This window comes from Lagenorhynchus albirostris, chromosome 7 (assembly GCF_949774975.1).
Source record: "Lagenorhynchus albirostris chromosome 7, mLagAlb1.1, whole genome shotgun sequence".
NCBI lineage: Eukaryota > Metazoa > Chordata > Mammalia > Artiodactyla > Delphinidae > Lagenorhynchus > Lagenorhynchus albirostris.
In genome coordinates, this window is record NC_083101.1 from 111,484,989 (window position 1) to 111,629,167 (window position 144,179).

General features: G+C 39.3%; 1 protein-coding gene and 1 long non-coding RNA gene across 2 annotated transcripts; one reads left to right on the forward strand and one right to left on the reverse strand.

The window, feature by feature from the left end:
- Positions 1-10,979: 10,979 nt before the first annotated feature.
- LOC132523062 (uncharacterized) lies at positions 10,980-105,474 on the reverse strand. Its single transcript, XR_009541418.1, has 4 exons — positions 105,418-105,474; positions 97,130-97,269; positions 96,574-96,685; positions 10,980-11,134 (listed from the first exon to the last, which is right to left on the reverse strand). It is a non-coding gene; the product is annotated as an uncharacterized LOC132523062 (long non-coding RNA).
- LOC132523104 (inactive polypeptide N-acetylgalactosaminyltransferase-like protein 5) lies at positions 17,522-18,364 on the forward strand (the record flags this gene model as incomplete). Its single annotated transcript, XM_060153654.1, has 1 exon — positions 17,522-18,364. A coding segment is annotated over one exon (843 nt), but the record flags the coding sequence as incomplete, so codon positions are not given.
- Positions 105,475-144,179: the final 38,705 nt, after the last annotated feature.

Genomic DNA, 144,179 nt, shown 5'->3' on the forward strand with positions numbered 1-144,179 from the left:
GGGAGTGTGGGATTAGCAGATGCAAACTAGTATATACAGGATGGATAAACAACAAGGTCCTACTGTAGAGCACAGGGAACTATATTCAATATCATGTGATAAACCAATAATGGAAAAGAATATATATATATATATATGTATAACTGAATCACTTTGCTGTACAGCAGAAGTTAGCACACTGTAAATCAACTATACTTTAATTTTTAAAAAATTCTATTTAAATAAATAAATAAAATTAAGAAAAAGGAAGTTGCCTTTTAAATTCAGTTACCAATAAAAGAGGAGGGCTTCCCTGGTGGTGCAGTGGTTAAGAATCCACCTGCCAATGCAAGGGGCATGGGTTTGACCCCTGGTCCGGGAAGATCCCACATGCCGCAGAGAAACTAAGCTCATGTGCCATAACTACTGAGCCTGTGCTCTACAGCCCGTGAGCCACAACTACTGAGCCCGTGCACCACAACTACTGGAGCCTGCGTGCCACAACTACTGAAGCCCATGCGCCTAGACCCGTGCTCCGCAACGAGAGAAGCCACCACAATGAGAAGCCCGCGCACCGCAAGGAAGAGTAGCCCCCGCTTGCCGCAGCTAGAGAAAAGTCCACGCATGGCAACAAAGACCCAACGCAGCCAAAGATAAAATAAATAAAAATAAATTTTAAAAAATAAAAGAGGAAAACATTCTAATATTCCAGCTGTTATAAATTTTCCTACTAAATTGTAAAGATTAAGCAATTTTACAGATGGATCAGTTTGAAATGATATGACTTCATCTTTATGAACATCAATGACAAGATTTGTGCCAAAGCCTCTCTAGCTAAGATTTAGGGAATGGGTCATCGACTCTGGCAGTCTTGGGTTTGCCACCAAACAGGCACCCCAGTATTCAGGTAAGAAATTAGATCACCATAAAGCAAATACCTGGATTCTCACCTCTCTGTCTCCGATTTGCTCAAGCAGGACACAAAGTTTTCCTCATCTCTAAACAGTCCTAGTGCTTTCGGAGGGTGTCTCACCTGCCCCCATCACGTCCCAGGCTTCTTTGTTCCAGGGCCCCCTCAGACCACAGATCTCCCTGAGGCCCGAAACTGACAATCCCCCAACCAGTGACGCTTACAAAATGCACAGTGACAGGACAGCTCGTCCAAGAGAGGAGAAAGCTCTCTCTCCATGTGTGCACAGTAGGGTAGCCTGAGCCCTGAGATGCAATAGCGCCTGATGTTTTATGTCTTGGAATTATTCCAAACTTTCTTGGGCCACACATCCACACTACACCCTCCCCAAGCCAATTCATATTTCCTCGAGTGCTGTAAACAGCATTCTCCTAAAATGACTGTCTTATGGGTACACCTAGTTTATTGCATTGACTTCCTTCTCCTCTTCGCTACAGCCAGTCCCTATATGCTGGGTCTCCTTGCTTCTTTGACCATGATGACCTCCGCCCTCTTTCTCTGTAAACCTGTCATATGTAAACTACAGCTGTGAATGAAACATGCGATTTTTCTGAAGAAGCTCCTGGACCATCAGCAGATGCAAATAGATAACCAGCAACCAGCCACAGCAAGATGAACTGAAAGCCCAGCCCTCACACAGCAGGAAACTCTGCTTCAACTATTTGAACCATTTTATTATAAAAGACTCTACCGTGCTCCATCCTGACTTCTGAAAAATCTCTTCCCAGGTTCATGATAAATACACCCAGAGCAATTTGAAAATTACTGATAAACTGGAATCTCTGCTGCATTTTGAAAATTTCATTACAGGTCAAATCATTGATCAAAAGTTTCTGAAGGGCTTCCCTGGTGGCACAGTTGTTGGGAGTCCGCCTGCCGATGCAGGGGACACGGGTTTGTGCCCCAGTCCGGGAAGATCCCACATGCCGCGGAGCGGCTGGGCCCGTGGGCCATGGCCGCTGGGCCTGTGTGTCCGGAGCCTGTGCTCCGCAACGGGAGAGGCCACGACAGTGAGAGGCCTGCGTACCGCAAAAAAAAAAAAAAAAGTTTCTGAATTGCTAGGAAAATACAGAAAACTAAGGCTCATGGAGCAGGTGATCATATGAATTTATCACAGTTGATGTGATAGGGTTTTTTTTCCACTCTCATAATCATCTATCTCTGTAGAACAGACCAGTTACATACTATTCACGCTCTAGCAAGTGACCTGTAAAATTAACAATCCAATCATCCGTACAGACAGGCTCTAAAATTTATCGCCTTTTTATGGGCCATTCTATTGAGCTAATGGAACCCTTGGCTTTTCTGACATAACTCCACCTAATTATCAGATGTTACTGGTGGGATTATCAGCAATAAAATGTTAATAGTATTTTGCTTGTATCAAAATTAAAAGCCAAAAAATCATTAAAATAAGGAAAGATGAAAGTATTCATCTGTACGATAACTAACGAAGTTTCAGGTCCATATGGTGGATTAACGAATACTAGAGTAATGCTGATGTTTCTGATGAGGATGGTGATAGTAATGATGTGAGCAATACTTTATGTATAATGATGAGGACAAAATCACCCTACACTCTAAATCACTGAGATTTCAAGGTCCCTTCCTCGTACTTCACAGCTTATAGCCACTGGCGTGCATATACGCAGTTAATTTTGTCCAATCTCATGTAACACTGCCAAGGTGAAAACGGGATCAGAAGATTTGCTGATGCATGTTCTGTATTTTTCATATAGCATATCAAATATTCAAAGGGCAGAGAGTATATTATATCCTTTCAAAAGATCTTACACGACTAAGTACTAGGAAGCAGGTTCAGTAGCACAAAATTCACAGAAATTGATATTTTTTAAAGTTAAAAATAACTCACGAAATGGAAGGCTTTACCGGTCACAGAGCCAGCCCTGACTCATTTTTATGAAGGCTAGATCTCACACACTAAGGAGGCTTTACAGGAGTCTTGCCACTGTCAGAGCAGCCCAGCAGGTATTACCATGCTGCTGGGGATTTGATCATTTCTCCTTCTCTATGTCTCTTTTTTATAGAAAGGGGAAAAATAGCTCCACTAGATACAGAAGGTTTTAAAGAAAGTGTCTTTTCACATATTGAATATATTTTCAGTTTTTCATGTGTGTGTGTGTGTATGTGTGTGTCTGTGTGTGTATACACACACACACACACACACACACACACACACACACACACACACACATATAAAAAGCAGTTCTGTATACGTGAAATTAGTGAATACCTTAAAATAATATGGAATAAATTCAGAGGAAATTAGACTTTGCAGCATATTCCTGTGTCCTTGAACACTCAGCTCTTAGAAAATAAAGACCATTTGAAGTCTTCCAAATTATCAACTATACTTAGTTTGGGGCAATGGAAGTCTCTTTTTAATTTTTTTAATAATACCAATGTTATGGGCATTGGTTTCTAAAAATAAATGGGGTTCAGTTCATTTACCCTAGTTAGGAGTTAGAGGGAGGAAAAACTACTATTCAATAAAAAAGAATTTCTCCCTTGGGCTTAGCAAATCCCCAAAGGGTAGAAAATCCACCTCTGGTGCTGCAACATCATTTCAAGAGAGGGACAGCACAGCAGTTGTGTCAGACACTATGTGAAAAAGTGGTCCTTCCTGGCCAGGACAGCTGTTCTCTGGGCCAAATAAGCCAGACATTACATAATGCAGGTTAGAGAATTCAGAAGATCCTTATATGAATTATTTCCTTGTCCTAAGAGAAGTTTATATTCACCATAAGTAATCTACTTTTGTTGAAGGCACTGATGTTCCCATTAAAACTCACAGGTAGGCTCAGTCTTTTCATGACTAAGGTCTTTAAAGAAGTGAGCAACAATCATGGCTTTCTTGATGGGGGATAATATAGAAGCTGCTGCTCAACTTTCCCACAGTTCAAGCTAGGATGTCGTAGGAGTGGACCATCAGGGTCATGGGTGGGCAGCTTTTTCTGTAAAAGACCAGATGATAAATATTTTCAGCTTTGCGGGCTGTGTGGTCTTTCTTGCAACTACTCCACTCTGCTGGTGTAGCAGGCGGACAGCCATAGACAAGTAAGTGTGACTATGTTACCAACTTTATTTACAGGCAGCGAAATGTGAATTTCATGTAAACTTCACATTTTACAAAATAGTATTTATTAATAGTTACTTTTCAACTATTTAAAAATGTGAAAACCATCCTTAGTTTGTGGGTCTACAAAGACAATAAGTGAAGCAGATCTGCCTGGTGGACAGGAGTTTGCAGACCTCAGATCTAGGGGATGCAGACGTCGAATTTAACGTGTCTAAAATAGACCAGCTCTCTCCACCCCCAACGCACAAGGCTCCACATCTCAGTAAACGCTGTTCAGTTACGCATGGCAACAACTTGATGCTTTTCCTTAATCTGTCTCTTTTTCTCTTTATCTATCTCTTTTTCTCTTACATCCCAAACCTAGTCCTGTCATCTGAACCTTCAAAATACACTCAGAGCCCTCACACTTTTCACCAAATGAACTCCTGGCATGTTAGTCAAACCACCTATGACGAACCCACTTGATGAAGTGATGTCTTACCTAGTCTATTGCATGAGCTGCCCTAATGTCCAGTCTTAGCAAACTCAATCCACTCTCCAGATTAATTCACAATCCAGAAAGATCTTTCTCTAAGATAAGTCAGCCTGGTCTCCACTCTTCTGTTTAAAAAACTCTCAGCTTCCCATCCCACACACAAGGAAAACCTCAGCCCATACTTGGGCCTACAAAGTCCTCAAGTCCCGATTCCCTCTGCTATCTTTGGCCCCCTTGTCCACCACTCCCACCTCTGCTCCAGCCAAACCAGCCTCCCTGTTGTTTCCGGAACACGTTTTCCTCAAGGTGTTGCATGTCTGTACTGTCCCCTCTCTACCTAGAGAGCTCTTTCTCCATAGATATGTATGACTCACTCCCTCATTACTAAAAAGTTTCCCTAACCAAAGAGTATCAAATAGCACCTCTCACCACCACTTTTTTTTTCCATTACATTCTCTGTAGCACATACCACCTCTTGTCTTAGGACACATTTACTTGTTTCCCTATTTTTTCCTATAATGTAGACTCTGCAAAAAGAGACTTTTTTTCTTGACTGCTGTATCCCCTGCTGATAGAACATTAGCTGAATGAATATAGAAATGAATGAAATGACATCAGAACTGTCAAACGGGCAGATGGACACGGAGGGGATACCTGTCCACGTAGGCATCTTATTTTGGGCTAGCCTCTTCCTTGTTTCATCATGAAAGCTGGCAGAGGCGTGTTGCCTAGTTGCTAAGAACAGGGGCTTTGTGTTAGGCACTTCCATCCTCCACCTCCTCTCCAGCTACCTAAGTATTTTTGGAAGGTATATTCCATTGTGTATATCTGCCACATCTTCTTTATTCATTCATCTGTCGATGGACAGTCAGGTTGCTTCCATCTCCTGGCTATTGTAAATAGAGGTGCAGTGAACATTGTGGTACATGACTCTTTTTGAATTATGGTTTTCTCAGGGTATATGCCCAGTAGTGGGATTGCTGGGTTGTATGGTAGTTCTATTTTTAGTTTTTTAAGGAACCTCCATACTGTTCTCCATAGTGGCTGTATCAGTTTATATTCCCACCAACAGGGCAAGAGGGTTCCCTTTTCTCCACACCCTCTCCAGCATTTGTTGTTTGTAGATTTTTTGATGATGGCCATTCTGACTGGTGTGAGGTGATACCACATTGTAGTTTTGATTTGCATTTCTCTAATGATTAGTGATGTTGAGCATCCTTTCATAGGTTTGTTGGCAATCTGTATGTCTTCTTTGAAGAAATGTTTATTTAGGCCTTCTGCCCATTTTTGGATTGGGTTGTTTGTTTTTTTGTTATTGAGCTGCATGAGCTGCTTGTAAATTTTGGAGTTTAATCCTTTGTCAGTTACTTCATCTGCAAATATTTTCTTCCATTCTGAGGGTTGTCTTTTCATCTTGTTTATGGTTTCCTTTGCTGTGCAAAAGCTTTTCAGTTTCATTAGGTCCCATTTATTTATTTTTGTTTTTATTTCCATTTCTCTTGGAGGTGGGGCAAAAAGGACCTTGTTGTCATTTATGTCAGAGAGTGTTCGGCCTGTGTTTTCCTCTAAGAGTTTCATAGTCTCTGGCCTTACATTTAGGTCTTTAATCCATTGTGAGTTTATTTTTATGTATGGTATTTGGGAGTGTTCTAATTTCATTCTTTTATATGTAGCTGTCTTGTTTTCCCAGCACCACTTATTGAAGAGGCTGTCTATTCTCCATTGTACATTCTTGCCTCCTTTATCAAAGATAGGTGATCATATGTACGTGGGTTTATCTCTGGGCTTTCTATTCTGTACCATTGATCTACATTTCTGTTTTTGTGGCAGTACCATACTGTCTTGATTACTGAAGCTTTGTAGTATAGTCTGAAGTCCAGAAGCCTGATTCCTCCAGCTCTGTTTTTATTTCTCAAGATTGCTTTGGCTATTCCAGGTCTTTTGTGTTTTCATACAAATTGTGAAATTTTTTGTTCTAGTTCTGTGAAAAATGAATTGGTAGTTTGACAGGGATTGCATTGAATCTGCAGATTGCTTTAGGTAGTACAGTCATTTTCACAGTGTTGATTCTTCCAATCCAAGAACATGGTATATCTCTCCATCTGTTTATATCATCTTTAATTTCTTTCATCAGTGTCTTATACTTTTCTGCATACAGGTCTTTTGTCTCCTTAGGTAGGTTTATTCCTAGATATTTTATTCTTTTTGTTGCAATGGTAAATGGGAGTGTTTCCTTAATTTCTCTTTCAGATTTTTCATCATTAGTGTATAGGAATGCAAGAGATTTCTGTGCATTAATTTTGTATCCTGCTACTTTACCAAATTTATTGATTAGCTCTAGTAGTTTTCTGGTAGCATCTTTAGGATTATCTATGTACTGTATCATGTCATCTGCAAACAGTGACAGTTTTACTTCCTCTTTTCTGACTTGGATAACTTTTATTTCTTTTCTTCTATGATTGCTGTCGCTAGAAGTTCCAAAACTATGTTGAATAACAGTGGTGAGAGTGGGCAACCTTGTCTTGTTCCTGATCTTAGTAGAAATGGTTTCAGTGTTTCACCATTTAGAATAATGTTGGCTGTGGGTTTCTCATATATGGCCTTTATTATGTTGAGGAAAGTTACCTCTATGCCTACCTTCTGCAGGGTCTTTATCATAAACAGGTGGTGAATTCTGTTGAAAGCTTTTTCTGCATCTATTGAGATTATCATATGTATTCTGTTGTTTTTGGATGGAATGTCCTATAAATATCAATTAAGTCCATGTAGATTAATGTGTCATTTAAAGCTTGTATTTATTTTCATTTTGGTTGATCTGTCCTTTGGTTAAGTGGGGTGTTAATGTCCCCTACTATTTTGTGTTAATGTCAATTTCCCCCCACTTTTTTTTTTTTTTTTTTTTTTTGGCAGTACATGGGCCTCTCACTGTTGTGGCCTCTCCCATTGCGGAGCACAGGCTCCGGACGCGCAGGCTCAGCGGCCATGGCTCACGAGCCCAGCTGCTCCGCTGCATATGGGATCTTCCCTGACCGGGGCACGAACCCGTGTCCCCTGCATCGGCAGGTGGACTCTCAACCACTGCGCCACTAGGGAAGCCCTCAATTTCCCCTTTTATGGCTGTTAGCATGTGCCTTATGTATTGAGGTGCTCCTATTTCGGGTGCATAAATATTTACAATTGTTATATCTTCTTCTTGGATTGATCCCTTGATCATTATGTAGTGTCCTTCTTTGTATCTTGCAATAGTCTTTAAAGTCTATTTTGTCTGATATGAGAATTGCTACTCCAGCTTTCTTTTGATTTCCATTTGCATGGAATATCTTTTTCCATCCCCTCACTTTCAGTCTGTTATGTGTCCCTGGGTCTGAAGTGGGTCTCTTGTAGACAGCATATATATGGGTCTTGTTTGTGAACCCATTCAGCCAGTCTGTGTCTTCTGGTTGGATCATTTAATCCGTTTACATTTAAGGTAGTTATAGGTATGTATGTTCCTATTACTATTTTCTTAATTGTTTTGGGTTTGTTGTTGTAGTTCTTCTTCTCTTGATTTCCTGCATAGAGAAGTTCCTTTAGCATTTGTTGTAGTGCTGGTTTGGAGATGCTGAATTCTCTCAACTTTTGCTTGGCTGTAAAGGTTTTAATTTCTCTGTCGAATCTGAATGAGACCCTTGCTGCATAGTGAAATCTTGGTGGTAGGTTTTTCTCCTTCGACACTTTCAATATGTCCTGCCAGTCCCTTCTGGCTTGCAGAGTTTCCGCCGAAAGATCAGCTGTTAACCTTTGGGGATTCTCTTGTATGTTATTTGTTGCTTTTTCCTTGCTGCTTTTAATATTTTCTCTTTGTATTTAATTTTTGATAGTTTGATTAATATGGGTCTTGATGTGTTTCACCTCGGATTTCTCCTGTATGGGACTCTCTGTGATTCCTGGACTATTTCCTTTCCCATATTAGAGAAGTTTTCAACTATAATCTCTTCAAATATTTTCTCAGACCCTTCTTCCCTCTTTTTCTTTTAGGACCCCTAAAATTCAAATGTTGGAGTGTTTAGTGTTGTCCCAGAGGTCTCTGAGACTGTCCTCAATTCTTTTCATTCTTTTTTCTTTATTCTGCTCTGTGGTAGTTATTTCCACTATTTTATCTTCCAGGTCACTTATCCATTCTTCTGCCTCAGTTATTCTGCTACTGATTCTTTCTAGAGAATTTTTAATTTCATTTATTGCGTTTTTCATCATTGTTTGTTTCCTCTTTAGTTCTTCTAGGTCCTTGTTAAACGTTTCTTGTATTTTCTCCATTCTATTTCCAAGATTTTGGATCATCTTCACTATCATTACTCTGAATACTTTTTCGGGTAGACTGCCTATTTCCTCTTCCTTTGTTTGGTCTGGTGAGTTTTTACCTTGTTCCTTCATCTGCCGTGTGTTTCTCTGTCTTCTCATTTTGCTTAACTTACTGTGTTTGGGGTCTCCTTTTCACAGGCTGCAGGCTCATTGTTCCCGTAGTTTTTGGTGTCTGCCCCCAGTGGCTAAAGTTGGTTCAGTGGGTTGTGTAGGCTTCCTCGGGGAGGGAACTAGTGCCTGTGTTCTGGTGGATGAAGCTGGATCTTGTCTTTCTGATGGGCAGGTCCATATCTGGTAGTGTGTTTTGGGATGTCTGTGATCTTATTACGATTTTAGGCAGCCTCTCTGCTAATGGGTGGTGTTGTGTTCCTGTCTTGCTAGTTGTTTGGCATAGGGTGTCCAGCACTGTAGCTTGCTGGTTGTTGAGTAGAGGTGGGTCTTAGTGTTGAGATGGATATCTCTGGTAGAGCTTTCTCCATATGATATTACATGGGGCTGGGAGGTCTCTGATGGAGCAATGTGCAGAACTTGGCTATCCCACCTCAGAGGCTCAGGCCTGACACCTGGCCAGTGCACCAAGACCCTGTCAGACACACAGCTCAGAAGAAAAGGGAAACAAAAAAAAGGAATAACTAAATAAAATAAAATAAAATAAAAAGTTATTAAAATAAAAAATATTAAAAATAAAAAAGTAATTAAAAAAACGAAAGAAGGAAGAGAGCAACAAACCAAAACACAAATCCAGCAATGATAACAAGCACTAATAACCATACTACAAAAAAAAAGTGGACAGACAGAACCCTAGGAGAAATTGTAAAAGCAAAACTATACAGACACAATCACACAATGCAGCAAACTCATAAACACCAAAAGAGAAAAATGAAAAACATATATATATATAAAAAGAGAGATATCAAACCAATAAACAAATCTACCAATGCTAATAAACTCTAAATACTAAACTAGGATAAACATAAAACCAGAAACAAACTAGACACAGAAAGCAAACCCCAAGTCTACAGTTGCTCCCCAAGTCCACTGCCTCAATTTGGGATGATTCGTTGTCTATTCATGTATTCCAGAGATGCAGGTACATCAAGTTGATTGTGGACATTTAATCTACTGCTCCTGAGGCTGCTGGGAGAGATTTCCCTTTCTCCTCTTTGTTCGCAAAGCTCCTGGGGTTCAGCTTTGGAGTTGGCCCTGCCTTTCCATGTAGGTTGCCCTCCGGCATCTGTTCTTTGCCCGGACAGGAGGGAGTTAAAGCAGGGGCTGATTAGGGGGCTCTGGCTCACTCAGGTCTAGGGGAGGGAGGGGTATGGAATGCGGGGTGAGCCTGTGGTGGCAGAGGCCAGCGTGATGCTACAACAGCCTGAGGCATATCATGTGTTTTCTCAGGGAAGCTGTCCCTGGATCATGGGACCCTGGCAGTGGTGGGCTGCACAGGCTCCCGGGAGGGGAGGTGTGGATAGTGACCTGTGCTCGCACACAGGCTTCTTGGTGGCGGCAGCAGCAGCCTTAGCGTCTCATGCCCGTCTCTGGGGTCCACACTGATAGCCACCACTGGCGCCCATCTCTGGAGCTTGTTTAGGTGGTGCTCTGAATCCCCTCTCCTTCCACACCCTGAAACAATGGTTTCTTGCCTCTTAGGCAGGTTCAGACTTTTTCCCAGACTCCCTCCAAGCTAGCTGTGGTGCACTAGCCCCCTTTAGGCTGTGTTCGTGCAGCCAACCCCAGTCCTCTCCCTGGGATCTGACCTCTGAAGCCCGAGCCTCAGCTCCCAGCCCACACCCACCCCGGCGGGTGAGCAGACAAGCCTCTCAGGCTGGTGAGTGCTGGTCGGCACTGATCCTCTGTGTGAGAATCTCTCTGCTTTGCTCTGTTTGCCCCTGTTGCTGCACTCTCCTCCACGGCTCCAAAGCTTCCCCCCCACCACCCCCCGTCTCCACCAGTGAAGGGGCTTCCTAGTGTGTGGAAACTTTTCCTCCTTCAGAGTTCCCTCCCACTAGTGCAGGTCCCATCCCTATTCTTTTGCCTCTGTTTTTTCTTTTTTCTTTTGCCCTCCCCAGGTATGTGGGGAGTTTCTTGCCTTTTGGGAAGTCTGAGGTTTTCTGCCAGTGTTCAGTAGGTGTTCTGTAGGAGCTGTTCCACATGTAGATGTATTTCTGGGGAACAAGGTGATCTCCACGTCTTACTCCTCCGTCATCTTGAAGGTCTGCCTGAGGTTGTATTTTTAAATGAAGTAAGGAGATGGTACAAACTCCTCACCATTCTGTTATTAAAACAAAAAAAGAAAAACTTGAGGTGGTTGAAGAGAAGGGATTGACATCACCACCTGGTGGTTATATAGCCTAACTGCAGGAAAACCCACGTGGGAAGAAACCTCCATGATTGACTGAATAACCTGGAGTAAGAGAGGACATATGAGCTAGAAGGACCAAATAGATTTTAGTAAGAGGGCAAAAAAAAGGAAACAATAGTTAATGCATTCTTAACTTTAAAGTTTACTTATCAAGAAAGGAACTGTAGAAAGTATTTTGAATATGTTGCCCTATTAATCACAAAGAAAGCCTGTGAGTAGATGGTATTATCCTCAAGTTACAGATAAGAAGCTGAGGCTCAGTAAGTTAAATAGTCACAGAGCTGTGAAGTGGAAGGGTTGGCCCTCCCAAATCGACAGGTCTGGATTTAGGACTCACAATGATTAAAAGTTATTCAGTTATACAGAAAGGACTCATGGGTTTATTTTTCCCCCTTCCCTCAACTCATAATGACAAAATGGAATGATCTATATACCTTATATATTTAATTATTTCAACTGACTAAATAAAATATAGCAGCTACATGAATTAAAATGATTCCTAGTCTTTGAAACTAAAAAGGTAGGCTTTTTATTTATTTTAAATATCAAATTAACTTATCTCACACCATTTACTTGTACACACATCTTAAGACTGTGGTGGCAGACAATTGTGTAATCATGTTAGCCAAGCATGGCACACAAAAGTGGGGATTATAAAAGACCCTGCCTGAGTATTGTCTTTGACACTAATCTGCAGAGAAAATTACATTTTAAGACATGGGCCCTGAGTATAGCACAGGTGGATAACTAGTAACTTCTCCATTAGGGGAGATCCAAAAACTATACTGAAAACCAACCTAGGATTATTTATCCTGGCCTTCTACCAACCCAAATAAAATACTGGATAAAACTGTCCTTAATTATAAATAGATATAATAAAATAATAAAACACATACTAAAAACAAGAAGTTACAGCTTTTGAATCCCAAACTTTGTATTTACAACAAGGGTTTTTCGGTCATCCTAAGTGAACTTTATCCAGAACTGTCTAATGAGCATATAAACTGAAAAACATCTTATAAGAAAGCACAGAAAAATTATTCATACATTTACAGATCTTTTTCTATTAAGGAATATTTTTAAGTTTCTCATTAAAGCTATTTGCCAGACAGAAGGTACTCAGTATTCAATTACACTTTTACAGTTCAAACATTTATATGCATTTTAATTTCTTCATAGCGTAGCCAGATAACAATTAATGTGACTAATGTTTAAAATGTTTGAAGAAAAATTGACTTAGAATATTCTGAAACCAATTTTATCTGAAATGAACACGGACATATCCTCAAAATTCCAGGGATGTGTGTCCTAAAAGTAAATTGGTATGTGTATGACTGAAGAACAAAAGTTCTCTGTACCAATTCTAGAGAATGGAATATATATATATATATATATATATATAGTGTATATATATATACACATATATATAGTGTATACATATATATACATATATATATACATATATATGTGTATATATATATAGTTTTTTTTCTTAGTAGATACTTTCACCTAGGTAGGTGTCTCCTAGACACTGACCATGTTCCAAGCCAATTTTATTCTCTCTCCCCCTAAAGTCTACAATCACACCTGCTTCTTCAACGTAATATCCATCCTTCCAGGGAACAATGTATCCTCTTCGATTACCCCATCCTTCCCTCTTACCTACCTGCAATAAATCATCAAAACACACAGACTTCACCTTCTAAACAGTTTTAAACTTATGCTTTCCCTTTTGTACAAGTGCTTTCTCCCCCACCCACTCCCTCACGTTTTGCCCAGCTAATTTCAAAAACATGCCAAGCGTTTCCCTTGCCTGTGATTTCTTCCTCCTTTGATCCATAATCCGTACGTTTATGACAGTTCACTTTCCAGAATGCAATGCTGACCCATTTGTACCTTTTCTTTAGCCTCTTCCTGACCTCTTTGTGTTCACAGGATGGAACCAAGCTCCTTAGTGGAGACCAGGTCATGAGCGCCCTGTGACACGACCCTGGCTTTTGCCTCCAGATACATTTCATTCACTCACCGCTTGATGCTTTGTATCTAGGCAACATTATACGATGCTAATATCACCTTGTTCACACTAATAACACACTTCCTTCATCTTGGAATGCTGCTTTTCCTTAATTGGCTGTTGGATTGATATGCACCATTTACAATCCAACTTGAATAATAAAAATACACAAAGATGGCTATAAAAGTTGCCTCTCCTGATTCTTTTCACCTAAACAGGCCCATTTTACCCCACCCAAATTGAGTGATTCACCTCTCCAGTTCATACATGCTTCTATTATTTCATTTAACTACATACGTTTTAAAATATTTACCTATCTATTTTCCTTAAAAAAAAGTAAGCTCTGTGTAAAAGGAAACACCTCCTCCATTCTGGCAGCTTTCAGCGGGTTCCACATGCTGGCAACCATCTCCTGGGTTCTCTTCTGAGCATAATTTGAAAGTCCCCCCTCTGACTTCCAGGCTTGGCTTGTCCAGCACCCTGTCATTCAGTGGGGTCTACCTTTAGACCATTGGAAACAATAAGTTTAAGGGGTAAGACAATGCCCTCGATCATGTAACAGTTGATAAAAACAGAAGTATTAAGAAAATTAGAGGAGGACCTTCAAGATGGCGGAAGAGTAAGACGCAGAGATCACCTTCTTCCCCACAAATACATCAGAAATACATCTACATGTGGAACAGCTCCTACAGAACACCTACTGGATGCTGGCAGAAGACCTGAGACCTCCCAAAAGGCAAGAAGCTCCCCACGTACCTGGGGAGGGCAAAAGAAAAAAGAATAAACAGAGACAAAAGAATAGGGACGGTACCTGCACCAGTGGGAGGGAGCTGTGAAGGAGGAAAGGATTACACACACTGGAAGCCCCTTCGCAGGCGGAGACTGCGGGTGGCGGGGGGGGGGGAAGCTTCGGCGCCGCGGGGGAGAGCCCAGCAACAGGGGTGCGGGGGGCAAAGCGGAGAGATTCCCGCACAGAGGATCGGTGCCGACCGGCACTCACCAGCCCGAGAGGCTTGTCTGCTCCCCCGCCGGGGTGGGCGGGGCTGGGAGCTGAGGCTCGGGCTTCGGTCAGAGCGCAGGGAGAGGACTGGGGTTGGCGGCGTGAACATAGCCTGAAGGGGGCTAGTGTGCCACAGCTAGCTGGAAAGGAGCCTGGGGAAAAGTCTGGACCTAAGAGGCAAGAGACCATTGTTTTGGGGTACATGAGGAGATGGGATTCACGGCACCACCTATACAAGCTCCAGAGACGGGCGTGAGCTGCGGCTATCCATGCAGACACCAGAGATGGGCATGAAATGCTAAGGCTGCTGTGCAGCCACTAGGAATCCTGTGTGCAAGCACAGGTCACTATCCACACTTCCTCTCCCAGGACCCTATGCATCCCACCACTGCCAGGGTCCCGTGATCCAGGGACAACAACAACAAAAATGATAAACCATAGCCAGACTCATCAAGAAAAAAAGGGAGAAACTCAGATCAATAGAATTAGAAATGAAAAAGGAGAAGTAACAACTGACACTGCAGAAATACAAAGCATCATGAGAGATTACTACAAGCAACTCTATGTCAATAAAACGGACAGCCTGGAAGAAATGGACAAATTCTTTGAAAAGCACAACCTTCCAAGACTGAACCAGGAAGAAATAGAAAATATAAACAGACCAATCACAAGCACTGAAATTGAAACTGTGATTAAAAATGTCCCAACAAACAAAAGCCCAGGACAGGATGGCTTCACAGGTGAATTCTATCAAACATTTAGAAAAGAGTTCACAACTATCCTTCTCAAACTCTTCCAAAATATAGCAGAGGGAGGAACACTCCCAAGCTCATTCTATGAGGCCGCCATCACCCTGATACCAAAACCAGACAGAGATGTCACAAAGAAGGAAAACTACAGGTGGATATCACTGATGAACATAGATGCAAAAATCCTCAACGAAGTATTAGCAAGAGGAATTCAGCAGCCCACTGAAAGGATCATACACCATGATGAAGTGGGGTTTATCCCAGGAATGCAAGGACTCTTCAGTATACACAAATCAATCAACGTGATAAACCATATTAACAAATTAAAGGAGAAAAACCACACGATCCTCTCAATAGATGCAGAACAACCTTTCAACAAAATGCAACACCCATTTATGATAAAAATCCTCCAGAAAGTAGGCATAGAGGGAACTTAATAAAGGCCATATATGACAAATCCACAGCCAACATCGTTCTCAATGGTGAAAGATTGAAACCATTTCCTCTAAGATCATTGAGGTTTTAATTCATACTGCCCTTATTACTCAAGAAATCTCTTGCATTCCTATACACTAATGATGAAAAAACTGAAAGTGAAATTAAGGAAACACTCTCATTTACCATTGCAAAAAAAGAATAAAATACCTAGGAATAAACCTACCTAAGGGGACAAAAGACCTGTATGCAGAAAACTATAAGACACTGATGAAGGAAATTAAAGATGATACAAACAGATGGAGAGATATACCATGTTCTTGGATTGGAATAATCAACATTGTGAAAATGACTGTACTACCCTGAACAATCTATAGATTCAGTGCAATCCCTACCAAACTACCACTGGCATTTTTCACACAACAAGAACAAAATTTTCACAATTTTTATGGAAACACAGAAGACCCCGAATAGCCAAAGCAATCCTGAGAACGAAAAACAGAGCTGGAGGAATCGGGTTCCCTTACTTCAGACTATACTACAAAGCTACAGTAATCAAGACAGTATGGTACTGGCACAAAAACAGAAATATAGATCAATGGAACAGGATAGAAAGCCCAGAGATAGGCCCACACACATATGGTCACGTTATTTTTGATAAAGGAGGCAAGAATATATAATGGAGAAAAGACAGCCTGTTCAATAAGTGGTGCTGGGAAAACGGGACAGCTACATGTAAAAGAATGAAATTAGAACACTCCCTAACACCATACACGAAAATAAACTCAAAATGTATTAAAGACCTAATTGTAAGGCCAGACACTATAAAACTCTTAGAGGAAAACATAGGCCGAACACTCTCTGACATAAATCACAGCAAGATCCTTTCTGATCCACTTCCTAGAGAAATGGAAATAAAAACAAACAAACAAAAAAACAAATGGGACCTAATGAAACTTAAAAGCTTTTGCACAGCAAAGGAAACCATAAACAAGATGAAAAGACAACCCTCAGAATGGGAGAAAATATTTGCAATGAAGCAACTGACAAAGGATTAATCTCCAAAATTTACAAGCAGCTCATGCAGCTCCACATCAAAAAAACAAACAACCCAATCCAACAATGGGCAGAAGACCTAAATAGACATTTCTCCAAAGAAGATATACAGATTGCCAACAAACACATGAAAGAATGCGCAACATCATTAATCATTAGAGAAATGAAAGACAAAACTACAATGCGGTATCACCTCACACCAGTCAGAATGGCCATCATCAAACAATCTACAAACAACAAATGCTGGAGAGGGTGTGGAGAAAAGCGAACCCTCTTGCACTGTTGGTGGGAATGTAAAGTGATACAGCCACTATGGAGAACAGTATGGAGGTTCCTTAAACAACTAAAAATAGAACTTCCATATGACCCAGCAATCCCAGTACTGGGCATGTACCCAGAGGAAAGCAGAATTCAAAAAGAGTTATGTACCAGAATATTCACTGCAGCTCTATTTACAATAGCCAGGACATGGAAGCAACCTAAGTGTCCATCGACAGATGAATGGATAAAGAAGATGTGGCACATATATACAATGGAATATTACTCAGCCATAAAAAAAACGAAATTGAGTTATTTGTAGTGAGGTGGATGGACCTAGAGTCTGTCATACAGAGTGCCGTAAGTCAGAAAGAGAAAAAGAAGTACCGTATGCTAACACATATATATGGAATCTAAAAGGAAAAAAAAATAGGCATGAAGAACCTAGGGGCAGGATGGGAATAAAGACGCAGACCTACTAGAGAATGGACCTGAGGATATGGGGCGGGGGAAGGGTGAGCTGGGACAAAGTGAGAGAGTGGTATGTACATATATACACTACCAGCTGTACAACAGATAGCTAGTGGGAAGCAGCCGCATAGCACAAGGAGATCAGCTCTGTGCTTTGTGCCCACCTGGAGGGGTGGGATAGAGAGGGTGGGAGGGAGACGAGAGAGGGAGTAGACATGGGGATATATACATATATATATGTATAGCTGACTCACTTTGTTATAAAGCAGAAACTAACACACCATTGTAAAGCAATTATACTCCAATAAAGATGTTTGGAAAAAAAAAAGGAGTACCCATCCAACCTACCTAGTTCCAGGATTGTCATTTGTTTCCACAATGAAGAATTTAATGTCTTGTTTTGGACAGTGTCCAGTGTCATGACTGTCACTCCACAGTATATCCTTGAAGAAATTATTTTGGTAGATGATATGAGGGAATTTGATGACTTGAAAGAGAAACTAGACTACCATGTGGAAAATTTTCGGGGAAAGATTAAATTAATAAGAAACAAAAAGAGAGAGGGACTGATTCGAGCAAGGCTGATTGGAGCATCGCGTGCTTCAGGGGACGTTCTGATGCTCCTGGATAGCCACTGCAAGGTGACTAAAGTATGGCTGGAGCCCGTGCTGAATGCCATTGCTAAGGACCCCCAAATGGGGGTGTGTCCTCTGATAGATGCCAGTGATTATGTGACCCTGGAATACCAGTCCTCTCCTGTTGTCAGGGGAGCTTTCAACTGGTATCTGCAATTTAAACGGGATCGTGATTTCTCTTACGAGATGGATGGACCAGAAGGACCCACTAGACCTATCTGGCCACCTGCAATGACTGGAGGAATTTGTGCTATAAATAGGCATTATTTTAATGCAGTCGGAAAGTACAAGGGCATAAATCTCTGGGGAGGAGAACATTTGGAACTTTCATTAAGGACCTGGATGTATGGAGGCCAACTCTTTACACTCCCCTGCTCTCGAGTAGGACATATTGATAAGCAACACTTTGCAAACCACACTGGAATTGTAAAAGCCTTGCTATATAACAATCTCAGACTGGTGCACATTTGGCTAGATGAATACACGGTGAAGGATACGTCCCTGGTTTGGATAGGTGAGTGAGAGTCCAGAGAGGGACTGGCTCTAAAGAAGCCTTCTGCTGCTTTCTAGATACCAATTTTTGTACTTTTCCTTAAATTAGGGCAACCTTCAGCTGTTCACCCACCCATTTTCAGACGCTATTCTCAATTTGTTCATTCTAAATAGCTGCTACACTTGCACCTTACTCTTTTTTTAATCTCTAGGGAAACTCAAGTTTCTCAGAAGTAAATCAACCAACACAAGAAGTCTTTTTTTCCCCCCTAGATCTATCTTCCTCCCACAAAGATGGCCTGTCTGTGGCACACACCTCTCTCTGCCCCCACTCCCATGGGCAAATTTTTGGATTCTCTTCCTCCACTACCGGGCTTCCAAGTGATGTGACTGCAGCTGTTCTGGGGACCACACAAGATCCTCTGCTACCTTTTTTCTCTAACAGTCAAAGATTTTTACATCAAAGCCAGGCCCCTTCATTTGTGCATCTCCCCATGGTTGAAGCCCCTTGCCGGGACCTTTAGAATGCACATAGAGAGAACATACAGATGCAGCTTCACTTTAATTTGAAAGTTCAAACAAATAGGGACAGTAACAACAAGACCTCATTTCACATACATGGGTAGAAATATGTAAGAATCTCTCTGTGATATTATATGTCCTGTTCTTGATCTAATATTTCTTTATTATTTTAAATTATAAAAGTAATAATACTGAATTTCTTGAGTAATCAGGGCAATATGAATTAAAACCTCAATGAGATATTTCTACATAGCCACCGAGATTGGCAAAACGTTTTCAAAGTCTGAAAGGACCATGTGTTGGCAAGCACAGGAAGTCTCAGACACTGTGGGTGGGAGTGTTAATTGTTACAACCTCACTTTGGAAAACAGTTTGGCAATATCAAGTAATAAAAAGACACGAATATCCCATGAAAAAATAAATAAATAAATAAAAATACAACCTCTTTTAATGAGGCCCAAACTCTCAACTGTTACAACTTACTTCAGCTAAAATCTGTACTATTTTTAAAAATTTAAGGGCCCTCTTTTATCTTCTAGCATGAAACATTTTCCAGCTTTAAAATCCCTTTTTTGCACTCAGGTTTAAAGTGACTTCTGATTTCTAATCTCTTGCCACTTAACGAGGGCTGAAATCTCCAGGCATATCTACTGAAACTTAATCAAGATTTTGCAGAACTAAAGATTGCGTTAATAAAGTTTATTTCCTAGTCCAATGGCACAGTTTACTATGTACGGTCAAAATTATGCAAGTTTATCTCATATGCTTTCCTTTACCGGTCTCAAGAAGTGAAGTTTCCAGTATTACTATCCCATACACCAGTAATCCTAGAGATTGACACTGCTGATCCTGCAGACAAGTGTTTCATCCTAAACCTACTACGTGATAGTCATTGAGCTTTGGGGAGATACAAAGAAACCAGAATTGACACTTGCCCTCAAGCAGGTAGATGCAGGCGTCTAGGCAAGACAAGTCATGGAACAGAAGGTAGAAAGAGGTATGACTTAAAAGCAGTAGCAATAAAGTATGATAGCATACAATTAACTCAGAAAAACAGTGCAAACACACACACACACACACACACACACACTTCTTCCTCCTTGGCAAAGCCTTGTTCACATAATTGTATTTTACATGGATGAATGTCCAAGGGATGGGACCCATCTCCAACTTCAGGTGGTAATATGCTGTTCAGTGGTGTTATTTTCCTTACAAGAGTTTGATTAGGTATGGACATTGGACTCCATTCTGGCTAGAAACTTGGGAAGCTTCAATTTCTATTTTCCAGATAAATGCACCTGAATGCACATAATTTTCTGGGTATTGTTTAGTCTCTATATGATGCTTGGAGATTCTATAGTCTTCTTGAAATCTGAGGAGATAACATCCCCACACTGGGCTTTTCCAAGTGGAAACATGGAAAGAATCTAGATCCTTCAAGATGCTGAGCTTCTGAACGGCCAACCCTGGAACCATCCTGACTCTATACTTCATATAAAGAGTTAGATAATAGATTTACTGTTAGAGCAACTTCAAACTGGGCTTCTGTTTCTCATAGCCAAGAATATCTTAACTGATACAAAAGTTATTGTTACTCAGAGAAATAATGTCAAGTGTCCAAATGGCTTCATAATTGCAGTAATATTCAAACTGAGTTAGATGTAGATATTATTAGATAAGAAGGGGGTGGAAAAGAGAGATATCTCTTTTTCAAACAGCATATAAATTGTGGCCAATGACTGATACAGATATGGATATATTCAAGCAAAACTACAGGAGTAACACTCTTCATTAATTATAGGATTTACATATATACATATACACATATATATACATACATACAGAGACAAAGCGACAGAGAGATATACAGAGAGGGGGAGAGAGAGAGAGAGAGAGAGAGAGAGAGAGAGAGAGAGAGAGAGTGGGAGAGAGAGAAAACAAAGGTGAGAAAACAAAGGTACAAATATGGAAAACTTTCACAGATTTACAGAGAAGTCACCCCATCTACATATTCAACTTCCAGAAAGATGGTGTCATATTTTGACTTCATTTGTTTACGGGGATCTTTTTACTTTCACTCTATCAAATTTGTCACTAAGTATGGCCAACATCCTGTATCAAGATCCCAAGTCAAAGTGATGACATTTGGAATTACACCATGATACTAATTTCTGTGATATTACCCTTGTATCTAATATCTATCTTTAAATGTGGCTAACTTTTAATATTCTTTAATAGATTTAATGGCAGCAATATTTGTCCCCCTCTTCAACAAGGAAATTCAACTTTGACCTCAGTTGGGTCTGCTGAAAGTGTTTTATATCACTGCCTGAGATCAAAAGAGCCATCTCAAATATCGCATCCTTTCAAGATTAGATGCTCAGATCAAGTTCTCAGTTTACCTGCACTGACTTGAATCTTGGCATTGGTCTTGACCTCATCTTCCCCTCTGCCTCTCTCCTCATGGCTGTTGCCTTCTGAAATAGATGTTCATTCTGAACATACTTTTCACGTCATTTCACATCTTACCTGGAAAGAGGCTGAACTACATTTGGCGCTCTTTCGAATAAGAAAAAGAGGAATAAAGCCAATTTGTTACTTTAAAATCTTTTAAAAATTCTATTAAAGGCTTTCTATCAAATAGTGTTGTTTACTCACATGTCAAATCTTCCTGAAGTTTTAAGAGGCAATACTTTAAAATACTCTTAAAATATTAAAATACACTCTCTATCTCACTTAAATGAACAAGAAAAGGCAGAATGATTCCATTATACTGCAGAATTTGTGTACTTTACCAGTTTATAAGAAAACTGCTCCAACCTAAGACGTTCCCCTGTCCCCCCCAAAATATAACATAGGGCAGAATCACAAAAGGCAGGGATGAAATCAGACAACAGAACTTAGCAACCCTAACTCTGAGTCAACACTGTTTCACCAAAACAACAAAATCTCAAGAGAATTTAAGAGAGAAGCAAAAATCTCCAACTGAATATATAAAATCACCAACCACGTTCGCTGTGAAAAAGAACTGGTACCCAGGAGGCCTCTGACTTTTTGTTTCAGAATTATGTCGTTTCTATACACTCATTTTCAATTTTCTAGGGAAAGATGCATAGCTTTTACTAAAACCTCAATGAATCTGTGGCCTTTAAAAGATTCAGAACTATTCCTAAGTGTCCCTGAAAGAATATCAATTTGAACTTCAACTCCTCAAGTTTAAGGGGGAGGTTTGCCTGATTTTCAAAAAAGACATGCAAGTGTAGGGCAGAAGTGGTGCTCTGTTTCATTCTGTGTCACCAGCGTAGGTTCAATTGCAGCATGAGAAGGCGCTTCAAACACTTGTCCACGGGCTAGCCCACGCAGGCTACCGTCTGCTTCCCCGCACTCCCCAAAACTCAGAGGTCTTTTCTCTAGGGGGGCTCATCTTCATTGAAAATATCAAAGATTAGTTTTATATGCTGATGGACCCCAAAGCAGTATTTGGAGTTCTGATCTCTCTCTCCAACTGCAGGGTCCCAGGATTAAATGGCTTTTCCTTTCAGACTGTCCTCACTCAACGTCAGGTTCTCAGAAAGACGGCTTTGCTTACGGTCCTTCTGCAGCTACTCAGAGGTGACAGCTGACCGCTGCCCAGGTGATGGCTCCCGTCACTCGGGCCTCTGCACACGCCTGCTGCAGAGCTTTCCGGACAGGATGTGTGAGGATAGTGCTGGGCAATTACTAGAACAGGGGCTATTCTCTGAGTCACTCTAGGAGTTACTCTGGGAGCTGGTTTAACATCCAAGCTGGGCGCCTTCTCATCCCAACATGACAATTCCAAGGTGAACTGTGTTAAAGCAAAAGGTGAGGGGCACACAGTGAGTTCAAGCTGGTGGTGACTAAATCCAGTTAGGAGGGTCACTGTCTGACTAGGTCTCCTCTAAGCTCTTAATAGCTGAGATCAGAGGAAATTTTCACTGAAACAAACCTGCAGCCGCAGTATCAAAACAAAGCAAGTTTTGTTTGTTAATAGAAACAGTGAACAGTTTCAATATGTTTGAATGTAATATGTAATAGAAAATGAACTGCCAATCCCTCCATACCACGCTAAGTAATTTGAAAGATCCAGAGGAAACTGCATAGAAGACAGAGGCCAGAGAGCTAGTGAAACAGAGGAAAACCAGGGGAGAAAAAACAGTGAATAAGGTTTTTTAAAAAGGAGGGTCAACTGGGTCTAACATTATTTACAGGTCAATGGAGAAGAGGACTGAGGCGTGACCCCTAGATGTAATAAGTCTGTAAATCGCCGCTTACCTGAACAACATAAATTTGCATGGAGTGGTCTGATGGGAGAATTGGAGGCTAGCAGATCATTAGTGACAGCTAGGACAGTCAACTCCTTGGAAGTTTTTTGTTATAAAAGCGAGAGGAGAAATAAGTCAGTAACATCAAGAATACTTTTTTAAATGGAAGAAGTAAGAGCACGCTTGACTACTGATTCACTGGAGAAGGAAGATTAGATGCACCAGGAAACCTGAGTAGGTGACAGGGGACAGGATCTAGTACACGAGTGATGGCATCACAGACAGTTCATCCGTATCCGGACGGAGCCCCCAGTGTGCGTGAGAACAGGTGAGGATGCACCTGTAAATACGAGCAATGGCTCATGGAAATGCTCTACTGATTGCTTCTATGTTCTCGGTGAAACGAGGTACAAGGCCATCAGCTGAAACCGAGGATGTGGCAGACGATCAGAAGTTTGAAAGCAGACCAAATATGGGAGAGTTCTCTGTTTAATGAGACTGGCTAGGCAACCAAGGCTATCCATGCAGAGCTCTGAAGGCCACCGTGAGGCACTGCATTTCATTTACACTGCAATGAGACACTGTACTTACCATCAACCTTTCCTTAAATGGATCTGCTTATAGTCTCCTCCTTGTTCCTGAGAGATAACGACTCTCTTTGTCTGTGCCACATTAGTTTTTTTTTTGGAGAGGGAGACAGAGATATCTATACAGCATGTATAGATATGATATCCTTTTAAGGGTCTCTTTTTTAAATTTTCTTTTTAAAATGTATCATACCAATAAGATAAACCCTCTCTGGAAAAGGTATCATGCTTTGATTTTCTTTCTCTTATATAGCAGATGTTCAAAATATATTGGTTGGATTTAAGAGAGAATCTATTGGGTTGGCCAAAAAGTTTGCTCGGGTTTTTCCATAACATCTTATGGAATATAAAATAAATATAAATATAAAATGTTTAATATAAAACGTGAGTTCTTAAAAATGCACCTTGTCAAAACCACCTGTAAATACGGCCAGCTCCTTGAGCTGGCATGTACTCTAAAAGCTTTAGGATTTATAAAATTGTTTTTTGAATGTTAATAATGCTTTCAACGTCTGCAAGACAGTTTTTCTTAGATTAGGATGTTATGAATCCAGCTCACCTATCTAATCAAATTTTCCAGGTTACCTGGAGAATTCTATTAAAAAACAAAGATAACATTTACTCGCTTCATAAGAGTATTATATGAACTAATGAGATAATTCTTGTAAATCACTTTAGTTCCTCAGAGATAAGTGCTCAATAAAGAGAAAATGATATTATTATTCTCCAGAGCCCACTGGTTCTTTGTCTACACACTGCTGTTTAGAGAGATATCAGTTGTACACAGGCATCTGCTGCGGTGAATTGGTGCACACTTCAAGATTTAGAAACACACTTTCACAAATGCAGTCCTTCATAGATTGGACAAGTTGCCTCTCATTTAGATTATGTGTATCAGCATTCAACAAGGGAGCTCTGCATCCAGGGAGACTTGGTCTAATGATAGAATACAATAAAATTTAGTTAAAATTTTCAACTACATGAATTTTCAATTAAAGGCTTCAAATTGCTGGAGAGGCCAATGAAGATTTATTTTTTTACTCTGTTGGCCCAGATTTAATGACACCATCTCATTGTCAAGCTTTGAAAATTATACCCTGAGCCTATGACCTGACTTCACTAATTCCTAAATCTTTCTACATAAGAGAGAAACAATAACTCCCAAGGTTGCCATAAATATAATGCATCTTGCCTGTGTGCTATCCTTTGTTTTTGTGCCAACAAAGTAAGTATTCTCTCTAAATCATAACCTGCTCCTTGGCTAAACTACAGTAATCTTCCATAGACTCTTGTACATATATTTTTTATATTTTTAACATTGTATTATAATTTGTAAACATGTCTATTAGACAAAAAATAATGTGACTTGATTAATGATTTCTCTTTCATTTATTTTGGTATTCCTAGTATCTAACACATTCTATACTAATAGAACATATTCTGGGCTAGAAAAGAAATCTCAATAAAATTATAATTATACTGGACTTCCCTGGTGGCACACTGGTTAAGAATCTGCTTGCCAATGCAGGGGACACGGGTTCAAGCCCTGGTCCAGGAAGATCCCACATGCTGCGGAGCAACTAAGCCCGTGCGCCGCAACTACTGAGCCTGTGCTCTAGAGCCCGTGTGCCACAATTACTGAGCCTATGCTCTAGAGCCCGCGAGCCACAACTACTTAAGGCCGTGTGCCTAGATCCCCTGCTCTGCAACAAGAGAAGCCACCGCAATGAGAAGCCCGCGCACCGCACCAAAGAGTAGCCCCTGCTCGCCGCAACTAGAGAAAGCCCGTGCGCAGCAACGAAGACCCAATGCAGCCAAAAAATATATACATATATGTATATATATATAATTATACAATATATGTTCTCTTAACAACAGAATTATATTAGAAATTAATAACAGAAACATAGAAAATATTCAAGCATTTGAAAACTAAATAACACACTTCCAAGAATCCCATTGATCAAAGAAAAAAAATCAAAGGAGAATTAGAAACTCTTTGGTATTGAATGATGTGTGATCTATCCACTTGGATTGAAACGGCCAAGTTGAATGGATAAATCAGGCTGCTATTTACTTAATTCATATAAGTAACACAAGACACACCTAAGGAACTTTTGGATCTTAGATATGCCAAAATCATTTCTACATCCTGCCCAGTGTAGCTGGGTTCCTGATGTGTCATAAGGTATACACCATGGGATTCAAGGTATTAGAATTCCACTCAGTAATCATCTATACACTTACAGACTATTTCACCAGGCTATTCCTTTATTCCTGTGATGGTATAAACTTAGAATATAGGTCACCTTTAGATACTTAAAATAAAAATCCCTATTTGCAGGCTAAAGACATTTGAAAAGGAAGAGTTTTTATGTCACTGTATGTCAGGGATGAATAGCTTCAGTTTACTCAGTGTAAGTGCAAGGATCTAGGTGAAAATCTCTGAACTTTTTATTCTGCTCGAATTCAAAGCAACAGTATTCACTTTAGGATTTGTCTTACAGACGTAAGTGTTTTCTCTGGAAAAGTTTCCAAGAGGGGCTACAAGATGAACAAGAAGATCAATATTTAAAAAAACAAGAAAGAAAGAGAACTCTGATAGGTTAAATCAGAGAAACCACAAGTCACCAAACATTTTTGGTTTAGTTAATATATTTATTGATGATCTGTTTTATGGTAAAAAATAATGCTTCCCTTGAGTAGTTAAAATCTGGTGGAATGATTACCTTCAGGGGAGAGAGAGAAAGAATGTCTGTTGTGTCTGTGTGCCTGTGTGCGATTTCCTCCTTTAGGTAGATGCTCTGATAGTCACATGCATGAGTGCTTCCAATAAAAGCACATCTAAAAGGAACCCAACCACAGTTGTGTGTATGTTTGGGGTAAGGGATAGGAGAGATTGGAAGAAGTCTAATTTTGTTGAGAAAGAGTGTTCTAGGCAGAGAAAACATCTAGAGCAAAGGAATAGAAAGAAGAGGCTGGTACTATTGACATTTATTATTCTAACTGACAGAGTGGGGACCAAGATAGGAAGAAGGTAAGTAGGAAACTCTTCTTGGAAGGCCTTCTCTCTCTGGTAAATTAGACTTCATTCCATATGGAGTTAGTATTTGTCTTGGAAGGGGATGGGCGAGTGAGGGCAGTAAGGAAACAGGAGCCGGCAGGCAAGGATTGATGGAGCATAATCAAGTAAAAAAGGTGACAGTTTGGTTTTTTTTAATGTCATTGAGAAACACGATACTGAAGACAGAAAAACGAGATAAAAGCTCGAGTAACAGTCCAGGTGAGAGAAGGTAACTAAGATGAAATTAAGATAATAACAGTAGGGATAAGTAAAGTTGACAAATAGAAAAACAATTAAGAGGTAAAGATCAACCAGGCTTGATACCTGTTTGGCTATGGGTAAGGTGAAAGGTGCCAAAACATGAATAAATTGAAGATCTGGGAATTGACAACAAAGGAGCTGATGGGGCTCCCCATCCAAACATGGACCCTGTCTCTTCCATTGCATCCAAACGAGAACGATGTATGGTTCTACTCATCATCTTGCTCCAGGTGACTATCAAAGTGCCTGGCTCAGAATGTTCTCAGTAAGGATGCCTTGCATGAATAAGCCTATTAGGAGTGGAAGGTAACAGATTTAACTTCAAATAACTTGAGTCAGACATACCTGTGAAACCTGCAAGCATGAACATGTCACTCAAGTTAGAAAAATTAATTTCTGTCCCAAGAGAATGTGAAACGTGACAGAAAGACTAAGTCAGTTGGTTACTGGGGAATATTTTGTAGATATTCACATTGGCATGCGGCCGCTATAATATTTCTGGGATCCAGGGCAAAACTGCAAATGGAATCCCATACATCATGGATCTAAGTATTTAAATGTAATAAAATTAAGCTAACACATTGTTTAGAAGAACATGTGCTAGCCTCCTATGTAGATAAATACATCATTACGATGACAGAATTGTGTATAGAATCCTCAGGATCCTCAAAATTTTCAGCAAGGATGTAGAGACACAGGGAGAACTGGCTAGTGGCTCTGGATCACGGCCCACCTCCCTTCTCTTTCTGCACTGAGCTTTGTCCATAAAGCCAGGGCCTCACATGTCCAAGGTCCATCCACTCCCTGCAGACCTCTGTCCATAGCCCATGCCAGGGCCCAAGGGTATACATGGCTACTGCATGGACGGCCCTCAGAAGAATGTGCCTGAGGAGAAGGATTTCATAGGCTCTGATAGGATGCTTGAGGCTAGAATATCAGAGAATTCAAGACCCCAGGTACCCAAAACCTAGCCTAGACGAGGGATAAAACTGGAGCAGACCCTAGGAAGGGTTTCCTCTTGCCTTGGTCTGAGAACAATACTGCATATTGGAGCAGTTCTGACAGACTGTTGACAAATAGCCTGCAAAACTTAGACCACAGAGGGGGACAGAGATGAAGTAGACGGACAGAGAGAAGCAAAACATGAAGCCTGAAAGACACAACTGAAACCTAGTGATGCTGCGGTTCTTCTGAAATCTAGCCAACCTTTTTGCAGTTGATGTCCATGAGATTTTTCTCTGGCTTTGTAATATTTTTCTAGGTGATTTGGGTTGTTTTTTGGTCCCTTGTGATCACATTATCCATAACTAAGAAAGTATAATTATTAAAACTATGAGAATACCCAAAGAGGGAACACAGAATGCAAAAAGGGCTAAGAATATGACCTGTTATCTTACCGAGTTGACTAAGATGATATACTTCACACGGAACATGTGGACGTGGCCCAGAAGGAGGGCTCAAAGACCCACAGCAAATTTTTACTAACTTTACTTGCCTTCTTTAAATTGTTTCCATTCTTTCCTCTGTTATTTCTAGGTATTACAGCACAGCCTACACAAATCAAAAAGGCCATCTTTAAATTAGGAGTTTGGGATTAACATACACACACAACTACATATAAAATAGATAAACAACAAGGACCTACTATATAGCACAGGGAACTATAGTCAATGTCTTGTAATAACCTATAAGGGAAAAGAATCTGAAAAAGAATAGATATATATAAACTGAGTAAATATATAAACCGAATCACTTTGCTGTACACCCGAAGCTAACACAACATTGTAAATTAACTATACTTCAATTTTAAAATGATTTTTTTTAAAAAGGCCATCTTTCAAGTAGTACTTCTCTAAGTTCACTAAGTAAAGTAAAATCTGATATCAGCTGGTTCATGCACAATTACTGCCCATTTTCTCAGCTCCAGCATTTAAAACGCTCCTACTGTATTTCATGTGCCCTCAGAGAACAGATACCTGACTTGGTTCAGAGAGAAAACTTGCACATAAATTCCTTCTAACAAGGGTCTGCGCTAATCAATGCAAAAGAAGGAGAGAGTGTCAAGAAACAAACAACACAAACCGCTGCTTCTCAATTCCACCGAGACCTCTTTTTTGAGAATTCAGCAGATGATAAAAAATGAGAAACAAAGTTACCGTGGCAAAGACAAGGTGCCTTGTGTGTTGGGAGGAGAACAGCAAAAAAACAAAGAAAAGGATCACATCACTTGGGTAAATATGTTTTCACATGTTCAAGAAACAGACACAAGCAATTCCACAGGAGTAAGTGAGTGATTTTAGAAGTCTATCAGGCATAATGGGCCAAACCGCCATAAAAATCAACAGAAAATGCAGAGTGTCATCCAAGTGTTTGCAATAAGGGTGTAAATTGTACAGATGGAATGGGGGGGGAAGTAAATTGTAAAAATGGAACATCTGTCCTGAGACCTAAATAAGCCACTGACAGATGAAGAAATTCACTTCAACCTAATCATGAAGGACCCAAGTGCTAAGTAGAAGAGAAGCCAAGAGCAGCACAGACACTGTAGAAGTAGTGCCTCAGAAAAGAAAGTAACATCCTAATCACATGTGCACATCACAGAGTCCTCAGGCTTATAAATATCTAAGGTACAGGGACAAGGAATATATAAATAGAAAGCAAGTCCATCCTGAGAGAGAATATTTATGAAATGAAGAAATTATGTATGCATTAGGACTAGCATGAACTCAATGGACATAGAATGGAAAATAGTCTAGAAAATGTCTTAGCTACCATGTCCTCAAATATTTTCATTTTACATCTGAGGAAAGTAAGAAACAGAGTGGGTAAATGCTATCTTATACCAAGTGAGAGAGTGGCATGGACATATATACACTACCAAACGTAAGGTAGATAGCTAGTGGGAAGCAGCCGCATAGCACAGGGAGATCAGCTCGGTGCTTTGTGATCACCTAGAGGGGTGGGGATAGCGAGGGTGGGAGGGAGACGCAAGAGGGAGGAGATATGGGGATGTATGTATACTTAGAGCTGATTCACTTTGTTATACAGTAGAAACTAACACAGTACTGTAAAGCAACTATACTCCAATAAAGATGTTAAAAAATATATAATAATATTGGGGCAATGTCTACAATTAATGAGAGGCTAATTTTAAATGTTCAGTGTAAACCAATACAAACAATAAAACCAATAAAAATAAGGTATATGGATATTTTTCCATTCAAAATTAGCTCATTAAAATGTTTACTCCCTCAATGAAATGATAAAATCTTAATTCTTTAAAAAAATCTAACAAGTATTTAGTAAGCATCTATTTTACTTAGGACATGGGAAATATCATGAGATTTTTGTTTGTTTATGCATTTCTTTTTTTTTTATTGGGGTATAGTTGTTTTACAATGTTGTATTAGTTTCTACTGTACAGTGAAGTGAAGTGAAAAGACATTATTTCTAGGTCTGGTTACCAAAGAGGAAAGGTGGCGGGAGGGATAAATCGGGAGTTTGAGATTAACATATACACACTACTATACATAAAATAGATAATCAACAACGACCTACTGTATAGCACAGGGAACTCTACTCAATATTCGGTAATAACCTAAATGGGAAAAGAATTTGAAAAAAGGATACATATACATGTATAACTGAATCACTTTGCTGCACACCTGAAACTAACACAACATTGTTTATCAACTGTAGTTCAATATATAAGAATTTTTTTAAATAAAGACTTTTTTTTCATCTTTACAGTTTGTTTTGGTTCATAATATATACCAACCTCAAAGGTGACATTGACTAACTATAATATAAACAGTAGAAATATATTCTATGTTCATTTTATGATTAACTTTATGATTCTCACTCTATCAACCTAGGTCAAAACAAAGGGATCAATGACCCAAACTGTCAGATGTCAGGTATGGGGGCCACTCCCCTCCCCCCAAGTATATACTCTGTTTTCCCTTCTTTATTGTCTTTCAACCGTATGACACAACTGTGGAGCTCCTTGAAAATCCTCATCACTTGTCAATAAGTTTACGCACTTCTCAGTATCAGGTGCCCTGGAACAGTTTAGCAGGCCAACAACCTGCTTTCTGCATTGATCGTGAGGCAGCTACTGACCATTAGATGGATAAAGTCCTTGACTTGCTAATTTCTGCCCTTGTTTCAACTAAGGCTTTTGGAGAACTGATTGCCTGGCAGGAGTCAGACAAGATGAGGAGAGCCTCGCTAAGAAACAAGGAGCTGAGCCCTTCCACTCCGGGCAGCATCATGCCGAGTGGACAACAACATTAATTCCCTGATGCTATTTTGCAACTCTTGTTCTCGGCACTGAAAATATTGCATTTGCAGATGATGGCACTCTTTCCCTCGCTTAAAAGCCTATTTATTTTTCAGCACCACAAAGGATATGTTATTTCAGAATGGAATGATTTCTTTGTATTGCTAGAAATTGTACCATGATCTATTTGGAAATATATATGGAGTCATTTTGGTGCTACAGGTACTGGAAAATCTATTCCTGAAATATGCAACTCAAGTCTCCTTCCACAGCCTGGTCAGCAGCAACTTTAGAGCCGTGTTGCTGATTCTCCATAACTCCTAGAGACACATGTTGTGAGGTGTGACTGAGTGTGACTCACAAGAACACCTGTGGACCTTGTGATTAAGGGAGATAACCCCTCCGCTAAATAAGTAAACCTCACATGCTCAAGTCAGAAGCTTCTTTTGACCTGGTCCCTCCAACCACCGCCCAGACTTGTGAAACTTCTGAACGAGAGTTTTTCTGCTTCCCTTGGAACTGCTTGTACCAAATTCTCTCAGTCCAGATAGGCTTGGAGGTAGCATGGTGTTAAGGAGCAAAAAAAAAAAAAAAAAAAAAAAAAAAAAAAAAGAAGAGACAGAAGACAAAACCAGGAATGAATATCACAGAGGCAGATGCACACATCTCAAAAAAATAGTCCTAAGAAGTCTAAAATTCAGATTTTATGGAAACATGAAGAGTAAGTAGGAGTCTAGTTGCTAACAACTACCAACTAGAAGAAAGCACAGATTTAATGAATGACACAGAGTCGATTCTCTGTCAACTTGAAAGGACCTTTGCAGTATTTACAAAGCAACATAAATATAAAAAAAAAAACCTCATAAGACAATCTTACAACAAAGCATGTAAGGTGTCTGTGAGTGCAGAGCATATAAAAAGTGAGCCAGAATGGTGCAACTAAAAGAATTCAGGGCTCAGGTCCCCGGATGTCAACAGCACATTTAGCAATTCACTCAGCAGTTGCCTTACCTGTTATATATGAATCATGCCACGTGTGAACATTCTCGGTACTCTAGTAAAAATAGAATTAGCAACTGTTGGGATAATATTGTGAGAAATGTAAAGTACCCTATAAATCAATATTGTAATTATCAGTTGAGCTAATTAGTAACAAATTTAATGCCTATCAGCATCAATTTATTAGAATACAGGACCACTGGGATATGCCCTTGTCAGTACTCCAGCAGGAATTCTGTTTTTAGATTCCAACCCAATCAAGGTTTCTCTCAAGGGATGTGCTTCCTCATAAAAATGGAACTTCCCTGGCTGAGCGACTCTCGGGAGGGGTAGAGTCTTCTTTTTATTACGGGCATATATTACAGGGAAGATGCAGCCCAGAAATTTGTATTCTGGGAATAAAAGACCGAAACCTTACTGACATATGGATTACAGAAGGGAGGAGTGCGGCCTCCACCTTATGTTACAAAATCCCACATGCTGAGAATTTTGAGAATCCAGTATCTCATCCCGGACCCTCACAAAGAACATGACTTCCGAGACACAAGGTTAACTGGGATTTCACACAGGAACAATGTACCTTTTATATACAAACAATCACCACTGCCAGTGATAGCTATTTCCCCCCCTATTTTCCCAGATTCAAGTGTTCATTCATGTTCACAGACTCGCATCGCTAAGGAAAGCTATGTTACCATTTTTATTTTACTGCATTTCGTTTCCACTGTGCTTAACAAAGATAATCTGCAGAGGTTCATAGTACAACTAAAATATAACTACTAATTGGTTTTACAATTTTTGTCAACATACGTGGAAATCAAGCATGTTAAAAGTTTATTTTGTTAAAAACAACAGTGTCTTATTTTAACAAGGTGATTGAATATAAGTGTATCCCCTAAAATTGAGTATAATGAGACTAATGAGGAAGAACATGAATAAACCCCAAAAGACAAAGAAAACTGGAAAGCAACGGCAGCAGGTAGGATGTCAAGGGAACGTTTATAGCCGGAAAGCAGGACACATTTCAACTTATCAAGCACAGCAGGGAAAGTGAAAATCTAAGCCAGCAGTCATGAGGAAGAGGGAGAAAGGTAAAACTTTTTGTGTCACAGAACCTGGAATGGTTCAAGTTGGGGAAGCTGTTACTTTTGAAGGCAGAAATAGAGAGGAGGGACCAAAAGCAGGAGCATTTGTTCAAAGTCTGTTTAAGAAGCAATGTGACTACCGGAACTGCTCACTCTTTACTGCCTCCTTGCTGCCCTGGCAGAGGACTGGGCTCAAGTCACACACATAGTTGCAGAAACATACGTGAAAGTCCCTGCGCTGCAAAATGTGATCCATCAGACCTCCCCCCCTTGTTGGGTCCAAGAAGGCTGAAAAAAGTTATCAATGCCTCAGGCAAGAGATGGGGTTACTCTCTAGAGAACCTGGCCGTCCCAAGAGAAAACCTACAGATCCTTATATCTGGGCACCCAGGAACAAGGTCCCCAAGACAGAGAGATGGAGGGAAGGAGGGACAAATGAGGGAGGGGAAAGGAGGAAGGAAGGGAGGAAAGGAGGAAAGGAAGGAGACAGTGAGGGATTACCTACATTGGACGCACTTGAACCCTGCCCCAATCCACTTTACTGGGCTAGTGTACCCATCCTCCATCTAGTGGATGCTAAGGGCACCCATCTATCCCCTCTTCTGTCCTGGGCCAAGAGACAGCCACCAGGTCCTGGAGATTAGAAGCTCCACCCACCCTGCCCCACAGTGCTAAGAACTCAGAGGTAAATCTGCCCTTGGAAGCAGACAAAAGGGAAACACCCTTGCTCACTTCCTGTCCCAGACCAGCGCTTCCTGCACTCTTCTCGTGGGGGTGCTCACTCAATCAGATCCATGCATCCACACCCCCTTCTCCAGCTCTATTTCCAGGGAACTTGAACTGAGACCTTACTTGGTTTATTTAAATACATTGAGAAGAGCTTTACATCTCTGACAGTTTGGGAATAGGTTCCTAAGAAAAAACAAGAAGGATCAATTACTGACCCGCAAGGAAAACAAGAACTTGTACAAGGAAGAGAATGAAATAGTTACATGACACTATATGACTCCACTATGGATAAACACAAAATACCCATTTAATCTAAATAAGAGACAAACGTGTTGGGAGGATAAAGAGAAAATAGTTGTGTGGGTGTTGAGGGCAGGGACGTGAGAAAAGAAAATCTATTTCCCACATGAATAATTCAATACATAACCCCTTAAAAACTGAATGGCCGTTATTCGGTATATGGAAGCAATTAATCGAAGACACACTTAAAGGGTTTGAAAATGGATGTCTTGGGAAAGCAAAAATGGTGGAGCAAAGGAATGCTGCTTTTTAATTAAAAGTCTTAGAGAACTAGTTGATTTTTAAAATTTTATACATGTACTTATTTATAAAATGTAGATTCACATCAACATACATCGGCACATAAGAAATACCTACTAATTTTAGAAAAAACAGAAAAGTAAAAGAACGTAAAAAGAATCTATAGCCTCAATACTGCATCAGAGATTATTATTTTTAACATTCTATTATGGATCTCCTCAGTCTTGTTTGCTCCAGTTATTTTATCTTTCACAATTTTAATTATTCTGTACATGGAATTTTCTTTCATTTAATATTACATCATATGCATTTTCTGCCATTTTTAATGACTTTTTATAAGCATTATTTTGTTGGTAAAGTATTTTATTATATAACTTTTATAATGCGTTTAACCATTCTCTTCTTTTTGTATTTTTACAAAACTCCCCATACTTCTCTATTATAAATAATGCTGCAGTGCGCATCTATGAGCATAAGACTTTATTCTCCATATTTTTTAATGTGCAGATACCGAGTATTGTCCCTAAATCTTATCAATTTGTAGGGGCTTTCACATCTGAAATCATTTCAACAAAATTTTGCCCCCATAAAACAACTTAAAGGCACTGTAGGTTTCATTCTAATGAGATGTTACCTATGTAAATGATTTTCCAGTTCTTTGGTTTTAGGAGTTTGCCATCTCTCCCTGGGAAACTTTTCACTTTCTCGTAGAACTTCAAGCTTTCCCCAATGAGCACTAAAACAAATAAGTCATTCATTTTTTGTGCTGCATTTGCTTCTCTCATTGAATTCATTTCAATCTCCCCCAAGGGACTTATAATCTTCCTTCCCTGTCTTCTCAGTTCACATATATTTGAAATTCTCCGTTTTTCTTCCCAAAACATGCATTCTTCTTGCAGGTCTTCTTATGATTTTTTTAACTGTATGTGCCTTTGCCCTACATTTGTAATATTGATTTAGATTTCTTATCCTCTAGGCCTTTTTATTTTGGACAATCTTTATGTTTTTCCCTAGATGTATTTTCCCTTGTTTGTCGTCTTCTTCAGCTAATGTTTATTAACGATTCCAACACTGTTTAACTCCCATGAGTCAAGAGCAACCATATGTTGCATTCCCACTGTATGCCAGGAATCTCTTGTGTCAAATATAATACCTCATTTTTTTCTTTACTATAACCTGTAAATTATGGATTAGTGGTATTTCACTTTTACAGTAGAGGAAAACAACACCAACTGTAGTGTAAAACAACCAGACCTGCAGTTATTTGAAATAAAGATAGAGCTTCCCATTCTACTCCTTAGAAAACAGAAATGAGAGAGTGAGCAATCGGTCTTGCTTGTTGGTTAGTTTTAAGTAACTAAATTGAGTCAAACCAATGAAACTCAAGTAAAGTTGACATTTTCCCTTCCATTCTCTGATTAAATGATTACTTTTTTCATCTGATTTTTCCCACTGCCTGAGCTAAATCTCTGTAGGGGTCAATTAGCAACACTTTGCAAATCAAACACTGACTGCTTGATTCTAACTACCTAGTATTCAAATACATGGCTCTTGGAGGAAAAATGAACTTGGGAAAAAATGAATAGATTGTGTAAGTCCCTCTCTACTATTGAGGGGAAAACTATTTAAAAAGCAATATCTAATTAAACATTATTTTTTTTGTACAGGGTGACCCATTTATACCTAAAAATTATGCATTTGCTATTTCTAATATTTTAAAGTATTTTATGTATTCCACTGTTTGATATCAGCAAGTGTTTAAAGACTTGAATGATTAATCTTCGTGATGTGTTCATCTAATGCAATGTTTCTGATGCCAGTGGTAATTCCTTAACATTCTTCTCTCTCACTGATGGAAAGAAACATAGTTCAGAGCAGGATGCACCAGGGACTTCTTCCGACAGCGACACTTCATTCGCTTTCTTTTCTTCGTATTGGACTTGATCCTGGCCTTTGTCTTGTTTGACCTACTTCATCTTTGGAAACCCTGCCTCAAGTGAGTTATCATTAAATCCTTCAGTCTCATTGTCTGTATTCATAAGTGAGTGAGTTGAAGACAGCTTTCAGGCTTATACTATACGCACCCTAACCATAGTTTTTTCCTTTTTATTTCTGCATTGTTGATGGAACCTGTATGTTTGCATCTACGTCCTGGATTTTTGTCTTCCTTTTCATTTTCTTGCTGTCTGCTGTATTCTGTTGCACCACACCTTGAACCTGTTTTTGCACACTTCCCCATTCTCACACTCTCTGTGTCCATCCCGTCTCTTACGCCAACCCTTCTTTCCAGGCTTTTGGCAACTGCGTATGTTTCTTCTCCCCATCCCAGTCCTGTCTCGACCACAGGCTAACCCCTTTCTCTCTCCCAGCACTTAGGGTCTCAGTAACAATGTATGATTCTCATTCCAGTTCCAACCTGTATGGGTTTTTCCCCACACCAGCAAGCGATTCCCTGACTGAGTGTCCTACAACTCACTCACTTCTGATGGAGACAGCATCAGAGCCCATAGGTTAAGGGTTCAGTCCTACAAGACTGCCCCCACTTCAGATGCTAATCACAAATCCAGGTTGTCGTCTGCGCTTCTGACCAATCCGCTGTAGATCAGAGCTTCCAGTGGCCCTCTCCTGGGACTCAATTAATTTGCTAGAGTGGCCCACAGAATGCAGAGAAATATTTTACTTACTAGATTACCAATGTATTATAATAGGACGTAACTCAGAAACAGCCAGTTGGAAGAGATGCATAGGGTGAGATATGCGGAAAAGTCACAGAGCTCCCACGCCCTCTCTCTGAGCCCCCCACTCTCCCTGAATCTCCCCGTGTTCACCAACCCGGAAGCTCGAAGAACCTGGTCCTTCTGGGTTTAATGGAGGTTTCTTTAAATAGGCATGATTGATTACGTCATTGGCCATTGGTCCTCGAGTCAGCCTCCAGCCCCTCTCCCCTCCCTGGAGGTAGGCAGTAGTGAATGAAAGTTCCAACCTTCTAATCATGTGGTTGGTTTCCCTGGCAACCAGCCTCCCTCCTTAGGTGCTTTCAAAAGCCACCTCATTAACATAACAAAAGACAACTGTGTCGCTCTCATCACTTAGGAAATTCCAAGGACTGTAGGAGCTCTGTGCCAGAAATAGGGCCACGGACCAAATATATATCTCTTATCATAAAACACAATATCACACAATCTCAGTCCTCAGTTTCTTCCAGCTGGAAGTAGTTCAGATTTCCTATTTTTAGGTGACTTTCCAATTTGATGCGTTGAACATGCACTTGCCTATATAACTAAGACGTCCAAGCTCACTTCCTTCACGTTATAAGAACACCAAAACTACACTTGTTCTCAGCCCACACCTGCAAGTTTTGTCAAATGTCACACACAGCCCTTGTGTGAGGTCTGGTTCTCTGAGAAGACCTCAGCTGGGAATCAGCACGTATGGAGGCGAGGGGAGAGGGAGCAGCAGTGACTGGGCAGAGCCTTGGAATCATGATGCTATTCTGACCCCTGTCAAAGGAGAGGGGAAGGAAGAAGCAGGTGAGAATAGTCTCAGACTGCAGCTCCATTTTAGAAAATGTTTGTCCAGACCAATGGAGAGTCCTTAGGATAAAGTCATCCATTAGAGGATGGCACGTCACAGGAACAGCTTGGCACTAGACCCCCTACTGCGCTCAGACAAGGCAGACAACGTCCTGGGGAAACCATGGTTTTGACACAGAATGGGAAACCTGGACGACAGCAGCTGGGCTGCCTGCCCACTTACACTCTGCCATGGGAGATCTCAGCGGGGTACACAGCAGCAGTTCATGGCCACCACAGCACCTGAGCATCTCATAATGAGACACCAGACATTATTCTTTGCCTTGAGTCTGGCTTCTTGGGGTCCTCACGGCTGTTCTCTGTGCTCCTGCCTCTCAGAATGCCTTGAGGCAGGTCTCGGGCTTGGGTGACCTATTTCTGGCGCACCATCCTAGGATGATGGGGGCGTGGCTCATGGGAGCATTACTGCCTGCACTACTATATCCAAGGCATGGCACTGGCCTTTCTCTTAGTTCTTCCATCACAGAAGAAAACAGTGTGTAACTTGTGGTAGATGTTTGTTAAGCTTGCATTAATTTACCGGAGAGAATTACAACACAGTAGCTTATAACCTACAGTACACATGGCTGCTGTCAGAGCTCAAAGGATCTGGCCAGTCCTCTACACAAATAATAATGTCATATACAGACAAAGCTAGTTTTATTTCTTCCCTCCTGATCAGTATGCCTTATATTTCCTTTTCTTGTCTTATCACTTTAGCTAGGACATCCAATACTATGTTAAAAAGCAATGGTGAGAGGGAACATCCTTGCCTTGCTCCAGACCTACATGAGAAAATGCCAAGTGCCTCCATACTTGTAGAGCATTATCTTCCCCTGAAGTCTCCAACCTGCCCCTCCATGAAAGGACCAGCTCAACCCAACCAGTGAGAGTGCCCGAAAGGAAAGCTGATCCTCAGCTTTGAGGTCTCAACAACTGGGAACAAAGAGCGGTCCCTGCCTTAGGCCCTGGATGTGCCTCATCATGGGATCACAGATGGTGGAAATTCAGAGCCCACCCAAGGAAATCAGGGTACACGTGTGCACTCTTATCTAGTGGCCCTGAAAGCACAGTCACATCAGAACATAATATTCCAACACCAGTACACCCTACAACATCCTGGTTATTGACCTATGTAGAATGACGTACAGGTCATTCCCGGAACAAACAGGCAGAACCTCACTCAAGTACAATCCCTTCCTTCTAGACACCACTTGATATCTCCTGTCAATGAATCTTCCAACAAGAACAAACCCAGAAGGAAACTCTATAGAGAAAATACAGTCTAAATCCGCATGAAGAAAGACACACTCTTCACTCTCATGAGCAGAAAAGCCCGTGGAGACACTCCTGTCTCAATAATACCCAACCAAGTAGAATCCTCACTTGGATTCCTCACACTCCCCTCTGCAGTCAAAAAACCTCTTCATTAAAGCTAATAATTACTTCAAAATGTCCCCAAAGGACAATACGAAGCTACTTTGCGTTGATAAAGGATCCTTCTAAATAGTTATTATAAACAGTGAAATGGAAAGTCCAATGGGGATATTTAAGGCTTTACCTCAGAGACTGAAAATGTTTATAGCTTTAAAATGACATCTTTTCCCAACAACTACCAGTGCTATAGAAATTCACAAAAATATCTGAACTTTTTACATATAAAACCATACATATAAATCCAACATCTTTAAAGTACCAAACGTACAAAGTTTTAGTCTGTAAATCTGTACATGTAAACTACCTATGGAATCCCCTCTGTGACTCACCTTTATGATATCACCTCCTAAATCTTCCAGGAACGTGCAAAGTACTCTTTGTAGCAGAGTTTCAAAGCGACTCCATTCCAAATCCAACTATTCCACTTCTAAAGAAATTATTTACACTTAATAACCTTATGTATTAGAAAATCCCTGCTCTTATTTAGCCATATATGTTTCCCATTATGCTTACTGCTGCTCTCTGGATACACAAAAAAAGTCTGATCCTCCAAATACCTAACAACATTTATCATTTTTTTCTCCTCATGCTACACAGGCCCTTTTCTTTCAACCATTTCTCATATTCTATGATGTGGGATATTTTAAACAGCATTTTCCTTGGTTAGCAAGGAAATATAGATTTTTCCACTCTCTGCTACATTTAGAGCCTTAGCAACATCCCTAAGTCTAATTTTTCACATCTTTCATATGGAGCTATGGAGAGACGAGCATCTACTTCCATTGGCAATTATGAAGTTAAATAGAGATTATGCATTTAAATCAAATAGCACACTACTTGGCACATAATATTACCTCTTGTGCACTTCTGTCTGCATACTAGCTCCTATCTTTATTAAAATAAAGTATTTGAGCAAATCAGCAGGTGATTTGGCAAGCACTCTTTTCCTTATAACATCACTGAAATGCACATGCCTTGTCAACAGTCGCAGATCATGCTCATATTCAGGTGAGCATTTCCTCTCCAGAGAGTGCATTTCGGTCCCTTCTTTAAATCACAATCATTGCTTGGTGTGGACCAGTGATCAACAAGTCCATGTGGAAGGCAGGAAGCACAACCACGAGGAGGTGAAGATCCAACCCCTGACCTCCGATGCCCACCAGGCAGGAAGATGTACAGACGTGTAGATCAACAGTTGTAAGGATCACATGTGGAATATGTGTGAAAAGAGCTATGAAGGAAAGGTGTAAAACGTGTTACCCAAACAGAGATAATTACCAAATAGTTTTCTCAGGAGGATGTCCTATTGAAGAGGCCTTCCATGGGAGTTCCAACATATTCATTCAATCATCTATCCATCTATTCACTTACTCACTAAATCTTTAATGATTTCTGTGTTCTAGGGACTGTGCTTTCTCTAGTAATGGTTGCAGACAATACGGTGATAAAGACACGACCCTTGTCCCCAAAGAGAAAACTATCTAGTAGAAGAGAAAAACATATTAACAACTACTTCAATATATGGTGGTTAGAGCCATGAACTCTAGGATGTTAAGAGAACATATGATTTGGTTCTAAGAGAAGGCTTCGTTGTACTCTAAGTAGGATTGCTAGATTTAGCCAATAAAAATACACGATGCCCATTTATATTTGACTTTCAGATAAACAACAAATATTTTGTAGTATAAACATGTCCCATGAACTATTTGGGACAGACTTATGCAACAAGTTATTTGCTATTTAGATGAAGTTAAAATTTTAGTGGGTGCCCTGTTTTTTTTACCTGACAGCTCTAAATCTGAGGGATGAACTGAATAAAAGTTTTCCCACACCTGGGATGTGTGGAGAAAACTGGGAGACCATGTGAAACAGAGGAAACAGCACCTAAGAGGGCTGGAGACTCGGCACATTGTGAGTCAGACGAACAAAGATAAGACCAGAAAGGTGAAGAAAATATTATAAACTCTCTCTCAAGGAGATGGAATTCTATTCCTGAGAGTTACTCGCAGCTATTTAAGGGATTTACGCAGGGGGTTGACATGTTCAATTTCTATTTTCCAAACATCAATCTGGCTGCAGTGGGAAGAACGGATTCAGGAAGCAGGTCTGGAGGCAGAGAGGAGGGGCCAATTTAGAAGAGAAAGAATATAAAGTAGGGTGTTCTTGTCGGAGGGAATAGTTTGAATGAAGCCTTAAGACAAAGACGTGAAAATCATGGTGTGTCCAGAGAACAGTAAACAGCCTGGATTGCAAGGGGCAGAGTAGGAGGAAACGCAACTCCCAAGTGGGGTTAAGGCCAATTTTTTTTAGGAAGCTTAAATGGTAAAGTCTTAGACTTAATCCCTAGAAAGTGGTTGAAAGATTTTAAAGGGATTATCGTTATTATCTTATTTCTCACCTTGAGAAATGGGAGAGGTTAGCCTGACTTCTCAAAAATGCCAGATGCAATAATGTCAGTGATAATCCTCTGGTGACGTTGATAATGAGATCAAGTCAGGGAAGAAATCATTAAACTATGCTCCTTCTAATCAAATGCCTTAACTTAGAAAAAATAAATAGGGGTTAAAACTGATCCTCTAACGCGTTCTGTAGAAACTTAGATCTTAAAGTACCAAGATTAGCATTCGGAGTGAATGTAAAACCCAAGACAAAGAAACGTAAGGAAAGGGTTATGCTACAACTTGTCCTTGTAAACATTTTCCTCTTCCAGCCCACCTTCCCAGATCCATCTTCATCACCATGACTATCACTACCGCCCTCACCATCATGAACTACATTTATACGGTACTTACTGTGTTCCAGCCAGGAACACTCACAGCAACCTCACGCAGTTGGGGCTGTCTTTATCCCCATGTTACCAATAAGGAAGTGAAAGCACAGATAAATCTATAAGTTGTCCAAGGGCACACAGCTAGAAAGTGGCAGGTTGATCCAAAGATAGGAAATACGCTTCCACATTGATATATTCCGATATGTGAGTCTTATTATCTTAAATCTACTAACACTTAAATAATGAAAAGAACTGCCCCAAAAAGAATAGTTAAAATGAAAGATAAAATGGTCACTGGAGAAAAAAAAAAATAAGGTGAGGAAAATAAGTATTCTCAAAGTGTATCACTACCAACAATTTGGATCGGTTGTCAAAGACAATTTTAGATTCTCCATAGCCAGGCTGCTATTCAACAGAGATGTTGGTAAAAGCAATGTCTATTTCATCTATCATACGCTTCATCTATTATATACAGGTCTTGTCAACATTTCAAAAGAAAGAAACAGGCACATCTAGTTCTGTGATTCATCAGTACCTCAAAAGTAGCTCTGTATTTGAGAGGCAGACCTGTAACCAACTTGACCAAAGTAATGCACAGATTAGAATTCCAGCCCACAGTCACTGCTACTACTCCTTTTCTCAACATTATAATCAAAAAAGTAACCCCCCTAATTAAACTGGTAGATAAAATGCAAATACATCTTTATAAACGTATCTAGAGTTGTCATAAAAGAAATACTCTGGCTAAGATGTAAGCAAAGGTAGGGTGCAGGTAGGTAAAAAATGTGCTATGGGGCTTCCCTGGTGGCGCAGTGGTTGAGAGTCCGCCCGCCGATGCAGGGGACACGGGTTCGTGCCCCAGTCCGGGAAGATCCCACAAGCCGCAGAGCGGCTGGGCCTGTGAGCCATGGCTGCTGAGCCTGCACATCTGGAGCCTGTGCTCCGCAACGGGAGAGGCCACAACAGTGAGTGGCCCACGTACCGCAAAAAAAAAAAAAAAAAAAAAAAAGAAACCTAGTACTGAAATTAGAAGGTTGGTGAATGGGTTTAGATGTAACTAAAGGGATAATTAATAAATGTATGATGGTCACAGATCAGGAACACAGGCCCACTGCAAGACTGAGATTTAAGAGTAAGTTTATAGAACACTTCCCCTCCCAGCGCCCACTGACCACCACATCCATGGGTTCCAGCATCATATCAGTGGATCACAGCTAAAAGAGCTAGAGGACACAGACTCAATTTAAAGAGGACACAGAAACAAGAACACTGGAGGAATCTGAGGTCTCTATCACCTATAGATATAGTAAACATTACACACAGCCCTAACTGCTAGTCAGATTAACAAGAAACCTCACCCAAAAGTCTTTTTTTCAGGTCCTATTACCTATTACATTATTTCCCGTGTTCTACAAAAAATTATAAGACCACATAAAACATAGTGTGAAGAGACAAAGCTAGCATCAGAATCAGACTCAACTACAACACAGACGTTGGAATTAGGAGACAGGGAATTTAACTATAATGACCATGTTATGGATTCTAATTAAAAAAAAAGACAACATGCAAGAACATAAGGGTAATGTAAGCAGAGAGAGAGAAATTCTAAGAAAAATTGAAGGGGAGTTCTAGGGTTTTCCTGGTGGCGCAGTAGTTAAGAATCTACCTGCCAATGCAGGAGACACGGGTTCGAGCCCTGGTCTGGGAAGATCCCACATGCCACGGAGTAACAAGCCCGTGAGCTACAACTACTGAGCCTGCACTCTAGAGCCTGTGAGCCACAACTACTGAAACCTGCGTGCATAGAGCCCGTGCTCCACAACAAGAGAAGCCACCGCAATGAGAAGCCCACGCACCGCAATGAAGAGTAGCCCCTGCTCGCCACAACTAGAGAAAGCCTGCGTGCAGCAACGAAGACCCAACACAGCCATAAATAAATAAATATTTTTTTAAAAGGAGTTCTAGAAGTCAACAACACTGTAACAGAAATGAAGAACACAATGCTTTTGATAAGCACATCAGTAAATTGCGCATAGCCGAGAAGAGAATCAATGATCTTGAAGATATGTCAATAGAAACTTCTCAAACTAAAATGCAGAGATAAAAAGGAATAGAGGGGAAAAAAGAACATCCAAGAACTGAGGGACAATTTGAAAAGGTTTAGCATGAACATAATTGGAATACTAGAAGGAGAAAAGAGAGAAAATGAAGCAGAAAGAGTATGTGAAAGAATAATGGCTGATATTTTTACGGAATTAATGACAAATACCAAACCACCATTCCAGGAAGAGCAGAATAAATACCAAAAATATACACTTGAGAATTTCATATGTAAACTACAGAAAACGGAAGACAAAGACAAGAGCTTGGGGCTTCCCTGGTGGCGCAGTGGTTGAGAGTCCGCCTGCCGATGCAGGCGACACGGGTCGTGCCCCTGTCCGGGAGGATCCCACATGCCGCGGAGCGGCTAGCCCCGTGAGCCATGGCCACTGAGCCTGCGCGTCCGAAGCCTGTGCTCCGCAATGGGAGAGGCCACAACAGTGAGAGGCCCACGTACCAAAAAAAAAAAAAAAAAAAAAAAAAGACAAGAGCTTGAGAGAAGCCAGAGGAAAATAAAAACACCTAACCTACAGAGGAACATTGATACAGAAGTAGTAAATGGAACTTCTCCTCGGAAACCAGGCAAGGAAGACAGAATGGACAGATTTATTTAATGTGTTAAAGAAAACAAAAAACCTATAATTCTCTATTCAATGAAATTGTCCTTCAAAATGAGGGGAAAATAGACTTTCGCAGAAAACCAAAAGTTGCCCAGATTCATTGCCAACTGACTTATCCTTCAAGGAATTTTTAAAGAAAATCTTTAAGGAGAAGAAAAATGATACCGATCAGAAACTGGTATACACATAGAGAAAGGAAGAATGGCAGATAAGAAATAAATGAAGGTTGAATGAAGCCTTTATTTTTCTTATTCTTAATTGATCTAAAAGATAGCTGTTTTTTAGAGTAATAGTAGTAAGAATAAGTGATTATAGCAAATGGATAAGTGATATTAGTGACAGCAATATCATAAAAGACAGGAAACCTACAAACCTCAGTACTGGTTATTTGAAGACTGATTCAGAATAGTTGTAATTTCATACTGCAAACTCCAGGGCAACCACGAAAAAAGTTTAAAAAAATATAATTGCTATGCTAACAGATGAGATAACATGGAATCATACACAATGCTCAATTAAACCCAGAGAAGGAGGATAGAAGAAAGGTGAAAATCGAAAAAAACTTGTTGTACAAGTGCAACAATATAGAAAACTGTTACAAACATGGTAGATATTAATCCAATGATATAATCGATTTAAATGTTAATGGTCTAAACACACCAATTAAAAGTCAGAGCTTAGGAAAGTTGATAAAAACAAGAACCAACTATACCTTGTCTATAAAAAACCCACTTTAAATATGAAGACTCAGGTTAAAAGTAAAGGGATGGAAAAAAATATACCCTGCTAACTCTGATCAGAAGAAAGTAGGGTAGTTGTATTAATTTAAGACTAAGCAGGATATACAGAAGAAGAAAATTATCAGGGATAAAGAGGGATATTATGTAATGATAATGGGGCCAGTTCTCCAGGAAGACATAACAACCATTAACACACACACACACGGATAATGGAGCATCAAAACAGGGGTCACTAAAATTATTATCCCATGGCAAGCAAAGACATCCTTCTGACTGGAGCTAGTTTGTTGAAAGTGCAGTGCACTCAAGATACGGGGGGTAAGGCAGCTTTATTTTTCCCCTTTTGTTCCTACAAGCCTGCTCTGGGCCACTAGCTCTCCTTCCCCTGTCCTCTGTCACTTTAGACAGCCCCAACGAGTCAGTAATTGCTATGTCCATCCCAGGGAAATAATTAAAGCTGTGGAATTTAAAGGCGTTTCTCCTCTTCCAGCCCTGACCTTCTGCGGTGGGAAAAGGACTCCTCCGGTTTTCCTCCCTGCTAGCTGTGTGGTTTCTGGCAGCTCCACATTTGGAGCAGATGAAAGAACAAGTAATGGGACAGAAAAGCTCTCTCTTGACTTGGCACTGAATATAGTTTGGCTTTTTACAGTCGACATTTCTATGGCTGTAAAAAGGGTTTACAGCTAATTATGGATGTGATGGTTAACTGTATGTGTCAACTTGGCTTGCTCACAGTATCCAGGTATTTGGTCAGACAGCAGTCTGGATGTTGCTGTGAAGGTACTTTTTTACATGAGCTCAACATTTAAGTCAGTGGACTTTGAGCAAAGCAGATGACCCTCCATGATGTGGGTGGGCCTCGTCCAATCAGTTGAAGGCCTTAAGAGAAAAAAGACTGACCTTCCCTGAGAAAAAGGGAACTGCGCCTCCAAACTGTGTTCAGACTTGAGTTGCAGCATCATCTTTTCCCTGGGTCTCCAGCCTGCCAGCCCACGCTGAGACAGGCCCTTTATGAGGACTCCCACCTCTGGTTCCCTGGCATGGCTGATAAACTCTTTAGAGCCACTTTAAACCCATCCCATCGGTCCTTGCTTCTCAGTGGTCCATCCGGGTATCATCCCAGCTAAAGTACCGCTTATAAAAATAACTCCAAGTGTGTCTGACCGTTTGATCTCCCGCCCGACCACATCAGGTCACTAGGAAAAGCACAGGTGGACTTGTTACAACCTAACCACACCACAGCTCACACTTTGCTGGTACAGGTGCTGCAGACACAGTCTCATCTTTGGTCGTTCTCAGCCCTGTATCCCCCAAGCTGTGGGGGACAAATATGACGGTATCCGAAAGAGCCATTGGGAACCCCACCTCCCTCTCAAGGGGAGACGTGAAGCATCTCATAGCACAGTGAACTTCCCACATCCATTGTCTCTCCAGTATCACCTCTGTATCTCAGCATCTCCACCCTCTTGTATAGTCTGGAGGCTGATGTCAGTGACATTCATCACATCCCTCATCTGAGATCCCCTTTGCAAATCTTCCTCAGGCCGCCTACCCCTCACAGTGTTCGGCACTTAGAGTCTTGAGGCTTCGCCAAAAACACAGACAGAAAATTACCATTTTAATATCTGCATTTACATAAAGCAATTATGATCATGTTAGTCCCCTGCTTTGAATGTTTTAATAGCTCCCTGTGGGCGCTGGTGTGCAGTTTCCTTTCTTAGGACAACATACCAGGCTCCTTGCCTTTCTCTCCAGCCTCAACGTCACCTCTCCGGTCCTCAAACCTGAGCACTAGGGATTGATTTCTTCTCAGTCCCTGAACTGGTCTTTGCTCTTTTCTCTCTTTCAAACCTCAATCCCACTGTTGCCTCTTCCATGCTGTTGGCTCTTCCATGCTGTTGCCTCTACTGCACCAGATAAGTCCTGCTCGTCCATTAGGACTGAGCTAATCTATTGTTATCTCTGAACCTTCACCTGGCCTCCCTAGCAATACCAACTTAGATGCCCCTGCTAAGTGCTCGTAAGCACCCTTCTCCACGGTGGCTAGTAATTGCGTGGTTAATTGCTTATCATCTCAATTAACGTGTTGTAAGGGCACGTGCACGGCGTAAGGGCAGGCATCGTGTGTATCTAGCTCGAGGCTGTGCACCCAGAACCTAGCATAGTGACTAATAATGCTTAGCACCCAATAAATATGTATTAGATGAATCAACTAACTGTTTGGTTTGGGCTTGGCACTCATTATTGGGAAAAAATAAATCACATCCATTTCAGTCACATGAAAAATGAAAAACAGGATTCTGCCTGTTGTCTAACTTGGCATTTGACTGGATTTCCAAGGTACAGTTACAAAATTATTAAAAAGACCTCTGGTACTTCTGTTACAGCATACAGTATCAGGATTTAAAATAAATGGGGACCCCAGAGACTATTTTAAACATCTTTGGAGTTTCAAAGAGGAAGTCAAAAGAAACTTTCTTTGGGGGACTCTGATAATACAATTCTTGTATGTTGTGAAGTTACAGCACTGAAATCCTTTTTACAACAAGACCTTGTAGCAAATAGGTCAACAGTTAATCGTTTCCTTACTTAACATTTTCTGTCCTTTAAGGGTCTTAAAACTTCAATGAGAGAAAGTACTCTTTGCATTCCCAAGTAACATGAACTGGGAATTAAATAAGGATGTCTCTTTCTAGTCTAGTTGAAGATGAGAGAAGATATATGTCAACTCCCAGGATTCTGTAATTTAAATGGTAACTGAGTTGATATATCACTGTAAAATACTGACAAAGAAAATCACATTGTTTCTCCTTTAAAAGTAAAATTCTTGTCAAAACACTTTCAGCTATTTCCCCTCATTTATTCGATTTGTCATCCTATCATGAAATCAGATTAGTTAGACTTTACTAAGTCTTCACAAAACCGTGTTGGTCATTACCTTGGCTACTTGTGAGAATTTTATATGGTAGTTAATGATTTGTTTTAATCACCATCAAAGGAAGGAAGTGAAACTGTCACTCCTGTAGTTCCCAAGGTGCTGTGTTTAAACGGTAAACATTGCTATGACCCAGTTTGAAATGCACTCAAGTTCACAAGGCACTCGTACCTACACATCTGAGGAGAACCTATGCCTTTTTTTTCTCTCTTCTCATCTTAGTTGTGTCATCATCCAGCCCATGTCACTTCCACAGATTTTTAGTAACAACTGAATCTGCTTCTATAGCCTGAAGTTAAAGAAAATGGAGATAATTAACTCTATGTCACTTTAGACCCATTAATTTTGCTTCAGTAGCTCTAACTTTCTATCCCTAGAAAGTTGGACAGATTTTGTCATTACAGTTCTTAACCACAATACATTTAAATTTCTTTTTATTGCTCTTGCTAGATACATATGTTTCTAGAGAGAGCCAAAGTAAGCTTATACCCAAGACAAATACAAAATATATATATAGTTTAAATAAAAGAGAAAAAATACCAAGCTATAAAAAAAATGCTAAGTTGAGAAAATCTTCTGATCATAATATCCAACTCCAAAACTGCCTCTCATTGCCAAAACACTGCACCTAACATTTAAAAGTTAGTAATAGAATGATTGCTTATTTTTATTTGTAATTAATCATCTTATTATTAAGAATGAAGACAAAAATTGTAATAAAACATGGAAGGCAATGTTGGAGTTACTTTTATGGCTTGTGATAGCATCATAGACAAAAAAAGAATCAAGTTTTGTTTCATGACTCAAACAACTGGTCAAATGCATTGCCTTTGGAAATGTCTAAACTGTGTCTTTTCTATCTCTTTGCCGGTTAATCTTTAAACCCATGGGCATTTCATGGTAAACCTAATCAGTATGCTTCTGATTTATTGCCACTAAAGTTATTGAAAAGTTGTTCCTAAAATGTTAGCTCACGACAAATGAGCTTTTTGAACCATTTTAAAATACTCTCAGGACCTTGTAGTTAGAGACAAAAAAACCTCATGATTTTCTCCAATGTCACTGGACTTAAATCCAAGTGAGGAGAGCTCTAACTATAGAATTCTAAAAGTCAGAATAGATTTTCAACTTGAAAAAGCACATCTTCTGCCGCTATTCTCCAGTGTTGTCCAATCTTCTCTCCCTTTCCATGGATTTGTTATTTAAGAAATTGAACTCTGACTTCAATTTAAAGGCTATCCAAGCGCTTCTCTTTGATTGCATGACTTTTTCACCATTTACCTGTTAAAATGACACCTAAAGAGAGTAACTTTTTAACTCATTGATCAGATTCATCTTTTTTACACTTGTGCATTTCATATTTGCAATTACGTTTATATTAACAGTCATAAAAGCATGTTAATTACTTGAAATTAAATATTTTCAACTGTTCTTATATCAATAGTAATAGAAGTATGATGATAAAAAAATAATCCTTTAGCAAGTCCTTACAGTGTGTGTTAAGGACATTATACACATTATCTAATTTAACATTCTCTACAGTCCTTTGTATTAGCTATTATTGGTACTGTTTTAAAGATAAGGAAACTAAAGTTCTGAGAATTTAAGAGATTTGACTAATTTTGTATAGCTAGAAAATTTCAGATTGTGAGCCCAGATCTGAGTCCAAAGCTTGTGCTTTTATATACACATACACACACACACACACACACACACACACACACACACACACACACACACACCAACTACAATTTATGAATGTCTTAGATGAAACTATGTCTGTGTTTAAGTAGTTTCAGTTAAAACTGCCGATTTTCAGTTTCTACGTCAGGGGTAGATCAACTTTTGATTTTTTAATCTCTAGGCAAAGGGGCTCAAACACTGAAAGCTATTTAAGGAATTGAGCTGCTGGAGTGAAGTTGGTACAGTAAGAGACAAAGAATCAAAGAGAAGCTGAGGAGAATGCCCAATAAAGCCAAGCCACTCGTTAAGACCCCTCTCTATTTCTCTCATACACACACTTTTCCCTCCACATACACATTTTTAACCTTTGTGCTTTAACCTTTCGTCCCTTGGTCTCTCTCTCATATTATAAACTTAAGCCTTTAAAAATGATTCATTATGATTATTTGGTTTTATGCTCTTACTTTAAAACCACTAAAGCATTTAATGTTATCAAATTTCTTATTTATAGAAGAAAAATAATTTTAAAAACGTGAAGCTGGGGGCTTCCCTGGTGGTGCAGTGGTTGAGAGTCCACCTGCCGATGCAGGGGACACGGGTTCGTGCCCCGGTCTAGGAAGATCCCACATGCCGCGGAGCGGCTGGGCCCGTGAGCCCCGGCCTCTGAGCCTGCACGTCCGGAGCCTGTGCACCGCAACGGGAGAGGCCACAACAGTGAGAGGCCCATGTACCGCAAAAAAAAAAAACAAACCTGAAGCTGCTCGTTTCTTTACCAGGTTTCTTTACTGGGGTTCCTGCCATGTGATCGGTCCCCACATTAATACTCCAGGGGATCTTATGTGGGAAAGGGCCTGTGAAGGGCAAAAGGCTGAGGAGGAGGGTTTGGAGAGCACACAATGCCCCCAGGTCCACCCTTTTTTCTACTAAAGACTGCCACAGCTCCAGGAATCCCTAGCCCAGATCCCTCCACCTAAGCTAAGCTACGGTTTCCAGAGGCTTCTGTTTAAAGATATACCACACCTGAGGTTGATGATCATCAGTTAACTTTAATTTAAAAATCAGGTGTATGTGCTGACATAACGACAAAACTGACGTTTAAGTTTTGATGTGGAATTGGAAAAAATATTATTTTAACAGTAATAATCCTGATGATGCTTTGGGTTAAGAATTCTGGGAGGCAGACCTGAGTGAGCCCCTCTGAGGATGCTTCCTCGGTAGGGAAAGAGGAGAGTCATTAACGGGAGAGAACAATAAAACAAAACAACAAAAACAAAAAGACACTACAACAAACTTCAACAGCTCACACTTTTATCAAGGTACTCAAGACAAGACCTGAACACAGAATCAGCCCGTTAAACACAAAGTATTTAGTACAGATGTGATGGATGTTGTCCTGTGATAAATCAGTCTACAGAACTCTAATGCCACAGATGGAATGTTGTTACAAATTTCAATAAGCTTAAAACGTGTCAAAGAGAATAAACGCACTTATTCAGGAAGTCATTTGAGCAGAGAAAGTAATGCTGCTTTTAAGAGTGACTGGTGTTCGTTCAGAGGCACAACAGGCACATGAAAAGAGTCTCCACATCACTAATTGTTAGAGAAGTGCAAATCAAAACTACAATGAGATATCTCCTCACACCGGTCAGAATGGCCGTCATCAAAAAGTCTACAAATAACAAATGCTGGAGAGGGTGTGGAGAAAAGGGAACCCTCTTGCACTGTTGGTGGGAATGTCAGTTGGTACAGTCACTATGGAGAACAGTATGGAGGTTCCTTAAAAACTAAAAATAGAGTTACCATATGACCCAGCCATCCCACTCCTGGGCATATATTTGGAGAAAACCGTAATTCGAAAAGATACATGCAACCCAATGTTCACTGCAGCATAATTTACAACAGCCAAGACATGGAAGCAACCTAAGTGTCCATCGACAGAGGATAAAGAAGATGTGGTACACATATACAATGGACTACTACTCAGCCATAAGAAGGAATGAAGTTGTGCCATTTGCAGAGACGTGGATGGACCTAGAGATTATCCTACTAAGTGAGTCAGACAGAGAAAGACAATTATCATGATATCACTTATATGTGGAATCTAAAGAAATGATACAAATGAACTTATTTATAAAACAACTAGACTCACAGACAGAGAAAACAAACTTATGGTTACCAAAGCGGGAGGGGTGGGGAGGGATAAATTAGGAGTTTGGGAATAACATACACACTGCTATACATAAAACAGGTAAACAACAAGGACCTACCGTATAGCACAGGGGACTGTAGTCAATAACTTGTAATAACCTACAATGGAAAAGAATCTGAAAATGTATATACATACACGTATACCTGAATCACTTTGCATACACCTGAAACTAACACAACATTGTAAATCAACTATATCTCAATAAAAATTTTTAAAAAGAGTAACTAACATACTAAAAGTGCTGCTGGTGCCCACCACTGGGTGAGGTCCTCATCTGCCCACTCAATGTCCCCTGACCACCTGCTATGTGTCAGGTGCCATGAAAACAAGACGGGGAAGCAGTTGGTGCTGTGCTGGCGGTGGCCCACACCAAGGGACAAGAACTGATAGTCAGATTTCAGCAATTTTGAGCTGTTAAATAGAGACATTGTTAAAAATTAAATTATATAAGCTTACGATTAAACGCCTTTTATCTTTTTAAAAGTTAGTAAGTATTCAAGGCTCATAATTCCTTAATCATTTTACTACATTTTACTGTAATTCATCCTCTTGAGGTTATTTGTGTCTAGCGATCTGTACGATGGAAAGATAATATAGTGGTTGCTACTCTATATCGCTTTAGAACTCACCTCTCAATGATGTCACATCAGTAACTCGTAATAAGTCAGGGTGGGAGTTTTACACCACAGAAATGAGCAAATGCTACAAATCAGAGTGTGATTTCTTTGTTGTGTTGATTGTCAAGACATAAGCAAATAATAGGTAACATGTTAATAATGCAGATTTAACTTAAAGGTGTATCATTTTTATATTTGCTACACTGTCAATAGCACACAAATTTGAAGAAATATACTTCTAGCATTCAAAACTATCATGCCTTTCAGCAAAGTCACTCACCTCAGTGACTAACATGTGAAGTCCCAACACACGCCCTTGCTGTTTGACCTTCATCTTACTCATTAACATAAATGAAAATATCTACCAACATTCATGTCAGAACTACACTCACCCACCAGTGACAGCCATAGGTTGATTATGGATACAAAAATGCAGCAAAAGTCAACAAAAGTATTCTTTGAGAATCAATTGCCTATGTGGAATTATCAATAGAGAGCGTTGTACATTTAATTATTATTTATATATTGCACGCTACAAAGTCTTTATGTCAGTCAACTTCATAATAAACTTACGTACATATATATGCATACTCTCCCTTTCCAGGAGAACTGGTTGTTAAACACCTATGAACACGTGTTTGGAGTGGCTGTAATGGTGTACTTATTTTGAAGACACTCAAAACCTAGTGTAAACAAATGGGCACTGCAATAACAGATATGCAAAAGGACAAACAACCCAGTCGAAAAATGGGGAGAAGACTTAAATAGGCATTTCCCCAAAGAAGACATACAGATGGCCAACAGGCACATGAAAAGATGCTCAACATCGCTAATTATTAGAGAAATGTAAATCAAAACTATAATGAGGTACAATCTCACACCTGTCAGAATGGCCATCATTAAGAAGTGTACAAATAACAAGTGCTGGAGAGGGTGTGGAAAAAAGGAACCCTCTACACTGTTGGTGGGACTGTAAGTTCGTGCAGCCGCTATGGAAAATAGTATGGAGGTTCCTCAAAAAACTAAAAATAGAGCTACCATATGATCCAGCAATCCCACTCTTGGGCAAATACTTGGAGAAAACCATAATTCGAAAAGACACATGCACCCCAATGTTCATTGCAGCACTATTCACAATAGCCAAGACATGGAAGCAACCTAAATGTCCATCGACAGATGAATGGATAAAGAAGATATGGTACATGTATACAATGGAAGGTTAGCCATAAAAAATAATGAAATAATGCCATCTGCAGCAATGTGGATGGACCTAGGATTATCATACTAAGTGAAGTAAGTCAGACAGAGAAAGACAAATACCATAGGATATCATTTATAGGTGGGATCTAAAATATGATACAAATGGGGCTTCCCTGGTGGCACAGTGGTTGAGAGTCCGCCTGCCGATGCAGGGGACACGGGTTCGTGCCCCGGTCCGGGAAGATCCCACATGCTGCGGAGCGGCTGGGCCCGTGAGCCATGGCCGCTGAGCCTGCGCGTCCGGAACCTGTGCTCTGTGACGGGAGAGGCCACAACAGTGACAGGCCCGCGTACAGCAAAAAATAATAATAAAATAAAAATAAAATAAAATGTGATACAAATGAACTTATCTATGAAACAGGCTCACAGACATAGAGAACAGACTTGTGGTTGCCAAGGAGGAAGTGGGTAGGGGTGTGTTGGATTGGGAGTTTGGAATTAGCAGATGCAAACTATTATACAGAGAATGGATAAATAACAATGTACTACTGTATAGCACAGGGAACTATACTCAGTATCCTGTGATAAACCAGAATAGTAAAGAGTATAAAAAAGAATGTATCTATTTATCATCTATCTATCTATCTAACTGAATCACTTTGCCGTACAGCAGAAATTAACACAACATTGTAAATCAACTATACATCAATGAAAAACTAAAAATTAAAAAAAAAAGATAAGCAAAAGGTACTTGAGAATACAGAGGAGAAAACCTAACCCACAAGATATCCAAAGAGGCTATGGGACAGTTTTCCTTGAGGGCCCAATAGTATTTGAGCTAAGTAGGAAGTGAACCGTGTTTTAAGACAGTAGAATTATTTACTATAATGATTGCTGAAATACCAAGTTAAAGATTGTTTTACATGTAACCAATCAATATGTAAAGATCGTTGCCATGCAGAACCATGATGATCCTGCATATGTATATAAAGGGTGTTAATTTAGAAAGTTAACAGAAAATATTTTTTAAAGAATACTTTTTTTTTTTTTTTTTTTTTTTGCGGTACGCGGGCCTCTCACTGTTGTGGCCTCTCCCGCTGCGGAGCACAGGCTCCGGACGCGCAGGCTCAGTGGCCATGGCTCACGGGCCCAGCCGCTCTGCGCCATGTGGGATCTTCCCGGACCGGGGCACGAACCCATGTCCCCTGCATCGGCAGGCGGACGCTCAACCACTGCGCCACCAGGGAAGCCCTAAAGAATACTTTTAACTGCAATGCTTTTCTGAGCCTATTCCTGCACAGAGAAGGATGTACAAAATCATACAAAACTAGATGTCTTAGGAGAGTAAGGCATTCATTTATAAGTCGTACCCTGGAGCCACGAAGTATTAACTGACCGGTTATTAAGAGATCTCCCACCTACCAGATGTGCAGTGACTGCAGAACATCCATGTTGTCAGCAAGCTTTCAAAACTGCCAGAGAAAGTGTGGAGACACAGCAGAGAAGTTCTGCCCTGGGGTCGGGAGTGGAGGGTGAGGAGAATGAATGTTTCCAACAGTCCCAGACACAGTCCTCGATGACAGCACCCTAAGAGAACATGCTATGGAGCACTGCAGGGGAAATAGACAGAAAGCTGCCTTCTCTCCCCCTGCACCTCCAGGGAGGGAGACTCTGACCAAGTGCTCCTGGACACATGGCCAAGGATCAAGTATGCACCTGCAGGTGCACACGCAGGCTTGTGTGTGCATGGGATGTGTGAGGTGTGTAGGTAAAAGAAAGAGAACAGAAACTAAACAGATGAAGTCAGATAAAAACTAGACTCCTTGCCTTCCTAGTAAATGTCCTCAAACTTTGCTCCCTATTCTTACTCTACAAATGATAGCAGTCATTTTATTTGTTTCTAGGTCTAAGTGCTATGATTTCAGATATGAATCCTAGTCTCACACTCAGCTCTGTGTCTGGGTTACCTACAGAGAAATGCTTGAATCTCGGGATATTACGCTTTCCTTTTTGTTATCCTTTCCCTACTTCTAGCCCCGGCATCAGCTTAGTCACTTCTGGATTCCACAGGTAAGTTGACAGAAGAAGAAACCCATTCTGCAGATGCCTCTTCACCTTCCTCTCTTCACAGGAGCTCTGCCTCTAACCTCTGTTCACGTGTGACTCTTCAGCTGATTTCTTCCGTGACATTTCACATTGATCCCAACTTTACAATTTCCCTAACGGTTTACCGCGTTCATCTTCTTGAAGGAAGAATATACTGTCGCCAAATTAACTGGTTAATAAAGTGACTGTGTTGCTTTATTGCTTGCATAGTATCTATGGGTTGTATTTTTTTCATCTTATCCAGCATGAAAATTTATTCTACATTTCATAAGCCAACGAAGAATAAGAACAAAACTGGGGTTCTAAAATAGCAACATCTATTAATTCTTAAAAACAAGAACTCTATTGCATTTATATTAAATTCCTATATATTGTATAAAATATGTAGACAATAATAATACTGAAAATTTTATCTATACTCTGATTCACACTGCCCTGCCCCCCCCCATAAGAAGAATACAACTTGAAGACTATAAATATTGTTTGGGTGAAAAAAACACCACTTGAAATTTGATGTATATTTTCTTCATACTAGTCTTGGCCATAAAAAAAAGGTAAAGGAGTATTACATCAGTCAAGATAGACTAGGTTATGCTGCTGTAATAAAGACCTCAGCCTCAGATGGCTTCTAACAGTGTATTAGTTTCCTATCAATGCTGTAACAAATGACTCAGACTTAATGGCTTGAAACAACACAATTTATTATCCTACAGTTCAGGAGGTCAGAAGGCTGAAATGGGTTTCAGGGACTAAAATCCTTCTGGAACCTCTAGGGAAAATCCATTTCCTTGGCATATCCAGTTTCTAGAGGCCATTTAAATTCCTCCGCCCCTCGCTTCATCTCCATAGCCAGCAATCACATCAGCCCAACCTCTCCTTCCACTGACATCTTTAAGGACCCTTGTGATTACACTGGGCCCACCCAGATAATCCAAGATAAGAGCCCCATCTCAAGGTCCTTCACTTGATCCTATCTGCAAACTCTCTTTGGCCACAAAAGGTTACATATTCACAGGTTCCAGGAATTAGGACCTAGGCACCTTTGGGAAGACATTACTCTGTCCACCACTCACAGCTCAGATTTGATTCCTGATCATGGCCCGTGCCCACTGAAAGGCAGAGCCCACTGTAGTCCATCAGCTAACCAAGCCTCAGAGCAGCTGCTACCTTGAGCAGTGCCAGCCATGACACAGGGGAAAGGGAGCTCTCAGAAGCAATTAGGCGCTGGGTCTTGAAGTGACACAAATCACTCTTGCTTCCAGTTCACTGGTCAGAAACAATCACACAGTCTCGCTCAATTTCAAAGTGTTATCCTTCCATGAGAAAGAATGGCAGAACCTGAATATTGGGTGAAGGGTAATTCCTGTCATAGCCTCATCACTCAGATCACCCCCAATTCCCCACCAAGAGAATGTGCTTGCTGTTAACGCTTTTCACCAAATATTGCCAATTTTTCACCATCCAAATATCATTTAGGTGCCTCTCATGATCAGACTAACTCAGAACCACATGGAGAAGGGAATTTTGGAAAATGTACTTCTAGGCCTATGTTAAATGATACAGAAAACCCCCAAAGGGGTGAGCAGTGGTAGTCAATTAACAAAGTAAGACTAAGGTGTTCCAATAAAACTGCCCTTATCGCATGCTTACTATAAACTGTCTTCTTGCAATTGTGACATTAAATCTCAAAACAATCTTGAAATAGTGTGATGTTATCACTCTGACATAGAGTTTAGTCTGCCTACGTAAGCAGTAAATGTTGGCACTGAGAGCCAACCTTAAGTGTTCTTTTATTCCCAAATCCATAGATTTTCACTACTTTTTTCTTCCACTGTATACTTACAAGCTCATGAGAGAACCAATCTGCTCTGCTCTGAACCATGACTCTGCTATGCCAGTAGCAGAGTCAGAACTCATGATGAAGAGATGGTATCAAAGTTATAATCCGTGAGGGGTGACCATCAACGCCCACTGACAAAGCACACCATACGGTAAGAACATGGAGGCATAAAATGTGGACTGTATTCCCAACGTGGCCAAAAAAGGACTTTGAGGTAAATCACCTTCTGTCTCCAAGATGTTTTTTTTCATATACAGAAGTGGGCAGCATCACCATAAGCCTCTGTTGCAATACTGAAAGGATCATTTGCAGTAACAGACAGGAAGCTATAAATCAGTGCATTTACACAAACATTAATTCATGTACTCATTTAACAAATAACTATTCCTTAACTATTCCCTAATGGACACTCAAAATATGTGATCACAAAAGTGTTTCAAAGTAGGGAGATTTGCACACTGATGGATTTGATTACTCATTACAAAAGTTTTATTAAGAAAATACTTTCTGCCAAGTTTACATTAGATTCTCTCCATATTAAAACCAGAAAACATATAATTCCTAGTGTCAGAGAAGGGTCAGGCCCCATTTCATAGGTAAGAGATAACTCGCACAAAGACAGACTTTTAGTACCGTTCTGAAACAAATATTTACTCCCCCAGTTTTATTTATCTTATTAAATTACTACAGTCACATTTTGTCATATTTTCACAGAATTATATTAATTTATGCACATTAGAATGTCTCTTTCTAAATTCAAACTCACAGACATTGAATAACATCCACAACCATCTCTACAGAGGCACGAGTCCTATGTTGACAGGATTTAAACATTTCAAACAAAAAAGCGCACTAATGCATGTAGCAATAGATTCCAATCGAAAAGAAAATACAATTATGAGCTGAATGTCAATTCTAACTGCTTCTGTTGTGCCAGGTGACTTTTTGAAATACCTCCATGTGCTTTTTCTTCACTGTATTTTTCCCTTTTCCTCATTCTAAGCAGGTCACCGAGTGCCCTATCTCCTTAGCTGTGACTTTTTGTATGCGGAGAACTAAAACTGATGGTATCTCTTTAAAATCCTAAATTCACTGACAACATAATGCCAGGCATCGCAGAGCAAGAAGGGATTGACTGACAAGGAAGCCAGGCCATCATAGAGGAAAGGGGAGTGGGGACTGGGAACCCAAGCCCTGTCCAGAGTTTGTTACCTGAAAGCGTGGCCGGAACTCAGAACCAGTGACCACCTGATACCTCAGGCTTTGGCTGCAATGACTCGCAGCATTGCCAGGCTGTGGATGAAACACCAGGGATTATGTATGAAACACTAATACTTTTTAATGCAATGTCATTATTTTTGTGTTTGAAAGAACCTGATATTTAAATCATTTACGTATCAATAATGAGATCCGTAATGTAGCTTCTTGATATGTGCAAAAAAGACAAAACAAAGGGCTATATATAAGCCCAGGCAAATCTGAACCTACACATTATCTTCTTTTTTACTATTCTACTATTTTAAGCATAATTATTGCCAATTACAAAGGCTTTTTGAACAAGTGAAATATTAGCATCGTAGTATTAAACTGATACTTTGCATTGATTGTATTGTGGGATGGTGCTGAAAAAACGTCTTCTATGTTATCAGTAGAACCTGTGATTATTTAAAGATAAGGGACAGGGGAAAATATCTGAAGTTCGTTCATAAATGTCTACTAAACATTCTCCTGCTGGGGAAGACATAGCAAGGGCCTTGCCATCAGTTGGAAATCTTTTTACAAAAATAGACTCAGCTCAATAATAATCCTGTTCATGCAATTTCTTAGAGGATCTCTTTTACAAAGAAACTGAACTGCATAATATCATTTTAATGATCCATGCATAATTAAATGTTCAATTTAGGTAGTGCTGGTTTTTGGATGATATTAATTATACTAATTTTATCAGTCTATGATAATATAGGTTTAATATTTACATTTTGTTAGGCTGATATTTAATATTTCTAATATATTTATACATTTAATGTATCGCATACTGAATTTTACTGGGTTTTTATATTTCATGAAGTCTTAACACATTCTTATTAACATTATTACCATTATTAATTAACAAGCAATAAAAATATTAGTATAACTATTACGCTCTCCTATTGCAATCATTTTCCTGGCCTCGCCAATCTCACCTGTGCCTCAAAAACAGCGGAAAAAACATTAGGACTGACTGCAGGACCTGAAAGACCGATTACATCCTAAAACAAGGGTGTGTCAGCAGCCGTGACCCCAGGGGTCTTCCTTAGATTTTAATGGGAAGACGTGACTGAAGGGAAAAGTCCACTGAGGACTGAGATCAAAGTCCTTGTTAGCAGAGAGACAGAAGGGGGAACGATAGGTGGATTTTTTAATATCGTAATTCTTGCACACCAGCAACTGAGACGGCAAGTTTATGTCTTGATAGCTTTCCTGTCCATACTGTAGCCTGCATTATCCCGTGCCTGTCCTCTGGTGAATTCTGCCAAACTGTCTGCTCAGAATTCAGGTCCGCGGAAAACAATACGGCTTCCGCTGATTCTCCCCTCATTGCGCTCCAAGAACCAGATATTCCCCTCAGGATCTCTCTTAAATTTGATCACAAGACTCTTAAGGAACATCAGTTCTTACACTGTATTTAAATTATTTGTACTCACATTTTGTCTCTCCAATAGATTTTCACGCCCTTCCACGAAGAGCCCTTATTTATTTTATCTTAGTATTCTCATTGGTGCCTACCATGGTGCTCTGTACCTAGCATTCTCCACTGTAGATATTCCAAACCTTGGCCATCCCACTTCAATTTATAATCTGGCCTCAAACAGTCCTCAACACTGTTCTTTTGGCTTGTCCTACTTGTGATTTTTTTCTTATGAATTCTGGAAACTTTTTCTGGTTAGGTTCTCCTTATTCCTTTTTCAGTCCTCATTTTCTGCTCCTTTAAACAGCTATGACTTCCAACCTATCAATGTCCCCCGGACTTACAGGGTTGGTGCATTTACCTTGTTGTTCACGTGCTTTGTCTGAGCCCCAGCAGAGCCTCTCACAGCTCCATTCACCACAGACAACTCGGAATACTGTTGGTCTCACAGCTTGAATTTAACCTCTCCCTCAGCATGTGCTCCCAGGATCTTTTCTCTGGTTTAGTAAAGCCCCCCTTCATCTGGGCGCCCTACCTCCTAATTCTTTCTCCTCTCTGGGGGGTCAGTGTAAATGTTAAATGGGAGGGAAGAACAATGACGCTTGGGAAAAGGAACAAAACCCAGATACGTATTGAAAGCAGACCTACAAGGATTTACTTTGGGTGTACAAAAATGGGAAAATAAAGCAAGACTGAGTTTTGTAACCTGAATAACTGGCTGAATGATGGTGCCTTTTTCTAAGATGGGAGGCCCAGGAGGAGTCAGGTTTATGTCAGGGATGTTGGTGATCAGGGTTCATTTAGAGCCAGGACACACAGGCAAAACTATCCAATAAGAGGCTGATACTTGTGTGCACAGTGTGTGTGTAGGTATCTGTGTGTCCGTGTGAAAAGACAGAGATGGGTCAGGTCTGAAAATCTAGGACATTAACGTACAGATAGCATCTAAAGCCAATGAACTAAAGAAGATCATTTAAGAAGTGATTAAAGATGGACAAAAGAAGAAATCCAATAAAGGAGAATTGGAGCAGCCCAACATCTACAGGCAGGAAATGCAGGACTGAGCGTTGGAACAACATAATTAAAAACAATGACTCCTGCCAACCCAGAAAACCTCTCTACGAGAGTAGAAGACAAAGAAAACAGTTTTCGTCCTTTGAAATTACCATTGGTACTAAATTACTACTGTTAATCATACTGTATTAGAATGGCTTGTGCAGCACAGGTGATCCACTAAGAGACTGCAAAGACAGAAAGAAATCTTATCTTTTATAGAGCCAGGTAGATACAGCCCATTATATACATGTAAGATAATCAATAACTAGTCCTCAAATAAGAGGACTGACAGCACTGTTTGTCATACAGAGTTCCTTCTAGATTCACGTGGTAATGGGGTGGCCATCTGTATTACCTAATTGGCTTTATCCAAAGGAAAAATAAACTTCTCACATCTTTATTACAGGAGGTAGTTTTGTAACTTGGAGCAAAGCATCAACTGAAATTAGGCTTTTACTCTCCCACAGAAACTGGGAGATGGGGCCCTATCTTCCTTGATGATTACACTCAGAAAAATGGTTCTTAAGTCTCTGAGAGACTCCTGAGTCTTAAAGGTGGAAAGAGGCTTACTTAGCCAGAAAAACACGTTACATACATCTCTTACGTTATAATTACAATGCTTGGTTTTAAGTAAATAGCATGCTAAGAAAATGTGGCATGGGGAGTCTCTTTCCTTTTTTCACTGGAGAAAATTGTGGGGTTTTTTTTCCTTTTTTCAGCTTGTATTTATCCTTAGATGAAGAAAGAGGAAGATTAAGAGCACATGGTACCTTTGCAAGCAAGGGGGGAAACCAACCAACCAACCAACCAACCAACCAGAAATATTTTGAAAAGGATGGTGTAATCAGCTATGTCCAATTTCATGGAGCAGTTGAGCAAGGAAGGATTGAGGAATGACTGTCAGATGTGGTGACATGTAGGACATGTGACCTTGATTATTTTTTTTAGTTATCATTGGGATGGTAGGAAAAAAAACCCTAAAGTGGAACAATTCAGGGAAGAGAGGGCAGGAAGGGGAGACAGTGACTAACAGAAGTTAACAGTTGAAAGGTAAGGCCACTACATTTGATGCTTATGGGATAATCCAACAGACTGGGAAACATTGACGTTTCATGAGAACAAAGATGATTAAAGCAGTGACGTCTTGGGTAAGAGACCAGAGGAGATGGAGACCTAGCAGAAAATAGAGCGTTTGGCCTTGGATGAAAGGAGAGGTACAGGCAGACCTACAGATTGGGTAATGGGTGATGATGACGTTTCCTTCCGATTACTTGCTCCATGAAGTAAAAAGCAGGACCACTCTCTGAGATGCGAAGAGGAAAGAGGTGTGAACTAAGCAGCTCAGAGCGTGGTAGAGTCACAGAGACCTGACCAACCCAAAGCACTATGAACGTCAGACACCAAGACCCTGCTGGAGTTGGTTTGTGGTCATGAATTTAGGTGAGACTAGTAGGCATGGATGTGTCTGTCCAGTTACATTAATCTGCTCTGACACTACTGTGGAATTCTGGGAGTGCTAGATTTAACCAGGACTGGGTTTTAGTGAGGCAAGTGCAAACACAGAGCAAAGGATATAGGAGTTGGGATGCCTGCTTATAAATGACTATATTGACTAGGGGCATTTATTTCTAAGTATTTGAGTTTTCACAGTAAAGTGGAAAACAAGATTATCAACTGAGAGTAAAGATGGAGGCGAAGGTGGAGTTTGAAGGTTTGAAGAGAGGAGAAAAGCAAAAAAGCTGTCCAGAAAGAGGGTGAATACAGAGGAATACAGGGCTTCTGAGCAATAATGAGGGGCCATTCAAGGTTAATGATCATGGATTTAAAGGCAGACCAGTCACCATAGTTTTGTTTTGTTTTGTTTCTCTAACCATGTTTAGGTGAGTGAATTCAGGCATGCAGTGGGAGGAGGCTTAAATTTAAGCAGGGTTGTATTTATCCAAGCAATTAAGGTGAAGCAAGAGACGGACAAGGGATTATGGCACAAATATCAAGTTGTGATCAGAATGCTTTAATGTAGATAGAAGCTAAGTAAGAAGTCAAGACTTGAGGGGTTTGAGGGAAAGTGAAAATTTGGGATGGGGATCAGGAGAGATGGCAAGAGATTATCAGATTAGATAGATATTAGAAGTGACCTCAAAAGATGCCAAGAGACGGGTGTTCGCTTTTGATATTGTGGAGGGCTTATACCCAATGATTAAGACAAGTGACTTCCTAGAGTGAAAGCAGAGGACCACTGAAAAAGAGGGCACCCAGGACATGGAAGCAACCTAGATGCCCATTGACAGAGAAATGGATAAGGAAGGTGTGGTACATATAGACAATGGAATACTACTCAGCCATAAAAAGGGATGAAATTGGATGGCCTTAGAGACTGTCATACAGAGTGAAGTAAGTCAGAAAGAGAAAAACAAATACTGTATATTAACACATATATGTGGAATCTGAAAAAAATTGGTATAGACGATCTTATTTACAAAGCAGAAATAGAGACACAGATGTAAGGAACAAACGTATGGATACCAAGGGGTAAGGCGGGAGTGGAATGAATTGGGAGAATTCACTTTGCTGTACAGTAGAAACTAACACAACATTGTAAAGCAACTATACTCCAATAAAAAATTAAAAATAAATAAATAAAATTTTAAAAAATAAAAGAAAGAGGGCACCCAGAATGGTAACAGTATAGAAGGAGCATCTACATGGATACTGAGATCACTGAAAAATATAGTAGTGTGAACAGCAACAATGGAATAGGAGGTAAATTTTTGTTTGTTTTTTTTTCTGTATGCAGGCCTCTCACTGTTGTGGCCTCTCCCATTGCGGAGCACAGGCTCTGGATGCGCAGGCTCAGCGGCCATGGCTCACGGGCCCAGCCACTCACTGGGGCATGAACCCATGTCCCCTGCATCGGCAGGTGGACTCTCAAGCACTGCGCCACCAGGGAAGCCCAGGAGGTAAATTTTTAAGGAATGAGTTTTGATCAAGAGGAATGGTAGATGGCTACAATATGGAGGAGTGATACAAAAGGTGTTAATAAAATATCACTAAGATACACAAAGCAAAAATGGTTAGAAACATAAGTAGCTGTATAAAATCCACAAAGTGGGAGATTTAAAACAACTACCTCAACAATTGACAAAACAAGCAGATAGAAAAATCAAGAAGAATACAGAATATGTGAACACGATTAAATTATTGACATAATGGATATATATAGGAGATTATAACAAATTATAGTAGAGTATATATTATTCTCAAACACAGAGGAACATTTACAAAGGTTCATCATATAGTAGTCATAAAGAAAGTTAAAACAGCTTTTAAAAGTTTAAATCATACAAAGCATGTTTTCTGACAATGTAACTTTTCAAAAAAGGGTATCAATTACAAAATAAGTATTTCATGTTTGGAAGTTAGAAAATATGTGTAAAAAAACTCATGAATCAAAGCAAGAGTTATAATCAAAATTAAGCATGTAACAAAGTATCACATACAAAGAAGTAAGTGGCAGATAAAGCAAAACTTAGAGGAAAATGTATAGTCTCTCTCTGCCAGTCAGAGACCACTAGGTTCCATATATTAAGAAGTTTGACCTTATCGACAATGGAAGCTGGTGAAGCTGTCTCTGTAAAACTGTTGTCCTCACACCAATGTTACAGCTTGACATCCCCAGGGCGAGAATTGGGAAGGAAAGATGGATGAGAGGTGGACAGAGAGAAACCAGCTATAACTCCTGAGCACAAGCCTGGAGACAACACTGAAACCCATGTCAGTTCTTCCACCTTTGGTCTCAGTGGCCTGGGTGTCCTGGAGAAGCCAGGGCTCTTGACTGTGCACCTGAATACACACACACACCTAGGAGTGAGGAGGCTTCAGGAATAAGCAGGAGAAACTGGGGCAGTCACTGCCCAAGCCACAGAGGGGAGTCGGCCCTTCCATGTCAAAGATGAGCTGCGACATGAGCAGTTGGTTCACTTCTGCCTCCAAAAAAATGTGGTGTTGTTTGGTTTTGGTTTTGAGAACTTGATTATTTTTCCAGGTTTACTGAGATATAATTGACATAAAGCTCTGTATTAGTTTCAGGTGTACAGCATAATGATTTGATATATGTATATATTGCAAAATGATCACCACCACAAGTCCAGTTAACATTTATCACCTCACATAGTTACAATTTTTTTTCTCAAGAAGAGAACTTTCAATATCTACTCTCTCAGCAACTTTCAAATATACAGTTAAGTATCATTAACTGTACATTACATCTCCAGGACTTATTTTATAACTGCAAGTTTGTATTAACTGTACATTACATTGCCAGGACTTATTTTATAACTGGAAGTTTGTACCTTTTAAGTACCTTCACCCATTTCCCCACCCCCTAACCCCTGCTTCTGGCAACCACCAATCTGTTCTGTTTCTATGAATGTTTAGATTCCACATATAAATGACATCATCCTCCTAATCTTGTGCAAGAACCTCATGTAACCCACTCTAACTGAAAGCATACAGGGGGATTCTGGGCAATGTAAGTTAGCTTAGCCCAACATGATACATTACAAAGCCACCACAGCCTCAAATGCATATTTTAATAACAAACAGATGTTGTCAATTAATAGACCAGGCATCTCTGACAATATATTAAAAGGGCACAATAACACCAAAAGAAGTAGAAAAAAAAAGAATTATAAGAAAACATAACAAAAGAGAAAACAAGAAGAATTATAAGAAAAGAACATGAAATAGAAAACAAACATAAAACAGAAATAGACCCAAGCAGACATAGTGAACAAACTTATGGTTACCAAAGGGGAAAGTTGGGGGAGATAAATTAGGAGTTTGGGATTAACAGACCCAAACTACTATATATAAAATAGATAACCAACAAGGACCTACTGTATAGCGCAGGGAACTATACTCAGTATTTTGTAATAACCTATACATATCAATAGAAAGGATTAACAAATCAGAAGCATACCTTTGCAGAGGTTTTTAAAAATTGACAAACCACTCAAGATGAAAAAAAGCAAGAGGACTCAAAAGCTAGTAGCACAAATGAAAAAGGGAAGTATTACTGAAGATGCTACATAAGAGAATGTTAAAAGCCAAGTTTATACTAGTGCATTTTAAAATTAAAAGGACAAATTCTGAGACAAGTATGTGATATACTAAACAAAAAGAGCTAGAAAACCTAAATAGTCCTACAATCACTAAAGTAATTGAATTAGTACTCAAAATCTTCCCAAATAGACAATTCCAGTCCCAACTGACTTTTCTGCTACATCTCCCAAGATCTATCTGCATCTCCTTGTCCAGTAATTCCATTCCTAAAATTCTGATGCAGTCGAGTACAAGGATGTACATACCACCTGTATGATTACAGCGTGGACAATAATGCTCACAGCAGTATTATAAAAGCCCAAAGCTGGAACAACGTATATGTTCATCAACAATAGGGTGGATTAATACTATTCTATCAGTTGAGTACTGCATAGTGACAAACAAACAAACAAAAAAACCACAGCATCATGTAATGACCTAAATGAAATTCACTAAATTACATTAAGAAAAAAAAAAGCAGATAATAAAAAAGAATGCATTATTTTGTTAATGGATCTATTCATACAAAGCTCAAAACTAGGGTAATCTATTTTCAGGAATGCAAACAAAGGAAGCAAAGTACTAAGGAAAGTTGAGTGTGTTGATCACAGAAGGGCTCTAACAGTGAGAGAGGGGGCTCTGATCAGGGTGGGGCTTCTAGGGTGCTGGCAAAGTCTTATTTATTTTCGGCTCTGAATGTTTCTTGGGTTTTCCCTTCATAGACATTAAACTGCATGTATTTTATTCATTTATCTGTATGTCATACCTTACAGTAAATGAAGGAATGTTATTAAGCTCAAAGAAAGCCTACTTGATGTATAATGTGTATTATTTCAATTTAGAGGAATCAGATTGTAACCTTTCCAAAATCAAGCTGTCTTTCAGAAAAGCCATCTTCGACAGTCAACTGCAAAAAGAAGTGAGTAGCATTTTGATGAATGTGTACTGCTGACAACCAAGTCAGATGAGATGTTACTGATTTCCCTTATTTTCAGTAGACCTAGCCAAGGGGAAGGTATTTGATGGTTGTGTTCTCAAGAGGCCAGTGACAGGTGGTCTGGCGGGAGTTTACTGTCGCTGCTACTCACTCTTGAGTTCAGCGTGAGATTTATCATCACTCTTGTCAAATTGCGTGATTACGTCTAAAACAGGGTAAATTTATGAGTTTTCCCGTGCCCTTCAGTGAATCTGCTGATTAAAGCTACACTTAATCCTCAGGGATCCTATGCTTCAGCTGGAAAAACAACAAAAATACTTGACATATGACCCCTCGAGGTGTAAGAGCAAGTTATACAGGAGCGCGAACTGATTTTTGAGTGTGTAAGTTCAGGCTAATTACTAGGCTTTTAGTGTTATAAACTGAGGCTCAAAAGGTGTGTTAGAGTCAACTCACACATCCAGTGGACAGAAAAGATGATCTGCATTCTGGTCTCCTGACAACCTAAGTGCTGTTCCCTGCAGAAACCTGTACTCCCTGGACCAAAATTTAGAGCTTCTGAGGCTCATAACTGTCTATATTTTTCCTTCCTGCTTTCAAACTACTGTATATACTTTAGAGTTAACCCCCTGTTATCTACATTTGAATTATTTACACAGGGTTAGTTCTTTCAAGGGTCAGATTCCTGGATGGAGGCAAAAAAGAGACTTCATTTTTTTTTTAACCATTTCCTTCTGAAAATGTTAAGTGTTATCATAAACTACTAGCTAAGAAAATCCTGCTTAATTGCTTAGCATTGGATTATTACTTCCTAAATGTCCCCGATAATTAAATATTGTGACGATTAAACACAATCAGCCTTATTACAGCTCCTGATAGGCTAATTTGAAAAAATATATAAAAATGTAACTGAATCTTCTTAATGGCATTTGTGCTATGTATGCATGCACACACATTGTCATTCCTCTGTTTGCCAATTTTATAGAAAATAAAAATAATAATTTTAGTGATTGCAGTATTTCCAAAGACCAACCAGTGCAGCCTACCTCTTATTTCTCTACCAAGTGGCAGAGCATGTGTTAGACAGAGTTGGACAAACCAACTAGGCCCCTGAATGCAGACAAAGGTTCTCTTATCTTCCTGTGAATCAGGCACTGAGAGTGAAAACAGCAACATTATATACCATGTGCATTTAGAAATTATGTCTGGGTGTAACCGGTTAAATATTGAGTAGAAATGTGAATAAAAGAGTTGGAAATGTGAGATACATTTAAATTGACTGGAAAACTCACACTTAAAGACATTTGCTTCCAGGAGTCACTCCATTCTTGGAATGTGGCCCTCATGAATAAAACGAAAGTTTTATTTTTACCAAATTGTCTCCATCCTCACGTTTTATCCCATTCCATAAAACCATTTTCTCCATACAACCTTATGTTAACAATCTGCAAAGACCTTCTCACACTTTGGTTTAAGTTCCTTTGGGGTGAACTGAAAAACCATCTGTGATTCACTACTTCCTGTGTAATTTTAGAGAATTTTACAATGTAGCTGGTGCTCGTCTTATTCAACAAGAGTTAGCACACGGATGCAAGACAGTGAGAAAACTAAAATCTACGGTGCATGTTAAAATGAAATGGGTTTTAAAGGCAGCAAGCTTTAAATGTTTTTTTTCTGATTATAAATATTGCAATGTATAAAATTCACAGATCATGGAAAAGTATTTTTTTAAAAAGCCCTTCTAATTCCTAATTCTACTCCCCAGAAGCAACAACATTTAGAATTTAGGCACATTTCATCTCAGTCTCGTAATAGTAAAAAGTATAGAAAAAAAAATAACCCCAGCACATGAATTCCTACTCTATTTTAGCCCCAGTATATCTATTTCAGTAGCACAGGTGAAAGGCAGAAGCAGGGGGAGGGGAGAGGGATAGAGAGGGAGAAACATAAATTAAGCAGGGAGTTGGAGAATATAAAGTAAGGGGTTGGAGAGAGACTAGGGTGCTATTGCCTTTCTAGGTCAGAGCAAACTTTCCTAAAAAGTAGACATGAGAGGCGAGTCCTGAATTCCTGAATGATCTTTGAGACAAACTCCTCTGTGTTCTTGCTAGCAAATTCCTGGGCTCTTTCCCCAAAGGTTATGATTCAAAAGTTCTGAGGTGGATTCTAGTAGTCTGCATTTTTAAAACGCCTCATTTGACTTCAAGTAATTATGATACAAGTGACCTGCTTTCACACTTTGGAAAACATCATGTTTCACTGTCCTATACTAGTCACATGTAAATATTAAAGTTAATTTTTCGTTAACTAAAGTTAAAAATTAAGTAATAATACACTATTTTTTTTTCCCCGTACGCGGGCCTCTCACTGTTGTGGCCTCTCCCGTTGTGGAGCACAGGCTCCGGACGCGCCGGCTCAGCGGCCATGACTCACGGGCCCAGCCGCTCCGTGGCATGTGGGATTTTCCTGGACCGGGACACGAACCCGCGTCCCATGTATCGGCAGGCGGACTCTCAACCACTGCGCCACACTTATTTTAATTAAATGAAATTTAAAGTTCAGTTCCTCGGTCACACTAGGCACATTTTAAATGCTCAGTTGTCACATGTGGCCAGTGGCTAGTGTGTTAGATCCTGTGATACGGGACATGACCATCACCACAGAAAGTCCCCCTGGACAGTGATGGTCTGGCAGGATCGGTCTCCATTTTCCCATGGTCATTAGCCAGGTGACTGCAGTCAGCAATGTCAAGAGAAGGGAAACGGGTATTGCAAACCCAGAGGTTCTCTCTAATACTTCCAGCAGATAAAGTCATCCTGAGAAGATTATCCTTGGGACTTTTCTAGAAATTTCTGAACACCAGATATAAATGGCACTGACTGGTCAAACCAAAATACCTTTCTAGTCACTTTATTCAAAACTGATTTTTTATCAATTTTTTAACATGCAACTCTAAAAAAGGAGAGAAACAATAGGGATGGTTTATTCTTCTTCCAATCCTTTCAGTCCTGCCTAAAAGTAATGTGTGTAAAAATCTGTCCCAGTAAACACTTTTAAATTCAGAGTGCTCAAATTCTAACATTTTGGTAACAAAGACATTTTTTGTACCTGAGGTCAATTATGCAGTGCCAAATGAAATCACTAGTGAACTAGGACTCTGAGAGACAAATCAAATTATAAAAATCTTAAGTTGAATTTAGGGTCAGCATAACCTGAATTAAATATATAGCTCATCTCTACTAGATTCAGATACATGCGTCCCTAATCTGACCCAATATAGGTGCTTAAAAGCCACGGAGGGCATGCATTCTCGATGACAAGGATGGCTGACTTACTTCTAGCTCCAACAATGCTGCCATGTAGTGAAGCAAACACTCACCCATGAATTCATTATTTTTTTAAAGCATGAAATCAGAACTATCAGAGTATGAAAGGGAAAATGTTACCCAGTTTAGGCAATGGTAAGGGTGCTGAAAAGACCCTGCTTCATTTTTTCTCATTTCTTTCTTAACTCTTCATAGTTCTATAAAAACCCATAGCCAATCGTAGTAGGTATAATTAATAACATGTAGGTTTGGGGGAAAGAAAAATCAACCATCACCTATCTCTACCCTCCAAAAAATAACTTTTAAATTAATTCAGTTCTCAAATCTCCTTCTTTGCAGTAACACATTGTCTTGACTTCTTTACTCAACTCATAATGCAGTTAATATAGTGATATGACTATGCAAACATACATATCCAAACCTCAAAGTCATTTATTTGTAAATGACAAGTTTGAAAAGTAGATAAGACAATACACAAAAATTAAATACTCTATGTTACCACCTATATGTAGAACCTAAATAGATAAGTCTTGGCAATCTAACACACAGTACAATGATTATAGACAATGTAACTGTATCATAAATATTAAACCTGCTTAGAGAATAGATCTTAATTGTTCCCACTACTAGAAGAAATGATAATTATGTGACATGACAGAGGGGTTAGCTAATGCCACAATGGCAATCATACTGCAATATAAACTATCCAATAGATATGCTGTACCTCTTAAACGTACACGTTACATGTCAACTGTATCCAAATAAACACACACACACACACACACACACACACACACACACACACACACACTTCTCTTTGTAGCGAGTGGGTACCACTGTTACAAACATCTTTATTACAAGTGTTTATAAATACCTCTCTAAATGCATTACAACGAAGAGGAGCCCCCGCTCACCACAACTAGGGAAAGCCCGTGTGCAGAAACAAAGACCCAATGCAGCCAAAAATAAATTAAATAAATAAAATTTAAACAATAAATGCATTACAGAAGTAATATCTAAAAAAAATAGTAAAATAAAGAGTAGATAAGAATAAACAACTGGCCACTTCATTTCTGGAATAATAACTGGGAAAAATGTTCAACTGACAGAACTATTTAGAGGCAGCTGTGCTTCAGTATAACTATTGCATTAGTGCTTTTAAATGCCCAAAGAAACTATTCTGAATGAAAGGGTAACTGCTAGTAAAAGTTTACTGTTTAGAATAAATTTCTTTAGTTGGAAGAGTATTTTTTAGATAAATTATGTTTAGTTGATTGCTTTGTTGCAAATACTAATTTAAACAATTTTTAGAAAGAAATTTTCATACGAGTTGAGCCACTTTCAATGCCAACTTTCATCCTCATACAATTTAACGTCACAGGATATAAAACCACAGAAAAGAGAATTTATCATGAAAACTGCAATAGCACTGTCACCCTGCAGAAGTAACAAATTCTGTTATAACTGAGGTCATAGTGCTTCGTTAATTCAAATTCATAAGCAGCTGATGAGCAGGCAACATGAAATAAACTATAACCAAAACCATCAACAAATCCATTTCAGGAATTTTACTCAATAATGATAATTTAACCATAATGAATCTCTCCTTAATCTCTCATATTATCTAAACATACATTTTATTATTCGGTATATTTTATCTCAAGTTTCTCTCCGAAAAAAAATTAATAAAACAAACCTCAATTAAATACAGTAGGGAGACCACCAGGGGGAAAGACTCCTTTTCTTTCCTAACAAGGACTCAGTCATGAAAAGCCATGGACTCTGTTTACTGTGGCCCTTCCAAATCCCTTTTCCTCCGTATAAAAGTTCTCCTTTCCTTGCTGTGTGGGGATTTGCACGCAGCTCACCAGCACAGCCCTAATTGAAATTCTCTGCTGATATCCTGAATAAACCCATCCTTGCTGGAGAAATACCTGGCCATATTGGTTTCAGGTTAACACCTCTCATGGTTCACATGTTCAACTTATACCTTCCTAATGAAACTACAGGCGCCTTAAGAGGAGGACTCTGGGAGGTAACTCCGGGCAGCCAAGGCAAAGTTGAAAGGTTGGCAGCATAAAATCGAGTGTGCCCTGGAGGCGAGGCCAGCAGCCACTGCGCAGTCCAGCAGCCTGTGTGGTGTAAACATGACGGGTCCTGATGAGTTTCTGGGTTCTCCAGGCTGGCAGGGCATCTGAGAGCTGTGCACCACCCTTAAATTCAGTTCATTTCCTGCTTTGTTAGTGAGAGTTTCTACTATCGGCAGCAAAGAACCCTGTCTGATAAAGTACAAATAATAGAAGAGTAAAGTGCAGCCTTTACAGTTACCAGCCATTTCATAGGGTGATTTAGGAGTTTAACTCCAAGTGATTGTTCCTAAGGTTTGGGCCATGGCGAGCTGGGATAATTACAGGTTTATTCTATTCATGGTGTTCTTAAATACAAACAACCATCAAACATTCTCAGTGGAACAAAAAAAAAAATCATGTTTTCATATTATAAACCACAATTTTTCAGGAGAAGATGCTCAGCTGTTTAATAAAATATCAATTTACTTGAAGAATCACTAAATAGGAAATTTCAATCACTATGTATTTTCTCACACAAGACACAGCAGAAGAACTACTGTCACTTGGAAGTCTAGTAAACTAATTTATCTTTTCAAAGAAGTACAGACTCAAAAAAGGAGTAAAACTCTGGCAAAGATTTTTTTCACATGGAAAGAGCCACTATAAGGTTATTTTCAACCAAAACTTCTAAAATTGCATGAAACCAATAAAAACCTTCTGGATCAGCATGGGAAAGCGCATTCCTAGATACCTGCACACAGTTACAGAAGGCTCCGTGTGGGAAGGGAAAGGGACTGCGTGAGGTTTGTTGGCGGGATCTGGGCATAAATCTCCAAGAAGAAGGGTAAAAATGTGACAACGAGTTCACCATCACTGCTATTACAAAGCCCCTCCCTGAAGCAGAGAGTCACCCAGGTTCTTTCTAAATAATACTCCAGTCAATGAAGAACTAAAACAACCAGAATGAAATAAGGCCCACACCAGCCACGGTCGGAGAAGACAGAGAACGGCACATAACTGGCTTGAAAAGGAAGAAAAATACAGGATAGCAGCATTTACCTGATTACAGTGCTCCTCTAGGACTTGCACAATACAGTGCATGCTTTGTTGTTGTGTTTTTTTTCGCCCTTTTATTTCAATTTTTAAGTGTGTCTCTTGTAAACAAATTTTTTAAAATTCATATATCCCCTTCCTCTTGCGTCTCCCTCCCACCCTCCCTATCCCACCCCTCTAGGTGGTCACAAAGCATCGAGCTGATCTCCTTGTGCTATGCGGCTGCTTCCCACTAGCCACCCATTTTACATTTGGTAGTGTATATATGTCCATGCCACGCTCTCACTTTGTCCCAGCTTACCCTTCCACCTCCCCATGTCCTCAAGTCCATTCTCTACGTCTGTCTTTATTCCTGCCCTGCCACTAGGTTAATCAGTCACTTTTTTTAGGTTCCATATATGTGCGTTAGCATATGGCATTTGTTTTTCTCTTTCTGAGTTACTTCACTCTGTATGACAGACTCTAGATCCATCTACCTCATTACAAATAACTCAATTTCATTTCTTTTTATGGCTGAGTAATAGTCCATTGTATATATGTGCCACATCTTCTTTATCCATTCATCTGTCGATGGACACTTAGGTGAGTTCCATGACCTGGCTATTGTAAATAGTGCTGCAATGAACATTGTGGTACATGTCTCTTTTTGAATTATGGTTTTCTCAGGGTATATGCCCAGCAGTGGGACTGCTGGGTCATATGGTAGTTCTATTTTTAGTTTTTTAAGGAACCACCATACTGTTCTCCATAGTGGCTGTATCAATTTACATTCCCACCAACAGTGCAATTGGGTTCCCTTTTCTCCACACCCTCTCCAGCATTTACTGTTTCTAGATTTTTTGATGATGGTGTGAAGTGATATAGCTACATGTAAGAGAATGAACTTAGAACACTTCCTAACACCGTACACAAAAATAAACTCAAAATGGATTAAAGACCTAAAGGTAAGGCCAGACACTATAAAACTCTTAGAGGAAAACATAGGCAGAACACTCTAGGACATAAATCACAGCAAGATCTTTTTTGACCCATCTCCTAGAGTAATGGAAATAAAAGAAAAAATAAACAAATGGGACCTAATGAAACTTAAAAGCTTTTGCACAGCAAAGGAAACCACAAACAAAATGAAAAGACAACCCTCAGAATGGGAGAAAATATTTGCAAATGAAGCAACTGACAAAGGATTAATCTCCAAAATACACAAGCAGCTCATGCAGCTCAATATCAAGAGAAACAAACAACCCAGTCCAAAAATGGGCAGAAGACCTAAACAGACATTTCTGCAAAGCAGACATACAGATTGCCAACAGACACAGGAAAAGATGCCCAACATCATTAATCATTAGAGAAATGCAAATCAAAACCACAATGCACGCTTTAGAAGAGACAAAGACCTAAGCTAGTTACAGCTATTTACATGTTATTTATATTCATTGTGTTGTGTTTAAATTAACAGATTAGTATCTGTTTACTTTTCATTCTATCTGTGGTTTCAGAGTCCAAATAACTTCTAAATAAGGAAACCCCTTTGGATATTAGTAAAGAGAAGTATCTGAAATAGAACCAATTAACAGACCTCTCACCCTACCCTGGGTACACTAATTTGGTGACCATTGCCCCAGAGCTTTGGGTAAGGCCTTCCTGTTTGGACATGCCACTGTTATGTTTTTAAAATTCATTCTTATTTCCTTTTAAAATTTTACTTGTATGTAATACACCCATCTCATGGATCTGTCCTTTAATTATCCGTAATAGGAAAGTAATTACATGTGTTCTGTTTATTAGAAAAATCACAGAACTTTCGAAAGAAGATGCAACTTCTGATTTATGACTTCACTGAGTTTTCTGGGATTTTTTAAAACTTTCTTTCACTTTTATTATTAATATCAATAAAGGATGATGTCAGGATTTCAGACTCTGGAATTTGGATTTGTAGGGTAAACTCTTTAAATATAAATATATTGCCTGTATTGAAACATCCTAAGTAATGCACAGATCAAAGACAAATATTTAAAATTCGTCACTGAAGAGTTTCATTTCTAGCAACATAAGATTGAATTTCATGAAAATAACAAAATGTGTGGGGTCAAATTATAAAAAGTCTGAAAGTTTGCATGAGATGTTAACACAGTGAGGAAGTTGGGACAGGGAATGAGTACAGAGATCCAGAGAGGAAAGGGGGGTACCTGAAGTGGCCCTAACCCTTCTGAGCTTTTTCCAAAACCCAGTAAACTTCAAAATAAATTTTCTGACAGCCCAGGGCTCAGGGACAGATAAGTAAATACAGCCTCACCACTGCCCTCCAAGAGGGTCAAATGAGAGGGTAACAGTCTTGGTAAAATGGTGAACCATCATTAAATCTGCATCCCCAAAAGTCTCCAATAAACCGTCTCCGAGCTTCATGCTCAGTGGGAGAGGGAAAATTTCTCTAAAGAATGTGAAACCATAGCCAACCAAAAGACAGATTTTCAGCCTAATTCATATTGTCTGAGTTACCTAAAAAAGTTTAACTTATGAATTATGTTCCAAGTGTTTCTGGATTGGTGATGTTAATACTTCCTAGATGAATCCACCTTCACCTCAGTTTTCAAAGCATTTCCACAGATCAATTTCCAAGGAAACTATGTCCCTTATTTCCAAAAATGGTTAAATAAAAAGGTATGATAACTGTTATGTGTCAACTTAACTGGGCCATAGGGTGCCCAGATATTGGTATATCTGCCCAGATATTTGTATAACAGACTGTATTCTGGTGTGTCTGTGAGGGTGTTTGTTGGATGAGACCAACGTCTGAATGGGTGGACAGAGTGAAGTAGATTGTCTGCCCCAGTATGCGTGGGCCTCGTTCAATCAGCTGAAGACCTGAATAAAACAAAAAGGCTGACTCTCCCACCAGGAAGGAGCAATTCCTCCTGCCTGAGTGTTTGATCTGCGACACTGGTCTTTTCCTGTGTCCAGACTAAAACTGAAGCTTCAGTCTCCTTGGGTCCCAAGCCTGCCAGCTTGCAGACTGGACCTTACACCATCGGCTCAGACTGAACCACATCATCGGCTCTCCTCCTGAGTCTCCAGCTTGCCAAGCGAAGATTGCTAAAATCAAGCACAAATGGAGACCAGACTTGAAATTTCCTGAGCAGAAAAACCTGTGTAGTCACAGTAGCAAAACTTAATGTAGCTTATTCTGCAAATCAAGTGAATCTTAACCCGGGTCACTTCTTGTTAATGCCTCCTCCAATGGCCAACTCCAGGCCACTCTAGCCTGAAAATCATAAACAAAACTTAAGCTGTTCTCCAAAATGAATATGATGTTAACCACTTTTAACCAATTCCCTATCACTAGGAAAACCCTAACGTTATAACCAAACACTGTGAAGAATCAATAACCACTGCCTTTTCACCATATAAACTATTTTATAACAATATACCTCTGAGCCTCATTCCATGTTCAGTTTGAGTGTTCCCATGAACAGATTTTTGTGCACACTAAACTTTTACTAATTACTATTTCAGTGATCGATTGGTTTTATTTCGGCTATTTCTGAACTATCGACAAGATCCTGGAACTTCTCAGCCTCCATACTCACATGAGCCAATTCCTTTAAATCTCTCTCTACCTCAGATAGATACATAGGTAGATAGATAGATAGATAGATAGATAGACACATACACACACATTATTGGTTCTGTGCCTAATACGAGAGGGAAGCACCATAATATCAGTGAAAGCCAACTGAAAGCACAAAGAGAAAATTCAGACCCACAAAGCTTTAGATATGAGCATCATTAGACACATAATATAAATTTTATGTTTCAAATCATTCGTTTTGAAAATTAGTAAACAGCAAGCAAATTTGAAAAAAAATAACAAAATCATACTTCCAGCAATGCAACTGTGTAATTGAAAATAAAATACTGATATATGTGTGTATAAATTTTATGTTTCAAATCATTCGTTTTGAAAATTAGTAAACAGCAAGCAAATTTGAAAAAAATATAACAAAATCATACTTCCAGCAATGCAAATGTGTAATTGAAAATAAAATACTGATATATGTGTGTTAAAGACAAGCCTAGACATGGGTGAAGAAAAAATTATACTTTGAAATATAAAACTGAAGAAAATCTAAATGCAGCACAGAGAGCAAAGAAGTTAACATACAAAAATGTAAGAGTCATGAAAGGTAGAATGAAAATATTGAACATATGTTCCTTCAAAATCCCAAATGTCAGGACAGAGAGAATATGGCAGAGACAACAGTTTAAAAAGGAACGGCTGAGAACTGTTTCAGAATTGGTGGAGGACGCCAAAGAACATATTTAATAAGCACAAGAAATCTGAAGCGGGGTAAATAAAATCTTCATGTAGACATGCCACGGTGAAATCACAGAACAGCTATAACCAACAACAGTTCTTACACGTAGCCAGAGAGAAAGCATTGCTTTCAGAAGAGTGCCGATGAAATAACAGCTGACTGCTCTAAAAGACCAACAGTTGATTTCTTATGACCAACATACAAAATTCAAAACAGAATGAGAAAAGAATAATCCATTGATTCCAAACAATGAAGGAAAGGAACAAAAAATAAACACGGTAAAGAAGGAGTAAAAACAAAATATTAACTAAGTAAATAGGAATGAATCAATGTCTCTTAGTAATTAAAATAAAAGTGAAATGGACTGATTTTCAATTCCCAAAACAAGAAGAAATGCTGAACAGATTATAAAACCAATGATTCTTCAATCCATGAGAAGGGGGTGGCAAAGGGAAAGCCACGGTGCCCAGGACAGGTGAATATGAGGGGTCACGACTTACCTGAGCAAGAACCCATGAGCAGGAACCAGGGCCACGAGGAAAAGGTGAACGGTCAGTGACAGAGTGCTAGAGGCTCCGTGTGGACGAGGCTGAGGGACAAGGACTCCAAGGCACCCCGTCCTGGGGGCCATCACAGTATTAGCAGGAGCTCTACCAGCTTCTCACAGTAAGCACTGCAGGAAAACTCCCTCCTGCTTCTGGCTGGGGCAGCAAGAGGAAAGAAACTATTTTAAGGCGCCGGAGCACTCCTTAACAAGACCAGCCCTCAGGTGAAACTAGTTATCCAGAGCCTCACCAGCTGCAAGCAATATCAGAGCCTAACTAACCTGAGCAAAAGGAAATGGCCAACTCCAGGCCACTCTAGCGTTTGTGAAGTTCACAGTCAGAGGCCCAGGCTCACCGGCAGACTGAGGCCCAGTCCCATGACCATAGCACGCTTCCCTCCACCACACCTCACAACCACGTCATCAAAGGTATTTACAACAGTTCCTTTTACCCAGTATATTACGTCTGACTATCAAGAAAAAAATCATAGGGCATACCAAAAGGCAAAACACCCACAATTTGAAAATAAAGGGAGCAAGCATCAGAACCAGACTTGACAGGGATGTAGGAATTATCAGACTGGGAATTTAAAATAACTGTGATTAATATACTAAGGGCTGTAACGGATAAAGTAGGCAGCATGAAAGAACAGATGGGCAATGTAAGCAGAGAGATGGAGTCCTAAGAACCAAAATAAACTCTAGAGATTAAAAACACTGTAACAAAAATGAAGAATGCCTTAGATGGTCTTATTAGATTAGAAACAGCTGAAGAATCTCTGACCTTAAGAATATATTAACAAAAACTTTAAAAACCAGAAAGCAAACACAGCAAAGTCTTTAAAAAAAAATGGAATAGAATAACCAAGGATTGTGGGACAACTACAGAAGTGTAACATATGCATAATAAGAATACCAGAAGAAGAGAGAAAAAGGAACAGAAGAAATATTGGACAAAACACTAGCTGAGAACTTCCCCAAATTAATGTCAGACAACAAACCACAATTCAGGAAGTTCAGAGAATAACAAGTAGGATAAATGCAAAAAAACTGAACCTAGGCATAATCAGTTTCAAATGATTGAAAATCAGAGATAAAGAAAAAATCCTGAAAGAAGCTGGGCCAGGGGTGGAGGGGAGGGAAACACCTTACCTTCAAAGTAACAAAGATAAGAATTACATACAACTTCTCAGAAACCCTGCAGGTGAGAAGAGAGTGGAGTGAAATGTTTAAACCGCTGAGGAAAAAAAAAAAAAAACTAACCCAGAATACTGTATTCTGCAAAATAAACCTTCAAAAGTGAAGAAAAAATAAAGTCTTCCTAGACAAACAAAAATGAATTTGTTGCCAGTATACCTACCTTGCAAGAAATGTTAGAAGTTCTTTAGAGATAAGGAGAACAATATATTTATATTCAGAATAATACAGGTCAGAAACTCAGATCTGCATAAAGAAAGCGTAAGCTTTAAAGAAGTAATAAATGAAGATAAATTACTTTTATTTTTCTTATTCTTAATTGATCTAACAGATAACAGCTTGTCCAAAGTAACAATACCAACAGTGTATTTGATTACATGTTTATATATATAGATATATATATATACACACACATAAATATATATATACTTCTGTATGCTTATATACAAGTGAAATGAATAACATCCATGATACAAGAAACAGGAAGGAGGAATTAGGATTATTTTGTTATTATAAAGTTCCCATACTACCCATGATGTAATGTAGTGTTATTTGAAAGTGGACTTGGATTACTTGCAAACAATAGGACAACCACTAAAAACTGTAAAAAACAAACAAAAAACAAAGAAGTATAACTGATATGCTAGGAAAGGAGCGAATATAGAATCGTATAAAATGCTCAAATAAAAGCACAAACAGCAGAAAAGGAGTGGAACCAAAAAAATAGTAGGAAAGAACAAGAGCAACAAATAATAAAACAATAATATTGTAGACATTAACTCAATTATATCAATAATCATTTTGAACATCAGTTATCTAAATGCACCAATTAAAAGACAGATTGTCAGAATAGATAGGAAAGCAAGACTCAGCTATATGTTGTCTACAAGGAAAGCACATTAAACACAAAGATACATGTGAAGTAAAAGTAAACAAATGGAGAAAAAACATACCATGATAACACTAATCAAAAGAGAACAGTCAATTTATTAACTTCAGACAGAAAAGACTTCAAAGCAAGGAAATTATCACAGATAAAGAAGGGCATTACTTAATGATAAAGGGGTTAATTCTCCAAGAAAACATAACAATTCTCAGTGTCTATGTGCCAACCACAGAGCATCTAACTACCAGAGGCAAAACTGATGGAGGTGCAAGGAGAAATCAAAGAATCTTCTATCACAGTTAGAGACCTCAACACCCCTCTATGAGAAATGGGCAGATCCAGCAGGCAGAGTCAGTTAAGGACACAGCTGAATTCAACAACACCATCAGTCAACTGCACATAATCAACATCTGTAGACTACTTCACCCAAGAACAAGTTATTCCTTATTCTCAATTTCACATGGAACATTCACCAAGACAGACCACATTCTGGGCCATAAAACACACCTTCACAACTTAAAAAACAGAACTCATACAATGTCTGCTCTCAGATCCCAATGAGACTGAGCTAGCAATCAACAGCAGAAAGAAAGCTAGAACAACCCAAGTACATGGAGAGTACACAGTACACTTCTAAATACATTTGGGGCAAATAAAACCACTCTCAAGAGAAATTTAAAAATATTTGGACTGAATGAAAAAAGAAAACACAACTTATCAAAATTGGTGGGGTGCAGTGAAATCAGTGCTTAGAAGTTAATTTATAGCAGTGAATGCATGTATCAGGAGAGAACAAACTAGTGGTTACCGGTAGGGAGAGGGAAGGGGGGAGAGAAAAGATAGGGGTAGGGGATTAAGAGGTACAAACTATTAGGTGTAAAATAAACTACAAGGATATATTGTACAACACAGGAAATATAGCCAATATTTTATAATAGCTATAAATGGAGTATAACCTTTAAAAATTGTGAATCGCTATATTGTACACCCATAACTTGTATAATGCTTTCCAGTAACTACACTTCAATTTAAAAAATGAGCCAAAGACCTGAACAGGTATCTCACCAAAGAAGATATACAAATAGCAAATAAGCATATGGAAAGATGCTCCACAATTGTATAGCATCAGGGAAATGCAAATTAAACACCAATGGAATCCCACTATATACCCATTAGAATGGCCAAAAGCTGAACACCGACAACACCAAATGCTGGTGACGACGTGGAACAACAGGAAGGCTTATTCACTGCTGGAGGGAACGCAAAATGGTGCAGCCACTTTGGAAGACAATTTGGCTGTTCCTTACAAAACGAAACATATTTTTACCATATGATCCAGCAGTTGCAGTTCTTGGTATTTACCCAAAGAAGTTGAAAACTTATGTCCACAACAAAAACCTGGACACTAATGTTTACAGAAGCTTTATTCATAATTGCCAAAACTTGGAAGCAACCAAGATGTCCTTCAGTAGGTGAGTGGTTAAATAACCTGGGGTACATCCAGACAATGGAATACTCTTCAGTGCTAAAAAGAAATGAGTTATCCAGCCATGAAAAGACATAGAGGAACTATAAAGGCATATTACTAAGTGAAAGAAGCCAATTCGAAAAAGCTACATAATGTAAATCATTCCAACTATATGAGATTCTGGAAAAGGCAAAGCTGTGTGTACAGTAGAAAGATCAGTGATTGCCAGGGACTGGAGGAAGGGAGAGACAAAGAGGATTTCTAGGGCAGTGAAAGTACTCTGTGTGGCACTACAGTGACGGATACTTGGAATTATACGTTTGTCCAAACCCGTAAAATATCCAACACCGAGTGAACCCTAATGTAAACTATGGACTTTGGGTGATGATGACAGGTCAGTGTAGGTTCATCAATTGTAACAAACGTGCCCTCTGGTGGGAATGTTGATAATGGGGGACGTTGTGCATTTGTGGGAGCAGAAGGTACATGGGAGAATCTCTAATCTCAAATTTTCCCTGAAAATTTATTAAAAATTATTTTAACAAATGTTTTTAAAACGTAAAGGAACTGAAAGTTTAAAAAATAAACACTTTCAGATAAGATTAAAATAATAAATCCAGCTGACTTCTGTTTTAGGGAGACATAAAATCATACATGAATAAAGGTAGAAAGCAAATGTGTGTGTATATATATATATATATTTATATAGAGAGATGTGCTGTATACATAGATATTTATATATAGGTAGATAGGTATAGATATAGATCTCGCGCTCTCTATATATAAAAATTTATTTATATTTATATCTTTACTGTCAACCTTTATTTGCATATATACACAAATATTAATCAAAAGAAAACAGGTGTAGCTATATTAATGTCAAACAATGAGAATTTAATTCAAAAAACGTTCCAAGGAATAAAAATGTATACCACCTAATGTAAAAACATTAGTAGAAGTATTTAAGTTCTCTGTATAATGATAATTCACCAGGAACACAAAATGATACTAAGTGTGTATGCAGCTGATTAGTCTTGAAACATGTAAGAAAAAGATTGGTAATCATATCGAAATATATAAGTGTATCAAATCAACATGATGTACGCTTTAAACTTATATAATGTTATATGTCAATTATATTTTAATAAAACTGAAAAATATGGTAGAAATACATAAAGAAATATACAGACCCCAAATTAGATAAAAACTATCAAGAGTATAGAAGGTTATAGAATATATTAAAAATGGTTTTGCAAAGTAGACAAAAGGCATTAACAGGTACTAACAGGAAGAAGGAATGACTTAGATGCATATGAGAATACATTCACTTTGACAGAAATAAAGGAAATGCAAAATAAAACAACAATCAGCTATCATTTTATACTGACTGTAAAAAAAAATCCAGTTGATATTATGTGAAGCACCTACAACTTTCATATGCTGCTGCTGGGTGTGTAAATCAGTCAAACCACTTTGAGAAATATTTGTGTTATAAAGGAGAGTTGGACATGTTCACAGTTCACAGCTTAGCATCTCATCTCCTAGGTGGAGGTCCCTACAGAAAATGGTGCGCAGTGTACCGCCGGAGACAGGTATTTTTATGACAGCATCAGTCAGAATGGCAAAGACTGGAAACAACCCAAAAGGCAATCAAAATTAAAGTGGGTAAATAATACGGAATCCATGTGTTCAACAGAATACTATGCAGCAGTGAATAAAGTTGATAACAGCCATAAGCATTCACATGGATGACCTAAAAGATTAGTTGTCAACGAAGTGAGTTATAAGAATACATACACTATGATTTCTTCTATATAATGTTTTAAATGTACAAAATTAAATCATACTTTGGTTAGGACTGAATAGGGATTTATAAAGATGGCAAAGACTAACGTGGAAAGCAAAGAAATGACTACTACAAAATTCAAAAAGAGATTTACGCTGGGGAAAAGCTAGGGAGATTTAATCGGGCTGCTCAGGGAGGTAAAGTCTATTGGGTTGGCTGAAAAGTGCCTTTGGTTTTTAAGTAAAAAGACAAGACACATTTTTCATTTTCACCCAGAACTTTATTAGACAACATATTCACCCTTTTGTTCCACTACCTTTTGCCATTTTTCAGGCAACTTCATAATTCCATCTTCCCAAAACGTTTCATCTTTCCAGGTATCTTTTACAGTCTTCCAGGGAATTGATATTTTTGCCATTAAGAGAATTTTGTCAAGACCGAAATCAATGGAAATCCGAAGGTGCAATGTCTGGTGAATACGGCGGATGAATCAGAACTTCCCAGCCAAGCTGTAACAGTTTTTGCCTGGTCATCAAAGAAACATGCGGTCATGCACTGTCCTGACAGGAGATTATGAGTTTTCTATTGACTAATTCTGGACATTCTTCTTCTACTGCTGCTTTCAGTTGGTCTAATTGGGAGCAGTACTTGTTGGAATTAATCGTTTGGTTTTCCGGAGGGAGCTCATAATAGAGGACTCCCTTCCAATGCCACCGTATACACAATGTCACCTTCCTTGGATGAAGACCTGCCTTTGGTGTGGTTGGTGGTGGTTCATTTCCCTTGCCCCACGATCTCTTCCGTTCCACATTGTTGTACAGTATCCACTTTTCATCACCCACCACAATTTGTTTTAAAAATGGAACATTTTTGTTATGTTTAAGTAGAGAATCGCATGAGGAAATATGGTCAAGCAGTTTTTTTCACTTAACTTAAGGTGGAACCCAAACATCAAAGCGATTAACATAACCAAGCTGGTGCAAATGATTTTCAACGCTTGATTTGGATATTTTGAGTATGTCAGCTATCTCCCACGTGGTATAAAGTCGATTGTTCTCAATTAATGTCTCAATTTGATCGCTATCAACTTCAACTGGTCTACCTGACCGTGGAGCATCATCCAGCGAGAAATCTCCAGCACAAAACTTCACAAACCACTTTTGACACGTTCCATCAGTCACAGCACCTTATCCATGCACTGCACAAATCTTTTTTTTGCATTTCAGTTGTGTTTTTACCTTTTTTTAAATAATAAAGCATAATATGCTGAAAATGTTGCTTTTTTTCTTCCATCTTCAATATTAAAACGACTACACAAAAATTCACCAATTTTGATAAGTCTTTTTTTATGTGTACGCTGATATGAAAGCTGTCACATACAATCTAACAAAATTGTTTCAAATGAAGCTAAAGACAACTAAGTGCTACTAGAGCCATCTTACGGAAAAAACTGAACGAACATTTTGGCCAACCCAACATTTCTTGGCCCGGGTGGTGGGAATGTGGACGCTCATTGTGTTATCTTTCCTTAACTGTAACATATGTTTTCACATACTCCTGTGCACTTCTACTATATTTCATATATTGGAAAAACAATAAACCACTGAAGTAATTGCAACTGAAGATATTTTACAGATCAGACAACATAAAGATCTGTTTTACCCTTTAGAGAAAAATAGCAAAATATATTTAATAGTCTTCACAAGGAACATATGAAGCACAGGAAAGTACGGAATCAAAGGAAAAATAATGATTCTTTTTTCATAACTATTAAATCTAAACTAGACTATTACAACCATGAGTCAGCTGAACCGATAACTAGTTGGGGGAAAAATAATCCAATATTTTCACCCTCAGCAAGGATTCCTCACCGTTGGTGAAACGTTAACACCATTCCCCTGCAGGGTGCAAGAAACGGGGTCAAACACTTTAGGAATAATTGAATAGTTTAACCTGTGCTAGAGGGGCTTGTTAAACAGAACTTGTCTGTGGTGAGAAGGTGACAGATTTTTCTGGAACTCTTCCAAAGCTGTCAACTTATCAACCTAATTGGTCACATAATGAACTTCTTCCTGTTGTCAAATGCTTGAGAAGAAGAATTTCCTTTTCTAGTGAAAAGCAAATAAACTGTGGCAAAAGAAGTAAACAGCTACAATAATTAAATTATGAATAGAATGCTGTTTTTAAATTAATATTTTATCTGGTTGTTAAATTCATCTTTGTATCTCATCACCAGCAGATGTGAGGATTTGGGAAGATTAGCTTGTTTTACACAGAAAACTATCATCAGAGGATAAGTCAATTATAACTTGAAAGAAAGAGGCATTTTCCTGAGAGGAGGAAATTTGTAACACATTGAACTAGTCAGATCCTCTGGGGCAGTGACAGTACAATCTTTCAGTAAGTGCTGCAAGGCGATAGTCTGTTCCTTAGCTTGTCTATACACCCAAAGCTACTTGTAAGAGAGAGTTACAGAATTAAAGATAATAATGTTAATGTGATTCAGCTTATTCTCAAAATGATCTAACAGTAATTTGGTATAAAACTTAATTTTTCTTATATACTCCAATACAAAATAAAAAGTTAAAAAAAACTTAATTGTTCTTAATTTTAGAGGTAAGAAATTATTTATTTTACATTGAAATTAGTACAGTTATATGTTTAAAGTTAATCCACTGAGCTGAAGGCTATATTATAGTATTTGTGCTCAAAGTTTGGCTTTAGATTTTTAACCTACTGCAATCATAAGCATTTTTTTAACCTTTGCAAGATAACCTTTCATTTGAGGTCAATAATCAAATCTACAGTTTCCTCTATTTACATAGGGAGCTGAAAAGTAAATGGATTTAAACTACGCAAGACTCATATTTGCACTTTATCATTCATAACCTCAAAGGTATGATCTTGACCTACAATCAGACGACTCCAAGGAACAAGGTCAGGAGGTAGACCAGAAGTCTGAATTCAGAGAGAAAAGATTACAACTAGAGGAGATTCATCTCATCAAAGCCAAATTAGCTATATTGTCAGATTTTTAATAATTGATTTTTTCACATCTTTTTCCTCAGAAAAGTGTTATTTGATGTTATTTAATTGAATTATAAATGAACGCATCTGTCTATTCAACAAACACATATGGGCTGCCTACCTTGCACCAGGCCCTCCCCTAGGAACTGACAAAATCCCTGACTTCATGGAGCTTTTATTTTAACCAGAGGAGACTGACCTAGAGGAGGAAAGACCGATACTCAACAAATAAAAAGGAGAAAACAGACAATAAGTGAAATGATTTTAAGCGCTATAGAAACATTTGGAACCTGGTGTATCAGGGTTGCTGGGGTCCAGGTGGCAAGCTCTTCTATGTGTGGTGGTTAGGAAACGCCTCACTCCTTGGTGACATTTAAACAGAGGTCTGAAGGATAAGAGGGGGTAAGCCTTGCAGACAGAGGAGGAAAGTTTTCCAGGCAAAGGCAAAAGCAAGAGCAAAGATATTCAAGCAGGAAAGTGCTTGGCATGTTTGAGGAAACTGCGCTTGGGCCAGAGTGATGGAGAGCAGTGAGTCGGGGTGGGAGATAAGAAGAATATGGACAGCAAAATACTGACAGTCCTTAAAAGACTATGGTAATGACTTTTGTTTCTGCCCTGAGTAAGATGGGAAACCATCTGAGGCACAGAACTATTCATTATTAAAGCAATCTCTCCAGCTATTCTGTTAGGAAGAGCCAGGACTCACTGATGGATTATATGAGGGTAAGAAGAAAAAATAAATAAAATAAAAAGGAAGCAAGGATGATTCGAAGATGAGTTCTAAGGAATGAGCTTTGGGACTTATTACTTTGAAATGTCTTTTGGACAACAAAGGGGGAGTGTTAAGTTGGGAGCTGGGTATACAAACGTGAAGTTAGGAAGAGAGGTCTGGCCTGGAGATATAAATCCATCAGTGCAGAGATGAATAATTTAAAGCCTTGAAACTACAAACATCAACTAGGAAGAGTGGATGGAGAAGATAAGAGATCCAAGGGCTGAAAACTTCAAACTTTCAAATTTCAAAATTCAGAGGTCCAGGTGATCAGTGAGAACCAGGCAAGGAGACTGAGGTAAGTGGTCCAGAGGAAGATAAGGAGAGCATGGCAGTCCATAAGCCACACTTTGAAAGTGGCTCTTGAAGGAACACTGCTGATATGAGAATTTTTTTTTCTGTTGGAAACATTAGCAAGTTGATGTCTAGTTATATTTTTAAAGATTGGTTTGATGGAGAGATATGTGTGAAAGTCTGTTTTGATTGATTTACAGAGGTGCCTGAGTGAACACACGGAGAGCTCAAGGCCACTGAAAGGAATTTCATTACGCAGTTGCCATGAGACCAGGGCACACGCACCATGCAGGGTAACCTGGGGGAGCGCCCGTCAGTCAGGAGGCAGAAGGAGTGAGAGGAGAACTTAGTCCAGAGTCTTTATTGGTGTTTTCACAGGAAGGAATGGGTGAGGCTGGGCAGGTACCCTGAGCAAGCTTGGGATTGACTAGTTGGAATACTTTTTGTGGGCTCTGGGCTATAAGGATGGTCTCTAGCTGTCCAGTACCTTGCCCAATGGTAATTTAGGGCAAAGGAAATGCTGGCTAGGTGTGTGAGTTTGATAAAGGAGGAGGTTGGGGATATGGGCTCTGTGTTGGGTGGTCTGTATATGAAAGGCACTCATGGGGGAGTGGTTTGCATCTGTAGGAATCAGCAAACCCTGAGAGGGGCAGTTCCTCCCTGGGTCCACAAGGCCCCTGATTGTCAAAGCATCATAAGATACAGAAAGTAGAAAATATAATTAATACAAAGCTTCAGTGGAGTCTCTGAGAAGAGTCATAGGAGGGTGAGAATTGGAGAAACACTTTCAATGAAAATCTCTCTTAAGGTAGAACAGAGAAATGGGGCAAAAGCTAGAGGAAAAAAGGAAGTGTATGTTTCTTATTATGGGAGAATTTACATTCTGTTTCTATGCTGATGGTAAAGATCAAGTGAAGAAGGAAAAAATGTGATAATGCACTGATCCCAGAAGTGTATATGTTGACTTTGAATCATGGATAATTTATCTGCGATTACAGGAGGTGGGGGGGGGCAGCGTGCATAGGCAAAGGTGCAGGAAGCTGAGTGAGTGTGGGAACAGATGGAGTTTTATTCTGATTGATTCTATATCCTCAGTAAAATTGGAGGTAATCTCATGAGCTGATAGTGCAAATTATAGAGGAACCATAAGATTGATGAAGACAAAAGATATGACATAACTGTCTAACAGAGTGGGATAGCAATTGAACCTGGAAAATACATTAAGTTTGCCAGAAGACACTAAGAACCTACTTCTTATTAGTATTTACAAGATTGAAGTGGACCATGTGTGTATTTTTTCTTTACCTATATTTGGTCTTATAGATCCAGGTAAAAAGTTTGTGGATTAGTTGGATTCAACCAGACCTGAAGTTTTTTCCAAGTGAACAGAACAAAAGAATAGTGTTAAGAATATATGCAAGGAAAAGATTATGATAATGGGCCATTAAACCTGTCTGTGTGAAAAGAGCAGTAAAAATATGTGTGCCAAGAGGAACAATGAAAAATTGGATCACAGATGACAGGTTCTCACGGGCTCAAGGAATCAATATTTATGAAGCACTTACCTACCATTTGTAACACCCTGCTAGTACTCTTGGAGATTACATAATCAAAGAAAATATGTCCCCCTTCAAGGATTTTAGAATTTAATAGAGGAAAGAAGTATCATAATGTTTTGTTCATGATAAATTTATTGAGCTTCTTTTATACCACATTATTCTCTGTATGGTTAGCTATGGAATACAGGAAAACATTTAGGTTTATTCATGTAAAAATAGTAAGATATAAAGCAACTACCAAAATACAAACAGTAAAATCACTTACCTAATTTAAGCATAAGGTATTTTTTTTTGCTTCCGGTTTTTATTTTTCCAGATTATATCAGAAAACACAGAGGGAAACAATATTCTCAGAGTATATTAGGCAACAGTGCTCGATAATACACTACTGAAAAGCAGTAAAAACATAGCCCTAGTAAATAAATACAGTATGTTGATTTGGTTGATGTATTCATTCTTTGTGTACTAGAAACACAAAAGGTTATCTATAAAATGTAATAACTGACTTGAACATAGTATCTGGCTTGATATATTCTCTGTCACTAAAACTATAGAGAAATCCAATCCTGAAATAAAGTTCTACTTTTGGAAACCAAATGCTTTTCTTTGTTTCTTTGTTTGTTTTTATTTAACATCTTTATTGGAGTACAATTGCTTTACAATGGTGTGTTCGTTTCTGCTGTGTAACAAAGTGAATCAGTTATACATATACATATATCCCCATATCTCTTCCCTCTTGTGTCTCCCTCCCACCCTCCCTTTCCCACCCCTCTAGGTGGTCACAAAGCACTGAGCTGATCTCCCTGTGCTATGCGGCTGCTTCCCACTAGCTACCTATTTTGCATTTGGTAGTGTATATATAAACATGATATATTTTAAATCCATTAGACATTTAATAGAAAGCAGTTTCCTGCCACGGATTGAGATGCTTTTGTGCTCCTCCCCAGAGCATCACCAAGGTGAATTGGATATACATCTTCAGTATCTTGGCTTATGTCGTTTTTGTACTAGAATCTCTCATGAAACCACACTCATAAGGAAGGAATGAGGGCTTAGACTGTGTCTTAATCTAGTTTGAACACTCAGCAGCCAGGACAGTGCCTACCATATAACAGATGATGTTAAGTATGGCACTGGGTAAAGGTAGCTAGCTTTCAATTTGGGAGGTAGTAACCTATTAACATCCACATCAGTATCTACACATCAACATCATTTGGTGGATGGGGTTAGCAGCAATCTTGGGGTTAGCAGCAATCTTGCATTCTCTCCCTTTACTGGAGCAATGCCCCTGGGAAAGACAGAAGCAGGGTACCTAGCAAATCTCCTTGTAAGCATGTTTATGATCACACTCCTGAGATATACAGTGATTGGCTACTAAGAAAGTACTTACCTATGGAATGTTTGATCAGGATATATCTGTCTTATCTGGGATTGCTTAGGGCAAACGAAACTGGAATTTATGGATTTATGGGGAAGAGCTTTCTGGTAAATATTCTTTAATTTAGATAAACATCTACACATAAAATGAAAGTGTTTCATAACCAGAACATCTCCTTTTTGCATATATAGCATACGTACATACACTACTTATGTACTTCATATGTTAAATCTGAACCAGGGCATGTCCTACTGCTGCCTTAGATAGCTGTGCTGTAACTCTCTGCTTCCTGCTTTTCCTGTGCCTCACAGTTACATATATCCTTGAAACTATTACTAAATTTTGATAGTGAGTAAAATATTTGATTCTTTTGAGTCTGATTTTAGAATCTGATCTTTTGGATTATCTTAGTTATTTTTAAAGGCATGAGACCAAATGAAATCAATTGAATTAGATTATATGTAAGCATAAAACACTGAGGCTGGCCAAAAGCTAGAAATTAGAAATAGAAGGAAAATTACACTGAAAATAAATAATGAGATAGGAAGAACTCTGAGAGTTAAGATATCTAAGAAAAGAATAAATGTTTCAAGTAGGAGGGAGTATCATTTGTGTGGCATGCTACTAACAGTTCAGACAAGATAAACGCATAAAATGTTGCCTGGATTTGGTAACAGGAAAGTTATTGACAAAAGTAGTTTCAATGCAGCGGTAGAGATGGAAGCCAAAGAGGAATTATTTGAGGAATGAATGGCAACTGTGGAAGGAGAATGTATTAAATTTACCTGTGAAAGCAAGTGGAGATATGCACTGTAGCTGTTAGGGAATGTAGTGCAATGATTTGGTTTAGGTTATTTTTCTCTTTCTAGCATGGAAGATACAACAAAATATGATATAATGATAAAAGTGTGAGAAGGGATAACTCCACGTGTAGGTCCCTGAGAAGATGGGGGGAAATGGGATCCAGACCAAGAACAGAGAGAACAGCTACCAATAGACACAAGAGCATCGTTTTCACCGAAACTGTACTTGTAGCAGAGAACATCGGTGGGTATAGTTTACAGATTTCTTCCACGGTATTGGTAAAATTAAAATAATACATCGTCCTTGTTCTCAAAGTACTGGGTTGGCCAAAAACTTCATTCGGGTTTTTCATAACAAATACGGAAAAACCCAAGTGAACTTTTTGGCCAGCCCAATATTTCTAACTTAATCATCTTGGGCTGCTATAACAAAATACCATAGACCAGGTGGCTTAAACAACAGACATCCATTTCTCACAGCTCTGGAGGCTAAAGACAAAGACCAAGGCAGCAACAGATTCAGTTCCTGGTGAGAACCTCTTCCTGGCTGGCAGGTGGCCACCTTCTCACGGTGTTCTCACGTGGCATGGTGGAGAGAGAGCTCTTGTCTCTCTCGCTCTTTTCATAAGGACACTAATCCCATTATAGGGGCCCATCCTCATGTACTCCTAAACCTACTTATCCAAAACCTAATTATTTCCCAAAGGCTCTGCATACCAGGCCATTGGGGGGTTAGGGCTTTCACATATGAATTTGGGGGGGTGGGCGGGCAGGCACAAACATTCAGCCATAACAACTTTCATTCTTATAAATTTGGCAGAGAACTGTGTAATTACTGAACTAACCATATACGTGGTTATATACGCCAGGTGTACTACAGTAAGATTATTTTGCTATTTAGATTAAGTTTTAGGTTAAACTGAAAAGTTTAATTTTTTACTTATATTAAGTTATTTAGGTTAGGCTTAAAAAAGTTTTAATTAATTATTTTGAAATTTAATCAACTTACATTAAGTATATTTACAAAAATAAAACCACTCATAATATTAGTGTTTGTTGCTAATATCAAACACTGTTACCGTGCTCCACACATTATGTCTAGATCTGCAGATATTCAAATTTAAGTGTTGTATGACTTGTTTAATGCTGTGAAATGTCAATGGACAGCTCTTGTAAATGCTGAACTAATTAACGATTACCTCTGGAATCACAAATAGGGGCACAAAAAGAAGCAAGGAAATGGAAGCACAGCACTGGTCTAAAGTGATATTTTATTACAAAGAATCTTGCCCATTTATGCATATGAGACGAAGGAGGTGACAAATCCGTATTTCTTTTTTCTTGTCTAAGCCCTGCTGCTACTCACATCCTCCCTGACTTCAGAGCAAGGTCCGTTCCAAAGTCGGCAGTGGCATAATACACAACACTTCCCCGAATTGGGGTTTACCTGGTCTTTGTTTTGCATAGAGAGAATAAGAGAAGGATTTCCATTTTCCTGGGCCAGAGGAGTGTCAGTCCTGAAAGCAGAGGGTTAGGATCTGTCCAAGTTCAAGGACAGATCTTCAGTCTGACCGAGGCATTTGTGTTCTTTAATAAGCTATTTTGTGTCTATTTGTGGTATGTGGGGTCCTCTGAGGTGTGAAGCTCAGGGCAGAGGTCCCCATGCCTGAACCTGAGAGCACTACTGATGGGGTAATTCCACAAGCCTACCACCAGCTAAAAGGGAGACAAGGAAATCGGCATTTCAATGGAGCACATCACTGTCCTCCAACTCTCACCCCCCAAAAAGTCATACTTCTGCTATTAAAGAGAATAAACACTGGGTAAGAAAATAAAGCTGTAAGCCACAAAGAAATTACAATCAGAGACTCTCCAGCTGCCCAAATGTGAAATCAACATAGCAAAAGACAAAATCTCTACTTTAAAAACTCAGCTGCATGGGCTTCCCTGGTGGCGAAGTGGTTGAGAGTCCGCCTGCCGATGCAGGGGACACGGGTTCGTGCCCCGGTCCAGGAAGATCCCACATGCCGCGGAGCGGCTGGGCCCGTGAGCCATGGCCGCTGAGCCTGCATGTCCGGAGCCTGTGCTCCGCAATGGGAGAGGCCGCGGCGGTGAGAGGCCCGCGTACCGCCAAAAAAAAAAAAACACCTCAGCTGCAATTTGAACTTATACCTGCTCTGTAGGCAGATTCCTCCTACGGAGAAAAGTTCTTGTATGTTTAAGAGAAGCACAGTATGTTTGATTGATTAAAAAAAAAAAGTTACCTACAAACATAGACTAAATAGGACACCTTCAATCAAAGTCTTTATATGCATATCAAATAAAAGGAATAATTATTCATTTTGAATATCTGGGAGACACGTTTTAGGATAGAGAAAACTGGATGGAAGGAAGGTCCTCAGCACAGAGAACCTCAAGCCAGCTGCATGCTGAGGAAAAGAAGCCCAGTGATATAGCCCCTGTGATGGACACAGGTGAAGAAGAACCTTTAGAAAGGGATGCCTCATTCAACAGTGCTTGTTCTAGAAGGAGATTGGCAATTAGGGTAACAAGAATTTGGTGTCAGTGGGAATTCAGAGCAACATATAACCATGGAAACACAAATGCTCAGAGTATTTGGAATGTTTGAGAAGAATGTAGCCTCCCCCTAATATAACACATGATATAGGACTTCAAGCCATTCTATTAAGTTATTAAAGCAAAGTGGAGCCTCAGAGTTCAGGAGGAACTTGGAGGCCTCCAGCTGAGCAATATATGATGTACCTGAAAAGCACCTTTTAGCTTGAACTACACCACCAGCCACATGAATCCAAGCAGCCATTGAACTGTTTTGTGCCTCGTTTCTTTTTATATGAAAGGATAATAATCAACTCTCCTTTAGAGTTTTGTTATAGAGAAAATGAGTTTCATTGGCCATACTGAACGTTACCGAGTTAGATGGTGATCTGAGTAAAAATGGAATCTGTACACAAAAATGCAATTACCCCAGAGTAAACAAATCAACAGTCTCAGCAAAAGCTCAGCTGTGACACAGGATTATAAATGTTCAATTAATGATCACAAGCATAAATGTTGATTTTTAAATATAAAAGATTGAAATAGTTTGACAAAATGTTACAAATCCAAAATCAAACAGGTGGGAACAGAGTTGTCCGCCCAGCTATGAACCAACATTAAAGGACATTTCGGTTCTTTGGTCCCACCAAAATTTAAGCTGGAGATGAAAATCACTGAACTGTTTTGTAAGTTCTAATAGTTCGCCCATTTGTTTCTGGCGAAAGGGAAGACAACTGGATCACTGTCAGAAGAATTAGGTTAGGATCACATGTCCAGTGCACCCCAGATGTCCCTTGACCTCCACTAGCCTCCTGGCCCTTATCTGTAAAATGGGAACATTGGTCTTTCACTGACAGAGTTATTGTCAGGAGTAAATGAGACAGTGTATGTCAGTGTCCAGCGTAAGGCAGTAATATAGTCAAGGCTCAATGCATGTGTTTTCTAATATACTTTCTATTGGAGTCATGTTATTTTGGTTAAGCACTTTAGTTTTTACTTGGATATACCCGGGCATTGAATCAGTACTCAATCATCTTTTTGATAGTTTTTAGGAAAATTATGTTATTCAAGAAAAAAAAATTCATGGAGTTTTTAGACCCTTTGCTTTGCAATATCTAATGATAGTGAATATTTAACTGTCATGTTCAATACAGTCTGGAAAATTTCTTGGTATAAAGTGTATCACCTCATCAAGCAAGCCAATCTATCACCAACATTTGATCCCAACAAAGAGATAAGCAAAAATAGAGTGGTGGAGTTTCTTACCTTCTTCCCAATATGTATTGTTCTCAAGTTCTGGAAACACTGGCAGCCCCTGGTTTTCCTCAGGGAATCACAAAGCTGTCCTCAGGCTCAGGCTGCCTTTCTCAGCTCATCACTAGACCAGAAGAGGTGAAATGAGATATTAAAGACCCCTTTACTTTCTCCCTAGAGCAAGTCTAATAAAGCAGGGAGCTCCCCATGCTTTCTGCACCAGTGACAAAGGCATCCCTGAAACAAGGCTTTTCCACATCCACCTCAAAGCCAATGGAGCCACCAAACACCCAAAGGCTCCAAAGAAAACCCTTCCCCAAGCTAAGGTCATGGTCTCTTTGATGTTCCTGGATTCAGACCGTGTACGTTCCTAGTCCGAACTGTTCCCTCCTCTGAACTCTTCCCTCCTCCAAAGTTTGAAATCATTTCTTTAGGAGGAAGGAAAAAATGTGCCACGTTTTCCAGGTCTTTTCTGGACAGTAACGCATTCATCTCTGCCACCACTGTCCAGCGCGTGTGCCCCTTCCTCAGGTCAGGACCACGGCTCCCTTAGTGACTGATGACTTACATACAGCTTCCCAGAGCAGGTGGAATGTCGGCGATACACATGGCAATGGAGGTCCTGGCGAGGAGGTGGGGAAGCGCGCTCCCAGGGACCGTGCTCTCCCAGGTGGGCTACTGGCGTGTCTACGACCTCCAGCTTCAGGGCTGCAAACAAGAAGACAAAGTGGGAGAGGAGGCTGCAAAGGCTTCCACCATGCTCTGTATTCTTGGGTCAAAAATAAAAAATCAAGATCAGAGACTAATGGCTATTTCAAATTTATACCGTCTTTAGAAGAAGAGACATAATTCTTTGGTAATGGCAGATTAATCGCAGAAATTAAAGAGGTAGAAAAAAACCAAAAGCCATCTAATTTCAGCTTCTCATCCCAATTACTCTTCAAAGTTAGCAGGGTTTGACCCATCTCATTTTAAATTATTCCAGCACCTCACCTCATCAGTTTTTTTTTTTTTGAAACTGTTTCTCACTTTGACATCCTCACCTGCAGCACAATTTCTAATCTAGGGCCAAAAAATTTTCTTTTGCTTGGTGTCAGGCCGTTACTCTTATCTATACCTCATTGTCTTTTTTCACACCAGGTGATTATAAAGTAGAACTTCAGGAGATGGCCAGCAGGTCGCCACCTGATGACTGGAGACGGGGTGGTCGGGGGGAGACAGAGCTCTGAGCCAGCGGCACACTATTTTCCTTATGAAGTAGACAATAATACTTAAAGCACTGCATCTGTCTCGTTCCATTCCTACTCAAAATTTCCAAATGCTCTCGGTCATCCCCAGAATAAAGTTCAATCTGCTCTGCTTGGGATTCGAGGCATCTTGCAAACTTGTTCCTAGTTCATGTTTCTAGCTGCGACTTCCACTATTCAATTATAAACAGTAACAGACCAATCTCTTGAATTTTTTTCAAATAGTCTTTGTGGACTTTTGTTGTTGTTTAAGAATGTGCTTTTTCTGATTATAATGTTTCCTCCGTTTTAAACATGTACAGTGAATGACAAACAAAAAAGAAGAAAAAAGAAGGAAGGCAGGGAGGGAGGAAGGAAGGGAAGAAGAAACGATAAGAAAAGGAAGGAAGGAAGGAAGAAGGAAGGAAGAAAGGGTGTCAAGGACACAACAAACTGCCAATTATCAGTGAGACAGAAATGCTTAGCATGGCTGTTAGTGAAAGAAATGTAAATTTTATCTCCAATAACATGCTAATTATTAAACTATCATATTCGTTAAAAATTTTTAAAGAATGTTATTTCTTAAGTATATACAATTTCTTAGCTAACACCTTATTAATAAGTAATTTGCTTATTTAAAGTTTTTCCCATTGTGCTTTTTCTCTCATTTCCCTGGGATACCTTTCTATAACAGGAAAGTCTGAAAGCAGTGTGATGTGCCAAGCTGCCCTCCAGAATGTGTGAGCATCACCCCCACTCAGGGCTGGCTGCGAGCACAGTGGTGCATTATGTGCACTGCACAAAGTTTCCTGGCCAAAGAGAGTCTTGGGGGATAGGAGAGTGCAGAGGCCAAAATTCTGGCCATGCTTTACTCGCCAAGACCCATGCCCTATTACAAGTCTGGTCTCTTTTCGTCTTTGTTGTTTTCATTCATAGCAACACTGAAACTCCCATCTTCTCCAAGGTCTCTGTATCAGTACTGGCTTCTGGGGTTGCATCATCAGAAGTGGAATCTCAGTTCTCATTGACACAACCTCTTATTCTCTTAATATAGTGAATAATGTTTATATCAGGAAACTAGTATGAAATTATTTTTGCATTGTAATTCAATTATATATTTTTCTTATACACAGCCCATTGTCCCAACATCACACATTGAATCATGTATTATTTTTAGAAAACTGCCTTTTACCATGCTGGATTTTATCCATATATGGTTTGATTGAATATCACTGTTATAATGTTTTATTACCCATTAATGACAACCCCACATCATTTTTCTTCTTTTAAAGAAGTTTTAGCCATTTTTACACATTATTCACATTATTTTTACTGATATATTTTGGAGTAGTTCAGTTGGAATATTTATTGCAATTGTATTTATATTTACACTTAATTTTAGAAGAAATAAAATATTGTATTCTGTTTGCCTTCCAGGAAAAAATATTTCCTTTCATTAAATTCTATTTTTATGACCCTCGGTGATATCTCATACTTTTTTCATATAAGTCCTGCACATTTCTTGGTAAGATTACTTATGGGCCTTTTAAAATATTTTCTGTTTATTACTAGGATCCGTTTTTTTAATTATATTTTCTAAGAGGTTATTGCTGGCATATAGGAAAGTTATTGATTTTTAAATAATTTTCAACCAGGTTACTCACATACATATTTTTAACTATGTTAATTTTTCTGGTGCTTGCCTTGGATTTTCTGAACATACAGTTATATACTCTACAAGCATTATCCACAGAGTGCAAATGCCTAGCTGCACTGGGGTGGGCAGAGCTATTACACATCCAGAAACTCAAATGCTGATCTTCCCTCACACACTTCACCTCCGACTTCTCTTCCCAAAGGCTAAATAACACAGCAGTTTTAGTGCAAAAACGAAACAGAACTCATGTCTGATGGCACACCTATAATTTGGATTCACAGTAAGAACAGGTCTGGCTTAATGTAACTGTTGATAAAAACCACTGACAAATAACTCGAGCTTCCACAGTCTGCTCAGGGCCACTTACACTCTGTGTAAACAAAGGAGTGAGCTTCAGAACAGCAAGTCGATGAGGTGTTCACGTCCTCAGCAGTATTCTGAAAGCACCTTCATCAAGCATAGGGTTATAACAGCTGTTACCACAATTCTGTTGATAACATCACGTCCCGCTCACCAGTCATCCTACGGCACCCAGTGTAGGAGGAACACAGGAGCAGATGCTGCGGTATGAGGCGTGGGCAGAGGTGGCCCTGTCCAGGGTGCTGAACCGCACTCCCCGTCACACACTTCAGAACTCACCCGAGAACATGAGCTAGCTGACTGGGAGCTATGTTGATGGATTACTCATCAAATCTTAGTACCAGCTCTTCAGTTGCTCTGCTAGGTGATTTTGTGTTTCTCTGTGATTTTCATTATCTATAAACTATGAATTATATTGATGGCTCCACTGTATTTGTAAACAATAGTTTTCAAATAAAAATGTTTACCTTGGCATAGTAAGAAATTCCCACTGCACTTATGTAAATTCTCATAGATCACTGCTCATGCCTCTGTTTGCAGACTGGACCACATCCTCATTTGTTTTCTAAGTACCTATTAGATGGAGCTCTTCAAGGGCAGAGATGGGCTCTTTCGATTTTTTGCATAGTATTGGAAACATAATAGGTGATCTAGGAATTTTGAAGAGAAAAGCAAGGCAAGACAACTCAAAGCAAAAGAAAATAAGGAAGCAACTGGCTAAAAACTGGCCAGGTATACAGATTCAACAGGAAAAAGAAAAAAGTTTTTATACCCTCATGCCCTCTTTTTTATCTTAACCATATTTACTTTGGGATATAAGAAATGAAAGAAAAGCATAGTTTCATGTGGTGATATTAAGCTGAGAATATAGCTAAAGCCTTTGGACAATTTCTCCCACTGATCAGCTTGTGTATTTTCAGTGAGCAGCATGAGAGGCACGTAGACATCTGAGAGCAGGTGTCAGTCACCTGCTCTGTCACCTGTCATTGGTGTCACCTCCAATGACATGTGGAGGTCCTGAAAATGTGTTCTAATACAAAGTGTCTTTCAGTGACCTTGAAGGTGAGCATCCCTGTTTTTGAGTCAATCTTTCTCAGATAGATGACTCACTACAGCAGTAGGACCTTATGGGAATTTTAGGCTCCTGAACTGTCTTACCACTGATATCATAAACATCCAAATTTTAGCTGTAGAATTGGAAGAAAAAAAAAAAAAGAAACAACTTTGATAGTTCTGGAAATCATATCACCTGAGCTTACAAACAAGTTCACTCACAGGCTCATTTTATAGAAAGTACCACAAATGTGTTGCATCCCCAAGCCCAGCCTCTGGATCATGCTTGCTCTCACAGATGTGCCTAACAGACAACATCTGAAGACGCAGATTGTGATTTAGGTTAAAAAAGAAAGAGATTTTATGACTAATCATGAATCCACGTAAATTTTCTGAGGTAACACTTTAAATCCTTTCTTCTTGTAGTAAAATGTCCACATGTTGGTTCTATTGGTCTGCTAGTTTTCCAGGCTCCTTGGGCATTTATTTTAGTTGTCTGAACACGGTATGTTGAGAGGACAGAACAGTCACTTAAAAGCGCACCAGGGAGACTGAATTTTCATCCAAATTTCTCTAGAGAATTACATTTGGTCTCCTTTCACTAGAGTACACATTGCCCTTCTTCAGAATCCACCGGTTTCTGTTTAAATGCCATCAGATTTGCCACAGAACACTGGGGTTTTATGAAATTTCAATATCTGTCCATGAAATATTTTCGCACTATCTATAAAGAAGTCCTCGTAGAGAGATTTGGGATCTTAAATTAAATCACTTTCCCTTACATCTCCATTCTTGTGTGAATATGTCTCCTCAAGCCAAAAGCAGATGTTGCTTTATGGAAACATTTTGCATAAATATGTTATTTTCATTGAACAGTCAATAAATTCACTTCCTTATAGCAACGTTCCACCTCAGAATGATAAAACCCATTAACTCTCTGCCAACATATTTTTCATAATAAGTACATGAATAGAAACGATCCGAGATTAAATTTAAGTCTCAGGTGATTGCTACATCACTTCCAAAGACTTGTGATATATGAATGAAGCAAAAGATATTTCAGCATCCAGAGAGCAGTCTTAACAAGGTCAGAATGCTTCATTGGTGAGTAAATCTGTATATTTTTTAGGCATAAATCTCAAGACACGATGTAAGCCTTTTAAGAACATTTCATATCAGTGTCATGTCCCCACTAAGGTAAACTGTCTACATTTTTTGTTTTCTCTTGTGTTTAGATAAAAACAAATACAGTAAGTCCCTTACATACGAATGAGTTCCATTCCAAGAGTGCGTTCATAAGTCCAATTTGTCAGTAAGACCAACAAAGTTAGCCTAGGTGCCCCACTGACATAGTCGGCTATATAGTATGTACTGTCACAGGTTTATAATACTCTTCACACAAAGAATACATACAAAACAAACACAAAAAATAAACGTTTTTAACGTTACACTACCTTGAAAAGTACAGTAGTCCAGTACAACAGCTGGCATCCAGGGGCTGCCATCGAGGGAACAGGCAAGAAGAGTTACTGACTGGAGGAGGGAGAGGCGGTGGGAGATGGCAGAGCTGAAGGATCGTCAGCAATAGGGGACGGAGGGCGAGCTGCAATTTCACTCACGCCTGACGCTGATGGCACAGGTTCTGGTTCCTTGCTGGATTCAATGCTATCTACCCTCTTGAAAAAATGGTCCAGTGATGTCTGGGTAGTAGCTCTTTTTTTCTCATCATACATGACATGGTAGCACTGGATTTCATTCTGAACGGCTGCTGCAACCTTCGTGTACCGTTCTACGTTCGGGTCCTGTACCTCAAAAACTAACAGTGCCTCCTCAGATAAAGAAAATCCCCTTGCCATTTCCTGCGTCATGAATCTCTTTGGTTCTTCAGTTACTTCTTCTTCCACTTACTCCTAGACATCCTGGGCTTGAAATAAAGATACTGTACTCCTGTACTCTATACAGTCCTGTACAGTAAAGTACATGAAAGCACAACCACTTGTAGAGGATGCACGCATGTGACAGTGTATGCCAGACACGTGAATTAACTTACATGATTGGACACGTGGACACATGTTTACGTCTTTGGAAGTTCGCAACTTGAAGATTTGTATGTAGGGGACTTACTGTGATCCTAGAAATACCTGCATGAGGTCATCTCCTATAATGGCGGGAGGGTAGGAGATTGGGACTGACTCTCCTGCTAGAAACAAACTGAAATTGCCGGATGAAACATAAAACATCCTCTTAAAGGCATCAGTCAGCTAACAAGATGGTAAGGAATGACTAGCCAGATCTGAGGGGCAAGTTTGAATCCAGAGAAAAGGGGGCCACTGACCTTCCTTTCACCTGAAGCCTTTACCACTTGGAAACTTTGAATTTTGGTTGGAGGGGGCATATGGAAAGAGGGAAACAGAAATCAAATCCAGGGTCTGCTTGAGGTGGAGGGTCTAAGAGACTTTCCCCATATTAAGCTGAGACCACAGTGGCTACAGGCCCCCAGGGCAAATCTGACATTCACATCAACCAGATTTACATAATCTAAGAGGCCCAAAACACTCAAGACGTGAATTTAACTAGATTCCAGAAAGACTAGGTGTGGAACGTAAACAATGAAAATCTTTCTGAAAGCAGTGGTTTTCCAACTTGAGCACGCATCAGAATCACACAGAGGGTTGTTAAAACACATACTGCTGGTCCTCAACTCCAGACCTTCTGATTCAGTGGGTGTGGGATGAGGCCCAAGAATTTACATTTCTAACAAATTCTCAGGTGATGCTGATGTTGCTGGTCCAGGGGCCACACCTGTAGAACCACTGCTCTAGACGAATATAATTTTATCCTAGGCTTCAAATTATCTCCACAAAAACGTTTGCAAGGATATGGAGGAGCATAGGATAAAAGATAAATAAGCACTCAAAGAAATAAATATGGGCAAAAGTCAAAAGCAGAGCTGCAAGACTTCAAATGCTGGAATTATCAGTCACAGACCATAAAACTACTATGCTTACTTAACATCTACGACCGAAAGAAATAAGAGTCAAGCTTAAAACGTCTTTAGGAAATAAGAAACTGTAAATACTGATAGCACAGATTTGAAAAAAAAATGGCAAATAGATATGCTGGAAGTGAAAAAGAAAGTAAAGAGATGAGATTAACAACAGATTAGATGAAGCTGAAGGGAGAATTAGTGAGCTGGCAGATAGGTCAGAAGGAAGAATCTAGGTCAGAAGTCAGGAAATTATAGTCCACAGGCAAATTCTGGCCCATTGCTTGTTTCTGTAAATAAAGTTTCATTGGAACACAGCCATGGTCATTTATTTACATATCGTCTATGGCTGCCAGGGCCTGAACTAGGATTATGAGAGAGTGAGATACCTAGGAGGCAAAATTTAAGAATGCATTCACTATCAGGCAGATGCCGCTTCTGCACTTGCCAGGCTCTGAAAGTAAGTACTTTCTTAATTTAAACCCTTGGCCCTCTCTTGGCCTTGGGAGGAGGCATGAGAGGGTCTCTTGAGTGGTAAATATATGGAGCTGCTCATTTTTGCTGTAATAACTATAATTGTACAGTTTTCTGTATTTATTTCAATTTCCAAAAAAGTTTTTTGAGAAATGCTCCTCTGAATCAGGTTAAAGAAGAAATAACAATAAAAATTAGACCCATTTTAAACTCTAATTATGAAAAGACTATCTATCAAAGTAAGTTGGCTGAAGTTAAGACAATAATGCGTATATTGGCAGAGCAGATAAGACAGATATAAGCGTACGTGGGCATCAGTGTTAAAAAGCAGCACATCCGATGAGGCAGCCATTCTCCCCCTGAGTATAAGCCTTCAGGAAACCGTGTCCTTGTGCCCAAAGTTACATGGACAGGAATGTCTACGGCAGAATTATTATACTGTAGAGCTATAAAAATGATTGCATTACAGCGAAAAGCAAAAAGTGTGCGACTGAATCTCACAAACATAATGTTGTACAAAATAAGCAAAGGGAACATAATATACACCATATCATTCCGTCTATATAGAATTCAAAAGCTGGCAAAACTAAGTCTGAGTTAAGAAGTGCCTCAAGGTAAGGGGAAAGGGTTACGATCCAGAAGGTATACAAAGTGATCTTCTGTTCTTACAATAGTTGATTTCTTAACATGAGTGAAGATCATACAGTATTTGCTCTTTAATTATTTATTAAACTATACATTTATTTTATGCACTTTTCTGCATATATGTCAAAATTTTAAAAAATGTTTAAAAAAAGAAAAGCCACATATGGGGATTAATTGAATAAAAGAGCATTAAGATAATAGTTTTTCCATTTAACTACAGACTTTCCTAATATTTCTGAAGTTGCATGCTATTATGGCATCAAATCGTCTAACACTACACTGCTGACTGAGGTTCTTGAAACACCAGCTTCTGTGAACCTAAAGACTGTACACAGTGGTCTGCTGAATGGTTCATTTTAATAAACGTGGGGAAAAAAACACCTGCTACTATGGAAAATACAAAATGTACACAGAAGTAGACAGAACAGTATAATGACAATTTATGTATTACTCACCCAACTGGAATATTTATCAACATTTTGCACACGCAGTTTTATCCACTCTCCTCTAATTCTTCTTCTGAATGTTCTAAAGGAAAACCCAGATATCATGTCATGCATCTGCAAATACATCATTATTTAATTTTAAAACATAAAAACAGCTTTTGATATCACCACCAGGGCACCATTATCACACCAAACATTCCAATAATTCTTTAATACCATCAATATATGTTTAATTGTACTTTTTATCTCAACCATAATTTTATAGTTGTTTTCTCTGAAGCAGGATCTATATAAGGCCTATACTTTGCATTTCATCATACTTCTTCACTCTTCTCTGCTCTTCAGCCCACTCCAATTTTTTTTAATGCCACTGATCTATTGTAGAAAATAGATCATTTGCATTGTAGAAGGTCCCATGTTCTGGGGTTGGCTGCTTCCTTGTAGTGTGGATAATCTTTTTCTTTATCTGCCTTTTACTTTCTTTTTAGAAGTATACAAACTTACCTTCCAATCTTGATACCATGCGCAGAAACCATGGCAGCAGCAGCCTCTGCTAGATTACACATGAAAACTCACTTCACACCCTAAGAGAAATAAAGATCACTTTCAAAAACATTCATTCAATTGACAATGGTCAGGTCCAAACCATCTATTTGGTGCAATAATAACTGCATTGCTACAGATCCAAATCTGGTTACAGAAAAGACTTCAGAATTAATGGACTTCTGCACTCATTATGTTTAGGATAATGAACTCCCTTCCAATTAACTGCTATTCCTAAACCCTAAATCAGTCTCTCCTGTGCACTGAGGAGAGTCCCACTTACAGCGTGAATCTCTTATTTTATAGAGCAGAGTTTCTCATTTGTGGACCATGTACTGTGTCTTCATTACATTCACAGGATACCAATTCTAGATAAAATGAGAAACAGGATTATTACAAGCTTTTAAATAATAAAATTAATAACCAGATTTCAGGTTAACAATATTAAAAATATTTTGTGTCAGTGAGATGGATGATATTATTTGAAAGTTTTCACCAACTTATTTGTACTAGGCTGAATAATGACTACCTGGGGATGCAAATCAGGTCCTGTATCTAGTGAATTACTTCATTTATTCTTTCTTTCTACCAAATCAGAAATTCTTAACTTACATTAAGACAACAAATACAAGTCACCTAAAATGAGTTTGAATGTTTTGTGTTTCTGCCTTATAGTTCTAGATATTTGGATCGAACATGAAATATATCCAAACTATGGGGAGATTTCATATTGAATATGATGCCCTGCGTGCCGAAAGATGCTAACTTGATTACTACATCGCATTCAAAAGCATTTGAATGACCCGGAAGGGGAAGAGTGGTAAATGTATTTATTTTAAACTCTCTTTTTTTGTATTTATTTATGGAAAACATTTCTTCGTGTTCTGTGGCACCATTTAAATTTGTTTTTAAAGTATATCACAGTGTGTCAATGATTTTCTTATCTGACAAGTGAAGAAGAAAAAGAACCATACTCTTGGCAATTGAGCTCTATGTACCAATTTAGACTTCTTAAGAAATCTGTTGTCTTATCATCAATATTAACATCATATTGTCACTAAGGTAATATATTCAGACTATTCAAGTCACTCTATGTATTTTTGAGATATGTCACAAAGCAAAAGTGCCTGAAATCAGAGAAACAGACGTTAATCTTTTATCGATGCCGTGAATCGTTAAAGGAATCTTACCCCTCATTTGAAAAGCTCCCAGGAGCACCCTCCCCCTTGACAACTAGCATACTTCAGAGGGAAAAAGTGAGTCTGGCTTTCACTTCTAGCCTGTATATTTGAATAGCAACCTGAAAAGTGAGACATTCAATGGCCACGATTACCGACACACAAGGTTTTCTCTTTACTTGAACACTAAATTCAGATTGGATATATTGCCAGTTACTGACTGAATATTTGACACTTAGATGCTTACTATTTTATGTGCATATCAAAACCCTACTTGTGACAAATATAGTGATTACTGCTTGTTACTGATACCAAACACGTTTATCCAATCGTAGGTAAAAAGATTATTGTGCATTTCCCCATATACTAACTGAAAATGGATCCACGTCAGGACAGCCCTCCACTCATCAAGCAACATATTGGCCATAAGCACAGGTGACGGCTCTTCCACAATGCACGTCATTGACACCTATCTGACTTTACCTCCCTCCACTGTCCCCTTGACACACGACGTTGCAACCAGACAAGTCTTCTTTCTTTGGCACAGAAAGGTCCCGCTTTTGCTTGCCATGGTACCTTTGCATGAGCTTGTCCCTTGATCCCCGTGGATTCTCTTATTTCATACGGCTGCTTCCTCTCATCATCTTTAGCTCAGTTAAAAGCCTCAGTAAAGTCTATCCTAACTTCTCAATCTGTATTACCACACTCCCAGTCCCTTACCACCACATCCAGAAGGGATAGTAAAAAACTATTTAATGATCTCTAAAGCATGAGCACCAATCAGAAGGGATGCAAGCTGCAGACTACAAGCATAGCCAGATGGGTGCATAGTTGCTGAATATACACCCTGACAACATTAAGCTCTCTAGTCTCTTCAGGGCATTTGTCACTTTCTGAAATGAATCTTGACTTGGCTGCTATGTGGTTCCTCCCAATGAGAATATAAGCTCTACAAGAGCAGAGCTTTCTTCACCACTGCGTCCCTAGTACCTAAAAGTTTGTCACACGTCACCAATCAACAGGTGTTAATAACAGGTGTTAAATATCGACCTTGATAAGTGCCTGACTTTGCTCTTTGAATGAAGCCTCTATAGTTTCCATTTCTTATGTGCCATTAGCAACAGCATTAGATTATCACAGATAGGAAAACCTTATTTTGTTGCCATTCTAGGAAAAACTCAATGAGTTTGCAAGCAGATTACTGAACTTTGCTTAAAATGAATGGTGCAAAAACACGAGTGGTGGGCTTCCCTGGTGGCGCAGTGGTTGAGAGTCCGCCTGCCGATGCAGGGAACACGGGTTCGTGCCCCGGTCCGGGAAGATCCCACGTGCCGCGGAGCGGCTGGGCCCGTGAGCCATGGCCGCTGAGCCTGCGCGTCCGGAGCCTGTGCTCCGCAACGGGAGAGGCCACAACAGTGAGAGGCCCGCGTAACTGCAAAAAACAAAACAAAACAAAACAAAAAAACACGAGTGGCTCCCTATCTTTGTTTGACAGCACCTGGCAGACTTGATTAGTTCTCACCAGTCCATGGACACTGCCCACTCCCACCAAGAACCACCAGGGGCCATGGACCACACGTTCATAAACACTTTTGCGGAGCAAAGTTTGACTTCAAGTCAATAAATGTCCAAATTCCACTGGAGCCAAATTAGGGAATTTTCAACTAAATTTCATACTGTTTGTCTTATATGAAAGTAAAACCCAAGAAAATAGTAAGATAAAGTTTTTTAAAGTGGCATGGAAAAGACCATAAATATAATCAGAAGTTTCAGCAAAATTTCTAAAATTTTAATAATGATCATTATATTTTCCCTACACACAGGGACAGTAGTCACAGAATTTACTAAATGCTTTTAATGTACAAAACAGTCTTCTGAATTTTCTTCATCTGTGAAATAAGGATAATAGAACCTATTCTAGGGGTTGTTGTGAGGAATAATAAGATACACAGGAAGAGCTTAGCACACTGTTCGGCAAGGCAGTAGATGCTCAATAAATACTGTTATTAATAATGATCTCAGCAATTTTAAAAGACGGATATGAAGTACAAATCCTAACATCTCTAAGAGTATGTGACCTTATTATTCCAGGAATGTCCTAAAAATCGTCATGCTCAAAAACTGGGTAAGAGAATGTCAACTGAAAAAAAAAAAATGCACAGCCTAAAAGTTGAGAATTATGTTTTATTTGGCAGTCAAAACTGAGGACTTTAGCCCGGGACACAGCATCTCAGATAGCTCTGAAGGTCTGCTCCGAAGAGGTAAGGGGGGAGCGAGGATACACAGGAGTTTTTGCAACAAAGACCAAGGCAAGTACTCTGAACGTCAAAAGATTACTGTTAATTAAAGAAAACCAGACATCTCAAGGTAAGGAATTTAGCGCTTTTCTACGTATGGGAAGATGCAAAAGTCTGGGCTCATTGAAATCATTCCTTTGATCTGCACCTCAGCTATCTGGGGCCACTGTCCAGTGCTTTCTCATCCTGAGTCCTTGCAGGGTGCACCGTTGTGGGGCTGCAGTGGCTGAAGGCTTGATGGCCGGCATCCTGTCTCCATCCTGAGTTCCCTCAGGGCTCACTGTCCGGGCGGCTGTAATGTGATGGCTTGATGGCTGCAACATCCTTTGTTTACTGATATGGCAGCAACACTTTTTTTTCATTGGTAAGAAGGAGATCCAGGGCTGTGTAATAAAGTACCAGTCCTCTCCATCTTTCAGTATCCCTTAAGTGAATAGCTTCAGGAGGAGAAGTCAGTTAAAAAGTTTATAGTGACTGTGAAAACTCCTCTTCCAAGCTCATACCCCAAAATGCCAAAAAACAATGAATATAATTAGGAATATATATGACATCGTTACAGAGTTCAAGCTCACTCTGCTCACCGCATGACAGGCCAATGAACTGAAGACGGGGTGCTGAGGCAGGGAATGCGACTTTATTCGGAAGGCCGGCAGATGGAGAAGACAGCAGACTAGTGTCTCTGAAAAACCATCTTCTCTAGGTCTGGATGCCAGTTTCTTTTATAGAATCAAAGATGGAGAGGAGGTAAGGAAGTAAAGTAAAAGGGCCATCAGTCTTGCAAAACATCTCCTGGAATGACCAGCCTCGGTGAGGGGATGAATTAGTTCCTTTTTTCTTGCAGCCATTCACAGGTGGGCAGGGTTCCCTGAGGCAGGCCATTATGTATGCTTATAATAACAAAAGCAATGAAAAGCAAAGGTTACAGTCAAAGAAACAGATCCAACGTGGAGTCCGATTTAGCACTTCCCCGTTACAACATGAATATAATTATAGAATTATGACGCTGATGGGGATTCATAGTGCAACATCCTGCTTTTACAGATGAGGGACGTGCATCTCAGAGGGTAAGCTCTCGGCCAAGAGTCCTGCAACTACATTCATTCAACCCAGTAATGTCTGTTGAGTGTTTACTCTGTACAAGGTAACCTACCTGCTATTACAAGGAATAAAACATTAAACAAAAAACAAAACATAAAGGATAAATTCTGCCTCCAAGCAGTTCACAGTAATGGGAGAGGAGAAAACACAAGTATCAAAAAAAATGACAATAGAATACATGATACAGACACTCACTGGTAGATCAAAAAAGAGACTGCTTCTGCCTTGATGCAAAACAGAAAAAGGATTTTTCCTTTAAATAAGCTTGTAGATGAGCCTTGAAGGCTGTCTTGGCTTTCACCATGCTAGGATGAAAGGTGTGATGATCCTTCTAGGTGGAAGGATCAACAGAAGCAAAGGCAGCAGGGGAAAACTAAGGGCAAATTCCGGGGCCATAGAGCTGTCCAATGTGATTGGTGCCTTGGGTGGAAGAACAGTAAAAACTGGCTACAAGTCTGTAAATAAAGGTTTGGACTGCACGGTAGCCAGCCTTAAACATCCAACCAGAGGAGTTTAAACTTAATTCAGAAAGCTGAGAAGACACCACAGGCTCTTTGCCAGGAGAATGGCTTTATATAAACTGCGGTTTAGGAAGATCTGTAAATGCGGTGAGGAATGATTTATATCAGGGAGAAACTAGAGCTGGGGAGATGAGTTTATTTTGCTGTAATATAGATCAGAAATATATCCTTTACCTCGCATACTGACAGAGGCCATGGAGAGAGGAGTAAAGAAACAAGAAAACAGTAGCCGTAGAGTTGATTGTGTTTGGCAACATATTGCATTTAGGATTAAGAGTCAAAGATAAAAGAACAGACTAGATGAGACCAATAACAAAGAAAGAGTTCCTCGGGGGAGAAAAGATGAAGGGTTAGGTTTTTGGCCTTAAGGCTGACGTCCTGACAATGCATTCCATTCATTTAGGGAAGATAAACGAAACAGTGCGAGCTGGCAGAAGCAGATTCAGGACTTGGGGAAGAGACTGAAGTGAGAAAGCTAGATTTTGGAGTCCTCTACAGGGAGGTGATCAAGCTTTTGGAGTCGGTAATATCAGCGAAGGGTCAGCTGAAGGGAGAAGTAGCGACAGTAGAAGGTGAAGGCCTGGGGATTGTTTTCTTTAATCCCTTCTTATAGTAGAAAGAAGAGCTGTCAGATGAGCCATAAAGAGAGTCTGGAGAACAGGAAAGGAGCGACCACCCTGTTTTGCCGAAAGTTTTACCTTCGCTCTAGGTTCAAAGGATTCGTTAACAAAAAGACACCACTTGTCACACAAATAGACAATTTCAACTTAACTTTAATAGAAAATCATTAAAAAGAAAGAAATAGAAATGAAAAGGGAAAGAAAAGTAAAAGCACGTACATCACCAAATTGGGCCGACACCTATATCCAGACTGGAACAGCGCTGGGAACTCCCTCGAACAGCAATCTGGAGTCCCAAGTGGGAAAGGTCCCGGGCACTGGGTCCACTCTGCAGGTGAGACTTCAAGTTGCAGTTTAGGGGAGTCCCGCTTATAGTACCAGGCTGCAAACTGATATCATCAGTTTGTGTGCAAATATGCATCTCTGGGTTTCCTCAGCAATGCTCTTTATCTCATTTTGTGTATCATAAGAATTTCTAGACCCCCCCGGAAATGGCCAGGTCCCCAGGCTCAAGAAACTCTGTGATCCACTCCCTTCTTTATCTTAAGTGCTGCCGGACTTGCTGGCGGCAACTCACAAGCAGACACTAGTCCAGGCAAGGTCACGAATCTGAATATCGCCTCTGAAGTCTCAACAAAACATCCTCTAACACACCCTTCCTTGCTCTCATAGGCAGTAATTGCTGGGGTGGAGGGAGAGTAAGGCAAATATACATATATATATATATATATATATACGTATATACATAATATATATGTAATAGATCTCCCCACACAAGTCAGAAGAGAAGCCCATTATTACTCCAAGAAGAATGCATCTCTCCTCACTATTTATAAATCTGAAGATCGCATACTTGCACACCTCTGCTTCCCTTTTTTCCACACGCAGTAAAAGCATCTACTTCCTGAAGGAAAAAAAAAATAGCCAGTAGAGGAGAAGATGTAAGCCTAAGAAAGGATAATCTATGACAGCAACATGCTTTAAAATACAGAAAGAGAATCAAGAACATTAACAGAGTGGGGTTTTTTTTAGGAAAGGAGGCACTATGTCTTTCTTTTTTCCTCAGACAGATGAAAAATATGTCAATTCTAGTGAACATTTGTTCAGTGCCTATGACCGTGCTCCACGCCTTGTACGCTGGAATTAGAGATGCGTATGGGAAAAGGTGCGCTACAGGGAACCCAGACTTTCGTGGGAGGAGCAGCCCAGTCAATTAAGCAAATAAAAACAATCACTTTACAAAATTCTGCTGCGCTTGCGCCATGAGCTCAGCACTAAGGGAACAGAGGACATGGATCCTGCCTGCAGGAAAGGGGAAACGTCTGGAACAATGGACATTTGCTTGTAACTAGAATAAAAACTAAGATTTTGCCAGATAAGTTATGGAAGAGAAATTCAGGCTGAGAGAACGTGAGCAAAGTCACAGAGAAGTGAAACAAAAAAGAAAGGAAAGGGTCTGGGATACTGATAAAGGACAAACGGACGAGTTAGGGTCCTGGGACCCCATGTCCTCAGTGGAGGAAGGTCTAGACTGGAGAGGGCTTGGGAAGGGGGTTGAGGATGTGAGACCACTGAGGACTGAACCTTTGAAGAGGGTTCACAAGAAATACACAAGGGGTGTGATGTGCCGCTCTGAGTTTAGGCTCATGAATTTCCAGTGAGCTGGGAAGCATGCTCATGTGAATTACTCTCGGCCACAGCAGATAAGGAAGAATGAAAATTTGCCTCTCCTGACTCCTAGTGAATGTTTTTCCCCCAAAATACATTACTGGCTAGTGAGCTGTCATGGCAGGAGAGACCAGACTCTTGTTTTGCTGGGTGATGGTACAGGATATAGAGATGGTGTGAACAGGCACCTGACTTGTGAATCCTCAGAACTGATCTGGGAAAAGCTGCCCTCTTCAGGCCCTCATTAGAATTAAATAACCACTGAGACATTAAAAATAATGAAACCAGGGGACTTTGAACAATATGTCTTGCTGGATTAAAATTCAGTTACTTTTACAAAACAAAGTTACTTTATTATCCAAAATCACAGAAGCACAGAGCTATGCGAGCTCAAATAAACAGTCACTAACCCTGAATCCAAAAATTCAAGAACCAGCTAGGGCACACGCATGCACGCGCACACACACGCACACACGTGCACGAGCATACGTACACATACTCACCTTGGCCCTTAGCTAACAGGCACTTTTAATCTATATTTTACTATAGAAAATAGTACAACCTATGCAAAAGGAAGGACAGTAAAATGAACGTTCTTGTACCTACTATCTTGCTTCTATAATTACAACCTCAGGCCAGTCTAAGCTGATGAACTTTTAAATTCTTTTACATTTTAAGAGGACACTATAAGGACTTAAAGAGTTGTAAAAAAAAAAAAAAAAGAAAGTGACGAAAGTATGCAAGAGAATGGAAGTTATTTCATGCCCACCAATGGTCCACATTAGCTTCCCTGGGCTGCAAAACATAAAACAAAAAGTTGCAAAAGCCTCTTTTACATATACATAGAATGAACCATAAAGAGAACACAGAACAACTGGATTCCACCCTCACAAAAGACCAATAAAATGATAAGAGCTTAAAATCTCCCGAGAGAGTTTCCATAAGCCCTGAATAATTTTTGATGACAGTATAATTTAACACTGGAATGGGATTCTATAGGAAGCTGTGAATTTCCATCTGCGATGATCATTAAAAATATCATCAACAACAACAACAAAAAAATATCATCAACACCCATGTATCTGTGGGGCGTGGAGCCGTCAAGTAAGTATCTTTCTATGTTATTGACTTATTTGTGTATAAGTCAAATCATACTGCGTGGAACTCAAGTAGTTATACTAAATTCTAAGTGATTTCATCAATTTTCAAATGCTGAAGTGTGTTACTATTTCGAATTTGGTGTAAGTGTAGTTAATTTGCTAAGGATTTGCACACAATGCAGTGTTGTTTTTAGGGGAAAAAACCCAGCAATCAATAATCTCATCAATCTTTGTTAATGTAATCATCTTACAAAACATACAATTTAATCAGTTCCAATTATTAAAACAACTCTGGGCCCCAGTGATACCCCTTAATTCTGTACAAGGAAGGGCAAACCATCCAGGGCTTTTCACCTAACTCTCCAGGTGGTCCTTCCAGCTCAGGGAAAAGTAACTGAGTTGTTAACTGGCTCAAGAATCATCTGATTTGTATCACTTTCCTCTCCTTTATGCAACTTTCTTTGATCTTCAACCACTCTCAGATTAGCAAATACTACTTTACACAGATTCTCATGATATACAAATATACACCCTGCTAAATCTACTCTTAGCACTTCTAATTATCATTCAATCACTTGAAAATGTTTTCTTTCTTTCTTTCTCTTTAGACATATTGTGAGTTTTTAAAAAATTATTTCAACTATGGCTAATAAATGTTAGTGTGGTGGTAGGTCTGTACCTGCATCAGGAATTTTGAAAACAATTATATATATAGTAAGGAACAAATACCACCCCTGACATGTTAAAATTCCACTGAAGCTCCCTTTAAAGTTACTATCCTTACCATCCCTTGATAATTAATCTGCTTTTCCTCAAATGCCAGCATGTGAGAAAAAACTCTTAATTTGTATGTTTATCCAACTCTGGTGTTGACTAAGACCTAGGCACTGCTAGGCTAGGAGTAAACAGTGGTGAGCAAAACCAGATGTGGCCCCTGATTTAATTCAGCCTGAGACACTAATCAAATATTCTCATCTTGGTCCTAACCTTTAAAGCAATGAGAATCCAACGAAGAGTGTTATCTGTGAATGAGTCCGAGCGTGTGTGTATGTGTGTGTGTGTGGTGTGCACGTGTAGAGAAGTGTCACATTCACATTTGCGTTTGCATTGCCAAAAGATCATACTGGTTTCAAGGTAAAACCTTAAAAATATTAATTTGTACTTTTTTGGTTTATCACCAGCGCTAGAAAATATGTTCTCTTTATTGTGAATATAAAGTTTTTATCTACGTATTCACAAATTTGGTTTATCTGAGCTAGTCTAGAAATCTAACCAAAGCTTTGAGCAGTCTGCAAGACACAGTGCCATCCAAGTACCAAATATCTTGTAAAAAGACTAGAAAAATAACCAGTCACATATATGGACCTGCTATTTCTTTCTGGCTTATTATGCCCAAACTAACGTTTTCTATGAATAATTACTTAATTATCTACTTAAAATAGATAATCTGAAGTAAATCTGATGACTGTTCAGTCAGATATTTTAAAAATAATGAGCACTTAATATTCTTGTTTATCTTAAAACATAATTGCATTTATTCGAATACAGTGAAATGAAAATAAGTGGATAGTTTTTAATTAAACGTCATGACCTCATTACAGGGATACCTGCATCCCAGTTTGCCCAGAACTTGGGAGTTTCCAGAGACACGGGATGTTCAGTGCTAAAACTGGGGCACTCCAGACAAACTGGGACTTCAGTCAATAAACACTGAGGTACATAACAAGTAAGCGTCAACTGCCCTCAGTGTTTAAGTACGACTGTGATTTTCCCTGTTTTGTCTGTTTATTTAATTCTGAGCTTCCCAAGTAAGAGTGAAAAATTAACACTAAATCGTGACCTGGGAGACCCCAGGACTCATTCTTTGAGGCTGTAATTTGTTCAAGCTTCAGTTTGGTCCAAGGTTTTGGCCTGATTGTCTGAGTTACTCATTTTCTTTTCTGCTGTTCACTAATAGTCTCTGAAACAACAGGAGGACTTGAAAATACTACATGTTCATTCTCATCAAACAAGTTTTAACTGAATGCAGGTGATACATCTATTGCTTAACGGGCCAGACGAATTTTCCATCTGGTCTGTCTTCATGACAGAGGAGTTGTTGGCGTGCAAATTTCTTACCACGGAACAAGCTAAGAAGATCCGACTTTCGTATCTTCTCGTACCAATTGGAAACAATAATTAAATGGAAAGTGTTACTGATACACTTGGCTCTTAGAATCCACAATGGTCACCATGAAATGAAAAGAGAAGTAATAACAGGAACGCACTGAAACAAGACAGGAGAGAAAAGACAATGAATGTATACATATATCCCCATATCCCCTCCCTCTTGCTGGTTCACTTTGTTATACAGCAGGAACTAACACAACATTGTAAAGCAATTATACTCCAATAGAGATGCGAAAAAGTAAAATAAAATAAAATTGTAAGCCTAAAAAAAATGGATAATTAATGTATTTTCTAATCAATATAGTAAGAATGAGAAACTAAAAATTTCCAGTTTGATTCAAAATAAGGTTTGAGCTACATGTAGGCAGGGGAAACCATGCAATTAGGGGGTGAGAGTGGTTGCATATATTTGATGTTTTTAACAAATTTTTTATAGAGTTAAGTTCATGGCTTTATAATGAAACAGAGAGTCATAATAATAGGCTGAGACAACATCCAATAAAAACTACTTGGACTGGAACCACTAAATTTTTTCTTTTTTTTAAGCTGCATTTGGAGTGAATTCCAGTTTTATACAGATTCACTGAATATAATCAAAACAAAGAGTAAATTATCGACTGCGTTTTCTAGTAACCATGAACGTTCAAATGGGAGCACCCTTTTTTTACTTTCCTTTTTCCTTTTTTAGAATGAAAATTAATCAGAACAAACCAGGCGCTCTCAGTGTAAGGACCTCGCTCTCAGCCTTGGAACTGATCCAGGAGAGCCCTGGACAGTGATGCCAGGGACACAAGGTAGATGGTCTCCTGAACGTCACTTTGTATATATTATTTGAAAAATGAATGTGGTGTCTACATTTGTCACATTTAAATGCCAGATTGGTGTTAGCATATGTGACTGAACTTTTCAAGGAAGCAGAGTGATACTGAGGGATTTAGAAAGCTGCATATACACAACTAGGGAACTTAATTATAAATAATGCAGTCTGTGTATGTAAATACCACAGAAACATGTGTTAAATTAAATCACTGGCAACTTAAAAGTTTGTGCTTCTTCAACACTGTCCCACTGGAGTACTTCATGGAAATATAAGTTAAATGAGGAAATAGCGTTAGTCATAATGCCCTTCAGAGACTTAAAAACTATAAAAATGCTTTATGTCACTCTACACAAGGACACGTCAGCATGCAAGGCTTACATTTTCCCACGATTTACAATTCTGAAGCTTATCTTTCATATATCAAAAGACAATTCTATCAGCTCAATTCAATGTGTAATTAAGTTCTTTGAAAAACATGCTCTAGGATGGGCACAATTTGCTCAGTACTCAGGAAGCAAAAATCTAAATAAAATGTAGGGGTATTTTTGAGAATAAATCCGAAAATGCATAAAAAAATCAATCAAACACAACTAATGAGCTACTCTTAAAGGTTATTCTTCCACTTAATTACAAAATCGTAATCCTAGTTATGTGAATGCTAAGAAGCATGGATATCACTGGAAGAAAATAATGTGGTATTTAAAATGTCAATAACAGGGTTTTGGAAAAAAATGAAGATTGTCTGAAAAATATTCACTTGTTATTATGTAAGCAAAACAATTTAAGTATTAAGCACTAGCAGGTGAAAACACAAGGAAAGCCACATCTAAAACACAGTCTGTATATGACCTTTGAAAAGTGAAAGTTTGGAGGCACCTTATCCTCAAAAAGATGAAAGTTTGGAGGGTACACAGTCAAGAAGTTGTGATATTCAAAACCATGGCTTCTATTTATTTACATTGTGTCAAATGGTATGTTCATATTAATTTTAGTAGAAAAATACATGCAATGACAGTTTAGTTAATACAGATGCCATTTTAATATAACTTCATAAGTTATGAAAAAATGAAGCAACGCTGATTGATATGAGAACTTTCTGTGCCCCTCTGTTATTCCACCCTGTGGAAAAAGCCTAGCACCTTGACCAATATCGATTAACTGCCACCATCTCCTCCGATGTATATTTAGGGATGCATTTAACATAGGTCATCAGTCAGTTTTATTCCCTCCAAGACAGACTATCTTCAGGAAGAATCCTTAGGGATCATCTGGTAACCTCCTCCTTTTTCAGGTGAGGGAGAAACACACACACACACACACACCCCCCAAGACACAGTGTGTATAATTGGTGTTAATTCTTTAAACATGCGGAAAAATTCTTCAGTGATGCCATCTGGGCCTCTATATTTCTTTTTCAGGAATTTTTAAGTTACAACATCAGTCTTCTTAATAGTTATGATGCTATACAAATTATCAGTTTTATACTGAGTGAGTGGTAGTAGTTAGGTTTTTCAAGGAATTGGATTATTTACAAAAATTGTCAGATTTGTGTGTGTAAATTGGTTTGTAGTATTCCCTTATTATCCTTTTAATGTCTGATGGGTCCACAGTGATATACAGTTTCTTTCCTGATATTGATGATTTGTACCTTCTTTTCCTTTGTCAGTCTTAACCAGAACTTTATCAATTTTTATTTAATCTCAGAGAATCAGTTCCGTTTTATTGATTTTCCCTATTATTTTTGTTTTGTTTTCAATTTTATTGGTTTATGCTATTATCTTTATTAGTTTTTCCTTGGTTTGGGTTTATTTTGCTGTGCTTTTTCTACATTCTTGAGGTGGGAGCTTCAATTATTGATTTAAAACTTCCTTTTCTGATGCATGCATTTGAGTGTTAAAAATTTCCTGCTCAGCACTATTTTAACTGTGTCCCACAAATTTTGATGTGTTGTATTTTTATTTTCATTACCTTGACACTTCTTCTTTCACCCATGGATTATTTAGGAGTTAATTTCTAAGTGTTTGGAGAATTTCCTGTTATTGATTTCCTGTTCAATTTTGTTGCAGTTGGAGAACACAATCTGTATCTATCAAATTTTTTATACTTCATGAGTTTTGTTTTATGGCCCAGGATACGGTAAATCGTGGTACACATTCTGTGGGACCTGAAAATTATGTGTTTTGCTGTTGTTGGATGGAGTGTCCTACAAATGTTTATTTGATTCTTTTAATTGATAATGAGTTCTTTCATATCCTCACTGATTTTCTGCTTAATTGTTCTAACAATTGTTGAGGAAAGAGTATTAAAGTCTCAACTATAATTATGGATTTGTCTAATTCTCCTTTCAGTTTCATCAGTTTTTGCTTCACATATTTTGTATTTGTTGTTTGGTGGAAACATATTAAGGATTGCTATGTTTTCTTGCTAGAATAACTCTTTTATCATCATATAATATCTATCTCTCATGAATCTTTGCTCTGAAGTCTACTTTATCTAATATTAATATTGCCACTTCTGCTTTTTTTGATTAATGATTACATATCTTTTCCCATCACTTTACTGTTAACCAGCCTATAGCATTATAACTGAAGTCAGTTTCTTGCAGACAGCATATAGTTGGGTCATGCTTTTCAATCCACTTTGCTAATCTCTGTCTGTAATTGGTGCATTTAGATCATTTACACTAAATGTAATAATAGATATGTTAGGGCTTAAGTCTGCCATTTTTGATTTGTTTAATGTTTGTTCTCCGATTTTTATTTCTGTTTTCTTTCTCCTGCCTTACTGTTGGTTACTTGAACATTTTTAGAACTCCATTTTCATTTATATGTAGTATTTTTATTGCATGTCTTTGTATAGCTTTTTTGGTAGTTGCTCTAGGTGTTGCGCTGTATATACATAACCTATCACAGTCTACTGATGTTATCATTTTACCAGTCTAAGTAAAGTGTAGGAAATTTACCTTCCTTCATGTTCTTTTACACCTCCCCCATTTATAAAATCACTGTATGACGTATTTTTTCTAAAACAAATTTAGAACGACATCAGACAGGGATACAATTTTTGCTTCAATCACCAAACATAACTGTGAAAACTTGAGGAGAAGGAAAGTTGGTTGTATTTACCCATATTTTTGCTTACTGTGTCCTTCCTTCTTCCCTAAGGTTCAAAGGTTCCTTCTTTAACCATTTCCTTCCGGTTTAGAAAACCCCTTTAGTCATTATTCTAAAGTAGTTCTGCTGACTGCAAATTCTCTTCATTTTTCTTCACCCGATGCCTTGATTTCTCCCTTCATTCCTAAAAGATATTTTCACTGGATACATAGGTGAGTCACTGCTTTCATGATTTTTTTCTTCTTCTTTTTCAGAAGTTTTACTATGATGTATCTTGGTGTGCGTTTCACTGGGTTTATGCTATTTGGAGTTCACTCAGCTTTTTGAAACTGCAGGTGTATATCTTGTGCCAAATTTGGGAATTTTTTAGCCATTACTTATTCAAGTGCTTTTTAAGTTCTATCATCTTTTGTTTCTCCTTCTAGAACTTCAATGACAAAAATGTGAGACCTTTTGTTATAGGTTGACAGGTGCCTGAGGCTCTATCCAATACATTTTTCAGTCTTTCTTTCTACTATTCAGATTGGGTACTTTCTATTGTTCTAGCTTCCTGAGTAATTTCTATCCTTCTAGCTTCCAGCTCCATGATTCTTCCATCTGTCCCCTTCATTATGCTATTCAGCCCATCTGTGAAGTTTTTTAAAATTATGTTAATGTATTTTTCAGTTCTAAATGGTCCATTTGGTTCTTCTTTATGTCTTCTATTCCTTTTCTGAGACTCTATTTCTTTGCTGTGATTTTCCACTTTTTAATTTATTTCAAATGTGTTCACAATTGCTCCTTGAAGCATTTTTTTTTATGAGAACTGATTTAAAATTGTTGTCAAATAACTCTAACATCTCTGTCTGCTTGGTGCAAGCATCTATTGATTATCTTTTTTGTTGTTGTTCTGTTTGAGATCTTCCTGGTGCTCAGAATGAGTGATTAAAACCTGGACACTTTGAATACTATGTTACGGACATTTTGGGCACCATACTTGTATTTTAGCTGGCTTTCTTTGACTCCATCCTGGCAGGTGAAGGAGGATGCCACGATATCACTGCGTGAAGTGGGCAGAAGTCTAGATTCCCTCCAATGATGACCATGGTAAGGGGCTCCTCATCACTGCTACGCAGGAGTAGGAATTTTGATCACCTGAAAGGCCTCCACTGATAACTTTCTGGCTGGGAGGGGCAGGAATGTCTTGTTACTTCCCCACACAGCCTGTACTGACACCTAGGGGAGCAGAAAGTTACCTAGTGACCAGTGGACAGTGGTGAAGATTCTGACTTTTCACCACACCTCTTAGGAAACCACTTCTCAAAAGGGCTACCTCATTACTGCCTGGTGGGGGTGGAAGCCTTTACTGATGCTATTGGGGATAGGGTACTATTACTGCTCTGTGAGAAAGAAAGGCCCTGCTCCCTCCTAAGCCTTCTCTGACCACTCCAGGGGGCAGTGGGCACAGCCAGCAAGGATGGCAGTCTAGGCTACCCACTCAACATTTAATGGAGCAGGTGGGGATAGGGCCACAGTTTCTCTCTGTGGTGTTTGTCTAGAGTACAGTGGTTATTGTCTAAAATCTTTCTCTTGCAAGAATGCCCCTTTTACTGGTGCTTTGCCAGAAGGGAGAAAGCTTATGTTGGGGCTTTTTCTGGATTTCCAGCTCCAACTTTAGGTTATATGAGACAAAAAGAAAACCCTGGGGAACTAACCACCATGTCATTTCTTAGGACCTGAGACCCATAGCTGGTTTGTTTCCTTCTCTCCACCATTCGGCTTTCTTTTTCTTTTTCTTTTTCTTTTTTTGCAGTACGTGGGCCTCTCACTGTTGTGGCCTCTCCCGTTGCAGAGCACAGGCTCTGGATGCACAGGCTCAGCGGCCATGGCTCACGGGCCCAGCCGCTCCGTGGCATGTGGGATCCTCCCGGACCGGGGTACGAACCCGCGTCCCCTGCATCGGCAGGCGGACTCTCAACCACTGCACCACCAGGGAAGCCCTCTGTTTTCTTATGTTACTTTTATTTATATATCATCCAGAATATTTAGTTGTATTTAGCAGGAGGAATTGAGAAAAGTATATTCAGTACATCTACTCCATTCTTTCCAGAAGTGGAGGTCTTCTCTTTGCTACCTTTAAACGTATGAATTTTACTATTTTTCCTGTGTTTAAACAGAGTGACGATACTTTTTAATAAGAATGAGGAATCATCACGTACTGTTCTGGAATTTTAAATATTGAATCCTTATCATCACTTCATTCAATTAATGAAAGTAAATACTTATCTTTTTTGTTGTTGTTGTTCAGTTTGAGATGTTGCATTTGTACTGGACTCTCTTTTGCCAAGTTTATCTCACCTGTTTTTGGCTGGCTTGCAGGACAGTGATTTAAGCAGCTTGTTGGCTAGGTTTTACTGACTCCTGGCTTAATTCGTTTTCATATAGATGCTCTCCAGTTACGTTTAAAAGGGATCAAGGACGTTTTCTAACTAAGAAACATGTTAGATGCAAATTTCATCTCATGTTCTATGGTTTAGCAGTCTAAAACAATTTTAGGAAGTAAGTGCTGTAGTCACTTATTCCTTCTGCCTTTCCTTTTCCTATCCTGAGCCCCTTTGCAAAAACGATACACAAATTTTTCTATATTTTCTAAAACCTTCAAGTGGTTGTTAAACTATATGTTATACACTAGCTTTCTTTTCGGAAAATGGGATACCCTTTCTGCCCTCTTTCTTCTGCAGGAGAAAAGACTGACAAATTCAAAATTGAAGTCATAAATGCTACGAAAATCCATCTCAAAAAATTACTCAGAGGTCACAAAACTTTTGTGGCATAAATGGCAATATAAAGAGTAAAATTTAACAGATCTGAGACATAGAGAAACCCTTCTTCAAAGGAAGCTCAAAAATATCGTAGGAAATAGCCCAGATTTAATTGGCAAGTGCTTAAGGGATGCTCTTTGAGATACTCTTTCCTTCAGATCTGATAAAAAGTGAGCATTTGTAAGACACCCCTTTGAAAAATAAGGTGTCAGGGTTAGGTAGTAAAACTATTAAGTGGCTTCCCTTTGTCATGCCCCGCTAGCTCATAAAGGAGTGAACTTAGAAAGCAGGTGACCTGGCAAAATATCCCGAAAAGTGGGATCAGGACACAGCAAGAAAGTACAGCCCCCCAGCCCCCAGACAAAGGAGGAAAAAAACAGTAATTGAAGAACAAGAGCTTCATAGAGCTGACTTGAGTGGAAATGGTTTTTAGAGTGAGTTTGTGCTAAAAAAAAAAAAAAAAAAGAGAGGCATGCTAAGGTGGTTTTTGGTTTATTTCCACTTTTTTTTAAAAAAGATGAAAAGACTCCATATATAATAGTCATTGGCAGGGTTCCTGAAAAGGGGAGTACTTAGTTAGAAAACATCCTTTGATCCCTTTTAAACATAACTGGAGAGCATCTATATGAAAATGAGTTAAGCCAGGAGGCAATAAAACCTAGCCAACAAGCTGCTTAAATCACTGTCCTGCAAGCAAGCCAAAAACAGATGAGATAAACTTTGCAAAGGAGAGTCCAGTACAAATGCAAGATTATTTCAAGGCAGCGTTCAAATCTAGTCCATTAGAAACGAAAACTGAATAACAGAGACCCAATATGTAAGGACATGAAAACTATTTAACGATGTTAAATTAGTCTGACAAAACAGAAAGAAAAAAAGTAGCAATAACTTCTCCTCGATGAAAAAAACACATGTTCCATTAACAAAAAGAAAACAGGAATGGGTCCATTGTGCTATACCCCACCTAGTTGGAATTCTAAGAATAGAAGTAGAGTAAAGATCCAGAGACCTGAAACAATATTTAGACTCACAGGTGTTCTGTGCACCATAACAATCAGTTGGAAGAAAGGTGATCTTGATTAACTACTTTTCGTAAAAAGTTTACATAAAAAGGCTCTACCACAATTGTTCACATTTAAGCAGTGTAATTATTTAAGAATTTGAGGACTGGAGATTCAGTGGGAATTAAATGGAGTTTAAGAAGAATACACGGTACCAGTTCTTATCTCTTTCTGGGGATGGAAATAAGCTGCATGAATAAAATGCAATAAATGATAAACTGACTTTGTTCTTTCAGCCTTGAGTTGGAATATACTTGTGGAGAATGCACTTAGCACGAACTCAGGAGAGGAGGAGGGGCTGTGTGAGCAGAGGAGGGTGTGCGGCTTCTCAGAGGCAATCAGTCTTCAGTAGGGAAATATTTCTGAGCTGACATGTCTTGGGGTAAATTCAGTATTGGTTTCAGGCTCTCTTTGCACCTTTTGAGCAGCTGTGATGAAGTTGACTGTCATGAGGTGGCTACGGTGTGAGATTTGGAATCATGCAAAACTGAGTTGAAATTCCAGATCTACCAACCATTTGCTGAGTCAATTTAGGATTATTCTTTTCTGAAGAAGCTTCAATTTTCTAATCTGTAAAAGAGATTATAATAGCAAACTTGCAAAAACACTGCATTACTGTATTCTTGAGGGTTCTCCAGAAAACAGAGCCAACAGGAGATATCTATATCCATATCCATATCGTATCCATCTATTGATGCATCCATCCATTCATCTATCCATTCCATTTCCTTCCTCCCTCCCTCCCTCCCTCCCTCCCTCCCTCCCTCCCTTCCTAGACACACAATCATCCCTTGGTAACCTTAGGGAGTGGTTCCAGCAGTTGCCAGGGATGCCAAAATCCACAGGTGTTCAAACCCCATAGTTGGTGCTCCTCATCTTTGGTTCCACATCCATGGATTCAACCAACCGCAGATCACACAGTGCCGTAGTATTTACTATTGAAAAGAATCCACATACAAGTGGACCCTTGCAGTTCAAACCTGTGTTGTTCAAGGGTCAACCGTGTGTTTCCATACATACGCATACACACAAGCACACACACATACATATAATAGAAATGTTATTGTCTGGAAGTGGTTCACACCATTATGGAGACTGAGAAGCCCTGAGATGTACAGTTGGCCAGATGGACACCCAAAAGAGCCAATGGTAACTGTTCTACTCTAAGTCCAAAGACCTGAAAAGCAAGAGAGCCAATGGTATACATTCTGTTCAAAGTTCAAGGGCAAGAGAAACCCCATGTTCCAGCTCAGCGGTCAAGCCAAGTTCCTCTTACTCAGCCTTTTTGTTCTATTCAGGTCTTCAGTGGATTGGATGAGGCCCACCCACATCAGGGAGGGCAACCTGCTTCGCTTTGTCTTCCAATTCAAATGTTAACCTCATCCAGAAACACCCTCACAGAAACACCCAGAATAACTTTTGACCAATTATTTGGGTACCCTGTAGCCGAGTCAAGTTGACAAAGGAAATTAACCACCACAATTACCAATGAAACATATCAAAGAACTAAGGATGCAGTAAAATACGGCAGACACTCAACAGATCATTAACTATGGGGTGTAGCTTCCGGCATGGGACTATCTGAAGCACAGGCTCTCCGACCTTGCTTTCCACTCTGGCTTTTGGACAGTAGAGATCTCACGGAAGTTTAATTATGTTAATTAAGAAGTTTAATTATCTATCTAGATAGATAGAAGGAAAGGGAAATATGATTTAAAAACTCAAAAAGTGAACAGTCTAAGTGAGACTGAACTTTGGGCATTAATCATACCCCAGTCAGGAACAGCAACAGATTCACTGGTTAAAACAAAAATGAAGCAACAAAGAACAGGTTTCCTTACATCTGGAAGTATAATACCACAGAACAGACTGCTATGGTCTGGAGGAGAGGGTTTTCTTCTCCTCAACCTTGGAACTGTACTTTTTCTAAAATCAATCTCACTGCATAGTGAATGAAATGCAAAATAAATCAGAAAAATTTTGTTTGATGAATGTCATCTGATGTTCCAGAAGATCATAAAAAAATTTAACAGTGCCACTTAAATTACAAACAGTAGAGTAATGTAAATATTATTCTGGGCTAAATAAAAATATTTTAATCTACAGATTTAATGAAATTGAGAATCTTTACTTTTTTTGTGTGTGTGTATCACATTGATATAAATTACCTGGGGCAGAATGGGCCCTGCCCACAGCCCATATCATCTGCACATGGTACATAATAGCTATTACCCAATTTATACATAGATCTAAGAAAAAGTAAAGGAAGGGTTGAAGACAGGTATCTTCATGAAATAAATATTAGCAAACACTTATTTTTTACTATATGCTTATCACTCTTCCAAGTATTTAAAATATTGATATTTTAACCAGTTTTTAATCCTATCCTCCGAGACATAGGTACTATCATTACCCACTAACTGTGAGCAAACTGAGGCACAAATGGGTGAAAATAACTTTTCCAGCATCACACGGCCAGTAACTAGCAGAGCTGTAATTTGAACTCACACAGTAGGCTCTTCACTCTGATATTCTACCCACTACAAGAGAGTGTACATCTCAGTCCTAACAGAAGACAAATTACCAAGCACCACGTATAATAACAATAGAATAAGCAATTTTTTCTCATCTGTATTAAAGAATGACATCCATACATATATATGTAACCAATCTGAGACCTGATTATCATAAACTAGTGATCCATGTGTTCTACTGAGTGTACCAATTTCCTAGGGACACCTCAACAAAATACCACAAATTTGGTGGCTTGAAATAGCACAATGTTATTCTCTCACAGTCTGGAGGCCAAAAGTCCAAAGTCAAGGGCCTGCTCCCTCTGAAGGCTCCTTCCTGCCTCTTCCAGTTGACAGAGACCCCAGTCCTCCCTGGCTTGTGGCAGCATAGCCCCAGTCTCTGACTCCATCTTCCCAGGGTCTTCTTATCTGCATGTGTCTGTGTGTCCTTTCCTGTCTCTTACAAGGACCTTCATTGAATTTAGGACCCACTCCAATCCAGTGTAATCCCATTTTTATCTTTATTCCACCTGCAAAGACCCTATGTCCAAATAAGATCCAAATAAGATCACACGCAGAGGTTTCAGCACACATGGATTTGGGGAGATATTATTCAATCCACTACAATGAGTTAAACACATCCAGCCCAAACCATAAAAGTGCATCAATATTTTAGAGAACCTGACTGTTTTTACTGAAATTCACTTCAGTATCTGTTGGCCTTCATGGGTGAGAAACTCCAAATTAGGAACCACTGGTAGAATCCAGCCCCGGTCGTCGGGCAGACATCAGGGAAGATTCCGGCAGGAGCTGACTTATGATTGTGAGGCGCTGATGCGGCTGAGTAGGAATCAGAGGTAAGGTCAGGTAAGGAGGGGCTAGACTACACAGGAAGGTAGGCTTAGACTTACACGTCTTCTATGTCGACAACAGCTCAGTAGAGCTGGGGAATGGAGGGAGGTCAGGAGGAGGGGCATAGGGGGGAGGAAGAAGATGGTGATACGGATACAACAGGGCATAAGCAGGGCCTGGAAGTATGGACTGGGCTTGGGATCAGGCTCCCCTGTGCCCAAATGTGGCTTTGAGAGACTGCAACGTTAGAAAGGGCTTAAAGGGAGCGTCAGAGAGCGTGGAGGCCTCTCTAGACAAATTTTCCCAAGACCTCAAAACACCCCTGCCAAGGCTGCTGCACCTCCCAGCCCTGCCTCAGGGATAACACTCTTTCCTTTGACCTTGAGATCAGAGGATGAAGTTTCTAGATAGGAACTCACATCCTCCTCTTCCTCACTCAAAAGGTGTATTATAAGGTAACATGCCAGGCCCAACTTAGGGCACTAACCGGGGAGGGGTACAGAAAATGCAAAGAGTGTCTGCAATTTGGGGCCTATAATAACTTCTAAAAATGAATTAACAGGGCTTCCCTGGTGGCGCAGTGGTTGGGAGTCTGCCTGCTAATGCAGGGGACGCGGGATCGCGCCCTGGTCTGGGAAGATCCCACATGCCGCAGAGCAACTGGGCCCGTGAGCCACAATTACTGAGCCTGCGCGTCTGGAGCCTGTGCTCTGCAACAAGAGAGGCCGCGATAGTGAGAGGCCCGTGCACCGCGATGAAAAGTGGCCCCCACTTGCCACAACTAGAGAAAGCCCTCGCACAGAAATGAAGACCCAACACAACCATAAATAAATAAATTAATTAATTAATTAACAATGTTTTAGTTGAAATAGCTTGAAAGAAAATTCAGTGTCCTTGCAAAGAGAGGCGGCCGAGCAGAAAAGCTGGCCAGGATGGTAAGGATATTTTATGCTTGGATCTCGGGGAGACTACACAAAACGCCACAAAAATCAATCCTATTGGCTTAGTTTATCTATATATTATTTATTCCTGTTGCCCCCATTCTCCATACGCATTCCTCTCCTCCTCCATAGGTTACCATCCTAAAGTGCTTAATATATGTATTTTTGTTCTTATGTCTTTCTGTAACAGGTATAATTTATTTTACAGGACCATAGATTTAATTTATTTAAATGGTGTTCTCTAGTCACACTTTTTTCATTTAACAAATGGTTTAGGATCCATTGGTTTAGGATCCATTCACGTTGCCAGGGGTCTATCTAGTTGCTTCTCACTGCTGCCGAGTGCTCTGGGGTGGGAACCCACCGGATTGAAGCTGGCCAACTTGCCCACTGATAGACACCGGGACCACCTTCAACACTGTCACCACAAATGTGCTGTGATGAACATTCATGTGCAAGTTCTTTGATGGTCCTGTAAAATAATTTATTGGGGATATATGTTCAGGAGATGACTTGCTCTATCTTGGAGGACACAGTCAATCAATTTGACGAAGTTGTGCCACATTTCTCTCCAGAATGGGTGGAGCTTTCTCCATTCCTCATTCCTGTTTGCTGTTTGGTGAACTTTGGAAGCAACACAAAGCAACTTTGGAGCAAAGAAATGAAAAGAGAGACAGGATAAAGACAGGGTATTACTAAGGATGTCAGAGCTTACGTGGTATACAAAATCTTCAGGGGTAAGAATACTTCATAGATTAACATAGCACCTCTCTCCATGGGGAGAATGGCCTTAAATAACTTAAAATCAAATCTTCTTTAGAGTTGTATAGAGATTCTGGAAGAAGGACTCTTTAAGGGAAAGAAAGAAGTAATAAAGCACAGTTGGGCTGAAATGAGGTTGAGAAAAAAAAAAACTGTGAGGTACATTAGCCCAGAACTGACTCCCCAGCAAAGTTCAGGAAATCTCTATCACTTGCATCAATTAAAGGTGACAGCCTCTTCTGGAAGAAACACTGAGAAATAAAGCATAACTGATGGTCCTTCATTACTGTGGGAATGGATTAGATGCTGCAATGATCCCTCCTGCTTTTCTGCCCTGATTTCACGTGGCATGCATGATCACGGAGTGAAGCCCTTCTCACCTGTCCACGGACATCTTTTAAATACTCATGGAGAGAAGCTAGTTTTGGCTGCCATATCCAGTTATTTTTAAAACTCTTTTTTAAAGCTGCCAATTATTGGTAATTAAGAGAGGTTATATAGTGTCCACTGACTCAAAGTGAAAGCAACTCTTTTGCCCCCTTCCTGTTTGCCCGTTTCTATTCCCCTCTAAACCCGAAAGCATCTAATTAACCTGTTGATTCTTTTCCTAGATAAAAAGAAGAATGAAGAAAAGTAGTTAAAGAATGACTAGCTCTCTACCCCCCAACAGCTCCCTTAGCCATCCTGCTGGCAGATCACACAGGCAAGATGCCATCTGAAGAGAGTCAGCCAGTCTGCACGCAATGGAGATGCAGAACCCAACCTCCTGCCTCGATGATTCCCTGAGATTCTTCCCCCTTTTCCCCTTTAAAAACTGTCATGACTGAGCAGAATCTTCCGAGTTGGTCTCAGGACACGAGTCCACCTTCTCCCCAGATTGCCGGCTTTTCTGATTAAAGCACCTTTCCTTTCTACCGACACTTGCCTCTCCAATGATTGGCTTTTGAGCAGCGAGCAGCTGAACCTGAGTTCGGTAACAAACGCAGGGAAGATGGGAGAAAATAACTATTAGGAAGTGCAGCTCTGCTTACTATATCCACAGACCTGACAACTGGGACACCAGGAGTCCAAGGGCTTCCCATCCCAGGCGCAACACTTAAAATGATTCACTCCTGGTAATGGCTCTTCTCAGTGAGGTGCACAGCACTTGGAGTGCTGAGTCATTCTTCTTAAATTGAACAGATTACGATTGATAGTTGGAAAGGACATCTGAGGTGGAGTCAGTTCTTTATCAGCTTATAATTTAATTTTATGAACCCAGTTGATGAGGGTTAATTTCCTCCTTTCAGAGTCTTATCTAGAGAAACGACTAAGTCACGTTGGTCTTTGATTACTGTACTGTTTTCTGTTCTCACTGATAAATACATATTCTACCATTTCACACTTATATGGAAAATACATCATGCTCTCTTATTTCTGAAATTGAACATAAGTATACTGAAATCTTACTCACAAGCCAGTTTGTGTCTTAAACTCCATGAAAGAAGATATCAATCAAGATCTATTATCTTTTAAAGAAAAGCAGTATGTTCCCAGAGATTAAAATATGCTATCCTAATAGCTTGATTTTTCTTGTATTCACACAGTGCTCTTTGAATGTGTATGAAAATCAGATTACTAAGCATGGAAATAAAACACCTCCCTAAATTCATAGGCTATTTTTGGCCTTGTGGTTGAGGACACAGAAGACTTGTCACTACGGCTAACTTTGGCCATTAATTAAACTACATGTTATATACATTCCAGGCCCCTGTCCACTGAATAAGAGTTATATTTGCATAGAGCTTTACAGGTTTCATACATATCACCTTATCTTAATGTGACTGAACTGGAGAGTTAGAGAGGTCCACTCCCACTTTCAATTTCATCATCTGCAAAATGAGGTTGCTTACAGGATGGTATCTAACCCAGAGGTCTGTGAACCTTTAAAGGGTTAATCTATCTGTAGCAGTCTGCACTGTGTCCACGTGTCCAGATACATCAAGTACTCAATAAATGTCAGTGAGGTTACTAGGAGCACTAAGAAAGCTTCCAGGAATCCTCTGACTTGACCAGTACATACAATCAGTTGATTCTCCCATCTTCTGTCTTCATGCCCATAATAAGCTGGTCTTCCCCCTGAACCCAGTATAAATGTTATGGGCGATCAGCAGAATCACATTCTCAATTTTTTGATCCTCTCTAGCCTCATTATACCCACAATTCTTGCTAAATACAACTTTCTCCCTACTCCTTGCATGCTTGCCCTTGTGTAACTGAATGTGGATAAACACACACACACACACACACACACACACACACACACAATCACAAGCATTCTGATTTGTCTGATCTTAAATGTATACCCACAAGCCAACCTCAGGTGGGCCCCTCAAAGGACCCAGCAATCCTTGTACATTTCCTGAGTCACTTTGCGCTCCGTGCAACTGAACAATTTTATACCCTCCTCCATGAAAATCTCAATACAGCCTCCACATCCACACTGCTCTTCAGATCTTTGCTCAACCGCCACCTTCCTGACGATGATTCTCTGATGCATTTGGAATTGTGATCCCACCCAAGCCGCAGAATCCAGCCTCCCAACCTTGCTCAGTATTTCCCCCAGCATTCCCGCCATCTAACTTGCCATATAATGTACTTATTTTGTAGGCATGTTGTTTGTCTTCTCTAATAAAATGTGAGCCCCACAAGGACAGAGATGTTGCAAACAAAATCCATTCTGTTTACACATATATCTCTATAGCCTAGAACATTGCCAGGCTCGTAATAGATCCTTTCAGTACAGACTTGTTCAATGAATGAATCAATAGAAAGGATGCTTTCTTATAAAATGGACAAGGAATTAGAAAATCAAGTTTCTTCAGTAATTCAGAAACATTGGGCTGAAGGTTGAATGATAATGCATTTTTTCCCATTTGGGAAAAGGCTTTTGGGTAATAATGACCAGACAGAGAGATTTTGAAATTAATATGAGAGATTTTGGAATTATTCGATGTTTTAGGTGGACATACCTTAGAAACACACTGCGACTTGATTAGGCACACTGTTACTGCTCCACTCCTGAGAGTGGAGCCTGGAGACAGAAGGGGAATGAACTTTCCCAAGAGGCTGGATTCTCAAGAGCTGGGGCAGAGGCAGTGAAAGCAAATGCAGGAGGTCTGAGCCTGGATCTCCCAAATTTGCCCTCAGAGAACATAGCAGTAGCCACTCAGAGATGACCATGGGCATTGTCATGGCGGCTGAATCATGTGAAATGGACAGAGTATTGGAACAAAAGCACCAGAAGGCCTTGGATTTCACTCAACTGTGTGAAAAACACTAATTACTTGGGGCTTAAGGGTTTTGGGGGGGTCATTTTGTTTTTTGTTTATAAAATAAAAGCATTTGTTAATTTAGGCACATTTGTTCCCAATTTCCTTCAACACTTCCTACATTCTCATTTTGGAAATAGAGTTTTCAATCTCAAGTCTCTGTTTTCTTGCCCAAAGACTTTTATCGAGATAAATTATAAATTATATGACCAACAGAGAAACTAAAACTTCTTGGATTCTATATTTTCCTATAAACTCCAAAACGCTACCTAGAAGAACTGAATTGCACCCATTTTACAAAAGTTAACACCTGTTTCACAAGTGCTGTACAGGACATTTAAGCTAGTTCATCTGTGAATTAATCTTTAATATATACTTTTATGGAAAAGATGAGACGGGGAAAAGTCTAATAGCTTCTTCCAATGAGAAGAATATCGCCTATGTGGATAAAGTAGAAGCAAAAAATTTAGCCATCAATCAGGGTTTTTAGTAAAAGAACTAAAGACAGAACCCAATCTGTTGATTTGATACAGAAGAGAAATTTGCTATGTGAATCCACGTGGCTCATGACTCCAGGGAGCTAGGCTCCAGTGCTTGGGGCAGTGTTGATGAGCAGCCTCTCTGTGGGCCTGCCCTGCAGAACCCTGACCTGTCCCCACTGCCCTGAGTCTGTGACACAGACCCAACCGCGAAAATCTCCACCGGGCATCCCCAGCAAACAGTGCATCTGCACTGCCTTTGTCAGGGTGGTTCTCCCGAGAGGGCCTCTTCTCACTTCAAATCTACCTTGTCTCCTGATTGTTAGGTACCAAGTCACACGTCTAATCTAATTAATGAAATGACAGAGACTAAAGGGCAAAAAATGATTGATTTCTAAGGTCCTCTCCAGATCTAAAAAGCCATACATCACTCAATCATGCCTTTAGTAGACACTGGCCACATATTCAAAAACTGGGACCCTAAATTAACCACTTTTCTTACCGCACTGATTTTGTAGGATGAAATAGCTTTCTCTCTTCCAGTCATGATCATCTTTACAAATAAAAAGATTATAACACTTTAAAATTAGCTTTTAAATGCACATGGAATATAGGAATGCATTCTTAATAAAAACAAAACAAAGCATAATATTGCTGTCACCTCCCCTCATCACCCTCATGGTGGGCTCATATCGGTGGAAACAACCATCACCAACCTGGTGGGTTTCCTTCTAGAGAGTTTCCATTCCTAATTCTCTTAGGATGTGAGCAATTGAGCTAGTAGTTAATTTTATGGCTAATTAGACAAGTACTGATTTCCAATAATAACGATTTTATATCAAGAAACTCTTGAAAAAGAGATTTTCTAAAAAGTGTTGACTATCACATACTAAACTAAATACTAATACTTAATACTAAATTATAAATATTTGTAATACTAAACAGTATTCCATTTAGTAAATCATGGGAGTTTAAAAAGGCACAATGTCCTGAAATCTCATTTTAGCAAAAGAAAAAAGAACAGTCTTCTGAAACTCAAGAAAATTTGTAGAATGCTTAATTTACCATTGTGTTTAAAAATCAGATCTGTACTTTCAGGAAATCTATTTATATAATTAAATACACAGATTAAAAAACACTAATACCATAATACAGCACCAATTTAAAACACTTGCAGACTATATTTTAAAGGCATTTCCATAGGGGGATCTGCGGTAAATCATGTCTACTGAAAGCACTGTCTTTATTACAGAATGTTAGCGGAAAATTCTACATAGGTTACTCTCATTGTGTGTCATATTCCATGGGTTACATATTCCATGGGTTACTATACTATTCCATGGGTTACTATTCTGGCCATAGATAATAGGAATTGCCGATTATTAATTGTAGAACTGAATTGAAAGTCATTTGATAATGTGTACCTAAGTGTGTTCTGTGTCAGACCAACAAAATGGGATGGATCCACAGTCAGACCACAGAACAGGCACACAAACTGTGGAAGACTCCTTAATCTTGCTCTACTTCCACACCCTCGTTGCTAATTTTAAAATGATCATGAGAGTAAGAGGACCTAATTACTGTGAAGAGTAAATGAATTAATCCATGTGAAATGTCTACAATAAACTAGGAGCTCAATAGATGTCATTTATTATTATTACCATGCTATTTTTTATCACTGCTGTTATTATAAGTAGGTTTCTATGACTGAAAAGATTACTTTCACAAACTCCTGTATCTATTGAGTGAAGTTTTGACATGAATATCTACAGTTTGAAAGTACGGTGTTCTTGTGTCCAAAGATTTTAGTTATAACTTCTTAAATTTTTCATGATGTGTTCCTGTAGCCTTTAAACAAAAACTAGCTGCAAATCATACAGTCCATGTTATTTTCTACGAGTCTTATCACACTCCTCTTGTCTCAAACTCCTTTCCACAACTCCGGGGGTAGCGGGGGAGACCTTATTTAAACATGCTGAGCACAAATTATTCAAGTGGATGTTTTAAGAGGAAGGAAATTCAATGACGTGTTCTATAATTGGTATATTATTATAACAAACATATTCACAAAATTTCCTAATCTCTCAAAATGTCTCAAAGACTACGCCAGAATGTCAGCAATAGCCCTGTGGGATGGGTATTTCCCTGTAAGAATCTGACTGATGTGGTCCAATGGGACAGACGTGATGCTTCTCTTGCTTACCTTATTCTCCACATTTAATACCTTCAAAATTATACAAGGCCATACATGACAAACCACAGCTAACATCACACTCAAAAGTGAAAAGCTGAAAGCCTTTCCTCTACCATCAGGAACAAGAAGACAAGGATGTCCACTCTTGCAACTTTTATTCAACATATTATAACAAGTCCTAGCCACAGCAACCAGAGAAGAAAAAGATATAAAATGAATCCAAATTGGAAAGGAAGAAGTAAAACTATCACTGTTTGCAGACGACAAAATACTATACATAGAAAATCCTCAAGTTGCCACCAGAAAACTACTAGAGCTCATCCATGAATTTGGTAAAGTTGCAGGATACAAAATTAATACGCAGAAATCGGTTGCATTTCTATACACTAACAATGAAATATCAAAAAGAGAAATTAAGGAAACAATCCCATCTACCATCACTTCAAAAAGAATAAAATACCTGGGAATAAACCTACCTAAGGAGGCAAAAGCCCTGTACTCCAAAAACTATAAGATGCTGATGAAAGAAATTGAAGATGACAGGAACAGATGCAAAGATATACTGTGTTCTTGGAATGCAAGAATCAATATTGCTAAAATGACCATACTATCCAAGGCAATCTACAGATTCAGTGCAATCCCCGTCAAAATACAAACGCATTTTTCACGGGACTAGAACAAATCTGCTACTTCTACAACCACACTGACTGATCCTCAGAAGAGACCAGGAAGAGTTGATAAACATCAGTGCTGTATCATTTTACATATTCATGTAGTTTCACCCATTTAGTTCCACTTTATACTTTGTTCCAAGCGAAATTCCCTTTATCAACCCATTTCCTATTCCTTATTATTTCTCTTTTCAGAGCCCTCTCCCGGTTTTCCAGCCTCCCAGTAAATCATCAAGCTAAAATTGAACACCTAGTAAAATGAACACATGCTGCCTCTCCCTAAATGCTTTCCATCATGTTTCCTTCCTTCCAATTAGAGTGTTTTCTGATGTGTAATTTTCAGAAGGCTTGCTGGTGGGGGAGGGGTTGGGTGATCTGTGCTGAGTATAAGGGTTCCTACTTTCTAGATGGCGATTCATAATTTCCGGTATCTTGCTTACCCTTATATGACATGTGATCATTTTTTGCATCACTTCTGGAAAACTGATTTTTACTGATGCTGTACTCGCTCAATTTATTTTTCTTCGAGTAGATTCTCTTGCACTAACAACACCATTATTTTTATAAATCTGTTTTCCAAATTCGTCGTCAACTTGGTAGAATTACTATGTTTAATGGACATAATATATATTCTCTCCTGTAAGTCTTTCATTAATACAACTAATAAGACCCTACTACCACCAACACTGCCTACTGCATTTCACTTACTCCCTTATTTTTAAGTTATTTAGAACAGACTCTTAAATTTGTTTTCCTGCCACTCACATCTGCTTTAGCCTAAGACCTCTTTGATCTAAACCATATTTCTACAATGTTTTGATAAACGCCCTGTGAGATAAAACCTTGAACCTCATTAAGGTGAAATCATATTACTTTTTGCTCCTTGTCACTTACCTTCTAGGGAAATCACGTTCATGTGAGAAAAAAAAAAACGCCAGCTTAAGTTGACAGAATTTGTTTGCTTAGATGAATTACTTTAATAATGTGTAACATATTGCCAAGTTTGAAAGCTGCTTTTACCCTCATCCAGCCTCTTTTTTCCTCAGGGTCTCTACGTTTGCCCTTTTTCAGTCTTTAGGAATTAGCCTCATTGTTGATAAGTTCTCAGAAGTAGTGGGCAGCATTCTTCAGTAATGACAACCAGTTCTTGTGCGCCAGGACCACAGCCTGCGTAGGGTAGAACACACCTAACCTGTCAGCACAACCTTTACACAACCCCACCAATTTAACCATGGCCACCAACGTCAGGGGTCACCTACGACAGCCAGCAGAATGTAGGTGAACTTCCAAGGGAAACCAAGAGTTTTAAAAGTCATTTTTTAAGTCTTTTCTAAGTCAGCTGACAAGAACTTCCCTTTTCCATCATCCTTTTTAAGCATCTCACTTAGCTTATTTTTGGGATTAAAGACTTTTGCATATTCCTTTATTCCTTATGTAAACTGCATCCACTTTGTTTTGTGTGTCTATGCAGCTGTTCAAGGGATTCCATTAAACCGCTAAGGGCAGACGACGTCAAATTTCTCTTGTATAACAGTGGATAAGAAATCAAGGTATTTAAATAGTATACACCGTCCGCTTTTCCAGATGTTACATTTACTTACTTCCAATAAATCTCTGTTTACCATGGGCAAATATTACGTGCTCAACTACAAATGCTCACTTTGAAAGTCAGCTGCAACATTTAAAAAAATCATAGAACTAGAAATTTCTTAATTATTCTGGTTAGTTGATGCCTCTGCCCCCAAATTATCACGGATTCAAATTATTGCACATTTGCAAGTGGTTTGGCTCTTAAGAAGAGATTCCAAAGGTAGAGGAAAACCAACACTGTCTCCTGCCAAAGTAATCTACTGAATCATTATTTGTGAACTTAAGAAGCTCTTCCTGGGGCTTCCCTGGTGGCGCAGTGGTTGAGAGTCCGCCTGCCGATACAGGGGATGCAGGGTTCGTCTGGGAGGATCCCACATGCTGCGGAGCGGCTGGGCCCGTGAGCCAGGCCGCTGAGCCTGCGTGTCCGGAGCCTGTGCTCCACAATGGGAGAGGCCACAACAGTGAGGCCCGCGTACCGCAAAAAAAAAAAAAAAGAAGCTCTTCCTAACATACAACCAAATGCCACGAAAGCCCTTTTTAAATGTCTCAAAAATCGGATCCTCTAAAATGTGGGGGGTTTTTAAAAGAAAATAGTGTGCAGAACAGTGACAAAAGGGAATATATTGTTGAAGAATGATATCCAAGATGGTTCTTTTAATTTCAATATGTTACAGTGACAAATAGCCTGCAACAAAGCAAAGACATACAATTTGTCTTGTAACTATTCCCCTGTCCACTTGCTTGGCTAAACACAGATTGGGTCAGGAATAAAAAATACATATTGATTGAATTTCTGTCCTTACATATTTTAAGATGAAGTCTAGTGAAAAGGGTAGACGCTGACGGTATTTTTAATGGCAGACAATTTCTACTTAACGGTTTTTTTTTTGCTCTATGAATTTATGTATAAATTTTCTCCTGAATCTATAACCTTGCTCCTAAGTGTTGGATTAACAATACTGATAAGAGAATATTCACATGGGCAATGGATTATTCCTTAAAAGCACGTATACAGGAGATCTCTGTTACAGTGCTTCAAAACTTGGATATAAAGTGCCTACCAGTAAGTATTTTCAAAATACTTTAAAATCCATCTTTCTAATATTTTGTTCTGGCAACTCTAAACATCTATAAGTGAAATATTCCAGAATTCAGAACAGATTAACTCTATACTAAATGTACATTAAGTATATACGATACAACGATTCCAGGTGGAAGATTTTTTTTCTCTGTAATCTCACTCTCTCAAGTGAGTTGTTCCAAAGTCTGTACCGAGAGGGATGCACTAGGAAACCTAATTATAGACATAAACCTAATCTGAGTTATTATTCAATCCAGTTGATACTTTGACCACTAGCTTCTGATCCTTACATCAGGTGTCTCTAAACACAAGAAAGTAATAAAGAGATGATCATCATTCTAAATATCACCCCATTCATGTAATTTACCTTATTTCGAGATGTAACAACCAGAAGAACTGAGATCAGAAATGGGTAAAAGAAATGGATTGACTCCAAGAAATATAGGGTAGGAATGGGTGGCAGGTGTAGACACACTTTTTATTTTGTGTCATTCTGCTCTATTCAGTTGTTTTATCACATGCATTTCTTTTTTAATGTCAATCATGACTATACCATGAAGGTTCATGTCCAATGATATGAAAATACAAATCACAAAGTGATCTTTTGAGACCCTGTTTATAGCTTCAAGATATTGGAAACTATGTTTCTAAGTAAAAGGAAAGGTTAAATAAACTGTGGCACATCTACACAATGGAAGACCATGCAGTTGTATAAATAATTAGGATCTCTGACTTTATTTAATAATTATTTATCTCTGATAAATGAATCAGTGAAAAAAGCTAAGTGCAACATAGGTCTATCATATCTCTTTTGTTTGTAAGAAAAATGGAAAAAATTAGAAATTATGCATATCTACTCCCATGGGCACAAAACAAAAGACAGGACAAATTAGAAATTACTGATATTGGTAACAGAGGGAAAGAATAGAAGGGAAAAGAGGGAAAGAATAGAAGGAATTTGGGGGAATAACACATCTTTGACAATAGCTCTTGTAAACAGTTCTAACCTCAGAACTCTGTGTTTCACATACTCAAAAAGAATAAAAAATAAAATTAAAAGGAGGAGTTGTGAAATAAAAAGTGAAAACAAATAAACCAAAGTTGTATTTCAAGTTAATAATAAAACTACACTAAGGAGGTAGTAGGGAGGGGCAGGAAAAGAGGAATAACCTTGGCAACTTTTAAACACAGTTTTTCAACTAACTGTCCCCAGGATAAGGAAAGAAAACAACTTTAAACAAAGGGTGAACTCCAGGCAGGAGACTAATTTTTCACAGAAGCATGAGCTAGCAATTCAAAATAAAATTCTGTGTGTATTCGAATTGTGAAAGATTAAGTAAGTAAATTGTGGATAATAGAAAACCAGTCTCTCACTATTGGAGAAGCAAGTTGCAAATACGGATAGAGGGAAAAATAAAATAAGCCCGCTGTTGTTGAATTGGAATAGGGAGTATCCACATGAACCCATGGTTTTTATGCTAGATGGACAAATATAGAAACAGGCACAGATATGTATGAATGTAGTAGCTCTTTGGCTAAGAAGGCCTAGAAGCAATGATTCCCTGGTGGTACATCTTGAGTTCTAAATACCATTATCCACCAAGTATCATTGGAGACATGCTTAATTCCAGAGCTGGAGTGAGGAAAGCATGAGATCATTCTGGAACATCTTACTGTGTCATAAAATAAGAGAGTAGCAAAAGAATACAGATTCATCTGGATTTGAGGCTCCTACTAGCCAAATACGAATTACAGTTCTGTAAATGACATTAGAATCTTTGAGTCCAAACATATTAATTAATTTACTAACTAGTTAGTTTATTAACTAGTTAGTTTATTAACTAGTTAATGGATAACTGGGGGGACTGATTCCTTACAGCACAAAGCCACCTAATAAACATGCAAGGAATGATAAAATAAGAGAATCATCATTTGTCAACCATTATTAATAAAAATTGATTCAGAAAAGAATCTTCAATGGATGCTAAAACTAGTGGGCAAAAATTCAAGGAATAACAGGATGTTTTCAGAGTTTCAAAGTTTCTCTCCAGAAAAATTACAAGGGAAAAATCTGTAAAATTATAATGGAGAAGCCTGACGAACACCACCTTAACCATGTGACAAAGCTAAAAGCACCAATAATGGAACAAAAAGGCATTATGTAACTCCTGGTAGAATGCACTGAGAGGAACTTATCACTCCTGTGGTATTCTTGCTCAAGACCTATAGCTTAAATTTAATCATGAGATATCAGAAAAATCAAATTGAGTGAATTCTATAAAATATCTGGCCTATTTTATCCTAAAAATATCAGCATGATTAAAAATAAAGAAAGTCTAGGGCTTCCCTGGTGGTGCAGTGGTTGAGAGTCCACCTGCCAATGCAGGGGACGCGGGTTCGTGCCCCGGTCCGGGAAGATCCCACATGCCGCGGAGCGGCTGGGCCCGTGAGCCATGGCCGCTGAGCCTGTGCGTCCGGAGCCTGTGCTCCGCAACAGGAGAGGCCACGGCAGTGAGAGGCCCGTGTACCGCAAAAAAAAAAAAAAAAAAAGTTAGACATCAAAGCTCAAAATCACCACTTAGGGAGAGTACAAAAATACATGATTCATATCCTGTAAATTGTGGGGCACTGTTTTCTAGAAAGCAAGGCAAGCAGGGTCTCCTGTCTTACGTCACAATCCTATGCATGTAGGTCTCTCCTCTACCCAGTCTTTTTCTTCTACACATACTCACTGCAGACCCTTAACACTGCCCTTTGGAAACCAAGCTAAAGTTCAAAACCTACATCTCCTGTCCCTATATACTTATAGTGAACAACACCATTCTTGAAGATTTTTTAGGACTTTTCTATGATCATAACAATTTTTAACCAATCCTGTAGCAAAGGCTAACAATTGCTCCTCAGGTGCGAAGGAACACCCAAAGCCATCAACGACATTTGAGATCTTCTTCTCCATTTCTTCCATATTTCTCCTCTTTTCCTCCTGGGCTAGCATTTTACTTAAAGGCTATTTCACACTTTTCTTTGAAATTAAATTCTACTGAAGAGGATACACCATCTATGTTTTACATTAGTTTTCCTTCTCCTTTCATTCTTAAATACTAAGAAGTGATTAAAATTAATGATGTGCTGGGCGGTCTGAGGACTCAGCAGAGTGGCTGCTACAGGCTGCGCGATGCCTTCGTTATGTGAGAAGGCTCCCATCACTTAAAAACCTAAGTCACAATTTCCACAAACTGAACAAAAGTTACTTGCCCGGGTACAAAGCTAAGTTTACTTTACTTTCTACGTTAAAGAAATAGCTTCCCGTTCCCCTGCTACCAGGTCTTGAAAGGACTGAGGGAAAAGATTAAAGGCCCTTATGAGGGCAGATGGGGTGATCTAATCCCCCTTTCCTGCTGCCTGCTGTCTTCCAGGGAGCATTCATTCCTAATTAGCTACAGGCAGGAGCGGGCAGGAGCAGTACACACAGCCCCCCTGGGAAAATTCACAAATGCAAAAAGTGAAATGTGGCCATAACACATGTAGTGAGTTCCATTATGGCCCCCAATGATAGGCACATCCTCACCCCAGAACCTGCGAATAAGGACAAATCCAGAAAGAGGGGTTTTGCAGATGAATAAATTAAGGATCTCAAGATGAGACCAAGCTGCATAATCTGTAGGATCCTTAAGTTCAGTGATGAGTGTCCTTATAAAAGTCGGGAAAAGACCAGGAAAGGAGAAAGGCAGGGAAGACAGAAGCAAAGATTGGAGTCACGGAGCCACCAGAAAGCAGAAGAGGCAGGAAGCGTTCTCCCTGGGAGCTTTCAGAGAGAGTGCGGCCCTGCCCACACCTTGATTTGGCCTTTCGGTTCCAGAACTCTGTGAGATTCACCATACCTGTGTTTTAAACCACCAAGTTTGTGCTCATTTTCATGGCAGCCCAGGAAACTGACAGGGCATCTCACTTCCCAGGAACAAAGGCGTGAAATTAACCCAGAAAATAAGGATTCAGATCCTCACACTGTTTCTCTTCTGGACAGGAAGTGGAAGAGAGAGAGAGAGAGAGAGAGAGAGAGAGAGAGAGAGAGAGAGAGAGAGAGAGAGAGAGAGTGTGTGTGTGTGTGTGTGTGTGTGTGTGTGTGTGTGTGTAAGATGATCCTCTATAAAGCATAGATAAACAACAGTTTTTTCCAAAACGTAAAACATACTCCAATTCGAGGGGATTTTCTGATTAGGTTAGATTTCCCCTGGTATCATACAGTTACCTTTAGAAGTATGTGGGACATAAATGTTTTAAGGCTTCCTGTTCAGATGAGTACATACTATACTGATCTCTCATTTAAAAAAAACTTCAATTTGCCATGTTCCTATTTGAACTGTCCTTACAAATGAAAAAGTTCTGCCTAATGGAATCCTGCATCAGTGTTTCTCAAAGTTGATTAGCATAAGAATGCCTTGGGGGTAGATGTTAACATGCAGATGCCTAGGTCCAGCCCCGGATTCAGTAAATCTATTTTAGTGAGGGCTGCACCTTAATTTTTAACAGCTGTCTCAGATTTTATCGCAGTGGTCATTGGACAAGAGTGAAAAAAAAAAATGTCCCCAAGAGGTACCATAATGGCCAACAACTCAGTGCTTTAGGCTGTACTTCACTGAGAAAAGAATTCAAACTGACCCAGACATGTGTAGATCAGAAGAGCTGCGTGCTGTGAAATATGCAACAAGTGGATTTTTTGTTCAAAATGAAATTAAAATAATGACAGTGAGATGAAACTCTTGTGTTTTTTTAATCCCTGTTATTCTCCTACATTTGGGTGTCATTTATGAGCTTGGCTTTGTCCCATAAGGAAATAGTTATCCTGCAGCCTGAAAACAAAAGCATCGAGACCTTAAGTGTTAAAAAATTGATGATAAAGTATCTTCCTGCCCTCCACCAACTGCCTGGTGCATCAGGCTAGACCAGAATCCCCCACTAGCACCAGACACCCTGCCCTTCACTGCCCCCAGTTAATAGGTGTGGAGGTAAGAAAAGGCCCTCAGTTCAGTTTGAGAAATCAAAGGTAGAAGATAATGGTTTCCAGCGTCACTGAAATCCTGGAAGGTTCCCACATGATCAGAGAGTGGAGGGAACAAGAGAAGTAGATGCTTATTGACCACAGATGGTGATTGATATGATTGCCCCACCAAGAATTCTAGACACTTAGGAAGGCATGAGATGGTAGCCAAACCTTCCCTGTGCCTCCTGAAAGATAAGGAAATTAGGAGAGAGGGAGAGGGAGAGAGGGAGAGAGGGAGAGAGGGAGAGAGGGAGAGAGGAGAGAGGAGAGAGGAGAGAGGAGAGAGAGAGGAGAGAGGAGAGAGGAGAGAGGAGAGAGGAGGAGAGAGAGAGGGAGAGGGAGAGGGA